Source organism: Ostrinia furnacalis, unplaced genomic scaffold, assembly GCF_004193835.3.
Source record: "Ostrinia furnacalis isolate ACB-3 unplaced genomic scaffold, ASM419383v2 OfSCF1253, whole genome shotgun sequence".
Taxonomy (NCBI): Eukaryota; Metazoa; Arthropoda; class Insecta; order Lepidoptera; family Crambidae; genus Ostrinia; species Ostrinia furnacalis.
In genome coordinates this window covers 402,852-547,030 of record NW_021131492.1, presented here as the reverse complement: position 1 = coordinate 547,030, position 144,179 = coordinate 402,852, and the positions used below count along the sequence as shown (strand labels likewise).

The 144,179-nt window shown below is 37.8% G+C and overlaps 6 protein-coding genes across 15 annotated transcripts in view; 3 read left to right on the top strand and 3 right to left on the bottom strand.

Moving 5' to 3' along the window:
- The window catches only part of LOC114352110 (condensin complex subunit 3-like), a gene marked incomplete at its 3' end in the record, with an annotated part of 16,458 nt that extends 3,443 nt beyond the window's left edge, over nucleotides 1-13,015 (bottom strand). The window contains 16 exon segments of the mRNA XM_028303568.1: nucleotides 2,265-2,432; nucleotides 2,832-2,951; nucleotides 3,257-3,342; nucleotides 3,752-3,869; nucleotides 4,133-4,215; nucleotides 4,528-4,711; nucleotides 5,059-5,172; nucleotides 5,553-5,681; nucleotides 5,974-6,045; nucleotides 6,433-6,531; nucleotides 7,090-7,277; nucleotides 9,238-9,398; nucleotides 10,254-10,448; nucleotides 11,642-11,823; nucleotides 12,700-12,810; nucleotides 12,812-13,015. Coding sequence (XP_028159369.1) covers nucleotides 2,265-2,432; nucleotides 2,832-2,951; nucleotides 3,257-3,342; nucleotides 3,752-3,869; nucleotides 4,133-4,215; nucleotides 4,528-4,711; nucleotides 5,059-5,172; nucleotides 5,553-5,681; nucleotides 5,974-6,045; nucleotides 6,433-6,531; nucleotides 7,090-7,277; nucleotides 9,238-9,398; nucleotides 10,254-10,448; nucleotides 11,642-11,823; nucleotides 12,700-12,810; nucleotides 12,812-13,015 — 2,214 coding nt within the window.
- Nucleotides 13,016-41,559: 28,544 nt separating this feature from the next.
- Nucleotides 41,560-51,079, top strand: CPH30 (cuticular protein hypothetical 30). Its single transcript, XM_028303597.1, has 4 exons — nucleotides 41,560-41,729; nucleotides 46,940-47,177; nucleotides 48,120-48,349; nucleotides 50,781-51,079. The coding sequence occupies exons 1-4, from the start codon at nucleotides 41,718-41,720 to the stop codon at nucleotides 50,940-50,942; spliced, it is 642 nt and encodes a 213-aa protein (XP_028159398.1). The 5' UTR covers nucleotides 41,560-41,717; the 3' UTR covers nucleotides 50,943-51,079.
- A 13,490-nt stretch (nucleotides 51,080-64,569) lies between these two features.
- LOC114352124 (glucose dehydrogenase [FAD, quinone]) lies at nucleotides 64,570-87,638 on the top strand. Of its 3 annotated transcripts, none has more exons than XM_028303596.1 (16): nucleotides 64,570-64,884; nucleotides 68,173-68,215; nucleotides 70,839-70,969; nucleotides 71,472-71,580; nucleotides 78,260-78,431; nucleotides 79,032-79,231; nucleotides 80,414-80,538; nucleotides 81,135-81,315; nucleotides 81,774-82,034; nucleotides 82,394-82,536; nucleotides 82,923-83,088; nucleotides 83,639-83,852; nucleotides 84,074-84,118; nucleotides 84,325-84,414; nucleotides 86,302-86,359; nucleotides 87,375-87,638. In XM_028303596.1, the coding sequence occupies exons 2-16, from the start codon at nucleotides 68,198-68,200 to the stop codon at nucleotides 87,574-87,576; spliced, it is 2,115 nt and encodes a 704-aa protein (XP_028159397.1). In that variant the 5' UTR covers nucleotides 64,570-64,884; nucleotides 68,173-68,197; the 3' UTR covers nucleotides 87,577-87,638. The 3 variants fall into 3 exon arrangements, with proteins under 3 accessions (XP_028159397.1, XP_028159395.1, XP_028159396.1); XM_028303594.1 differs by lacking the exons at nucleotides 78,260-78,431; nucleotides 79,032-79,231; nucleotides 80,414-80,538; nucleotides 81,135-81,315 and adding exons at nucleotides 73,789-73,960; nucleotides 74,220-74,419; nucleotides 75,440-75,564; nucleotides 76,150-76,330; XM_028303595.1 differs by lacking the exon at nucleotides 78,260-78,431 and adding an exon at nucleotides 73,789-73,960 and having other exon boundaries at nucleotides 64,868-64,884.
- Nucleotides 87,639-87,919: 281 nt separating this feature from the next.
- On the bottom strand, nucleotides 87,920-111,206 carry LOC114352126 (condensin complex subunit 3-like). Its single transcript, XM_028303598.1, has 29 exons — nucleotides 110,880-111,206; nucleotides 110,546-110,716; nucleotides 110,102-110,227; nucleotides 109,560-109,708; nucleotides 108,914-108,961; nucleotides 105,826-105,937; nucleotides 104,902-105,083; nucleotides 103,531-103,725; nucleotides 101,967-102,127; nucleotides 99,970-100,157; nucleotides 99,341-99,439; nucleotides 99,185-99,256; nucleotides 98,701-98,829; nucleotides 98,297-98,410; nucleotides 95,738-95,921; nucleotides 95,493-95,575; nucleotides 95,037-95,154; nucleotides 94,328-94,413; nucleotides 93,894-94,013; nucleotides 93,169-93,336; nucleotides 92,701-92,797; nucleotides 92,131-92,199; nucleotides 91,636-91,740; nucleotides 91,012-91,152; nucleotides 90,430-90,594; nucleotides 89,911-90,114; nucleotides 89,033-89,190; nucleotides 88,401-88,498; nucleotides 87,920-88,073 (listed from the first exon to the last, which is right to left on the bottom strand). Exons 1-29 carry the CDS (start codon nucleotides 111,030-111,032, stop codon nucleotides 88,007-88,009), a joined length of 3,762 nt encoding a protein of 1,253 aa, XP_028159399.1. The 5' UTR covers nucleotides 111,033-111,206; the 3' UTR covers nucleotides 87,920-88,006.
- Nucleotides 111,207-115,167: 3,961 nt separating this feature from the next.
- Nucleotides 115,168-143,003, bottom strand: LOC114352111 (sarcomere length short). 8 transcript variants are annotated; one of them, XM_028303570.1, is made up of 13 exons: nucleotides 142,980-143,003; nucleotides 128,764-128,974; nucleotides 122,334-122,815; nucleotides 121,963-122,125; nucleotides 119,661-119,871; nucleotides 119,109-119,376; nucleotides 118,834-118,934; nucleotides 118,430-118,742; nucleotides 118,149-118,352; nucleotides 117,752-117,862; nucleotides 117,168-117,319; nucleotides 116,712-116,919; nucleotides 115,168-115,781 (listed from the first exon to the last, which is right to left on the bottom strand). In XM_028303570.1, the coding sequence occupies exons 1-13, from the start codon at nucleotides 142,986-142,988 to the stop codon at nucleotides 115,584-115,586; spliced, it is 2,631 nt and encodes an 876-aa protein (XP_028159371.1). In that variant the 5' UTR covers nucleotides 142,989-143,003; the 3' UTR covers nucleotides 115,168-115,583. The 8 variants fall into 8 exon arrangements, with proteins under 8 accessions (XP_028159371.1, XP_028159373.1, XP_028159372.1 ...); XM_028303572.1 differs by lacking the exon at nucleotides 142,980-143,003 and adding an exon at nucleotides 133,016-133,221; XM_028303571.1 differs by lacking the exon at nucleotides 142,980-143,003 and adding an exon at nucleotides 133,052-133,221.
- Nucleotides 138,453-142,564, top strand: LOC114352113 (peptidoglycan-recognition protein LB-like). Its single transcript, XM_028303577.1, has 5 exons — nucleotides 138,453-138,556; nucleotides 140,092-140,184; nucleotides 140,947-141,154; nucleotides 141,765-141,883; nucleotides 142,318-142,564. Exons 2-5 carry the CDS (start codon nucleotides 140,097-140,099, stop codon nucleotides 142,542-142,544), a joined length of 642 nt encoding a protein of 213 aa, XP_028159378.1. The 5' UTR covers nucleotides 138,453-138,556; nucleotides 140,092-140,096; the 3' UTR covers nucleotides 142,545-142,564.
- Nucleotides 143,004-144,179: the final 1,176 nt, after the last annotated feature.

Below are 144,179 nucleotides of genomic sequence, written 5' to 3'. Positions count from 1 at the left end.
TAAATTAAACAAGAAATTATAAACATGGTTAAGTTATAATAGCACATACGAGTAGTTATGTCACACACCACAAACAAACAGAAACTCAAATCTGGCTATAATCAGAAGTATGACCCCTGTTAAAAGAAGCTGACTCTATGTAGGTGGCAAGCACCACGGCGAGCATTCAATACGCTCGCGCTTCTTCAGAAGTAGCTGTACCATTTAGTACTATAGACATATAGGCTATAATAGTCTGCATTTACCGCACACAAGTCTCTCAGCATAGCCGCCAGTTCGATGGCAAGCTGTCCGTCCCTAGGAGGTGACAGTAGAGCGAGCATTCGGCAGGCCAGACCCACTTCAGTCAACATCCTCCGAGACTTGAGCAGTAGTAGAACATCACTATTATACAGGGTGTCCCAAAAACAATGGATAACCCTGTAACCATCGATAGGCCTCGCCATGGTCTCCCTAACGTCCAATTTTGACCCTAGTAAAAATATCACAGTTTTCAAGATTTTTAAGTTTTTGTGCATTTTCAGAAAATTGTCACCTGCGATTACTTTTTCTCATGCCATTTCTACGAATGAGGATACTTTTCAATCTAGTTTTTTTCCTTATCACAAGGGATAGTTGGGCTATCAAAAGAAAAGATTAAAGTTCAACAAACTAGTTTAATAGTATGAAAATTTTAAGAAATTGCAGAGAAGAAGGAAAAATTAATTCATTGTCTTGCACTTTTGATCAGCCGTCGTGTAAAAAAAATGTAGGAAGACCATCGTGCCCATTACCTTAAAAACTTCCTTGGTTAATTGAGATTCTAAAAAGGTATCACAAGCCTATGTATTCTGTATTATTTTTATCTTATGGCTACTTGAATAGCAACTAGTATGAAAACTGCAAAAATGAGTTTTTCTCGTAATAGTTAAACTAGGACTGCATAGTGGCATTAAATACAAATGGATAATTTTTAGCGTAGGAATTTTAATAAAGCAACATTTTATCATCATCATTTCAGCCATAGGACGTCCACTGCGGAACATAGGCCTGTACCCCAATGATTTTCATAATGACCGCTTGGTAGCGGCCTGCATCCAGCACCTTCCTGCTTACCTTTATGACGTCGTCGGTCCACTTTGTAGGTAGACGTCCTACGATGCGCTTTCCGGTACGTAGCCTCCACTTTAATCCTGCTGCCTCAGTTCTGCAACCTACTGTGCCCTGCCCATTGCCACTTCAGCTTGCTGATCCGTCGACTTTAGTTCGTTTACGGATCTCCTAAATTCTGATACGGTTTCGTGAAGAAACCCGAGCCGAGTATAGCCCCTTCCATAGCACGCTGTCCAAAAAATTCACGTTTCCGAGCCGTGTATTATCACGGGTATCTGTCTATAGGCACATTTATAAGGTTTCAAACAAAAATTAAGTAATCACAAATACGCAGAACGGACGGCCAATGGGGCAACAGGGTTCAAGTGGAGGCTACGTACCGGAAAGCGCATCGTAGGACGTCTACCTACAAAGTGGACCGACGATCTCATAAAGGAAAGCGGGAAGGTGCTGGATGCAGGCCGCTACCAAGCGGTCATTATGAAAATCATTGGGGTACAGGCCTATGTTCAGCAGTGGACGTCCTATGGCTGAAATGATGATGATGATGATGATAAAATATTGCTTTATTAAAATTCCTGCGCTAAAAATTATCAATTTGTATTTAATGCCGCTATGCAGTCCTAGTTTAACTATTACGAAAAAAACTCATTTTTGCAGTTTTTATACTAGTTGCTATTCAAGTAGCCATAAGATAAAAATAATACAGAATACATAGGCTTGTGATACCATTTTAGAATCTCAATTAACCAAGGAAGTTTTTAAGGTAATGGGCACGATGGTCTTCCTACATTTTTTTTACACGACGGCAGATCAAAAGTGCAAGACAATGAATTAATTTTTCCTTCTTCTCTGCAATTTCTTAAAATTTTCACACTTTTAAACTAGTTTGTTGAACTTTAATCTTTCCTTTTGATAGCCCAACTATCCCTTGAGATAAGGAAAAAAACTAGATTGAAAAGTATCCTCATTTGTAGAAATGGCATGAGAAAAAGTAATCGCAGGTGGCAATTTTCTAAAAATGCACAAAAACTTAAAAATCTTGAAAACGGTGATATTTTTACTAGGGTCAAAATTGGACGTTAGGGAGACCATGGCGAGGCCTATCGATGGTTACAGGGTTATCCATTGTTTTTGGGACACCCTGTATATCGATAATGGTCGGTACTTACCGCACACAAGTCTCGCAGCATAGCCGCTAGTTCAATCGCGAGTTGTCCGTCCCTAGGCGGCGACAGTAGAGCGAGCATTCTGCATGCCAATCCCACTTCAGTCGACGAAGGCCTCCGCACTATGTAGTTGCATAGTGTCATTGCCATTACACCTTGGCTGTCGATGACCTAGAAAGAATTCATTCCACTTAAGAAAGTCATTCCAGTCTTTTATGCCTGTATTTAAGAAAGGTAACACACTCTAAAATCTATTTACACTCAAGCATACTATAAAATTCTGTCTTGTGATTAAGCTACAATACTGAATCATAGCCTTGAATTTGTTCTTGAGTAAGAATCATGTTTTGCGTGTTGTTTAAGGCTACAATAAAGTATAACAGTTTTTGATCTCAGTCACAAAAGCTCACATGATATAAGATAACTTCGCTTTAATTCTCAGATAAGTCTTTACTTCGTGATTAACCCTAGTCAGCGACACGATGAAATGAACCACTGCCTTTTGTTGTTACAAAAACCTACACTATAGTAAAGGACTTTCGCCTTAATACCCAGCTACATAAGACTTACTTCGTGGTTGACGCGAGTGAGCGACACGATGAAGCGAACCACTGCCTCTTGGTCGATTTCAGCAAGCGGCGAACTCGAGGGAGCGTTGGCTAGGGCACGCAGTGTGGGAAGCGTTGCTTTCTAGAAATTAATAGATTTAAAATGTATTTTATTTTTGTTAAAACATGGCAGAAAGTGTGAAGGTAAAAATAAGATACAAGCACTCTTTCGTCTGGTATGGCATGCAATTTTCAAATAGGACACATGGGACATTCAAATCATCACATGACATGAAGTTTTTTATGACCCGCGAAGACGCAAACGCATTGTCCTGTACTCCTGTCTTACAAACTACGTCACAAGCATATTCCCAAGTATTTTTTTCTTCCCTGACGGTAGGAAGATATCTTTGTGCTAATATTTAAGAAAAAGTAACTCATACTAACTTGTATTTGCTCCTGTGCACCATCGACTGTGGTAGGGAAAGTTTGGAAGAACACGCCTATTGTTTGCCGCAGCATGTCTTCTTCCACTAAAAATATCCAGAAAGTGTCATGAAACCAATGTCATTAAAAATATGCAAGAGATTTTTTTCATGGATATTACTATTTACCCCTTTTAAATCAATCGTAAAGATGATAGCACTGGGAATGACAGTTGTGTTAACAGCGGAAGAATTTGAAACCTTTTTTGTGGATATATTTATGCTTTTGGTAAACGAACAGGTTTTCAAAATAGTTGTGAGTTTTAGTGAGCGACCGTTAGTGAGCTGCCACACTGGCTGATTGCAAGCGTTTTCAACGGGAACACGCCGCGTAATGCGCAACGTTTCCGCCTAATTTTCGACTCGTGTTCGCGACGTCTCCGCCGCGTCGCCACTCCGTTTTGAAACCGCTTGTAATCCGCCAGTGTAACAAGGCCCATAACTTAATTACACATACCTGTAGCAGGATTGAACCAAAGCAACATAAGCCGGCTGAGTATCGCAGGGGACTCCAGATGGCCCAGATGTAGCAATCGGCACAGACCCTCCACTATTATCAGCCGATACGTTGCGCACTGAAATTACGTACTTATGTAAGTAATCATTAGGTACACATTACTATTTGACATACATGAGCGTCTCACATAAAAAAGGAACGATCAACGGTTTATTGTACATAATACCGCAGGCGCTTGGTAATAAAAGAGATGTAAAAACATACTTTAAGAGCGATTTCTTACTGCATCTAGTCTGGAGTAGCATAAGTATAATTGGTTTAAGATTTGGAAAATCGCCATTATTATTTTAAACTGCACTGTTTAAAAAGAAAAAGTCTTACCGTGCTGTCCATTATTTTCAATAGTAGTTCGATGACGGTACTGTGAGTTGGTGTCAGTGATATCACCGATTCGGATATACTACCTGCAAAAAATTAACTTAATTATCTCACAAATCTCAGATTTATTATTGCAAAAACGCACTTATTACAACTGCGTAAGATGCCATTACATAATACAACTAAATTCCGGTCACCGAGCAGATAGAATTTCGTACAATGACCGCAAGCTACCCATCCTTATCGCTCGCGCGTCATTATATGTCGCGCTCGCACACTCACTGCGACCGCCCGTCGCACAGTCGCGACGAAATAGAGCGATAAGGATGGGTAGCTTGGGGTCATTGTACGAAATTTTATCTGCTCGGCGACCGGACTTTACTAAATCATCTACTCACCATCCTCATCGATCGCGTCTATAGAGTGAGAGTACGTGCTTCGCTTGCTCTTCGCTTTCGACTCGTCTGCGCGCTGCGACTCAGACGCGTCGTCTTCGAAAACCTTCGCACCGTGCACGCAAAGGAGATCCACTATGCACTTTAGTACTGTCGTCACTATTGGCTCGTTTGACGTGTCTATTAGCTGTGGAGAAATTATTACTGTAGGTCTAGGTAAGATACGCGCCGTGGTAAGCTTTTATCGATTTCAACGCGATAAGCCCATACATTTTACGTCTAAAATCATCGATAAGATTTTATCACGGCGCGCATCCTCGCTCGGCTGGTGACTTTTAAGGTTATTGGAATCTAAATCTTATTATTGCGGAATAAATTACGAAGAGTTTTTAGTGCTCGTGACTATAACATTCACATTGGTACTGTGCGTAGTGCAGTTTTTATGTGTATTCTTGCTACTTTTTTGTAGTAAGAAATAGTAGGAGGCTAACTTATCGATATAATTTATTACAAAAAATTGAAAAGAGTACTCACATTAGCAAAGAAGAAAGCTTTGTTTTCTTTCGCAAACTCCTTATCGAGCATACCAAATAACGCCACGGTTTCTAGAGCATTTTCTAGCACTTCTGGGTTTTGGAATATTTCCACCTGTAAGTATAATAAATATTTTTTTATTTGAAAGTATGCAGAGAGACTGCACAGTTCAGAGAAAAGCGCAATTGTTGGAAACGCAAAATATAATCGAATGTCGTGGACATAAGGTGCACTATTCTATTATTTAAATCAAGTCAATTACTTTGCAAGATTATGGGCAGCGCAAGACCGTGCATTGTGGAAAACCTTGGAGGAGGCCTTTGCCCAGCAGTGGACGTCATTTGGCTGAAACAGAACTTTGCAAGATATAAGTTACCTCAGGCCAATCAAATATACATCGAATGCCCACGGCATTACGATCTCTCATTGAATTAAGTTAATGCTTCTAAAGCTACGTACACTCTCATCATGGTCTTTAAGTGAAATATACTTGCCTCTAATTCGTTAAATATCATTCTTAACATTGGAGTCACGGTCTTGAGTTGAGGAGTGTCTAACGCACTGTTGAGTATCGTTAGGCATTTGTTTAAGGTTTCTGCGTCAGACACTTTTTCCATTATTGTCTGAAATACATACAAAAATGATTAAATTGAAATCTGAAAACTCGAGTAAAAGCCGATATACTTATACCGATGCCACTTATCTTTAGTTGCATTCGCAAGATTAAAACAAATGAATTAATGTTAGAATTATCAAAATGGCTGATATTTTTTTTTAATAAATAAAAAAAAATACAGCCCACGCGTTCGATCTCACATTAGCCTCCTCCTTTGCGTATCGAAATCGGGTAAAAAGTAAAACTATCTGAATGCCAAATATCTTTTGTTTTTCATTTAACAAGTTTTTTTTACTTACTGGTATTGGGGCTGGAGGTGGCGGTGTTGGTTGAACGTTCAGATCTTCCAACTTCTTTTGGATGTCTTCCACCTAAAACGATTGTACATTCAATGTCGTTCAATGGGGATGTTGCCTGGGTCAAAAAGCAAGAGTTTTAATTAGTCCGTCAGTTAACTTATCAAAAAATACACTACACGTATTTTTCACTTTTTCAAACTAATGAAAATTTAAAGAGATAAAGCGCCCCAAAGTTCATAAGAAGAGTCAACGCTTGCTTAAAAATGCCGCACGTTGTGACGTCGTGCGCAACTTCAACGCACCATAACTATGTAATTATTTGTTAGATTGACAAATAAAAATATATGTGTCCAATATTTTTTGATATAAAACATTACGGACTAAAAAAATTTTTTTAGGCAACTAGCCTATTGCAATCAAATATGTAAATAATAATAAAGAAAATAGTTTATTTGTTACCTTAGCTTTACATTCGGCGGCGAGAGCGTAGTTTTGGTCTCTGACAGCTTCTTCTTGAGCTTCCATAGCTACATTTAGGGATACGCGAAGTCTGGCACGCTAGAACACATAATTATTTATTTATTTATATTGTAATTGACTTTAAAAATACAGGGTTTAGGGAAACGAGCGCAAATGATTAAATATTGCATTAGGTAGTTAAAGCCCGGTCGCCGAGCACGTAGAACTTCGTCCAATGACCCCAAGCTACCCATCCTTATCGCTCGCGCGTAATTATATTGCTGTCGCGACTGGGCGACGGGCGGCCGCAGTGAGTGTGCGAGCGAGTCATTGGACGAAGTTCTACATACTTGGCGACCGGACTACTTCGCTGCATGAAGTCATTTTTAAATTAAAACTGTCACTAATGTATGGGGCCTTTGATCCTTTCAGTCAGTTCTGGCACTAGCTATACTGATTCTGGATGAACAGTTCTCATAGGATTGTACCACTGAAATCGCTTACGATAGTAATATCCATCCAAAAACTTATGTACGTTATCAACCTACATAAGTTTTTTAAACTGTGCAACATAAAAGTTTCATCTCAAAGAAAATTTAAGAAAATTAAAAAATCTATAACTTCTGACGGGTTAATAATAATCTTTTGGTTTCATACCTGGAGTTTAACTTCAGCGCAATCCACAGGCGGCGGAGGCGCAGCAATCGTTTCTGGTTCGGGCGGGTCTCGCAGGGCCGATATCATGCCGTTGATGATTTCTAATCGGAGCGCCAGGTCTGGCACCACCATTTCGAGGGCTGATACGAACGCGCGTATAACGTCAGAGCTGAGCGGGCCGTAGTCACCTAACGAAAGGTTTTATATATTTATTAAAGTAAAAGATAGACTTCATTGGTGCGCTGGGCCAGTACAATAATGGGAACACAACACTCTTCTAGAAGATAATGTAAAATGCGACTATGCCAGACAAATATGCCATCAGGCATCCTCAACTCGTCAGGTCACCATAGGGAGTATAGGCCAATTCTTCCTTTTGCCTGCCTCTCTCTGGTATATTAGAGAGAATCGTTTTTCTGGAGTGGAGAGTAATGACCTGTAAGCCTAGTCTGCGCGCCATAATAAACTTTTATCGATTCACGTGATAAGCCCATATATTTGTCGTCTAAGGTCATCGATAAGATTTTATCACGGCGCGCATCTTAGCCCGGCTAATGATGATTCAAATAACACTCACCAATGAGCGCTTGAGTGTCTGCCGCGCCGTACACTCGGAGCATGCTCACGAGCTCGTGCAATATGTGCTGGCGAGTACTGAACCTTACACGGGGTGGGCAGGGGGATTCCCCTACGCTATGTGTATAGGGATGACGTAATAGGAAACACTCACCAGTGAGTGATTGAGTGACTATTAGTACCTGCTGCTGTAGAGCCTTAAGCACCCGTAGCTTAGAATTACCCCAATGCTGTTATTGGGAATGACGTAATAGGTAAGACTCACCAAAATTAGTACCTGCTATTGCAGCGCCTTAAGCGTCTTGAATTACCACAATGCAGTTATTAGGAATGACGTATAGATCGTGTCATTTACGAAGACGCGCCCCACCATTCTTCCGCTAATGTTTGAGTGTTATCGGTACACACTATATTATCCATGAGTGCACACGCACCCTATAATAATGACGCTCAGATTGCTCGGATAAAACTCTCCGCACCACGCGCTTCCTTCGACCAAAAAGTGATGGGGTGAGATTCTACTGACCATTATTAGTACCTGCTATTGCAGCGCTTAAGGCCTCAGCCTCGAGTTTAGCGGGCAGCGGGGCGGTAGCGGCGGCGGCGCGGGAGCGGCAGGATCTTATGCGTAAAATCAAATAGACCGGTTCTCGAAAACAGCGGCGCGGGAGCGGGCAACGAGCGGGCAGCGGCGCGGGAGCGTGCAACGAGCGGGCAGCGCACTCCTTTTGCCCACAATAAATCGAGCGTTAGGAATAAATTTGAATCGAAATACAATTGTCGCCGTTGTTCAGATATTTCGTTTGCGAATAAAAACAAATATCTCGACAACACAACCCCGAACACAACACTTCGCCGCTAAAGCGCCGCGCGAGCTGCCCGCTTGTTTCGAGAACGGGTGTGCGTTGCCCGCCCCGCTCCCGCGCCGCCGCCGCTCCCGCCCCGCTGCCCGCTAAGCTCGAGGCTGAGGCCTTAGAGCTTGTCGATTCTATGACGTAATAGGAACACTTGCCAGTGAGCGCTTGAGTGACCAGCGCTTGCAGCTCCTTGCCGCCGGCGGGGTCGGCCGCGTCGTACACTCGGAGCATGCTCACGAGCTCGTGCAACACGTGCTGGCGGGTACTGAACCTTACACGAGATGGGCAGGGGGATTCCCCTACGCTGTTATAAAGGAATGACGTAATAGAAACACAGGCTTAAGGTCACCCAAAAGGCGGTGGAGCATGCTATGCTCGGAGTTTCCCTGCGTGATCGAATCAGAAACGAGGAGATCCGCAGGAGAAAGTGACTGACATAGCCCGCAGAATCGCTAAAATCAAGTGGCAGTGGGCGAGGCACATAGCTCGTAGAGTTGATGGCCGCTGGGGCAGAAAAGTTCTCGAGTGGCGACCACGAGCCGGAAGACGTAGTGTGGGCAGGCCTCCCACTAGGTGGACCGAAGATCTGGTGAAGGTCGCGGGAGGTGCTTGGATGCGGGCGGCGCAGGAGCGGTCTTTGTAGAAAACCTTGGGGGAGGCCTTTTTCCAGCAGTGGACGTCTTTCGGCTGAAACGAACGAAATAAGAACACTTACCAGTGAGCGCTTGAGTGACCAGCGCTTGCAGCTCCTTGCCGCCGGCGGGGTCGGCCGCGTCGTACACTCGGAGCATGCTCACGAGCTCGTGCAACACGTGCTGGCGGGTACTGAACCCTATCGGGTCCGAGCTCTCCGAAGGACAGGGGGATTCCACTATGCTGTTAGAGGAAAATGAACTCTAAAACTTGGTACTATAAGGCACATATTTGTATGATAGAGGTAGGTAAAATTATTCCACTATGCTGTTAGAGGAAAATGAACTCTAAAACTTGGTACTATAAGGCACATATTTGCATAACAGAGGTAGGTAAAANAGGTAAAATTATTCCACTATGCTGTTAGAGGAAAATGAGATCTAAAATTTGCTACCATAAGGCCCATATTTGCATAATAGAGGTAGGTAAAATTATTCCACTATGCTGTTAGAGGAAAATGAGATCTAAAATTTGCTACCATAAGGCACATATTTGCATAATAGAGGTAGGTAAAACTATTTTACTATGCTGTTATAGGAAAATGAGATCTAATACTTGCTTATCATAGGGCACATATTTGCATAGTAGAGGTAGGTAAAAGTATGAAAAAAGCATTTCGTTCAGCATTTATAAGCGGGTATTAGGCCCTACAGGGTCAGAGCTTTCCACCGGACAGGGGGATTCCACTACGCTGTTAGAGGAAAATGGAATCTAAAGTAGTTGACATAAGATCTACAGTGCAGCGTGGGGATTCTATGCTGATAGATGAAAATGAGATCTAAAGTAACGCTTATAAGAGCTAAAGTGGTATTTAGCTTGTAACTAAACTCTTTCTAAAAAACATATAACCTCCTTCTTTTTTTAAGTCGGTTAATAAAAAAGAAAGTTGCTGTGCCCAAACCGGGTCTATGTTTGAAACTATAGATTGTTTAAGAACTTATGTACAACATGGAATGCAATAAAGATATTGACTATTGAGTATTGATCAACTCAGCTAACTTATAAGTGTGATTATTCGTAATAATAAGACACACTTACGCCTTAATATATCCAGTGAGCACCACCAAGTCTGGCAACACAGTTTCCAGCGTCTCATCGTCTTCAATTTTCTGCAAGTGTTCCGCCAGATGGCGCCAGTACCAGGCAGTCTCCTTGTTTAGTTTCTCAGCTGGGATCAGCCGAAGAGTCTTGTCGGTTGGCAGCCATTCCAGCAGTTCGGATATTGGGAGACGTCTAGAAGAAATATACACTCAACATCAAATAAACCGCACCTTCCGCGACGCGAACTTTAAAGAATATCTTCTGACACAATCGTGGTACCCCAACAATATTGGTGTTATTTGAAAGCCCAATAAATATCCTTAAAGACAAATACCTTTCATTTCTAAATAAATGATTAACATATACCATAAATGTGACTTGAAAATAGACCTCACTTTGGGCTCACCTCTGGGATCAATTAGACCAATTATTATGGTTATAAAACCAAATAAAGATCTCACGTGTCCTCTTTAACAGATGGATAGCGATTAATCCCAACTTAACAGTTTTAAAGTCATAAAAAATGGCTATAGCGTAACTACCTATTTTTTGAAGATGTGACTCTGGATCCTTGTAAAGACACATTTTTGGGGTAAAAACCTTTCCTTTAATGAAATGAAGTTTAGAACTCGGCTTTCAAATGGTACCAATGTTGGTGGGAAGTGGGGATGCATACGTTTGATAAGTGCTTGTCGCGGGAGGTGCGATTTATTTGATGCCGAGTGTAGAAATCATTTTAGTAATGGTGCGTCCAGACTGGGCGAACGGGCTTGCGCGGCAAACTCGACATCCTGCTCACTCAATAGCAGGGTGAGCAGGATGACTAGCGTGCCGCGCGAGCACGTTCGCCCAGTCTGGACGCACCATAATAATCATGGGTTGATCGAACTCAGCATGGCTACTTCTGACAATGTTATCCGGAGTTAGGAATGTTTCCATCCCTCTCACGCGTAGTGAGATGCTAGCATGAGCAACAGTGACATATATACCTGAAATTATGTAAACGACGTCGCCTTGCTATTGTCAAGGTGCAATGGCTACTATCATTCATTTCGTTTCCATTTTAACACTGTCTTTAAAATGTTGGTTGAAAAGAATGCACATGATGTCCGAAATAGCATAGTAGGCCTTTAGACTTATGACGTCGTGTCAGACAAAAAGAGGAACTCTTCAGGTAGTATTACAAGCAGTTAACCCTTTAACAGTCATAACATAATCGAAATTTTCATTGTTTTTGGACGTTTAGATAAGTGAATAAGGTCCAAAATATGGTGGGAACTATATTCCCAATGTCTTTTAAAACGTCACAACATTGTTTATAGCTTGACTTAATGGTGTCTGTTCGATCTGATGAATAAACTGGCTCCAAAATGTTATCTACTCACTTGAACAAAGTCTCCAGCAGCTTCCCAGCGACGTACTGCGAATCTTTAGCATCATGAGCGTTGTCCAGCCGTATGGCTTTCAGCAGGTCTATGATGTTGCCTTGGAAAGTGCTCAGCCAACCGGGTACGAGGATCTCTTCGACCACTCGTCGCACGCGCTGACTGCGTTCGGTAAGTCCGACCTTGAAAAGTTAGATAATTATTTTTATTTGTTGCCCGATCCACTGACAGAGGAGTGAGTGAGAGCGAGGAGTTAGCCAGGTATCACGTGTAATTTATTTTAAACTCATTGCTTGAGAGAATACTTAAAAGAGGGATGTAAGAACGGAGGATAGGGTGAGATCAAAAAATCTAGGAAATATATCAATTAGGCAGTGGAAGAATTGAATGAGCTAAAGCGACTACTAAAGTAATTTGTTGAATAATATGACTATGTTTTAAACTATCATGTAAATTCAGGATGTGTATTATGTGCATAGCAAAAGAAAGTTGCTGAATATAAAAAGTGCCGAACAGTGCACACAAAATAATCTTTATTTACAGAAAGAAACCCTACTTAAGTGATAGAGGCTTCATCTACGTCGCATAGCATCGAGTACATACGGCACGTTCCGCGTACACTTCGCTAAATAATAAAAGGCATAATTTTAAGTTCATCTCATATTCAATTCATGTAGGTATTCAGTTAAAGCTAAATAAGTATTATGTTATTTATTAGTAACCTAAATTGTTTATTTATAGCGTCTGTATTAGAGGAAGGCGGTAATGACTGCGACACAGTCTTTGACTACTGCAGTCATTAACGTTTCATTTTGTCTATGCAAAATTGTAATTGGCTACAAATAAAGTTTTATTATTACTTCGCTAAGTAATAATAAAAGGCGTAATTTCCTCTACCTTAAGGGTCAGAACTCTCTGGCGGACTCTGAGCTGCGTGACGTTGACGCCGGCTATGTAAAGGAACGCGGCGCGCCTGACCGCTTCATCTACGTCGCATAGCCGCTCTAGGTACATAAAGCAAGTTCCTAAATAATAATAAAAGACATTGTTTCCTCTACCTTAAGGGTCAGAACTCTCTGGCGGACTCTGAGTTGCGTGACGTTGACGCCAGCTATGTAGAGGAACGCGGCGCGCCTGACCGCTTCATCTACGTCGCATAGCCGCTCTAGGTACATAAGGCAAGTTCCTNGTGCAGAGGAAGGCCGAGCGTGTATTTTGAAGTGAACCTGCTGCCCATACAAGTTTAAACGGGCGCTGGTGCATCACCGCTATGACTTGGAGTTGCTGGCTGGGTCCTGCATTGAAAAACCCAGGAGGCCGCCGAGCACACGGGCTCGTGGCGCGGCGAGTGGACTCCAGGGGCTTGCGGAGCATTCTTGGAGGATGGCGAATCTTCACTTGACATGCAAATACGGCCTCTGTCAGTTTCTGGCTTTGTCCAGGCAGACGCTGACTGGTTTTTATTACCTGAAGCGTAGTGGTGACTTTGACATGCAAATACGGCCTCTGTCAGTTTCTGGCTTTATCCAGGCAGACGCTGACTGGTTTTTAATACCTGAAGCGTAGTGTTGATTTTGACATGCAAATACGGCCTCTGTCAGTTTCTGGCTTTGTCCAGGCAGACGCTGACTGGTTTTTAATACCTGAAGCGTAGTGTTGATTTTGACATGCAAATACGGCCTCTCATATACCATAAATGTGACTTGAAAAAAGACCTCACTTTGGGCTCACCTCTGGGATCAATTGGACCAAATTTTATGGTTATAAAACCAAATAATGATCACACGTGTCCTCTTTAACAGATGGATAGCGATTAATCCCAACTTAACAGTTTTATAGCCATAAAAGTTGGCTCAAGCGTAACTATCTATTTTTTGAAGAAGTGACTCTGGATCCATCTAAAGAAACATTTTTGGGGTAAAAACCTTTCCTATAATGAAATGAAGTTTAGAACTAGGCTTTTGAATGGTACCAATATTGGTGTGAAGTGGGGATGCATACGTTTGAAAGTGCTTGTCGCGGGTGGTGCGATTTATTTGCTGTCGAGTGTATATTATAGTATATATATATTATGAGTACATATAATATATAATATGCAACTTGGAGTTGTCGCGCGCTGTAGGTCGGCATAGGCGAGTGACGGAGGCCTGCTTATAGTTAGTTTATGAAATTGTTTGTTTATCTTTTAGTTTGTACGTATATCCTAAGCTATTGTTACAAAATATTGTATTTAACTATCTCACGTAAGTGAATTACAATTCTTGTGAGAAATAAATAAAGATCTTAAACCACATATTATATTCATAAAAGGAATGGTTGGTACCCCAAAATGTGTCTTTAGAAGGAAGGAAGTGTTGCTTCTTAAAGCGACAGTGACACTTGAGTCAACTTTAAATTGCTAGACACGAGAGATCATTATTTGGTTTTATAACCACAAAACTTAGTCTAATTGGTCGCAGAGGTACATAGGCTTTTTTATGGTTATTGTCGCGCGATTTTTTTGACGCCGAGTGTAGTTGCTACTGCGTATTTATTTCACAGTAACTATGAGTTAAATAATATTCCCTTCGAGGGCTATTTAAATTCGAGTTGAGACATAATGTAGAGTAGGAAGGTCATTAATGGTTCGTTAGGTATTTCGAAACAAATGCCTTGCATTTATGAAGGTATTGACTCAATATTAGTAATGAGGGAATAGATTATTGCCCCCTTCCTGGCGGTTGCGATATGTGTTACATTTTAACGTAGGTCGGTTAGATACAGTCATAATGTTGCGATGAGCAAAGCCTTCAGACTTCCAAATCAAGCTAAATATCCATCAAAACTTATACATTTTTCAGTGGCGTCAATATACGTAGTAAATTATTTATGCCAGGCTAAATATGATAATGCTTCAACTAAACCAACTCGTGCAGATCGCCATCGCCGGAGCGATCACGTCGCGATCACATAGGGAAATGACAGGTCGCGTGAACTGTCATAGGTCGCGCGACCTGTCATTGGCCTTTGATCGCGCCGCGGCCGGTGGTTGAAGCTTTGGTAAAAGTTCAATGGACCGAAAAGCCCCGCAATTACTTACTATCAGCCAGAAAACAAAAGAAAAACATTTTGACGTCTCTCAAGAAAATGCGGAAGGTAGGTACGCGTTGTTGCGATCGCAATTTCAAAAACGTAAGACAGTAGACCAAATAAAAACTAGAAAAATAAAACTATACGACCTCACCCAAGGAACAGTGACGTAGATGCTCATGCGACCCAAGGTTAATGACCTAGCACCACAAGATTCTTTACACTCGATAAGTAGATCAATTGGTTAATAAACAAGCCATTTTCGCGAATACTTGTCATTAGTCAATTTGTTACACTGATTAATGTTTGATAATTAGATCTCTCTATTTTTGGATTCATATCTAACGATAGACATAATTAAATATTTTGATATTAAATTATTCAACACATCATTAGTGTAATTACTTAATAGAAACAAGAAATGAGTAACAAAGCAAACGAATAAGTTTTTCGTCTATAACAATAAATACCCAAAGCATTCATTCCTATTAGATAGGTAGGTACTACTTCTAAAATAGCAAATAGCAGCTGTAAATGTAACAAACCTTGCTACAAACTCTGAAATTGGCAAGGCATTTTATTTACAAGTGTTAGATCATGTAGAAATTACAAGTGACATCCACGAGCCAGTGGATAGAGTTTTCAGAGTCAGAGCTTCTGGGTTTCATGACGCCTAACTTGGATGCAAGTTTGGATAGGATAATGTATGTTTAAATTAATCTGATTATCTAAATATATAAAAGGAGAAACTGACTGACTGACATATCAAAGCACAGCCTAAACGGCTAAACGTAGGCACTTGAAATTTGGAAGGGACGTAGCTTAGGTACCGTAGAGGTGCACTAAGAAAGGAAATTCCCACGGGGACGGGCCTCTGAGAGGGTAAAACGGGATCCACGCGTACGAAGTCGCAGGCGGCCGCTAGTACAAAAATAAACATGTAAAGCCATCCAGCGCTCGTATAGAGTTGTCAGACGCCTGAAGATCTTATAAAGTCTGACACTAAAGTTGTGACCTCAGATGTTTCAACCTACACGATATAAAAATAAAGATGGAACAAAAATAGCGTTATTTTAGTCTCCAACTGTGGGTGGTAAAGCATGTCGATCAAACTCTACTTTGACGTCAACATAACGGCTCATCCCAATCGTCTAGCTAGAGGACGTAGATATNTAAATAAATAAATAAATAAAAACAGGTCCTCGCTCAGCATATGCCAATTGCCAAGGCACGAAGAACCTCGACGCTGATATTCTGCGAGCACCGTTTATAGAGAGGGCGTCCAGCCAGCCTTACAAAATACAACAAAAAGACAAACAAATTTATAAAATTACAAAATAAAAACAGACTAAAAACTTTTCGTTCACACCTTTGAAATACGTATTCAATTAGCATAAAAAAAAATTCAATTGCCTGCTTAATTAATGGTTTTCGTACAGGAAAGTCACTTACAGTAGGAGCCATTTCACTAATATTTGGAACACAATTACATTTAAAATTACACGTCTATCTGCTACCAGTACCGGGGGTGAAGTGAAGTATGTGAGCGGCAGGGAAGTGACGCGTGGCGGACGCGCCGCGCCTCAGGCCGCTTGCTATAAACTAGTATAAATCGGTTTAAACCATGCGCGGGACGCGCCGCGCCTCAAGCCGATTGCCATTCTACACTATCGGTGTGCACTCACACAAATGCAATTCTCAGCTTAAGTTGAGAGGACTGTACCTATGTAGATGCGATTTTTTGGGACCTTACTTTTTGTCGAAGCCTTTTCTTTTCGACGAAGAAGTTATATGCGTATGCTGTCCAATATTGGATGGATAAAGGGTTCTTGACGGCCGATGGGGCAGCAAGGTTCTGGAGTGGAGGCCGCATACGAGTAAGTAGCGTGGGACGTCCACCAACAAGGCAGACCGACGATTTTATGTAGCAGGAAGGCGCTGGACGCAGGTCGCTACCATTCGATGAACATGGAAATCATTGGGGGAGGCCTATGTTCAGCAGCGGACGTCCTTTGGCTGAAATGATGATGATGATGATTTTCTTGCACGATTTATTCATAATTAAATACCGGTCCTGTGCTGCTAGCACCCAGGAGCTTTACGCGACCTTCAAGAAATTGTCGATCCATGGAATGGTCTCCTAATATGCGTTTTCTGGTCTGTGGACTTTTAATTATTTTAAAAGATTTCCAAGAACTTCTCACGGATCACATAGCAGGATCTGTTTCAAGCTACTAATAACATAATTTATTTACTATATTATTAACCACAGTTACATATTTTATGAATGCGTAGTAGGTGTAGGTACACTCGCTTAATAGAGCAGTTTACATTCCAATTATAAGTAGCAATTATAGTAATTAAATTGATAAATTACTTTGCATGTAAAGAAAATTTAATTGCAATCACTTATTTTTATTGTGAAATGACAATACATTAGTATGCGACAGTCGAAATTATGTTTTTGCATAAAAAATATAGCACCATGTTAATGGACGCTAATAATAATGAATTAAATTAAATTCATTTATGATTTACACTACATACCTACTCGTACAAGGCGACAGCAAGTCTTTAACATCACAGGTTGTTAGATACAATTACAGATGCAATTTAAAAGAAGATTAATCATCATCATTTCAGCCACAGGATGTCCACTGCTGAACATAGGCCTCCCCCAATGACTTCCACATCACCCGGTTGGTAGCGGCCTGGCATCCAGTGCCTCCCTGCTAAAAATAAGAAGGTTAAAAAGATAAAGAGAAAGAAAAAGATCTTGAATTTTTTTTGTGATTTAACAATCAGCCAGTAGAATATTTATTGTTATAACGAGACCATTTCAATGAGGGTGGTCTTCGCCCACAGCATGTCATAACTTAACCTGCTTTACATACCGACCGATTAAACATAAAACATAATACACTCGACCTCAAAAAAAATCTCACCTTTCGCGAAAAACACTTTCAAACGTAGTATCCCCACTTTCCACCAATATTGGTATCATTTAAAAGCCTAGTTCTAGACTTCATATCATTAAAATAAAGGCCCTACAAAATGTGTCTTTAGAAGGAAGGAATTGTTGCTTCTTTAAAGCGACCCTTGAGTCAACTTTTATGATTATAAAAAATATTATTGTCATCCATCTGTTAAAGAGTCACGTGAGAGTTTACTTATAACCACAAAAATTGGTCTAATTGGGCCTAGAGTTGAGGGGCAACATGGCTTTTTTCAAGTTATTGTCGCGGACGGTGCGATTTTTTTGACGCCGAGTGTAGTTGCTACTGCGTATTTATTTCACAGTAACTATGAGTTAAATAATATTCCCTTCGAGGGCTATTTAAATTCGAGTTGAGAAATAATGTAGAGTAGGAAGGTCATTAATGGTTCGTTAGGCATTACGAAACAAATGCCTTGCATTTATGAAGGTATTGTATTGACTCAATATTAGTAATGAGGGAATAGATTATTGCCCCCTTCCTGGAGGTTGCGATATGTGTTACATTTTAACGTAGGTCGGTTAGATACAGTCATAATGTTGCTATGAGCAAAGACTTCAGGCTTCCAAATCAAGCTAAAAATCCATCAAAACTTTTACATTTTTCAGTGGCGTCAATATACGTAGTAAATTATTTATGCCAGGCTAAATATGATAATGCTTCAACTACACCAACTCGTGCAGATCGCAATCGCCGGCGCTATCTCGTCGCGATCATAGGGAAATGACAGGTCGCGTGAACTGTCATAGGTTGCGTGACCTGTCATTGGCCTTTGATCGCACCGGCCGGTGGTTGAAGCTTTGGTAAAAGTTCAATATGGACTGAAAAGCTCCGCAATGAGGGTTTTCGCGATTGAGAAGTCCGCCAGATGGCAATACGTAGACGCGAGGTCCAAATGCTGCATGATTGGTTATTTTTGATATGACATTGACAGATATGTCAAAATCCACCAATCACGCAGCAGTCAGACCCTACATCCACGTCCCGCCATCTGGCGGATTTTTCAATCGCGAAAACCCTCATTACTATTAGCCAGAAAACAAAAGAAAAACATTTTGACGTCTCTCAAGAAAATGCGGAAGGTAGGTACGCGTTGTTGCGATCGCAATTTCAAAAACGTAAGATAGTAGACCAAATAAAAACTAGAAAAATAAAACTATACGACCTCACCCAAGGAACAGTGACGTAGATGCTCATGCGACCCAAGGTTAATGACCTAGCACCACAAGATTCTTTACACTCGATAAGTAGATCAATTGGTTAATAAACAAGCCATTTTCGCGAATACTTGTCATTAGTCAATTTGTTACACTGATTAATGTTTGATAGGTAATTAAATCTCTTTATTTTTGGATTCATATCTAATGATAGACATAATTAAGTATTTTGATATTAAATTATTCAACACATCATTAGTCTAATTACTTAATAGAAACAAGAAACGAGTAACAAAGCAAACGAATATGTTTTTCGTCCAATAAACATAAATACCCAAAGCATTCCGATTACATAGGTAGGTACTACTTCTAAAATAGCAAATAGCAGCTGTAAATGTAACAAACCTTGCTACAAACTTTGAAACTAGTAAGGAATTGTATTTACAAGTTTCAGATCATGCAGAAATCACAAGTGACATCCACGAGCCTGTGGATAGAGAGTTTTCAGAGTCAGAGTTTCTGGGTTTGATTACGCCTAACTTGGATGCTAGTTTGGATAGGATAATGTATGTTTAAATTAATCTGATTATACAAAAATAAACAAACATGTAAAGCCGTCCAGTGCTCGTATAGAGTTGTCAGACGCCTGAAGATCTTAAGAGTCTGACACTAAAGTTGTGACCTCAGATGTTTCATCCTACACGAAATTAAAATAAAGATGGAACAAAAATAGCGTTATTTTAGTCTCCAACTGTGGGAGGTAGGAGGCGTATCAATCAAACTCTCTTTGACGTCAACATAACGGCTCCTCCCAATCGTCGAGACACACCAATATCATATTACAATGACGTANGACGTAGATATTCTTAGGATAACAAAAGGATTAGTTTCAGCAGTATTTTGTCTTTTGTAGTTTGGTTTTTCTTCGAAATAAAGACTTGGCAGGGTTTCAATATGAACTAATGATAATATCTAAGTGTTGCCTGAAAGGGAAAAGTTACCTACATTTGAAAATAATAAAGACGTTTAAAAATGTTCATCCGTAGTCCGTAGCGTCCATCGACTACTATGCTTATAGCCCAGCAGTATCAGACGGGCCATTTCAAGGTTATAATGGGTTTGTCATAGTGCCCTTATAGGATCAGTTAGGAATAAGTATTAAAATTTGCATTTTATTAATGTTTGATAATGCGAATCTTTTTCTCACTTTATGCTTAAAGTCTTAAATTACAGAACCTTCAGGAGTCCAACGAATGAGGTCAATTATTGCAATCATTAGACATAATTCAATAATTAAAACAAAAAGTCGATTTAAATGCAAATGCTTAATTTAATAAGTTATTACCACTAGTTTTGCTATTGCATCTCAAGTACAAAAAACTTACTGCTTTAGCAAGGCATTAATTCATCAATTAACATAAATCAGTTGCTTAATAGTGGATTAAATCGGCCAGTATTTCAAACAGATCAATTATCAGAAATGATATATTCTCATACCTATTTAAATTTTCAATTATTTGCAGCCAGTGGCAGTTTACTCGGGCAGCCAATGTTTAGCACCCATTAGGGGAGTGCGGCGTATTACAATTAGGCTAACTTGGAAAAAGGTATTTTTATGATACAAAAATTAGTGGTTTGAAAATTAAGCACTCCAAGGCTGCCTCCAAAATGCCAATCACAACTACTTTTAATAGAATCCTGAATGTGATATTCTCTTACATATTTAAGATACTCGTACTAGCGGCCGCCCGCGACTTCGTACGCGTAGACTCCGATTTTCCTACCTCCTTAGGGGTGGAGTTACGTAAACTCCGTTCTGAACGGAAGTCTACACCCTATAAGGAACCTGCCTGCCAAATTTAAAGTTTGTAGGTAGGTGATATTTTATAGTTTCTGAGATTTCGTTATTATTATAGGAAAGGAATATAACGAAGCTTGAGAAAAAATCTCTTGGCGGAAAAGCTCTAGGCAGTTTTGCAAAAGTTTAACATGTCTACTTTTATCTATTGAATAGTCCTGAAACATTGACATAACCGATCTTGTGATAAAAAGCTCAGCGCGATATTTGTCCTGTCGGCTTTCCTTTGACTTTTAGTTCTTAATAATAGAGCTTTTACACGAGTCAGCCTAACAATTAGCCTGATTGATACCGTTGAGCTAATGTCGCCTTAAAAGTTATGCTTTTCAGTGGTCGCCCCAAAGAAACTTGGCAGCGCACTGTATGTAGCAGACGAGGCGAGAAAATCGGCAAGACTTGGAGCGAGATCAAACGCGAAGCTCAAGACCGAACGCGATGGAGGACTGCTGTGGACGCCCTCTGCCCCATTAAGAGGAAGATCTTAAGTCACCGCTTTCCAGTAGAGCAATTTTCAGCAACGATTTTTTAATTTTAATCGGAATTTGTCGTGAATATTTTAAAGCCACTGGGCACCCAGATTAGATTAGAAACCTTTTTGATATTCTGATTTAATTACCACCCGATTCGTGTACAATTATGCGGCTTGACTATTATGGATTTATCGGGGTGTGAACTTGGAGTGGGGAAAACAAATTTTCTTAAGCTAATAGTTTAATGGTGCTGAATCACGCGATTTTGTAGCACGACTGGCAACTTCTTTGACATAATGTAGTAACTTTACTAAGTATAATAGAATAGAATAAGACCTACTTATACACAGTAAGCTCATATACCTAAACAACACAACAGGTATAAAAACAATTACTGANTAAAAAAAGTTTTTAAACAAAATTTGTAGAGAATTTAGTATGCTACAATATTGATAATAAATACAAATAGCAAAAAACCCACAGGAAATGAGATATTTCTAAAAAAAGCGCAAAAAACCGATTTTTGTGACCGTTGACCTTGAAATTTAATACACTCGCGAGCAAAAGTATGGAATCACTTACATGAAGTTGTTTCCACGCGAANCGATTTAAATGCAAATGCTTAATTTAATAAGTTATTACCACTAGTTTTGCTATTGCATCTCAAGTACAAAAAACTTACTGCTTTAGCAAGGCATTAATTCATCAATTAACATAAATCAGTTGCTTAATAGTGGATTAAATCGGCCAGTATTTCAAACAGATCAATTATCAGAAATGATATATTCTCATACCTATTTAAATTTTCAATTATTTGCAGCCAGTGGCAGTTTACTCGGGCAGCCAATGTTTAGCACCCATTAGGGGAGTGCGGCGTATTACAATTAGGCTAACTTGGAAAAAGGTATTTTTATGATACAAAAATTAGTGGTTTGAAAATTAAGCACTCCAAGGCTGCCTCCAAAATGCCAATCACAACTACTTTTAATAGAATCCTGAATGTGATATTCTCTTACATATTTAAGATACTCGTACTAGCGGCCGCCCGCGACTTCGTACGCGTAGACTCCGATTTTCCTACCTCCTTAGGGGTGGAGTTACGTAAACTCCGTTCTGAACGGAAGTCTACACCCTATAAGGAACCTGCCTGCCAAATTTAAAGTTTGTAGGTAGGTGATATTTTATAGTTTCTGAGATTTCGTTATTATTATAGGAAAGGAATATAACGAAGCTTGAGAAAAAATCTCTTGGCGGAAAAGCTCTAGGCAGTTTTGCAAAAGTTTAACATGTCTACTTTTATCTATTGAATAGTCCTGAAACATTGACATAACCGATCTTGTGATAAAAAGCTCAGCGCGATATTTGTCCTGTCGGCTTTCCTTTGACTTTTAGTTCTTAATAATAGAGCTTTTACACGAGTCAGCCTAACAATTAGCCTGATTGATACCGTTGAGCTAATGTCGCCTTAAAAGTTATGCTTTTCAGTGGTCGCCCCAAAGAAACTTGGCAGCGCACTGTATGTAGCAGACGAGGCGAGGAAAATCGGCAAGACTTGGAGCGAGATCAAACGCGAAGCTCAAGACCGAACGCGATGGAGGACTGCTGTGGACGCCCTCTGGCCCATCTAGAGGACATAGGACCTTAAGTCACGGCTTTCAAGTAGAGCAATTGTCAGCAACGTTTTTTTTAAATTTTAATCGGAATTTGTCGTGAATATTTTAAAGCCACTGGGCACCCAGATTAGATTAGAAACCTTTTTGATATTCTGATTTAATTACCACCCGATTCGTGTACAATTATGCGGCTTGACTATTATGGATTTATCGGGGTGTGAACTTGGAGTGGGGAAAACAAATTTTCTTAAGCTAATAGTTTAATGGTGCTGAATCACGCGATTTTGTAGCACGACTGGCAACTTCTTTGACATAATGTAGTAACTTTACTAAGTATAATAGAATAGAATAAGACCTACTTATACACAGTAAGCTCATATACCTAAACAACACAACAGGTATAAAAACAATTACTGATTTAATTGGCATCGCGCATCCCTTCGAGGAGACACCTACTCGAGTTCGATATCTCTCAAAAGGATGCACGCAATGCGTTTATACATAACGTTATGCATTTTCAGTCAACTTACTTAATGTTTGAGCCCTTTGGGGTCGAGACGCTAGGTCCGTGGGGACTAAGTGATCATCGTCTGTACAGAGAATTAGTCAAGCGGCTGAGTGATTGTAAAGGTGATGAAGTTGGCGCATTTCTTGGTCAATGAATGAGTTTGGTCATTCAGCGTGGAAATACAGCCAGTCTGCACGCGTTGGTTTGGCTGAAGCTTATGTGTACTTTATAAACATTTAACAATTATTTATTTTTGGCATTATTACACACTAAGTAATGTAAAACCCCTCTTACCTTTACCAAACGGCTTCTGTCTAAACCCAAAGGGCTGGACTGGTAATTGGCAGGCATTTCGCGTCAATACTTCACAGGAGTGACAATGACCAGTCAATCCGATATAATAGCTTCTATTGTGACAACGGCTACTTAGTTAAATATTTAGACCAATGCAGACCACACTGTAATTGGGGCATGCCCTGCAGACTTACGCACAAAGACTTGTTGCAATGTTTTAAATAACATAATCGTGTATTAGCTGCTTATTTGACATGATCGTTCTATTTATCGGGCCGTAACTAATCTTCGTCTAAAATGTCAAGTGTCATTTATGCTTTAATGTATTAATAGCCCCATTGAATTAACAATTTAAATGAGCATTTTTAGCAGTAGCGCTAGCAATTCTTTATCCACAGAGAAGCTCTTGACCTGCACCTCACATCTGATGGAAATTGTCGAAACATTATGGTGTTAGAATTAAGCAAGATGGAGGAGCAGGATGGGAGCCAGGAGAATTTATAACAAGTCCTAATACCACCAACCAAAGCGAACAGAAGTTTTTGCCCCACACTGGGAATCGAATCCTGGAGCTCTCGATCTGAGTCTGAATTCTAAGACCACTAAACCACAGAGGCAGTTGAAAGTTATTTAAAGTTAGCAAGGCAAGCAATTTTATTAAAAAATAACTATAACTTGAATCGTTCTGTGAAATCGCCTTTATGATACAGCTTAGCGCAACACTTACAAAGTGAATTTAACCGACTGTGAAGTGATAGTTACGATGAAGATATTAACTGGGGATGCGCCATTGACAAACACGGTAAGGTAATGTTGCACTGCGCACTGATAATGTTTAGATGTAAATTACTTCCGTTGCAGTCTAAAATGAACTGATGAAATTTTTGTTTTTAATGTTTAGGTGTCCAGAGTGGGGCGAAAATTAAGGGATTGTAACCTGTCCTGTCTATAGGTACCTTTCCTAGCACAGAAAGAAAAATATGGTATGCTAATGTTTGAGTTTCGAACGAGTGGGTTCACCACAATGGTATAGCAGCGACGGAGTTCGAACCAGCGTTCCTCGGATCTGGACTTGGTCTATCCGAAACCGAAACTACGGGGCTATATTGTCGTTGTAATTCCATAGGTTGTGGTCTTGGATAGAATTTCGACGGATCGATGACCACAAGAAGATAGCAGTGAAGAAAGGCTGAAATGATAATGATGTTATAATAATGACCCGTAATCCAGAACCGTTGCTCTACTCTAACCACTGAATCTAAGACTCTATGGTGGCAACACGTCTATAAAATACTACGTTTCACAAATACCAACCTATTCGTACCTTGTAAAAATGGTATTTCCTACCGATTACCTTGATGAAAGGGTCCGTTTTCTCCTTATTATATGGCAATACAACATTTTCAAAAGCCACGCTTGCGGTAGGACCAAGGCCAATCGTCTACAAATCTATCACTTACCGGTATAACGTTGTATGTTCAAACCTTCCGACTTCAAACGCGTTTAAAATATCCGGATATTGTTAAGTTTTGTAATTTTTAATAAGTGTTGTCTTACAATGAATTCATCATTTTTAATTTTTATGTATCGTGACTAACGAGGTGTGGTTACTTCACTATAATGAGAATGAATTACATTAGTTACCTACATACATGATAAACATTGAAGGTTGTGAAGTTATGATCATGTCAATTTTAGTGCCTAAGGTGACGGTGTTTTTTTGCCGGTCAAACTTCAGCGAGCCTTCAGATCTCCTTCAGATTTGTATGCTCTGTCACGTCATAATACTTATGTCATTTTCACCCCTCCCACGTCCCTCCCATACCTACCTCACTGACTCCCCAACTAGCACACAAGCGTTATAAGAAGCTCTACAGTGGCCGTTAAGAGGTTATTGATTACGGCATTAGCTTTATAGATAGGCCGTACAGCAGCCGTATAAACTGCTATAGCGCTACTCTAACCCCAAAACAGGCACTTTTTATAACGGTATCAGCTCTATAATCGCGCTATAGTAGCGCCATAAGAGTTAGAACAACCGTATAATGACGCTACAAGAGTGGTAATGTACGTTAATGGTTGTATAGTGACGCTATAAGAGTGGTTGTGTACGCTAAAGGATATACAATGATGCTTGAAAAGGTGTAGCGTACGCTGGAAGAGTAAAATTATGTTTTATAGCGCTATTCTGCAGCTCTAGTCGTATTTGATCGCGATTGTGTGACTAAAAACTAAATACCTACTTATGGAAAAATAATAATTGTGATTTTAAATCAGTGCAAATGAAACAAGGTGTGGCTGTCAGAAGATTTCCAAATACATAAACTTAAAAGTTTGAATATATTACTGTGCCATATTTATTGCGAGTATCAGTTTACTGTGAATATACATATACATGTATTTTCGCTTAGATTTTAACGCGCCCACAAGATAATATACGTTTTTAGTGATTATTATAACATTGGTGACATAGTTTTTTATTTTATTAAAACCACTTATTAAGACTTCCCAATAGATGGTTAAGTCATTTATGAATATATAATATCGAAACTAAACCATAAAGTAGTTGTTCTTTATTAATTTCCAAGTTTTTGTTCTATTCATAATGATCGAAAATTTTAATCAAAATGGACGACAACGTATACTGATCAAAGCATTTGAAACCGCTCCTGTCCCACTCAAAGCGTTATAGTAGCGCTATAAACGTATTACTCATCGTCTTAAGTAATTACAACCACTACTATAACGCCTTTAGCGCTACGAAAGAGTTCATTTCCCCAAATATAGCGCCTTTACCGGTACTACAGAGTAACTTTTACTCTACTGTAGGTAATGACGCTACAAGAGTGGTGATAAACTCTATAATAGATCTTAAAAATCTATAGAGACGCTCTTTTCCACTCAAAGTGATTCAGTAGCATAATATAGCGCCTTACAAACACTCATACCTTCCAAAACATCATTTATACCTCTACTAGTGATAAAGGAGTATTCACAACTCTACTACACCTCCATTACCTGTAGAATAGCGGAATAAGATACCATTGTAACTGCGTTAGTGTAAATGATTACGATTGTATGGCCACTGTATCGCATACCTGTATAATGGCTTTAGAATACGTTGCTATACAGGCTGAGGAGTTGGTTTTAGCTTTTCAACGGCAATTGTATCGCTAAGAAGCTCTATAAAGGCGATGAAAGCTGCTTGTGTGCTAGTTGGGTCAGTTAGTAGCGCTATACCATAAAAACAAAATTATTTTTACAGGAATAAAAAAATATTTTGCGCACTGTAGAATGAGAAGTTAGGTTAGGTTAACAGTAATAACTAATAACTAATCACAAAAAGTCTAAAAAAAAAGAAAAATAAATTATATAGAACCGCGACGAATTAGTCAACCTAGACAGGTAGTTTGTAATTATCAATTTGTAAAGGAAACCACGGCTTGTTTGTAAGCTCGGAAAATTGTGAAATGCACATGCTCGCCGAACTGTCTACAATTACAGTGTAAAATATGTTTGAGTGGTGTAGAATTAATGACATTGTGTTTATTTGGTGCTAACCAGAATTTGTCTGCGGTTTTGCTCTTTGATTATTAAAAAAAATTCCACGTAGTCAGACTGGAAAATCTATTGAATTTCAAAATTAGATCAATGATTACAGAACTTTAAATAAATGTGTTTAAAGCCGTCTTATTCCGTCAATTCCGTGTCACTAAAATCTTAAAATCGTAGTTATTAAAATCTAAGACATATAAATAATTAAGAATCTATTGAAATACAGTAAGCTACAATACATTAGATTACATTATTATTGCAATACAGTTACTTATTATAACTTCATTACATGTTACACTGCTTACTTAATTCATGACAGGGCGTGAGAGACCGATAGGAAAAACCTCGGAGAATTTTTCACTGATGAAGACTATTATTAGGAAAATCACTGCTCAAGTTTATATATTTATTGCATGTTAATATACACAATTTTCAAACAAAAATTTTGGGTTGTTGTAATTTTTTCGGGGATATTCCAATGTTATTCTGAAACAATGTTGTATTAAAACTGAAACACGCGATTAAAAATTTACAATATGAATTTATACATACGAATAAACCTTCAAAAGTATCTAGATTATTGTTAAAATCTAGCACACACGTACGAGTAGCTGAGTTGTAGATAGCAGGCAGACACGACATCACAATTTTGTAGCGAGAATTGTTTTCAGCTAGATTAATCACTTCATCTTAGATTTATAACATTCAGGATTTTTGTTACGCCACAGATCACAAGCTAGATTTCTAGAATTTTGTCATACTTTCGAAAAAACAGAAGATACGTAGTAGATAACTACAATAATTGAAATTTTGGACACGGTGATTATAAAAGTGCATTATTATAATGATGTTAATTAGTAGAATGACGTAATTTTTAGAAAAATAATGAACATTTTTGTCAATACGAGTAACATTATGTATTTATAGAATCATTGGGGGTTCAGCAGTGGACGTCCTATGGCTGAAATGATGATGATGATGATGATACGACGAGTAAGCCTTAGACTAATAAGAATAATAAGACTTAGTAAGTTGAACACATTTTTATGCATTTTAATAAAATGTTAATACATTACGTGTAAAACTTTTGTGCATAACCTGACATTAGCCTGTTCCTTTACGAATCACAAACCCAAAACGATCAAACGACATCATTAGGTGAAAACATTTCGCTCCCATTTGCAATACACTTTCAGTGACATAGTCCACTTATGTCACGATTAATTTGCTTTCTGATTAGATCTCGATGTATCATTACAATACAGCGCAGCATGAGATTGTTTCAATGTAAAGAATGCTGTACACGAGAGTACATTGCAATAAAACGAGGTGTCTGTCGGTGTAATTACAAGCTAACACGCCCAGTTTGCCTTCGAGAAGCTATATCAAAAAATCTTATTGTTATGACTGGCTGGGCAAAATACATACTTGGTGCAAGTGCACTCTTAACACCTTTGCTGCGGCAGTAACTTTCTAATACTTTCCATTCCTTCGGTACAAGGTCAGTAAACCTGGTATTAAAACTTACATTGTGGCGGCACAAGGCTTAAAGACTTTGTAATATTTAAGATATATTAATTTTATNAAACTAGAGGGGTAAAGAGAACTGTTTAGGCTCTACTAGGGATTTTTTACTGTCTTGGAATGTGGGAAAAAAATCCATTGATGCGCTAGGAAAAACAAAATTATTTTGCTGTTTTGTGTCTTATACCAGATTATGTATTATTTTTCAGAATCTGGTTAAGGTCGAGGGAGGTGCCTGGATGCGGGCGGCGCAGGACCGGTCTTTGTGGAAATCCTTGGGGAAGGCCTTTTTCCAGCAGTGTGCAGTGGCTGAAACGAATGAACGATTCTTCAGAATAAAAGCACTCTTTTAAAAATATTACTCGTGCAAAATCCGCTGAAAAAAGGCACTGATGCTACCATCAATACTTGATAAGTTTTGACAGTAAAAGAATATGTTTACATTAATTGTATATTTTAGTTTTGTTCTGCATATTTTCATTAAGACTCAATCATTAAAGTTGGGTTATTTATTTATTTGTGCAACAATATATTGTAGTAAATGATTAGATTCGTTATTTCACATTTTAACAATGCACAATTAATTCTTAATTGATTTCATTTTACACTGTTAAGTTTGTGTTAAGTTACAAATGGTGTGTAAATAAAAAATAATGAAACTTTTCATCTTTTATTACTTAATTTAATTTTATATTTTTAAAACATTGGGTAGTGAACACCAACAATTAGTTGAGAATGTTGAGTTATTATGCATTAAGATTTGATTTTATTTAGCAATAGGAACTTAGGACATCAGTTGATTTTCCACTTAATTTTGACTAAAATATGAACTAATTTTAAAATAAAAAAATTCAGTATTCAAATAAGGTGTATTTTTAAGAAGTTTTGAGTAACCTACCATTAATTATACCTGTTTAATCTATGATTCACAATAATTGCTTCATTAATTAACAAAAGTGTACACAAATTTTACAATTAGTTATTATTACCTACTTTAATTTTACACTTTTGATTCTAAATGCATCGTAAATTATTTTTTGGTACAACACATTTTTTTATCGTCTTATTACGTACTAGCTTTCCGCCCGCGGCTTCGCCCGCGTGGAATTTTGTATGTCACAGAAAAACTTTATCGCGCGCGTCCCTGTTTCAAAAACCGGGATAAAAACTATCCTATGTTCTTTCCCGGGACTCAAACTATCTCTATGCCAAATTTCATCAAAATCGGTTGCGAGGTTTAAGCGGGAAAGCGTAACAGACAGACAGACAGAGTTACTTTCGCATTTATAATATTAGTTGGGATTGGGATAGTTGGGATTAGTATTGTTATTTTTTATTCTAATATTTGTTTCTTGATTGTTTTTTTATCTCTGTGCCAAACAAATTATTCTTTCTTCTTTATTTCTTTAAATTCATGAAAATACGTTAAAAACCTAAAAAACTAAGCGCTGTCCGTCACTCAACAGTATTGCGCTTGCGCACGTCAGACAAAAAGACATCAACGAGTCAGCGCTCACGAACTTTTTAGTAACAATAACTACGTCTAATTGACCAAATAAATCAGATAACTCGCTTAAAGATCAGATGTTTCCATTTGAAAGGTAAAGTTCCATTAGTAAGTGCCAATGCACTTTAAATATACATTATTATTATTTTAAAATATTTGTATTTATTATTATACCTATTTAAAACAAACAATGACGCGTTAAGACCCGTATCTTACTACTACTTTATTTAAAAAATGAGTATATTGAAGAGTATCAAGATAAAGTATAACATTCATATACAAGTAATATACAGGGTGTCCCAAAAAGTAGTGTCAAGCCGAAGCCCAGAGGAAGAGCATTACTAGGGCTATCCAAATCACCCCCATGTATGTGCCGCGATTTTTGATAGTTTTCGAGTTATGATTGTTTTAAATTTCTGTGCTTATGCACTTAATTTTTGGTCACTGTGGCGCGAATAGTCAAGTTACATGCCTGATTTTTTATTATTATTAGATGAATACTAGGCCCAGCTGATTCAGAAGTATTAACATCCATAACATGAATGTAAACTAAAATCCTTTATGTTGTAAAAAAAATCATAACTCGAAAACTATCAAAAGTCACTGTGATTTGGGTAGCTCTGGGCTTCGGCTTGACCCTACTTTTTGGGACACCCTGTATAATCTATTTCTAAATAGCAATTTATTGATAGTGTAAGCAGACAAAATATTTCAACTAAGGATACATCTAGACTTGGCAGATATGTGATCATCAACGAATGAAGCAAAACGATGCTTATAATGCCTAGCACTAGATAAACTCTAGTTAAGTCTAACCCAGCCTGAATGCGGCCTAACCTGCTTTTGATCAGATCCTGCATCTAGTTATTTAAACACGAGCGAAAATATTATATCACCGATAGCGCGGTTTATGTCACGGTGAGTGTGAAAGTGGCGCTATCTTATCACCAAGTAGTGAAGTTATTTAAATGGCAAATATTTTGTAGCACGCGGATGACACAAGACTATCGTCCGTATTTACAAACATTACTATGAGGTCGCACAGGGTACGAATCAATCACAGAACTCTATTCAATTCAACGCTGTGCATTCGATTTGCTGTTTCACTTAAGCAAGCATCGTTTGTGAATAAGGGCGTATATCTTGCTGTATGTATTATTTATCTGAAAATAGGTAGTCCTTAAATGGTAAAATGTCGTTAGGGAGTAGCCTTGCTTACCTTGTCATACTGTACACTCGTACTTCCGGTAGATGTAACTAGACTAACTAGTTAACATATTATGTACACTTGCTTCTGCCCAAAATCGTTCTGTCACAGAAAACCTATTATTAAATACAACTGCAATCTCCATATTATTATACATATTCTATTTCAACCCCATAAAATTTATTTTTGCGACAAAATCTAGCCTTGGCCTTTTCCTTGGTCCCATTCATAGATTAATTTTGTGGTTTAGATTCGAAAACGTAAGTAACGTAACAGATAGAGTTGCTTTCTCAGTTATAATGTAAGTATGCATTGGGTTATACATTTTGAGCGCTATTATTTTAAATATTACAGTCAGCGTCAAATAGTCCGTGACAACCAAAGCATATTTTATCTACTATGCCCAAAGCAGCCAAAAAAGTAACCGCCTCTGTGGTCTAGTGGTAAGACCACCTGCTTCAGATCAAGAGGTCTCGGGTTCGAATCCCAGTGGGGGCACATATTTTTCTGTTCGGTTTAGTTGGTGGTAGGGCTTGTTCTTAGTCCGCCTGACTAGCTACCACCATCTTACCTAAGTCTGTCGCCATAACAACAATGTTAACAGCATTGTTGTGTTCCGGTAGTTAGAGGTAAGATAGCCAGTTCCTCCGTGGTTGAGGATTCCGGGTGAATCTCGCTTCCACCTTCGGCCTGATCGTCACTCGTTACTTACCATCAGGTGAGATGCAGGTCAAGAGCTTCCTCGTTGTGAATAAAAAAAAAGGTTGAATTGTCAATTTTTTGGCTACTTTGGGTGTCATGAATTATTTGGCGCTGACTTTAAATAATAATTCTTTACGTAGTTATCGTCTATTTTTACTCTATTTATCATGCATTTCCCACCCATTTCAGCACTAAAAAGGATAAACCATGCAGTTAGCGTAATTATTATTATAAATACGATTTAACACCGTGCTGGAACTAGAAACGGTGTAAGCTTGTTTCAACCACTAAGCAAATGATAATTTTAAGTTACCCAAGAAACTACTTTTATGAAATAAACAACACTTTCGTTTGGCTGTTACTGGCATATGCGACATAATATAATGCAAGACAACAGAATAATTTAGAATAAAGCTACATGTCTCTTAAACGGGTGACTTGGGTTCCTTCTATTTTATATATATTATTAAAGCCAACACACTCTTACAACACACACTTATACACACACCACACACACACACACACACAACACACACATACACACAACACACATATACACACAGCACACACATACATACAGCGCGCTAAAGTAGTATGTTTATGGAATATTTTTAAGGAAGTGGGCGTTAGTAGTCGCACCACTGTTCTCTGAACTATTGCGGCTATTATCGTACACGCTTTTTCATGTACAAATTTTCTTGTTTCCAATAAATAAATTTTGAATTGAATTTAAGTACCATCAGCGTCAAATAGTTCATGACACCCAAAGTAGCCAATAAGTTCGCAACACGTCTTTTGTGTTGTCCACTTTTTGGCCACTCTGGGTGTCACGAACTATTTGATGCTGACTGTACTACAAATATTGCAAAAGTAAGTAAGGTAGGGGTCTTGTTTTTTTTTTTTTTTATTGAGCCATACCAACAACATTACCTACTAAGTAATTAGGTAGGTACATGAACATCCTACTAATATTATAAATGCGAAAGTTTGGATGTCTGGACGTCTGGATGTTTGTTACTCTTTCACGCAAAAACTACTGAACGGATTTTGATGAAACTTTACAGTATTATTGTTTATAAGCCAGATTAACGTATAGGCTATAATTTATGACGATCTGTGACAAACTAAACTTCACGCGGGTGAAGCCGCGAGCAAAAGCTAGTCTTACTTAAAGAAGTCTTCTACTTATAGGGTCTTCCTAATATTGTGCCAATTAATGCATTATTACTCAGGTTTATCAATTAAGGGCGGATTTTCCGATCGGTACTTAACTTTTGCGCTTTTGAAGAACAAGTTTAATTGTCGTCTATAGGGTGTTAAACAAGAGCTGTTAAGTATAAATTAAGTTAACTAGCGATCAATTAATAGGATCGAAGTAAGCAATATGATAAAATCGGATAACCCAGTTTGGAAATAGAATCAAAGTATTGAAGAACCGATTTAAGTACCTATTTAAAAAAGAACGCATTAAAATTTAACATTACCAATTTTGAGTCAATAATCTAATAACGTACAAATAAGTAATAAATACTGCTTTGCACCGGAAATAAGAACGTAATAGCAAATCAATCACAAAATGAAATATCGAATGTTACAGTCAAATAATAATCTAGACCAAATACCTTAATAAACCTAGGCAGAGGAAGTTTCAAAAAGCGTACAGGATGTAGGTATCAATGTTCCATATTTGGAGACGTGAATGTCATTGTAAAATGGACAGCTTTTACTGTAAGGTCAAAACTGAAATGATCGAAATCTTGAAATGTGTCTCATTATAGTTGACGTAAGTCGACAATTTCTATTTTTATGACATTAATAGCTACTTACCCTGTTATAGGTAGGTATTACTTAATAATTAAGTTGTTTAAAGTAGGTACCTTATACTCTGGCCAAATGAGTGCAGGCCAAATCCTTCCATTTGCGTCTGGATCTAGAGATAGAGATTCGAGAGTAATGGTGATGATGTCTTTATTATTTTGGCTTTGTAATGAAAGCGTGGGTCACAATCACCCTGTGCAGTCAGCGTCAAATAGTTCGTGACACCCAAAGTGACCAAAAAATTGACAACACAACCTTATTCCAATGTAATAAAGACGTGCTGCGAACTTTTTGGCTACTTTGGGCACAGAATAATAATAAGTACTACGTACAGAAGTTTTACTTCGTGAAGGTATTAAAAAAAAATGCTCAATGTCATTAACAATATGGTGTAATTTAGCCTGTCTCAAGAGTCAAGCACCATTTTGTTGACAAACGTCAGTGATCGGCACTGCGCCGAAGCTATAGGGCTGACTTCGGTAAAATGATGTGACGTGAGGTGCCAAACTGTGGAAAATGGCGGAGGAAAATGATTTAGCATGAATTATCATGAATAATATTAACTACTTACTTACCTCTTAGTGTCTTGAGGCAACTTAAAAAAGTACATTCTGTGTTTTTATTATTATTTAGGCAGTTAAATACTACACAGTATTTAGTACACCAATTTCTTTATTTTCTTCCAACATACACAAGAATACGCGTGCGTGAGTCAATGTTCGCTCGTATGTGAGGCCTTGTCGAATAGTATCCTGTACCTCTAGTACGAAAAACTTTCGAGTTCGTTTCGTTGCGTATTCAAAGTGTCATCGAAAAATTTTGTATGAAAAATTAAACAGCGCCCCCTAGGGCGGCTATAATATAGGGGGCGCTGTTTAATTTTTCATACAAAATTTTTCGATGACACTTTGAATACGCAACGAAACGAACTCGAAAGTTTTTCCTACTAGAGGTACTGTAGGTGGGCCATCGTGCGTGTTTTGTTTTCGATGTAAACTCGCGGAGATGAACAGGCCTGCTTTGGGTGTCCTCAACTATTTGACTCCAACTGTATCTGTATGCAGTGTGGACTAATTGAATTTTTGAAAGAACCAAAATAAACATCTCTAAAAGCTATTAGCTTGGTAGTTGTTCATTATTACTTTTTATATTTGTACGAAGGAGACACTTTTGAAACACAAAGAAATGCAATTTAAAAATATTGGTTCTAAAAAGTTTCTGATTGACAGTAAAAAAGTATTCGAAAATATCCGGTTTGTGTTTTTTTAAATACCTACATACAGTGGAACATAACATAGATCCGGCTCCTTTTTTGAAGTCGGTTAAAAATTGATTGTTTGACAAATTCTATCCTAAAATTGAGAAAGCATGATGTTCGTTTGTTACATTAAGGTCTTAGGCTGAGTTGCACCACCTAACTTTGGCCGTAACTATATCGATAACCGGTGTTTTTTTGTATGGAGTTTGACAGATTTTGGTGATGTGTGATGGTGCAACCCAGCTTTAGAAATTAAGTCTGTTTCCTTTTTGAAGAAAAAAATGTGGTATTGATATTTTTCAGTAATTATTATGTAAAACGAAAGCCAGACTGGAGCTTATCACAGATACAAGAACGTAAATCATTCTGAATAATTAAATTGCTTACCGATTCAATAATAGATAAATCTAGGGCATTTAGGATTCATTACAAAGCTATGAATACTATATTTTGCTTAATTTGGTCTGCTTTAAATATTGTAATTATTGTTTTGTATGTTTTGAATTAATTTTATATTAGCCCACTCCGCCTTCTAGGGCAGATTCACACGACAGTATAATAATTGTTTTTTCACAAAGTGCACTTACATACTTACTCAAAGTGCTTATAAATAATCTATACGTAACCTTAGAAAAGATTTCGATCTTTTCTCCTTTTACCTTTTTTAAGGACCGCAAAAAAGATGAGCATCAGAATAACAAAAGAACAACAATATCAAATTAATAGAGTGTTTTAAAGCTTTGACCACGGGTACTGAACTCTCCAAAAGACCTTTTTTAACCGACTTCAAAAAAGGAGGTCTCATATTATGATGATTGTATGTGCTGAAACAGATAAGTCACTTACCTACTATGTCATTTATACACTTGAAAAAATTTGAAAGCAAGTGTTACATGACACTATAACTCGTAATACCATAGACTAGTGGCCGTCGCATAGTATTTAGTGGTGTCATACTTAAAGAGCCGCCATAGGCGTGATACAGCGATAGCAGAGATGGCTTAATGTGCCGATGACAGATATTTAGCTTGCCCCCGCAGCGCGGAATTATTGCCTTATCGGATCATCAGATTGATACAAACCTATAATGATCTTACCAACCACATATATTTTTGCTACTTTAATTTATTTTTGGAGTTTTCGTTATTTTTGATGTTAAAATTAATCAAAAAGTTCTTACAATCACACGACTAGAATACGTGTAGAATTTAAGAAATACTTGTAATTACAAATAAATCAAATCATTTATTTACATACTTACAGACAAAAGATAAGGATATCAAATAAATATACCGAAACAGCTGCATACCTCCGAATCATCATTGTCATCATTTCAGCCGCAGGGTATCCACTGCGGCATATCCCTCCCTAAATGATTTTCAAAGTAGCCGGTTGAAAACAGCCAGCAAAGCGCCTTTCTGCAGCCTTAATTCTACCCACAAATATACAAAAATAACACGAGCACATAATTTAGGGGTCAACGGGACTATAATAAACTACTAACTTTTCTCAGAGGAATTTAAATCACTTATTGCAGCTGACATTGCAGTTTGGTACGGAACGGAACCCTGGCCTTTGAGGCTGTCAAATAACTAAAATATACATCACCTGAAATGTTACTTTTAGACCGACTTAAAAAATATGCTATAAGTAGTATATTGTAGAGATGCAAACCTAGAGCACGTTAGCCGATGTCCCCGATATATTAGAGCATTTGTAAACAAAGTCAGCTGATGTAATGCGGTAATCACATCGTCAATCATTGTATCATAAAATATCCACTATAATCCGATACTAATCATATTATTTCTCACAGCAAATACAAAGACGTTTCTATATGCATCAACTCTCTTTCAGTCACCAAAGTTGAACGATTTTTTAACAGGATATTGCAAAATTTCAACGGGAACGGGAGTTAGCGGGAAAAAACATTTGTATGAAAATATCTAAACCACGTAAGATAGATGAAGGGGGTAAAACGGGATCCACGCGTAACGGGATCGTCGCGGGCGGCCGCTAGTTAACTATAAAGTTGGCCTTTAATGATTGGGAATTTTATTCAGCGGTCAAGAACAAGTCCTGGGTACACAGGAGATGCAGTGGTGGGAACGAGAAGTGGGAATAGTCCTGATTTAAAAGCGCATCATTCAGTTATTCCAGATAAAAAATATACACAAGTTTGGTTGCGAAAGAAATACCTTACAACTGAAAAACCTTGACAACGCCTAAGCCAATGGTGGCCTCAGACAATTGATTTCCTAGTCTATAAACATGCATGTGCAAGTATAACTAATGTGCTAACTTATCCCATCCCACTGCTGGGATGAGCCCTGTTAACATCTCAAACGACCCCAGTCTAAATAAAAAAAATATAAAAAAAACAATCTGAATCATTTACCGAATTAGAAATTACTTAATACAAATTGTAAGTTCCCTAAATTAGACTGCAAAACAAAAAACGTATCAATAATTAATTAGGTATTATCAAAAATTTACGCAAGCAAACAGGTACACAACCAACTTGTAATTAGATCATTATCACAATTAACCACAAAATATTACCACACATAGTAACAAAACCTAAAATTGATACAACCACAAATTCTACATGATACATCAAAAGTATTGTTTTTTTATTTTAGGTATATACCTATTTACATCCATACTTAATTAAAACAAATTTTCAATACACTGGCCACATATTTGTAGGCCATATCGAAAAAAAATAACAAAACGTCAAAGTCATCAACGCATTCTTCTTAAAAACAAACGAACGCAAACCTCCTTTCGAACTTTTTAAATATATTCCAAATCACGTGACATCCGCCCATCGGATCATCCCTATTCGCGTTCCGCANTGACATTAGTAGCTACTTACCCTGTTATAGGTATTAGGTACTTAATAATTAAGTTGTTTAAAGTAGGTAAGTACCTTATACTCTGGCCAAATGAGTGCAGGCCAAATCCTTCCATTTGCGTCTGGATATAGAGATAGAGATTCGAGAGTAATGGTGATGATGTCTTTATTATTTTGGCTTTGTAATGAAGGCGTGGGTTACAATCATCCTGTACAGCCAGCGTCAAATAGTTCGTGTCACCCAAAGTGACCAAAAAATTGGGGGTTAGTAGTAGTTTCGCACGATTTTCCTTCGCACGAATGGGTCGATTCGCACCCGTTTTTAATACTTTTGATAAATCCGGGCGAAACACCTACTAAAAAAAAATATTATTGAAAGGGGACGTTTCACACATTCGTGCGAAGGAAAATCGTGCGAAACTTTGGGTGTCATCAACTATTTGACGCTAACTGTATCTGTATGCAGTGTAGACTAATTGAATTTTTGAAAGAACCAAAATAAACATCTCTAAAAGCTATTAGCTTGGTAGTTGTTCTTTATTACTTTTTATATTTGTACGAAGGAGACACTTTTGAAACACAAAGGAATGCAATTTAAAAATATTGGATCTAAAAAGTTTCTGATTGACAGTAAAAAAGTATTCGAAAATATCCGGTTTGTGTTTTTTTAAATACCTACATACAGTGGAACATAACATAGTTAGATCCGGCTTCTTTTTTGAAGTCGGTTAAAAATTGATTGTTTGACAAATTCTATTCTAAAATTGAGGAAGCACAATGTTCGTTTGTTACATTAAGGTCTTAGGCTGAGTTGCACCACCTAACTTTGGCCGTAACTATATCGATAATATAATCGGTGTTTTTTTGTATGGAGTTTGACAGATATTTGACGTTTGTCAAAGTTAAAGTATGATGGTGCAACCCAGCCATAGAATTAAGTCTGTTTCCGTTTTAAAAAAAAAATTGTGGTAATTAAACTTTTGACTAGTGAACTTTTTCAGTAATTTATTATTATGTAAAACGAAAGCCAGACTGGAGCTTATCACAGAAACAAGAACGTAAATCATTCGGAATAATTAAATTGCTTACCGATTCAATAATAGATAAATCTAGGGCATTTAGGATTCATTACAAAGCTATGAATACGATATTTTGCTTAATTTGGTCCGCTTTAAATATTGTAATTAATTATTGTTTTGTATGTTTTGAATTAATTTTATCTTAGCCCACATTCTTAGGGCAGATTCACACGAAAGTAAAACAGTTGTTTTTTCATTTATCGATCCACAAAAAGCATAATCTCCTATCTTTTTAGGACCGCAGCCTAAAAAGATAGGAGATTATGCTTTTTGTGGATCGATAAATGAAAAAACGAACACACAACAGACACCCAAACTCCTATCTTTTTAGGCTGCGGTCCTAAAAAGATAGGAGATTATGCTTTTTGTGCATCAAAATAATAAAAAGAACAACAATATTGTCAAATAAATAGTGTTTTAAAGAGTACTGAACTCGCCAAAAGACCTTTTTTAACCGACTCAAAAAGGAGGTGAAAAAATATCTAAGCAAGTGTTACATGACACTATTACTCGTAATACCATAGACTAGTGGCCGTCGCATAGTATTTACCTAGTGGTGTCATACTTAATGAGCCGCCATAGGCGTGATACAGCGATAGCAGAGATGGCTTAATGTGCCGATGACAGATATTTAGCTTGTCCCCGCAGCGCGGAATTATTGCCTTATCGGATCATCAGATTGATACAAACCTATAATGATCTTACCAACTATTTTTTTTTTGCTGTTTTAATTTATTTTTGGAGTTTTCGATAATATTGATGTAAAAATAAATCAAAAAGTTTTTACAATTACACGACTAGAATACGTATAGAATTTAAGAAATACTTGTAATTATAAGTCAAATCAAATCAAATCATTTATTTACATATTTATTATTTACACAAGATAAGGATATCAAATAAATATACCGAAACAGCTGCATACCTGCGAATCATCATTGTCATCATTTTAGCCGCAGGGTATGCACTGCGGAACATAGGCCTCCCTCAATGATTTTCAGAGTAGCCGGTTGGAAACGCCTGCATTCAAAGCGCCTTTCTGCAGCCTTAATTCTACCCACGAATAAATATAAAATAACACGAGCACATATTTTATGGGTCAACGGGACTATAATAAACTACTAACTTGCCCCGAGGAATTTAAATCTCCTATTGCAGCTGACATTGCAGTTTGGTACGGAACGGAACCCTTGCCTTTGAGGCTGTCAAATAACTAAATATTACATCACCTGAAATGTTACTTTTAGACCGACTTAAAAACATATGCTATAAGTAGTGTAATGTAAAGATGCAAACCTAGAGCACGTTAGCCGATGTCCCCGATATAGAGCATTTGTAAACAAAGTCAGCTGATGTAATGCGGTAATCACATCGTCAATCATTGTATCATAAAATATCCACTATAATCCGATACTAATCATATTATTTCTCACAGCAAATACAAAGACGTCTCTTTATGCATCCACTCTCTTCAACAAAGTTGAACGATTTTTTAAAATATAAACTTGGCCTTCAATTGTTGGGAATTTTATTCGGCGGTGAAGCTGTAGATCCTGACTACACAGGAGATGCAGTGATGGGAACGAGAGGTGGGAATAGTCCCGTTTTAAATGCGCTTTATTCAGTTATCCCAGAAAATTAAACACAAGTTTGGTTGCGAAAGAAATACTTACAACTGAAAAACCTTGACAACGCCCGAGCCTATGGTGGCCTCAGACAATTGATTTCCTAGTCTATAAACATACATGTACAAGTATAACTTATTTGCTTACTTATCCCATCCCACTGCTGGGATGAGCCCTGTTAACATCTCAAACTACCCCAGTGTAAATAAAAAAAAATATGAAAGAACAATTTGAATCATTTACGGAATATTATTTCTTAATGCAAATCGTAAGTTCCCTAAATTATACTGCAAAACAAAAAACGTATCAATAATATTAATTAGGTATTATCAAAAATTTGCGCAAGCAAACTGGTACACAACCAACTTGTAATTAGATCATTATCACAATTAACCACAAAATATTACCACACATAGTAACAAAACCTAAAATTGTAACAACCACAAAATCTACATGATTGATACATCAAAGTATTGCTTTTTATTTTAGGTAAATACCTATTTACATCCATACTTAATTAAAACAAATTTTCAATACACTGGCCACATACGAGTTTTGTAAGCCATATCGAAAAAAAAAACATAACAAAACGTCAAAGTCATTAACGCATTTTTTCTTAAAAACAAACGAACGCAAACCTTCTTTCAATCTTTTTAATATAATATTCTAAATCACGTGACATCCGCCTATCCGATCATCCCTATTCGCGTTCCGCCGGAAGCCTGTACATCTCCCAATTAAAAATTACAGCACTGCACTTGCTGACCAGTTAATTGTTTCCAATTACTGCTCCAAGCGGGGTGCGACATATAAAAGGGGGCAGTCTATGACCAATCGGCATTCCGACTTCGAAGGTAGTAGTGTACACACGTCGTCACTTAGGCGAAAATTTCTAGGCGAGTACTGGATCTAACCAACCAGCAGCGCCTACGTTAGTTCGTTTGAGATCTCCATAAACATAGAAAATAAAACAGTAATCATGCAGTCTATGGTAAGTGTGACTTTACTATTTTTCACCATAATTTTGGTTCTGTTTAGAATTTAGATTTTATTTACGGCTATTTTTAATTTGGTTAATGATTTCACACAACTAAAAATACTGAAATATTTGGATTATTAAAATTAAATAATTTCGCTAAAAATATTAAAAATAAATTATATACAAATTTCGATGTGTCATATATATAAATATATATGACACATCGAAATTTGTGCAATTGCAAATCCAAAAAATCATGCTCATTTTGCTCATGAATGTTATGTACTTACTCTAAAATTTTAATCAGATGCTAAGTACTGTGTCAAGGCCTTTTCTAACAATGTAAATGATGATTAATACATGCATCCGGTTGGATATCGCCTACGATCCTCCCTCTCTCTGTAATCTACAAAACATAAATCATAGACAAAACAATAAAAACTTTTTAGAGGAGATGTAGCTTTCGCGCCAAAATCGCTGTCACAGCCGCAGTGCATTGGGCGGGCGCGAAGTGCGCATCTCTACATTCCAGTCACATCAGTGGGCGGGAAAGTTTAATCGTCTCTAGTGGCCAGTTTTGCAATTCCAAATTCAAACTACAGAATCGTTTTAATTTATACAGCTAAAAGAACTCGTTAATTTAAATAAACGCGTTATGAAATGCCGATAAATTACTTTAAATAATAAATTAAAAAGTGTGAGTTTAACAAAAAAAATATTTGTAAAATAGTAATTGAGACACTTAGGTTTAATGATCGTAATATAACTTGGTTTTTATTAATAGTTAGCTAATTGTATATATTATTCGCTTCTTTGAATCTAGTTTGATTTTGCAGCGTGTAAGCATACAAAATTACAGTCCCGGAATTGATAATTCTGGGTAAAAAACTCAATCAATTTTTTGCTCGATAAAAATGAATTAAAAGCAGCAGGTGTAAAAGTGGTGCTGAGCAATCGTAGCGTAAAAAATTTGGCGCGGGCCAATTAGGCCCCTGTTCAGGCGTGACGCGGCCGATTTCCATTTTTCGATGATGCAGAATTTTCTGTGACCTTCGTACAACCATAACACTTCCTCACGCCCACCGCTTCCTTTCTTGGGCAACGGCTAAATTGCAATACTGGTTGTGCACCAGTTGGCCAAATGATAATTCCGATCTCTTGCAAAATGGCTTTTGCAACGGAACGCTAAGCCAGCCCGATATGAGGTCCACGCCTACAAATTATGGAGCAGTCGCTTTGTCTGAAGTCCCTATTTTCCTTGATTGAAAATTGACAACATTGACGCTAATAGCGTGCGCTCGGTGTAATTTGCCTCCCATTCTGTCATTAGCTGGTCGCAAAATTGATTAGCTGTGCCGGTAAACGATTACCCTTAATACCCTGAGAACATAGACCACTTCCGTAGTAAAAAGTATAACTAACTTTACATATCCATAGAAGTATTTCTAGATAGCAACATCATCACCCAAAAACTGTAATGAGAAAATATAAGTGCCATTTCTTGTCTGCATTGCTACCGGCACTCGGCGCACGCAATTTTGTACGGCAATAAACAAAATTATAGTTGTAACATAAACAACAAATTTAGAACAAACCTTTCTACAATATACAGGCCTATGGCGATTTATTATTGCACAACTGTCGATTGTTTATAAAATGGCCTAGCTATTTACACTTTGATCGATTGTCGGAGAATTGGGTTGCGCTCACGCGGGCAAGTGCGCGTTCACAGAATTGGATTTAGCTGGTGTTCTACGTTCGAATAAATGGACTTGTCTTGTTTGTATTTTATAGTAGCCAGTTACACATTTGAATTGTTAAAGTTTACATAGCAAACGACTTTTGTTCCTTGTTTAATGCTTCAATGAAGAAATTGTAAGAGGAATTTGACTTAAATCACAAGATCTCTACAGAAGCTAAAAATAGCACGATCATTTTAAGGCATTGTCATTTCGTTCAAATCATAGATGTTTTTGTGTCGTGATAAATCCATGAAAAATTACTTGATGTTAAATTAAAAATATACCAGTCATGCCAATTGTTAGTGACATGAATAAAAAACTGTAACTGAGCTTATAATTTCCATTTAATTTTAGGAGTTACAGCAAGTTATTGACTTAAATCTAAACCACGACCTTTAGGGTACAATAAAATATCCTATGTTTTGTCAATTTAGAGTAGTATATATTTATTTATTTATAATAATATATTTAGTTCCTTGATAATGTCTGCAAAAGTTCATTAACTGTGACAGAAAGTTATATTCATTGTTAAACATTATTTGATATGTAACAGTTATACGCTATTAGTAGGTAGGTACTTTATGCAAGAACTTACATAAATATTTATATAGATTAAAACAAGTTCAGTTATCTACGTAGAATAAATTAGACACGCGTAATACCTTGCTTTAATTATAAAAATATTATAACAAGAATTAAGCAATGATTAATTTAATGTACAATTAATTTAACTGGTGCTTATCAGACGCAATTAGATAGACAACATTATTTATTAAATTTTCCGCATTGGTGTGTCAAAATAAATCTTTTGGGTGAATATGTAGAGCGGTTTATAAATATTTTAATGTTTTAGTCACACCCTTTAACTCATACTTAGTAAAGTTGCGACAAAATTCCTTGAAGCGTTAAAATCCGCAATATCTTAATGATACAACAACAACTACACTTAGGTTAATCAGTGTAGAGCATCATAGATACATATCACGTTTCCCCATTGTTTAAATTTGCTTAGAAAATAGAATGAGTTTCGCGTTGTAAGTCAAATCCTGTGGTTTCGTATTGGGTGTCAATAATTTGGGGGCCGTGTCGAATCGCAGATGGGTGCGTGGGCCTATTTTGTAATACAATTGACAATGCAATGATGTTTCGCGCATAGCTTCTGAGAGAGTCACCGTTTATGATTCGATCTGAGAAAGATGCAAGCTAATTGAGGTCAATGTTTCAAATTATACAGTTCTATAACAAGGATAGGTACAATGACTCAAAGTCTGCCTATTTATAGAAGAAATCATAACAACTTTACTACACTCATAAAGGGACATGGAAACTTGATACGTCTTCTAACAATAGCCGAGACTTCCCGAGACGACACAGGATATGAACAATGATCGGAAACGAGAAGGACGTTTCCTAATAGCCTTCGTTATCGAAACTAAATACGACAGGAAAATACACGAAAATCTTTCTAATTAGCGATTCAAAGCATTCTTTCATTTCCGTTTTTTCTTGAATAAACGATCAATGGCAAAAAATAGGAGAAAAACCTATCTTGGAACGTTTATTTTTTGTCCTAATTAAGTATCTTTTGCGTGTTACTAATAAATTCTTGTCTCAGCAGTCGTTAAGATAAACGGTGTTTTGTATTCGAATTTATGGTCGGTCTAGCCGATTTCCTAGTGTTCTATGTTTATCTGTCATCTGCATGGCCGGTGCGTGCAGCTATGCCACGCCCAGGCGCTTGCACTAACTCGCGGTGCTAATTTTAACTCCTTGCAGGGCTACTTCGAGACCATTAGTGACTGGATAAACGCGACCACTTTCGTTTTTTAATTGTTTTTTCTATGGTCTCAACTTTTTGGTGTTCTGAATTTGAATGAGCTTTGAAACTGGCCACTTACACAGATTCTGTCAAAAGTTTGTAAAGTTCTAATTTTAAATTTTCGTATTCACATTGTTATTCAAAGAGGTTGAATTTTTAAAATATAATTTCACAGTTCAAAAAGTTCGCGTAACTAGATCTTGTTTGTCACGTTTCACTAAAATTATTTTTTGTGTTTCGACTGCGCCCGCTTTATAATGGTCGCATAAAACATAGTGTAACAACACGGAAACCTAAAAATTTTCTATTATACTATTACAGCCATATTGCATCAGCTCACTTACTTCTTACTTACCATTTTCGTTTTGAGGGCTAACGTCATGCCGTGAGCAATGCATTGTTTTGTTTTGATATAAAACTATAAATTAAAATTTGAATAACACTCCTAAAAGATGACGAAGTCGCGAATTCGCACGCATTGTATAGTTGACGAAAGAAGCAAGTTAAAGAGTGCAGTGACTTATACAAATTAATATGATGACACGGATACCGTGGGATTAAGATCAACGTACTAGAAGATTATGTAGTGTAATTGTGGGTGACGCGAAATAACTGCCTTTTGTCATTGAATAGCGCGGTCTTGTTTCTCTTCAACTAGCGTTTGGCAATCCCGCTCGAAGGACCATAATGGTTCTCATATTAGGATAGAATTTAAAAAGGCTTATGTAGTGTGATTGTCGCTATTTAAAATTAATTGTGTACCTACCTCAACATTGTAGAGGAATGCTGCAAGTAATTCGAGCATGTAATAGAATAATAGACTACGTGATCAACACTACTTCCACAAGTAAGAAAGTGCAATTACTGAACGGAAATCGTCACTGAAAGTAGATCGTCTTGCACACGGTAGAAAATTAGAAATGTTTACAAAAACATTTTATATAATTCACGTCTCTGGTTTGATTCTAGCATACCTAGTCCTGTATTACAAAACGAAATTGATCTTAACAGTTTTAGTTTCCAAACTTTGCGTGTTTCATTTACTTTTTATGTTATTGATATTTGTATGGTGTACGTTGCGGTTATGAAAAGCGTGACACCATGTAACCGCGGTTGCGCTCTGATAGCTCGCTCGCGGCCAATGTCAGCAAAAGTTGTCGTTTTCGTCGACATTGCCTCAGTTACATCATAATTAGCTACAGCTGACATTGATGGCTTAAGTAATGGAGCTAAGTGAAAACTTTACGGATATGACACGACAAGTTTCCTTAAGGGTTTAGTTGATCTACTTTCAATATGCTCTATTTCATTAGTACCTACACTTAAATGGTCCAAGATGCTTTGGAAAAAGATGGCTTTGACTTTAGATCCGTAACATTGACATAGGTAACACAGACAACATATTTCTAGTAATCAAACACTAGTACTGTCATCGAGTTAAACCACAGACCTACCCTACCAGACAGGGCCTACCCACTAAAAACCTGACGTTGCCCTCGATAGCCATATGAGTCGGGAACGCGGGACATGACTATCGGCGTTTTGCCTCAAGCATTCGTCTGCGTTCCCTGCTTGGCATTCGGCTCGCTTAGTGCGCAGCCCCAAACCTTAATCCACAGACCAAAAATACCTACTCTAACCTATTTTTTCTTCTCCCACAGATTATCTTCGCGGCTACCCTCTGCCTAGCCAAGGCCTCCTTCTACGCGCACGCGCCCGCGCCCATCCAGCTCAGTCCCGACGGCAAATACGTCCTAGACACCCCTGAGGTGGCCCACGCGAAGGCTGCGCACTTAGCGGCGCACGCGCAGGCCGCCACCGCGCCCCACGGCGCGTGGGCCCCCGCCGGCCCTGCTTACGGCGCTGGATATGACGGACACTACGGCGCCCCTGCTGCTGGTAAGATTTTGGCATTAAATAAATAGCTATACGCGTTTGATCCGCTAGTGTAGATTTGCTGATTTAACGGTGTTACATACACAGTATGTCGTGAGCACCCACTGAGAATGTGAACAATAAACGGACTTGGATTTGCTAGAGTAGCTTAATTTAGCAGTACAGGCTCTCACCACGAGATCTCATGGAAAGTTGGCCGTGACCATAAGCAATAGCTGCAGGGCCAGTAGGAGCAGTAACAAGAGTATACCAGGACTAGGGTACAGCAGGTTAATCACCCACTTGCCCGAAAACATTAGATTAACGAAACTTACACAACAAGAAGAGTATACCACTAGGTATACCAAAAATAGATGCTACTTCCAGCCCACCCTATCTATCTGCTGGAAGACTCAATGTACCTACTTCAAACTTCTTCTATTGACAACTGGAAGTTTCCTGTTTTTTGTCAGCTGACATAGCATTGCTCTAGCAGTCTCCTTTCTTAGTCAACTCAACCATAACCACAAGCATACGAGTACATTGCAAGGTGATGGCCCATAAGTTCGAATACTGGTGCAGTCTCCTCGCTGGACCAAGCAATACAAGAGATGAATCTTAAGTCTATCTCATTTTACTCCATAATATCTTCATGTATCTTAAGTCTACCTCTTCTACTACATAGTTTCTTTATGCATACCAAGTCAGGTATTTGACCGCAATAGCACCTGGTGTTAAGTGAAATGCAGTCTAGGACGGTACATTATCTGAAAATTATAAATAATTTGAAAAAATCGAACTGCCTAAGGCGGAAATTTAACCTACGACCTTCCGCTTGCCGGGCGACTGCTCTTCTATCTGCCCTGTAAGTGCCTATATTGACTCTCGTCTTGACTTTTCAAGGGCCTTTTTTGGGGCCTTTGCCCTAAAGAAGTTCTGGTGTTTTAAGCATACCTTTTCCACCAGGTCTCATCAAATACGGCCCGGCTCCTCTCGCCCACGACGGCCGCGTGGTCGACACGCCTGAGGTCGCGCACCTGAAGGCCGCCCACATCGCCGCCCACGCCGCCGCCCACGCCGCCGCGCCGCACGGCCACGGCGCCCTAGCGCCCCTCGCCTACGCCGCGCCCCTCGCCCACGGCGCCGGTTACGCTGCTGGTTACGGCGCCGGTTACGGCAAATGGTCTGGCCCTCAGGTAAATGTCAAGGAATCTTTCTTTAAACCACCAGTCAGGCAGGCAGGCACGCCGCCGCGCCGCACGGCCACGGCGCCCTGGCGCCCCTCGCCTACGCCACGCCCCTCGCCCACGGCGCCGGTTACGCTGCTGGTTACGGCAAATGGTCTGGCCCCCAGGTAAATATCAAGGAATACTTTCTTTAAACCACTCGGGCTAGGATGCGCGCCGTGATAAAATCTTACCACGCCGCCGCGCCGCACGGCCACGGCGCCCTAGGGCCCTTTGCCTACGCCGCAACCCTCGCCCACGGTGCGGGATACGCTGCTGGTTACGGCAAATGGTCTGGCCCTTAGGTAAATATCAAGGAATACTTTCTTTAAACCACCTAGGCTAGGCTAGGATGCGCCCCGTGATAAAATCTTAACACGCCGCCGCCCACGCCGCCGCGCCGCACGGCCACGGCGCCCTGGCGCCCCTCGCCTACGCCGCGCCCCTTGCCCACGGCGCCGGATACGCTGCTGGTTACGGCGCCGGTTACGGCAAATGGTCTGGCCCCCAGGTAAATATCAAGGAATACTTTCTTTAAACCACTCGGGCTAGGATGCGCACCGTGATAAAATCTTATCACGCCGCCGCGCCGCACGGCCACGGCGCCCTGGCGCCCCTAGCCTACGCCGCGCCCCTTGCCCACGGCGCCGGTTACGCTGCTGGTTACGGCGCCGGTTACGGCAAATGGTCTGGCCCCCAGGTAAATATCAAGGAATACTTTCTTTAAACCACTCGGGCTAGGATGCGCACCGTGATAAAATCTTATCACGCCGCCGCGCCGCACGGCCACGGCGCCCTGGCGCCCCTAGCCTACGCCGCGCCCCTTGCCCACGGCGCCGGTTACGCTGCTGGTTACGGCGCCGGTTACGGCAAATGGTCTGGCCCCCAGGTAAATATCAAGGAATACTTTCTTTAAACCACTCGGGCTAGGATGCGCACCGTGATAAAATCTTATCACGCCGCCGCGCCGCACGGCCACGGCGCCCTGGCGCCCCTAGCCTACGCCGCGCCCCTTGCCCACGGCGCCGGTTACGCTGCTGGTTACGGCGCCGGTTACGGCAAATGGTCTGGCCCCCAGGTAAATATCAAGGAATACTTTCTTTAAACCACTCGGGCTAGGATGCGCACCGTGATAAAATCTTATCACGCCGCCGCGCCGCACGGCCACGGCGCCCTGGCGCCCCTAGCCTACGCCGCGCCCCTTGCCCACGGCGCCGGTTACGCTGCTGGTTACGGCGCCGGTTACGGCAAATGGTCTGGCCCCCAGGTAAATATCAAGGAAGACTTTGTTTAAACCACCAGTAGGATGCGCGACGTGATAAAATCTTACCACGCCGCCGCGCCGCACGGCCACGCGCCCTAGCGCCCCTCGCCTACGCGGCGCCCCTCGCCAACGGTGCTGGTTACGCTGCTGGTTACGGCGCCGGTTACGGCAAATGGTCTGGTCCCTAGGTAAATACCAAGGAATCTTTCTTTAAACCACCGTTCGAGCTAGGATACGCGACGTGATAAAATCTTAACACACCGCTGCCCCCGCCGCCGCGCCGCACGGCCTCGGCGCCCTGGCGCCCCTCGCCCACGGCGCCGGTTACGCTGCTGTTTACGGCAAATGGTCTGGCCCCCAGGTAAATATCAAGGAATCATCTTCATCATCTCAGCTATAGGACGTCCACTGCTGAACATAGGCCTCCCCCAATGCTTTCCATGTTACCCGGTTGGTAGCGGCCTGCGTATATCAAGGAATACTTTCTTTAAACCACCAGCCGGGCTAGGATGCGCGTGATAAAATCTTATCGATGATTTTAGACGACAAACGTATGGGCTTATCACGTATAATTTATAAAATGGCGCGATAAAAGCTTATCGCGGCGCGCATCCTACGCATAATATCTTAGGTCCTCATCTTCTGCATTTTTCCATGTAAATGACTTGGAATAGTAGGTCTTCTGAATACCGATGATGGTGACTGAAATCTGTAAAATTACAAATTCGTAATAAAATTGTGTAGGGACAAATGCAGCCTCTCAAAATATATTCTTGTTTGGTTGACTCTACATAGTTGCTTACTCTTAGATTGTGCATAGAAGATCCACATTTTAGGAGAATCAACCACATGAGAGACTAGTGCAAACTAAGAAAGTTGCATTGCATCGATTGCATCCATTCGTCAAGATTTATAATTACGTCATATTGACCTTAGACTTGGCATTGGCAAGAAACTATTACTGAAAGATTGTTAACATCATAAAGCAATTAATACATATGTACCTTTATCCATGTGAAAGAGTCCTAGTTCTCGCCCAAGTATCAACAGACTATAGTCTCAGTTCTTGCCCAAGGAACAGACTGCAAATCTCAATTCTCGCCCTAATTCTCTTCTTAATAAGTCCTCTTTTTCCAGGCCCACATCCAGCTGACCCACGACGGCCAATACGTAGTAGACACCCCTGAAGTCCAGCACGCGCGCGCCGCTCACCTCCACCAATACGCCGCCGCCGCGCACGCCGCTGCTGCCGCGCCTGAGGAGCCCTGGGGCGCCCACGGAGCCCACGGTTGGCACTGAACCCTACCTCGACCGCACGCCCGACTGCCTTTTATACAAAATGTACATAAAACCCAAAAAAATACTGTAAAGAATGACTGTGTTTATGCAACTGCAACTCTGTAGAGCGAACTTGAAAATATAAAATAAAAATCTAATAATTTATCTTTTTGATTTCAATCAATGTATCCTCAACACAATATCTAATACACCCAACGACCCAATGAACAAAGAAGTACCTACTTTGAGAACATTTTTGAAAACATACTATACTTACTTCCTTGATTGTTTTTCTGAAAATAATAGTCACAGATAGACACGTTATTAACCAGATCCCATATAGTGCCGTAAGTCAGCCTTAAGTCCGATGTTACTACTTAAACTGCTATTATAATGCTACTATACTGCTAATGTACAACCATAGTGAACTTAAGGCTGTCTAATTTGTGCCCAAACTGGTTCTATAAAAGCATTATAGCAAGCTATACAGCTCGTATGCAGCTGACATACACAGCTTGTGGAGTACATGTGAACGACTAGACATACTATATGTATAGAACCCCGAATGCTACTTGGGACATATCGCACATTAGATTACAATAATGGCCTTAGTTCTTTCTTGTTTGTTAGCAATAGAAAGAAAATCAAACGAATTTTGACGTCAATTCATACCATCTAGAATAGAAAATTGTACCTACATAAAAACTCTCCAACACGCCTGAAAATCAAAACCTATAAGAGAGTAGGTATCGTACTCGTATCGTAGAGCTTATTTGTATTTCCGAAATATCTATTGTAGTATATAAAATTAGTGCCAATAAAGCTAGATCTTAGTAGTCATAAAATTTGAAATGCCCTCTGATGCTCGAAATTATACATCTTTTCGAATACCCAACTTGATTAAAAATCACATTTTGCATGCAGCATGACCTTGAGATAAAAAACGTCAATTAACTGCACTTTCATTTCGTTAGTTAAGCATGAATAATTGCTCACGAAAGTAGTTAAAAATTGCAGTCATTTGCAGCACACAAACGATAAATGCAACACGAAAATGTAGAGCATATTCGTTCGTTTTAGCCAAATGACGTCCACTGCTGGTCAAAGGCCTCCCCCGAGGTTTTCCGCAATGAAGCACATTACAATTTTATATTTTATGTCAACTTAAATTCTACAATCTCTCTAATCTCATTTTTTTTGTGAATATTGTCATGCTGTGAATATGTGAAAAGCTCCTACATTATAAATATGCGAATATCAGTCCTCACAAACCCGTCTGGGCAGCGTGGAGTGTATAGGCCATATCCTCTATATTATCATCATCATCATCATTTCAGCCACAGGACGTCCACAGCTGAACATAGGCCTCCCCCTATGACTTCCACATCGCACGGTTGGTAGCGGCCTGCATCCAAGGCCTTCCTGCTACCTTTGTAAGGTAGTCGGTCTCTATATTATGCATCTAATCAATTAGAAATGATGATGATGATGTGAAATTCTTCACAGGTGAGAAATTATGATAAATTCTATGCTGGTGAACTTTGTAAGATTTTATTTTGGATGGCGTTGAAGCAAAAGTTTTAAGCGCCTGGAATCTCTGGTTCGAATTATGACCTTCTGAATCTTTTAGAAAACTATGTAAAGATAGCTCTAAGCTGTCTCTGTCATACCTTCAAGCTTTGAAATCGTGGATAAATGATACAATTTTATGATTGATCTTATATTTCGCATTGCAAACACTTTTTCTTTATAATAATTATTGTGATGCTAAAATCTTTAGTGTGCAACTTGTGGTTACGATGTTTTCTTCAGGCGCAAGTTTCCTGCATTATGTATGTATGTAAGGTATACATGAAGAGATTAATTTACTTATTTAGAAATAAAGCGAGTCCTTGTTTCAGTCGACTATAATTTCCATGAACCTGGATTGTAGTCATAGTGTCAACAACCATAAATTAACAAAGCCCTTATTTTTATCGCATTATCTTTGATTTAAAAACTAAACAAGTACATATTTGTCGTCGGAATTTTATCGAACAAGCCTCAACTATTCGCGGTAAAACAATATCTCTTTATAAGGACAGCTCTATCAAAGGAATAAGACAGGCTTACAAATTAATTATCGTTTTTGTTAGAAATTCCAACCTAGATATTAATATTGATACTTACAAGTTTTAATTGCTGTTTTATTCTATAAGGAGGTACACATCATATTATTTCTTTTTTTGTTGCAAAGTAACACCTATTACAAACAAAATAAGATGTCACAGCTAGTGTTACCTTGCCATGATGTGCTTCCGTACAAGCGATCATAAAAACCCTTTTGTAGATATCATAAGTAATAACTGCTGACAAATCTATTTATGAACTAACACTTTACTTCTTGTTAGATTTGAAGAGCGATAACTTATGTAGTAAGTTGCATTCATGTGCAAGTAACTTTTTTACGCTGCTCTCCTTGTTGCGGGAATGTCAAATTGGAAGGAAATGTTATTACAAGTTTTTAGTTATTTCTTTGTAAAGTTAAGTGGCATTCTACAAAAGTTGTAAGTTTTGTTTGAATAAAGGATTTTAAAAATTGTATTACGTAGGTACTTATTGTTTGTGGCCGCACACGGCCCCGGCCTCCTCCTTGACACTGGCCACTATCAAAAACCTCATTCTTTTTTTATGACCAATTTCGCTTCTCTTTTGTTTTTTCTCACGCTTGACCCACGAAATTCTACGTTACATGAATTTTCACGACTCGAATTTGTAATTGTACATAATAGTAATAGATCCCATATTGGAATATTCACTAAACGATACCTACCCCGAAGCACACAATGCAACATTAAACCAAAAAAACCGGCCNAACCAATAAAAAAAAAAGAAAAAAAAGGCCGTATGTATAAATCTAAAGGAAAGGACAATAAAAGCTGGTATTGTCATGCCTGTCTCGAAGACAAAGTAGCAGATATGTGACCATAAAGGACTGCTTTAGGTGGTATCACAAAGATTGTGTAGGAGTTCGTAAAGATGATTCAGAAGCCTTTTTATGCCCTGGTTCTAACAAAAAATTATGTCTTTTTTTGTTTACAAAAATTCAAGACTAAATGATGTTCCTAAACTGATTTATTTGAAAGGTTTTATGTGTAGGCCTTATTCGAACACGGTGTTTTAATAAGCCCTATGCAAAAAAATAATAATGTTTGTTTTTGATATTTTTTTTGATAATATATGCAAGGAATCATTAGTTTGTTACTATGAATATTTAATTTTATCTATAAGTTATGTAGGTAATTCTTAATAAGTGGAATTTAAGATTATCTAGAGATGAAGAGTATATTTCTGTTTACTTGGTATGTAAAATTTTGATAACGGAAAGAAATCTACGTGTTTAATGTTATGAGACCGCATTTTGTTTAATACAATCACAATTTTAAGGTCTAGAGGCATTTGAATCATATAGGCCTTATTCCGTGTAGGTGATTTAATAAAGCCAAAATCAGTGGTTTCGTAATTTGCTTATTTTGAATAGATTTAGTTAAAAATTGTGTTATTTTTTGTAATATTGCTAAAATTAAAGGATGGAAGAAGTTAATTAACCTTGATTTTGTTGATTAGCGTTATTATTTATTGAAATATAAGCATTTAAAGTTAGGTAGGCCTTATTTGTATCAAGTACCTTAGATATTTTTGTATGCGTCTTAGATTTGGTATTTTGATTGTTTTTTTAAAGTATTTTGCATAATAAAGATTGTAGGTATATTTATTAGTTTAGTGGTGTTTCTCACCACATAGGAGTCTACCTCAAAAACAACCACTGATGATGATGATGATGGTATTCCGTTAAAGTAAATAAGTACAGGTTAGTTAGTGCAATATTTAATCAATACATTTAGATAGAGCCATGCCGTTAACATTAAATTAACGAATCATGATTTTAGATCTAAACTTAAGCTTGAACTGATTTTCAGGGTCGTTTCAGAATTAACCTTGCCTTCCTACTCCCAACGAAAACCTTCTAACATACACCAGAATAAACCATAATATTTAAGAGTCACCAGCATAAAGAAACGTGGGAATACCTCGCAGAGGACATACAATAAGGGGTATCAGTTTCATTGACACAAATACCTTCGAAGTGGGTTGGCTAGCCCGCATCGACTCGGTTAGACTGTACTTGGTCATTTTACATGACACATGGTAAGACTGGGACTTCAATGTCATGGTGGTAATTTATCATCAACTAGCTGACCCGGCGAACTTCGTACCGCCTTAGCGTAGAGATTTTCTTAATATTTTTTTCCGTAAGAACCATCCTTGGACTTCCACAAACATTAAAAAAAAAGAATTATCGAAATCGGTTTAGCCGTTCACACGTGATGCCGTGACAACGCGAAACGGGTTTCATTTTTATATATATAGATTAAACGATTCTTCAGCTACGTTACGTATCATTATAGTAGAAAAATTCCTAGTTGCTATGAATAACCAAGTAACACTATGCAGTAGAATCTTTAAAAAAAAATGAAATTGTATTTAAAGATNATTTAAACTTTAAAATGCATTGAATTTGGTATATCAGCCAGGTGCCAACAACGGGCAAACTTTATATGCACTGTGATCTATTAGTTTTTCATATTTTTTGTTAGACTTTTCTTTAGATGTACGAGACATAGTCACTTTACGAAAACGTCGACTCCTTACGTTAAAAGTAAAGCAATGTTGTTCAGCGATTGAAGTTGCTCCAAGTGACAACCAAATTGAGAGAGTCGTTTAATTAGGTACTTATAATAAGTATTAGGTACTACAAGCCTTTTCAGCTAGCTATGTACCAGAGTTTTAAACATGAAAGGTGTATAGAAATGTATAGTTTTCGTATTTAAGTATTTTATTTCAACAGAGCCTGATTCTCGTATTTTAAAAAGTGACATTTTTAAAATCTCCGGTTGAAATTGCCGGAGTTCGGTTTTTGAAGACAAACAATTTCTGGAATATTCCATCAATAATGTATTTTTTATAGCAAGTGCTAGTAGTTTCTCGCTAATGTCTACGAGCAAGGGAATCTCTTTCCGTACGACTGTGTAACAATCTCTAACAATCGACTACGCTTAGAAGTGACATAGTAGGTATTAGGTATACCTACTTCCATATATGTAATAACTTTAATGTATTTTAGGTACTTACTCAATTACTCATACCTACTAACCGATCAAAAGCGTATAATCTACATTCACAAATCTGACCGCAAAGATAAACGTTTGTTTAGTCGTGACGAACGCTAATGGTTCCGTGAAAAGCCCTATGTCATATCGAAATCTCAATACAATTTGTATAAGCTTTATATGAGACGAGATATCTTCATCTAACTGGGAAGATGACAATAATGACGTAAGGTGATGACGCAGCATGTATTGGGGTTTTCCAGTTTTAATTTCAACGTTGACTAGGTACTACAATTGTTATGGATGACTAATATACTAGGTCATGATATTAGGTCATGTAATTTACAAATATGCTGTAGCTTAGGTATCCAAAATATCGCATAGTAGTATGATAGTAATAGGTTGTGTACTATCTCAGATCATAGATGTACTATAGTTGTAGTTGTAGTAGATACAATAGACTATTGCTCTTGAAGTACCTACCTAGGTGAATATTTGATACAACAATACTACCAAAATTTTACTGCCAATTTATGTGAAACACAACATTCATAACTGTATACGAAAATACGAGTAAATTATGTGTGCTGTTATTTGGAGAAAACAGCAAACGGTCATATTGATAACACAGATAATGTAGAGTCAGCATAAGAAGTACGTTTTCAATCAACCGGTAGGTCTGTCTTTTCTGAGCAAAATAAATTCAATTTTATATTAATGTAGCAATTAGACACCATTGAAGAAATCAACAAGGATAAAAAAATACTATCAATTCTTTTTCTAGAAGAACCTAATTTGCTCGTTCGTTAGTTTCAGCCAAATGAAGGCCTCCCCCGAGGCTTTTTTAGCGACCGGTCCTGCGCTGCCCGCATCCAAGTTCTTCCAACGACCTTTACCAGATCGTCGGTCCACCTAAGTAGGAAGCCTGCTCACGCTATGCTACTTTTCTGGCCCAACGAACCTAGTAGGAACGAGCACCTGGTACTTTGGCTTCCGAAAAAGATAGTAAGTTTATCCTTATTAGAACAAGAACAGGCTGATCCGGAAAGTCTTTCCTGTCTATATTAGGTACAAATATTCGCAAAATATAAGCGTTTAACTTTAAACATTACAAAACGTGTTATGAATGAGTCACAAGTCACAACACAATAGTACATTAATCATATTATTGCTATACAAAAATGATACTAATTACCCGTGTCCAAAAATTACATTTAAACGTCAATTACTGTAACCGCATCGGTTACGGCCATAAAACTCATAAAACATACGATTAAGCATCCAAATCGTTAGCTGTTTGCTATAAATTCACGTGTTTTGTATAGCAATGTAAGGTTTAATTGTGAGAACGTACATTAAGGGTGTTTTTAATATCGTGAGGATTTAATCTCGACGCGGGTCCGCGTATTCTGCGCATTTCAATAAATACTTGTATGAAAAGGACAGCAAGGTTCTGGAGTGGAGGCCATGTACCGGACATCCACCCACAAGGTGGACCGACGTCCTCATGATGGTAGCAGGAAGGCGCTGGATGCAGGCCGCTACCAACTGGGCGATATGGAAATCATTTTGGGAGGCCTATGTTCAGCAGTGGAAGTCCTGTGGCTGAAATGACGATGAAAAGGACACTTGCGTGTGTCACGCATGCGGGCAATCCCACGTCCGTGATAAATCCGCACGATATTAAAAGCACCCTAATTTTGTATGATTCAAGATAAAAACTGTAATCCAAGCCATCCATTTAAATTGTTTTTGTTAGAGCCTACTTCAATGTCGGTTTAATTGAAAGACGTGATATGATCAATGTAACTAGAGTTTTTAAATGTTAGTACAATTTTGCACGTAAATAACTACTTATTTACGTACATTGTACCTACTTGATTGATTTCTCCTGAGTGACATATTGCGAAGAATGATTGTTTCAATTTTGAACAATTACGAGTATATGTAAGAAATACTCGTAAATAAACCACAAACCACCATATTGTGGGTCAGCAGCAGCCTTATGATGTGAATGTGATGTGTCCTATATTCAACAAAGTAAGTAATCTAAAGAAAGTAACAATGTTCTCTGGCAAAATTGTTATGGTATCAGTATCATTTTTAAGACATGATTCCGCACTCGACCAGACAATGCTTACAATCATATTTTTGTTCAAAAATAGCACTTATTACCACTAAATAAAATACCTTGATGTGGTACCGTTTGTACAATGTTATCGTATATTTAAAAGGAGAAGTTGGTCATAAATGTGGTGTTAAACTGGGCAAACAACAATCCGCGGAATAAACACGTGATCCCGTTACAAATGCTGTGGTTCGGAAATATGCGACTGAGGCGTTGACCTGCGCCCTGCTGCGTAGAATTTGTAAATAAATACTTATTTTACTTATTTAAATCCTAGAAACAGTTGTGCTGCTGCGTGCTACGCTTAGGCACTCTACCATGACCTATTTGTGATAATAAACACTTATTTCACTTAAATCCTAGACACAGTTGCGATATGATATTGCTGTGATACGATACTGTTGCTGCTAGTGCAGGCTTGGGAACTCTACCACGGGCGATATTTGTGAGAATAAACACTTATTTCACTTATGTCTTTAAATTCTAGAAACAGTTGTGCTGTTCGATGCTGCTGCTCGCTACGCTTTGGGCACTCTACCACGGGCGATATTTGTGAGAATTAACACCTAAGTCACTTATTTAAATCCTAGAAACAGTTGCGCTGTGATTCGATGCTACTGCTTGCTACGCTATGGGAACACTACCACGAGCGATATTTGTGAGAATAAACACTTATTTTACTTAAATCCTAGACACAGTTGTACTGTGATACAATGCTGCTGCTACTAAGTGCAGGCTTGGGAACTCTACCACGGGCGATATTTGCGAGAATCAATCAATGGTTTGGTTAGCCGTTATAGCCGTCTTGTTCCAGAAGAGCAGAATAGTACCACCCCTAAGTGCTCTTCTTGTATCCAGAAGATAAATGGCGATAAATGGACAAATATGAGAACATTGACTAGCGCATCAACAATTCGTCTAGCCAGCGTGGGAATCAAAGGCTAAACCTATTTACTATACGCAAATCACCCTTCACATTAGAGCATGAAAGTGCGTTTTTGAGTTAGGCTACCTGGGCAGGGTTCCCGAGGGTGGGTGCGTAAATATCTACTGATATCATATCATATCATAACATTTAAGCATATTAAAGCTTTCTCTTTAGTAAAGTTCTCGAGTGGCAACCACGGACTGGAAGAATTAGCGTGGGCAGGCCTCCTACTGGGTAGACCGACGATTAGGTAAAGGTCGCGGGAAGAGCCTGAATGCGGGCAGGGCAGGACCGTTCATTATGAAAAACCTTGGGGGAGGCCTTTTTCCAGCAGTGGATGTCATTTGACTGAAACGAACGAACGATATTAAAGCTTAGTTAAGGGATTAACGGGAATTAATAATTAGCACTTGTGCAAAAACATTAACTTAAAATCTGAATGATCGTTTTGCAAGCCTCTACTTTAGCCAGCTAATCCAACATCATCTTTACCAAACATTCCAATGATCTAACAATAAACGCACAAAACTGGTATCATCATGCTCACAAAAAGCTGGTAAAAATAATTGATAGTCGTCATATTTTGTAACTGATGGTTCGGAAAGGACCGTTTTTTGTCATTGATCGTTGGCCACGATCGACGATGACGCTGGATTCCAGTCGGTCGGAGGTGGCCAAAACCGGAAAACTAAATTGGTTATGGCTGTGTATTGTACCAATGGTACTGAATTTTCCGGACTGGTGTGAATAGAACAGACAATAAATACATTTGAATCCTAAAAATCGGCATTGCCTAGCAATTATTTGGGAACTGCAAATGTATTTTTTTGTTCGTTATGGCTTCAAGCCTTGGCTTGGTGTGGTATGACAGCCAGTTTTTAATAGAAAAATAAAGACATTTCAGTGATTATAAAAAATGCTTAGGTCAGCTATTAATCTATTATTTTTATCGCAGAAAAACAAATTAGTACTTTAAAATTAATAAATATGTTGAACATTCCCATTATTACTTCGTCGTCTTTTTTGTGTTAAAAGTATATATAAGGTACCTGGTTATGTATATTTTTTATTTAGAAACAGCAAATTGATATAAATTATCATCAATAAGTAATAACGTAAAATAGGCACGATGAAGAGAGTAAATTGTATGATCTGTCAAAATACATTTTTTCCATTTTATTCATTTAATAACTAGCTGACCCAGCAAACGTTGTTTTGCACCTAGGGGTACGAAAAATAGTTCTATTCTTAGACCTACTGAATATATTCACAAAATTTCATAAGAATCGGTCAAGCCGTATCGGAGAAGTTTTGTTACAAACACTGACATGATAATTTTATATTATTAGATTTATAGATTAAAATAATTAATGTCGAAAAGATGGAAAACACGCACAGCATAGTAGGTAATTCCCCTATTTGAAGTCGTTTTTTTAATCATTTTCAAGTTACTTCTTCTAAATATAGGGTGTTTTTTTTAGAGATATACAACTTTAAAATGAAATAAAATATGTAAAAATATGTTTGATTCACATGGTATTGGTTTTGTATAAAAGATGTTCTTATGCCATTTATGCTTCAAAATGATTTCGGGCCAAAGGGCGCCACGGTTGGCTCAAATATAGCGTAATCGAGATGTCCAATTTTCAATTTCTTTTTCGAGCAACTGGGGCCATACATCGGCAATAACGCGACGAATGTTGGCATTGAATTCCGTAGTTTATCTGCGCAGTAGTGGACTTCAGATATCCCCAGAGAATATAATCCATATGTGTGAGATCACCCGATTGTGGAGGCAAATTCAAAGATCCATCGAGTGAAATTATGCGCTCATCGAATGTTTCCCGAAATAAATTGAATGTGTCGCGTGCTGGTTGGATGGTAACACCATCTTGTTGAAACCATAGCTCTGCCACATTGATATCATTCATCTGAGGAATGAAAAGTTACGAAAATTACGTCGACCGTAATATGGACGTTTGTATGGAAAACTGAACCATGATTTTCAAAATACATTTTTGCACAATTTGCCAACGTTGTTCTGAAGTAATTATATTTAATTATAAAATGGCAAAACCTACTGTCCACAAATGTACCATCAACTATCAAATTAACTATCACTAGAAACAGTGTAACCAATTTAAAGTTGTAGGTATACCTCTAAAAAAACACCCGATACATATTTATTTATTTATTTTATGTATAAGTAGTCAGTGTACTCTGAACTGAATAAGAGGGCAAAAACTGCATCGCCTTAATTGACTTTCTCTCATATCTTACACATGGCAATCGACGTGGTCATACAATCAAAAGCACGGTTCAAGGTCAAGTTGTAGATGAGTTAGTTCACAAACAAACCGGTTTTCATTGCAAAAAATTTCTACGATATTTTACATGATTTTTCATGATTTATTTTTAAACGTAGGCGTCTGTTTCGACGTATATTTTTCAGGTTGTTGGGTCATGCAGGACTTATGTCCTACATTACGCTTACGAGATAAACTTTTTATTAATCTCATTAATTTATTACCTCAAGCAGAACCAGAAATACCTCTTTGTAAAGATAAAAACAAGACAGCTTACTCTCAAATAAGAATTTATGCAATACTGACAACAGCAATATCAACGACTCACCTTGGCCGTGGCAGTGAGCAAGAAATTGCGCCCTGCGTCGAGCACATTTGCGACTGGTAAGCACGACAAATCGCAGTCGAAAATGTTAAATGAAGAAGATGTCTTAGATACTTGTAGACAGTACTTGTGCAAAGTTATTGAAACGATTCTATCGTTTCATACGAAGTGTTATAATGTTTAATGTAGACTTTATTTGGTGTGATATTCTTACATAAACTTATATTTTCTGTAGACAGAAATATAAAACAGACAGAACATGATACGCTCTAGTTACTTTTATCAATTACTTTGTTATTTTATTGAATAGTACTAAATTGGCTGATTGATTGGCACTCTAAGATAAATGGGTACTAAATAATACGTACGTATTATGTGGGTAGGTACTATTTAATAAATATTTATGTATGAAGCTTTTTAAATTATTTACAGGAATTTAATCATCACATGTTATTGAATATGGGTAATAAATATTATAATTACGTATATTATAGTTTGAATAGTTATTTTGTGGAAAATAACTTGCAATCAGTTTTAATTATAAACACACTGTGGTAGGACATCAGTAATTATATTCTTTAATATCCTGAAACTTTTTGTAAAAATGTGAAATTGGTCTTTAATAATCGTTTTGAAAATGGAGAATCATGGATTATTTTTATCAGTAAGTCGGTAATAAATTATAATATTTACTATGAAATTGTAAAGTCAATAACTACTACGTACCTACCCTTGATACCCCCGTATAAATAATATACATATTGCTACAAGCGATGGGTATTATACATCCATATTTGCATTTTTTATGTTCATGTAGCTGACAATAAGCTTTTCTTGAGAAATAGATTTCTAAATCTAAAGTGTGCGGCCTTCTGCTTGGAACGGTGAATGTTTCGAAGCACGAACTTACCGCAACGGAGTGTGAATTTCATTTTAAACAGAAAAATAACTATTTTGGATGCTGTCCACAAGTAAAGTACGCCACCTGAATAAAAACTTACAGAAAAACATCAATTTGCTGTGTGATTGTTTTGATAATTAACTCTATGTGCCTATAGTTAATGACTCATATATACTACCTACAAATAATCTTCAATGAATACTATAATTTCAAAGGTTCGAGGTATTTTCCTAGTTATTATTTCCATAATCTAGGAATTGCTTCCGTCATAGAATACTCAATAATAATTCTTTAATTATGTAGAGTCATCCTGCGGTATGCGTATAAAAATAAAATCGGAAATAGATTTGCAAGTATGAGGGTAGTTGATGCCACCTTTCAATTATCATGCTCTTGTGAACTGTCAAGACGCGATTCACATCTTTTATGACAAAAAGTTATGACGTCACCTTTTTTGTTAATGTATAGCTACTCACTATTTTAGATTTCAGAGCAACTAAACTCTTTAATTATACAGTATTCTAAAAGTAACTAAGGATTAGGTACTTTTTAATGTGTAGGTATGATGTTGTACCTAAAATAGGTAGTTAACACTAGTATAGAAAGTAGAGAGGATTTGTAAAATACCAAAAACTACCGACATAGTATGGTCACAGTATAGCTTAGATTGTAGCTACAATGTCAGATTTTAACATTGACGTGTCATTGTAATGTGGGTGTATGATTTTGACAGGAACTACTACAAAAACCATACTAATAAGACCAAAAAACCAGATTGCGTATCACTGTGGTATTACTATCTTCATACATTTAATCTTTCTGATCTTTTGAGAGAGCTTTTTACGAAGTCGAGTTTTTTGATTTAAATAATTACGAAGTTGTAGAGGTGATTTATCATGATATGACCTTGGCCAGAAAGATTCATTCTGTTTAATTTTTATTCTTAATCCCATAAACAGTTGAGGGAAAATTTTTTTCAAGGCCAACTATTTAAACACATCATAATGCTATACATTTATACATTGTTGTAGTAAAATCTACCCTATTAAAAACTTATAAAACTCATTTGTTCATGCAAGTAGGCTTTTAAAAACTTTTACACGTCCCAATATTAACCCTACCACTGCTTCAGTACAATAAATGGGCCAGAGCTGAGAAGAAGCACTCAGTCACTGTTGTCAGCCTCTTTTTCAAGGGTTTACAGACTTTAAAATAAACAAATAGATGTTGTAGCGTTCAGCTAGATGTGATATTCTGGTACATCTATTTCATAAGACTTGCTTCTATGTACGTGAAGTTACAATGTCAAGCTACGGTGACGCATTGATGAAAGTTTATGAATGGGAATCCCAAGATCTAGTTGGTTAGCCCAGCGGTGATTGAAGTAAGAGCTAACTATTGATAAACAAATGATTTTCTAGCTTTCTAATCTTTAGTGTTTGTATCGCAGGCATTTGACGATAGACAGACTAAGTGATTTTAGAAGGATTTAACAGCAAGCAATTAGCATAAACGAAACATTATCAGTATCATCATCAGGTCATTTTGTCTCCACTGCAGAGGCAAATGGAGTATTATAGGAAATAAAACCTTTTTGAGTATGATAAGGGCAGGTACCTGCTAATTAACTTAGAAGATACGTAAAAGCCTTCCATTAATCAAATCTGTAACAAATCTTTAAGTACGTAATTTCGATATAATTTGGCACTTTGGTTGGAGGTCAACAAATATACCTTTAAATATATGTATTTCCAGGAACTCTCATTCTTCTTTACTTACATTCTCCTAATTTTCTACCTAATAAAGGTGGACATTAAAACCCCTAGGCAATTTGAGCGAACAGTTTACAGTCGCTCATAAACTTTTTAATGATAACTTACAGGCGGGAATAGTCACAATAACTACTTATGCGGACAGGGAACACTGACCAGCTACGGAAAATTGAAAAATCACGGAATATTACATCAACGTTTATCACACTGCCAAAACCGTCACAAAAATCAGCATTAGGCAGCGTTTTTTGCCTCCAAAGGTGGACCTGTAAAATCTTAGGCCAACAAATCGAGAGTCATGCGTAGCTGCGACGAGTAAAACCGTCCGGCGCATCTTCATTTATAAACAAAACGTGCGCGAACGCCGCCTGTGTCGACGCCCGCTGCGCGCGACCGTGCCGTGATTTTTCGTGTATCGTGATTTTTTGTGATGCAAGTTTAGTTTTTTTTGAGGTTGGTAACGAACTTTTTGTTATAATTAGATTAAGCTCGGACTGATTAGCATATTTCGTTAATATTAATGTGTTATTTTAGATAAAATTACACGAAAAAGTCAATAGAAATGATAGGATTGTTTGTAAGGTAAACATGGGAAAACCTAATATTTAAAAAAATATAAAACTCTTCAACTTCAGCTTCTCTGTCTCTTTTAAAAGATGCTAAATGCGTTTTATATGTTATATGTCGATGACCAGTATTGTCCATAGCTCATCTGGTTACTCGTAAATATCTCTTCATGTTACTCTAGAACCGCAATTATTAACTTTTCAAATGGTAGTTATATGAAAATGATATAGATGTAACGAAAAGCCACATAGAGCAAGAGAGAGGTTTTTAAAGATTTTCTTTAAGGCTCTATCTAGTAATATAAGGATACCTATGTACGGAATTGTAATCAGATATTTGAAATTTCATTATTCTGTAAATCTTATTTTGTTTGGTAGGAATAATATATTAACAATAAGTAGATTAATACAAAAAATTGTATAGAAACTAAGTTAGCTACCTACTACAGGGCATGCATTTTGCGTTTATAGATTCATTAATTCAAGTTAACTAATAATACTGTTCACATAAGTGTTATTATTTCTAAGTAGCCAATTTGCATACTATAACATAAACTTCATAGCCCTTCAACCCAATGCCAGAAATAATAAATAGTACCTACTTTATCAAAAAACCTTGAAGCTTTTAAAATTATAATAGCCTGTTCCGGTCACCTTCCTGATTATGCTAGTTAATCATTTCATTATACTAGTTCACATATTTAAAAATCATGCATTTTTAATTTTTATAGTTATTATTATAACCCTCCTTCTGCCAAAGTCGGGCAAAAAGAGTAAAGCGTAGGCCACAATACATCACGATTGTAAGACTTAAGTATTTACTAATTTTCGGCTTCTTGAATAAATGTAAAGAAGCAGCTTGCATATTTTAGCTTATTACACTAGTTTCTGTTTACAATTTCGTCTGCATGGATTTTAATTCGACACAGAAAAAAATCATTTCGCGAATCTAGGCAGATATTTTAGTATGGTAAATAAAGTCAATTGGCCACGAACTCGATTCGTCACAGAAATAATCAAGTGTAATTGGTCACACTTTATTTATTTAATTATTCACACATACTTTTCCATCATAATGATGAATTTAATCTCAAAATAAGCAATTTATAAAAGCGCGACGAATCTATTTTATGACCACAACGCGTGAAAATACACTCGACAGCAAATAAATCGCACCACCCGCGACAAGCACTTTCAAACGTATGCATCCACACTTCACACCAATATTGGTACCATTCAAAAGCTTAGTTCTAAACTTCATTTCATTATAGGAAAGGTTTTTACCCCAAAAATGTTTCTTTAGAAGGATCCAGAGTCACTTCTTCAAAAAATAGATAGTTACGCTTGAGCCAACTTTTATGGCTATAAAACTGTTAAGTTGGGATTAATCGCTATCCATCTGTTAAAGAGGACACGTGTGATCATTATTTGGTTTTATAACCATAAAAGTGGTGCAATTGATCCCAGAGGTGAGCCCAAAGTGAGGTCTTTTTTCAAGTCATATTTATGGTATATGTTAATCATTTATTAAGAAATTAAATGTGTTTTTCTTTAAGGATATTTATTGGGCTTTCAAATAACACCAATATTGTTGGGGCACCATTATTGTGTCAAAAGAAAATCTTTAAAGTTCGCGTCGCGGGTGGAGCGATTTATTTGCTGTCGAGTGTAGTTTGAATATTTTTTCCCATAATATTCGCAACATTTTTCATTGATGCTCGGCTCCTATTGGCCGTAGCAAGATGGTATTAGCCTAAGTATAGCTTTCCTCGATAAATGGGCTATCTCACACTACCTTATTTTTTAAATCTGACCTTCCTTATCTGTTCCTGAGAATAGCGCGTTCAACCAAACATAACAACTCTACAGTTTTATACAAATACTAGCTGACCCGGCGAACTTTGTTCCGCCTTAATGGCAATAAATAAGCAGACTTTTTTTTAATTTCGAACGGGATAAAAAGTATCCTATGTCCTTCTCCTGGCTCTAAACTACCTCCCGGACAATTTTCAGCTAAATCGGTTCAGCCGTTCTTGAGTTATAAGTGGAGTAACTAACACGACTTTCTTTTATATATATAGATTAGAAGGTAGGCATGTAGATTGGCTAATTGGCTAAAGCCCTGGGGATCATGAATAAGTATTTAATAAATAAATAAATATCCTTGGACATTTTACACTACGCTTCTAGTCCCAAACTAAGCAAAGCTTGTACTATGGGTACTAGACTAGTATTTCCGGGACTTATCTTCACACGTCTGACAGGTATCACAGGTACAGTCAGCTTCAAATAGTTCGTGACACCAAAAGTGGCCAAAAAGTTGACACAACCTTATTAAAATTGTGACAAAGACGTTGCGAACTTTTTGGCTACTTTGGGCGTCACGAACTATTGGCGCTGATTGTATTTTTACGCTCAGTGTGTTAGCAGCCTTAGGCTACTCTCAGGCTTTCTAGGCGATTTTCTCTTGATGGCATACAATCGTTGTCGACCGTTGTAGTAAACACAGGTGCGAATCCCGCTATTACTAAACCACCATTCGTATAAGTATAAGCACAGATAACATAATACTAGTGTATAAGTATAACGTGTGGCACGGATCTTGAGGGAACGAGAGTTGGGATCGATATGACCATCGTTTACTAATGTAAAATTAAGATTTTTTTTTACTACACAAAAATGTTTGTACGAATTCTAACACCTATAGGTGAAGCTAGAAGAAAGCAAGCAAATACTAATTGATTTAGGTTAAAATTCTACAGTTATCGGAATTTCGCATGAACTGTAATTGTCGAATTTTAGCTAAATATTCATAAGTATCAAAACTAACGAAAACTCAAAGCATTTTTAATTAAGTTAACGGTTTTTTAATGTTGCTACGCTATTCTAAAGCCTTATGGCAAGACACGCCTGTTATCCGATCAGAGACTCGAAATAATGTCTCAAACAACTCTACAAACAAGAAGAGAATTTATAGTGTTGATTATTAATTGTAATTTTTATGTTAATCACGATTTAGTCGTCACATAGCAGTAAAGAAAAATGTTGCAAAAACGGGAAATAATTACCTATATACAAACTAATTTCACGCGTACGAAGTCGCGCGCATAATATAGCTAGTAATACATAAGAACTTTGAATACTTTTGTAATTTATGTATTTTTATTTGTTTCAGATAGTGGTAGTAAATATTCTAGAAAATGATCCGGTCACCAGATGTAAGTATTTATTTAAGTACATTTCTTATTTTTCACACTTCAAAAACCATGCCTGCGTATCTCTACAAACCGATAAATCACCTTTCAAGCTTAGTTTTATAATACAAGCTATAAATACATACTAAACATGTGTTATACTTATATTATTTACTTATCAGGTAGTAGGTACTATTTAATATACCAGTATACACTTATAAGTGATATACATAATTAAGTTATTTTCCTTAATGATGTCCGAAAACACTAATAATAATTAAATGACGATGGCGATATCACGATCAAATCGGTAATCGGTATTCTGAGAGTGTTGACAAAAAACACGTTCAATTAATTCAATTGCATTCACCGTGGTTACTTATTACTCATCATTACTTTTACCAACAGATATAATAAGATTAACTTAAATCAAGAAAATGTCATAAGTATAACGACTTTTATGTAGATTTATATTTAACTTATGTTTCATGATCTAAGTTCAAAATGTAGAGTCCACACAGGACAACGTCACTAAACTAACGTATTCTTCTTGTTATGGTGTTAAAAATTATGATGGCGGAAACAAGAGGTCTACAATTTGCAAATAAACATAATAATTGTTTACGTAGTCAATCACCATTTGCACTGGGTGTCGTGATTTGATTCACGCCATGAATACGTCACGGTAGATCGCAATCACGGATTCACTGTTGGATGTGAGAATGACATGGGTACTACCTACCTAATTATAATTATAACATCCTTAATCAAGACTATGTACTACAATCTACTTATACAATCTATAAAATTGAAAGGTCACTGAGTAACTGACTCAATCATCACGAAATCTCAGAAACTACAAGTGCTATTAGTCTCAAATTTTGCAAGGGGGTTCCTTTCAGAACGTAGGTGCTCACTAAAACGGATTTTATGAAACTCCACCCTAAGGGGGTAAAACGGGATCCGCGTACGAAGTCGTGAGCGGCCGCTAGTATATAAAATCCATAGACTGTATCAATAATATCCATCTTTTAAACCATTTCGCCCTACATCTTTTCCTTCAAAAATTCTTTTGCTATATAAAAAGTCGTTTTCGTACAGAATATCTAAAAAAGTACTAAAGGAATCCTAGAATTCGCTGTTCCTTAGAATTTAAGGTTTCGTTACTAGGTACTTTGTGTATAAGTAAGTAAAGTCTGAACTTCTAAAGGGATATTATTATTACTTGAGAACCTAAAATATTTCTTTGTTTACCCTTGTCACACATCTTATTGCGGTCAGTTTTGCGGTTACGCATAACGTCTATATTAGATTAGATTTGGTAATTTAATTGGTTTCTTTCATCAGTTGGTATTAAGCGTATAAAAACCGGAATGCGTATCGATAACATTATTTAGTTTTATATATTTAGTTATGGTTTAACTAACATAAAAATAGCCACGTTATGTTCCTGGATCCGAGAGATCCTGGATGTTAGAAAAGGGGACATAATGCCTATCTTACTTAGGTATGCATGGAAAAAGACTCAAAAATACTGCATTATCTTTCGATATATACAGGGTGTTAGGTAAATGTTTATTTAAAAATTTATTTTCATACAAAATAAATTTTATAAAATCCGATTTGTATGAAAAATAAAATAATTAAAATGAAGATATCAATTTTCTGACTTCACCATACCACATTTATATGCCCATGTTAACATGGGCTAGTGTCGGCTCATATACCCATTTACCTAACACCCTGTATACATATTTTATACATTGCATGCATTTATGCATTCCTAACGTTATACTGTGATAAGTATCAACTTTGAAAACACAGAGCATGAAAGATGCCACCAATCTGTCATCAGCTCTGAAGTTCATGATATCTTAATGAGCATTAATTGGCTATCTTTGCCGATAATCCTATTACGCCATAAATCGTACTCTTCCTTGTAAAAGAGAATTATTAATTACAAATCGAGGCCGCAAATTAGTTGCAATTACCGTAAGGTACGTTTCATAACAATAGCTCCAGTTTAAATAGTCGCAAAAGACATCGCAAGAACAATGTAGGTAGATGGAGAATTTATACAATTGAATTGATGACGTTTATGATAATGAGAGCAGCATTTTATGGTCAAAGATTGCCTAAACAAACTAGGCAGCTAAAGTAAAGTACAGTCGACATCCCATCAGACTAAACATTTTAATTGCAAAGTCGCCCCTAACGCAACCACGTAAGATGCGTAAGATACCACAGTTTACGTTGACTTGCTGTCGACTGTACATAGTTACATGAAATCACATTTATTTATTTCAGTAAGGTTCTTGAAAGCTCTTTTACAGGTCCTGAACATCATTTCATTATCGTAACCACTGCTTCGAGGAAATTATTTGGGCCAAGTCAGTGCTGAAAAGGAGCGGCTCAAAAAACTCAAATAACTTTTGTCACCATCACCTATTTCACTTTCCATTGAGATAACTTATGAACGTAGTTTCATGTAAAAAACGCAAACTAAGTATGCTATTTAAATTCTAGTAGAGCTTATGCTCTATCATTACCAATTAATTTCCAAGTTGCTAGAGACATTACTTAATTTAAGAAGAAGTACTTGTAGTTGAGTTAGTCTATAATTCTCAATGGTTATTTTTTCTCTCAGGAATGTGCGTGTCCGATTCAAGAGGTGGGTCCGTCGATGGTGGGGTCATGTCCCAGCAACGTGATGCTGTTCATGGCCATTCTGGAGGCCTTTATCAACGGACGATGCGACTTAGCTGACCCTTGCAAAAGGTATGTTTACAAACAAAATATTTTGCTTGAAAAAATTACTAGATCATCTTACTACCGACCGGGACCTACCTACTTACTTAACCTTTGTTGGTTGAGATTCATGGAAGGTCCAACTGTAGATCCTGCCTGTACAGGAGTTCCAGTGGTGGCATTAATCCCGAAAAAACTTTTACATGCCGGGGGAATTTTCTAAGCAACTTATGAAAAACTTTATTGGGATAATTTTCACATTTAACTACAAAAAGGCCAAAACTGACCTAATTAAAAGTAGGTAAACTATTCTTGGTTCTTTATTTCTTTTTTCTTTCAAAAGTTTTTAAAGGTATCTCGCTTCACCTATCAAGATGCTGTTTAAGAATCCCAATGGAATGATACTCGTACCTCATGATAGCTAGCAACATAATTTTAAATAATTGGCCATCTTTCGCATATAAAAACAATCCACGTTCACAAAGTCCGTTGTAGTAAGTTTCTATAACTAACTCAATTTGTTTTTTACCAGAGTCGTCAGTCAAGAGAACTTGGACGAGTCCTACGACTTCGTGATCGCGGGCGGGGGCACCGCGGGGTCGGTTCTGGCGGGGAGACTGTCGGAAAACCCACAGTGGAAGGTAATTGATATGTTTGTTGGTATGCAAACAATTTGTGCAGAGTCATAGTCAAATACTACCAGAGTCATAGTAAAAATACAGATCTTGTAGATGACAACCTCCATGTCCCTTCAATTACTGGAACTAGACTACGATTTTGTTGTTTGTTGAATGAAATGCGACTGCCGGTGAATAAAATATAATAAAAAGATAAAGAAATAAATAAAGATACTTATAAAATTCAAATTCTCTACATTTTTTCTACTATTTTTAACGATCTAATTCACCGGTTTCATTCATGTGTATGATTTGATCTTGATGTTTATGACAAAATGTTACTATACGCTCAAAAATCGATTACAATAACCTACTTATGTAGTACATTACGACGTATTACCTGTGGTATTACTACAGAATACAGATCGACACCCAAAAGTAACTAAAAGTTCTAAGTAGTATCTTACTACATTCCTTTCTTTCTATTTAATAGGAGATTCTGTTTAGGTATGATACTCGTACATTTAATTGAATCTCACATTAGCTATTGCCCTATCAATAAACAATTTATTTATTTATTTAAAGACTTTATTGCACACACTTAAGAATGTTCCGTACAAAAAGGCGAGCTTAATGCAATTAAACAATCGATATTAATCGATTTGGAAAACTCAGCATATTCGTCAAGGTAAAACCAGGGAAACCGGACTTACCTCAAGTTTCCATAGATCATAGAGTCGAGGCCTTCGATTCTCCTCGCTTCACCATAGCTCATCTAACTGGGCTGACCAAGCGAGAATCCGCACATTGTTAGCTCGTCTATTGTCAACATTGCATGGCAATGCGTTTGCGCATCTTAACGCTGATCTTTTGATATTGCACTTTATTGCTCACCTCATTAAAGCTAAAATGCGAGTTTCTTTTTCGAAACGTTTATGGATCTGGATCACAGTTACTGATTTAATATTCACGCGATCGTCCTTGCTAACTTGAAGAAAGTAAAGATAGATACTTAGGTAGGTGGATACTCTGCATATAATTAAAGGTCATAAGATCATCTAAAATACATACTACTTATAAACGCAAACGTGCAGTTGGTAACTGGATAATTTATATCTTTCAAGATCATAATTTCCATCTCGCTGATTATGGTAATATGTATTTAAATGGATGAAATATTTTTCAAATTCCTGAGATTAGCGCTTAGCGCGCTCAACCAAGCAAACTCTTCAGCTATTTTATTATTCGTTTATGATGGCTAAAAGGCATGAACGGCTTGACGACTTGATTCTGTTTTTGCAAACTAGATATGCTTCACCTCACCAGAAAAAAAAACTTTGTCGGACTTTAAAACTTAAATACATTCATAAATAGGGGTTTACTATGTTTAATTTGAGCCATTATGGGTAATGTACCAAATCACTTCCAGCCTATATTTCCCTATCCTTTGTTGTGTGCGTCTAAAAAGTGGTACTAAATCGTTATCTCGATTTAACATGGACAATTAGGTTTGGATGCTAAAGAACACAATGTTTAACGTCATTCGGCAGAAGTTTCGGCGATTAACATGTTTTTTACGGAAGTAAAGTTTAATGAGATGTTACATTTTGATGTGGCAGCCAGCTTAACGCACGCGCAATACATTACTTAGTTTAGGAATTTAATTGCACGCGGAAACTATTTTAATCAAGAGTCAAAGAGTTTCAATCCCTAGTTTAGCGAAATGAGGTCGCTTATCATCAACTAGGTATCCTCGTCGGTTGTCTGGAAGAGATCGCTTATAGCGATAAAACCTTCTAAATTATACTCTGTGTCTTCTTCTTTACATTTCTTTCCTTCTCGTTTTATGTGGTGTACATACAATTAACTGTTTTATTGGTCGAGCACGAACGTAAGGTAAAGCATTTGTAAGGGGCTTATTTTTTGCTCCTTGAATTGTTCTGTAGTTAGGTAAACAACAGTCAAATCAAGCTAAACACTGTATGTATAGAGTTAACCCTAATGACGTGACCCTAGTGGCGTGTGATGTCCACACACAAGGTGGACCGACGATCTGATAAAGATTACAGGAAGGCGCTGGATGCAGGTCGCTACCAACCGTGCGATGTGGAAGTCATTGGGGGAGGCCTATGTTCAGTAGTGGACGTCTTGTGGCTTAAATGATTATAATGATGATGATGATGAACCCTAATGAAGTGGAGAAATCCTAAATTGAGGGTTTTTGATTGACAGGTCTTACTCATAGAAGCAGGAGGTGACGAGCCCACACAGTCGTCAGTTCCATCGTGGGTGACAGCGTACTGGGGCCGAGACGATACGGACTGGAACTACGTCACGGAACCGCAGGAGAAGGCGTGCCTGACTGAGGAAGGGAAATGCTCGTGGACCAGAGCTAAGATGTTGGGTGAGTAAGCACATTTTAAACTACATCAGAAAGGTCTTTACCATTTTTGCTCAAACTAACAACGTGTCTACGGTCTACTGACGAATACCCAAAGGTCCTGGGTTTGATTGTTAGGAAGGCCAAACAGAACACCTGAATAAATGTAGGAAAACATAGTTGTCCCCAGGGTAGTTAAAGGTACATCGACGCAAGTTTGACACACAACACAGTACAAAGAAGAAGACTTGGAATGACATATCGATTGTTCCATAATTTTCAGGAGGCTGCTCTGTCACAAACGGCATGATGTACATGCGAGGACACGCGGCGGATTACGATGGGTGGGCGATAAATGGGGCCAAGGGCTGGTCGTGGTACGAGGTGATGCCGTACTTCTTGCGGAGCGAGGATAACAAGGAGATAGGCAGAGGAGTGTCTGGGCAGTACCACTCGGCTGGCGGGCCTATACCGGTGCAGAAGGTAAGATATCAGATGTAGGTACTCAGTGGCGGCGTAGCATGGGTTGGCACCCGGGGCGATGCGTCAGGAGTACCAATTTGCGCCGGCTGTTGTTACCCCCTGATGCTTGGCACCCGGGGCGGTACCAAGTACATTACCTAACCTAAAGGTGGCGGTTCGCGTCGCGACATAGACAAGCGGCCGGGATAAGAGACAGACAAGAGACCGCGACTGTTTGGTACTAGATACTTACTTGATTTAGGTTTCTGTCTCCTGTCTCTGTATCACTCGGGAACTGACGCTTTTTATGGTTGTAAAGTTTGGATCTAAGCTTAGGAGGGAAATATTCTGTTTAAATGTCCCGTTATTTCTTACCCTGGGTTGCATCATCTGTAACAAACTTTAACAAACATCAAAATTGTGTCAAACTCCATACAAAACCACCGGTTATAGTTACGGTAAAAAAGTTAAGGTGATGCAACTCAGCCTGTCTTACTCATCTGTTTAACCGACCTTTTAGTCACTTGTTCTACACATGGGCTACAAAAGTCGTTAGCGTTGATGACATTTTAATTGTTCGGGTCGGTACAAAAATATATTTTTAACTAATTTATGTTTATCACCACAAAAACTAAACAATGTAAAACATTACATATAATTACATTACCTAACTTACCTTAATTTAACCAAAATAGCGATTCAATAAACAAAAACGCATCTCGAACATGAATAGGTACTAAAACAACTTTGATTTCGCACACATAAAATTATTTGGGATAAAGGTTAGTAGGGCATGCCTAAAATCCTTTCTATTCTCCCCATACGCACGGGATTCAAATTTCCCCATTAAGCCTTGTTCAGATATGCACCATAGCCGAATGGGTTTCTGGGTGGTTTTCATGGCGAGGCACAGGCTAGGCGATAACCGTGTAACTATGGTTTGATGCCAACGCATAAAAGGATTGCCCAGTAACTGAGCGTAACTAATTATAGCTGTACCAGACCTTATATTATATGGATTAAAGAGTTTCTCTTCCGCAGTTCCGTTACGCGCCCAAGTTTGCGCACGACGTGGTGTCCGCCGGCATCGAGCTCGGGTACCCACCCACCAGTGACCTCAATGGAGACACTATCACCGGATTCACTATTGCCCAGACGCAGAACGAGTAAGTGACACCATCATCAACATATCAGCCATAAGATGTCACTTGCTGAACATACTTAAACCTCTCCTAATGATTTCCATAATTATGTTGGTGGCGGTTGCATCCAGCTCCTTGTGACATGCTTTCAGCATTATCATTGAACTCATCTCTCCTTAGCAAGAACCGTAGTCCCCTTGGACCAACCGCATTGCACGACTAGTTGTGCCACCGATAAATGCTTTGAATATGTTGGTTCCGTGACACAACCAATTGCAAAGGGAGATTTCAACCAAGGGGATTGACTCTATTCAGCATTCAGCAGACTCGGTATTTATGTGGGGTAATTTCACAAGGAGTACCTATGTAAGTGTGGTTTGATGGCAACAAAAACTATCGTTCCATGACCCGACATAACTGATACAAAGGATATAAATAAGTAGCTGAAAAAAAAACACTTGTACACAGTTCATATGGTACTGTTTCCCAAACCCAATGCTCAGAATGCTCTATTGCCTATCTCTCTATCAATCGCAACTACTGCTGCCTTTATTTTTGATTGCATGATTCAACAAAGATTTTTGTTATAAATAAACCTTTTTATTTCAGCAACGGATCGCGGTACAGCGCCGCTCGTGCGTTCGTCAGGCCAGCCACCCACCGCGAGAACCTACACGTGCTTTTAAATGCACACGTGGCGAGGATAGTCATCAATCCTGCTACGAAGAAGGTCACTGGAGTGGAGTACATTAAAAATGGCGAGAAGAGAACAGTTGGGGTGAAACGGGAGGTAAGTTTCAACAAAAAAATTTTTTGGAAACTGAAACAACTGTTGTCTATAACTGAAAGCCTCGTTTTAACCTTCCGTCAGCATTCTTGCCCGAAACGAGCCTATGAATTTTAGCTTATTCAGGTTCAAGTTCAAACGTTTATGTGCCAAAAGCGTCAGATGGACACTAAAGATTCAGTCAAACCAACGCGATCACACGAGATCAGCCGGCGCGCGTGCAGTGATCAGACTTAAATGCATTGATCGCCATCGCTGCACGCCGGCTGATCGCGTGTGATCGCGTTGGTTTGGCTGAACTTTAAAAGTGACCGGGACCGATTGCCGATAGGAGTTTGATATTTTTTTTGGCAAAGATATCTTAAAATCTCAGACCAGTAGGCCTAAGACACGGTAATAATATCATACAGTATTGTAACTTCATATAAACAGACGAAACAAGAACTTTCTTTCGAAATTCAAATCTCGGTATGCGCTCGGTATGCAAAAGTCGGGGGTGTCGCGAATGGCCGAATGGACGTCGCGTCGGTGGCCAAGTGTTAAAAATGATAAAACTGATTGAATTTGACTGACCGTCATTTACTCAAAAACTATTCAAATTGTCATTTTCAGTTNCGAGTTTCTTTTACGAAACGTTTAACCTAATCAGAGAGCTTATGGATCTGGATCACAGTTACTGATTTAATATTCACGCGATCGTCCTTGCTAACTTGAAGAAAGTAAAGATAGATACTTAGGTAGGTGGGTACTCTGCATATAATTAAAGGTCATAAGATCATCTAAAACACATACTACTTATAAACGCAAACGTGCAGTTGGTAACTGGATAATTTATATCTTTCAAGATCATAATTTCCATCTCGCTGATTATGGTAATATGTATTTAAATGGATGAAGTATTTTTCAAATTCCTGAGATTAGCGCTTAGCGCGCTCAACCAAGCAAACTTTTCAGCTTTTTATTAATCGTTTATTATGATAGCTAAATAAAAGGCATGGCTTAACGACTTTATTCTGCTTTTGGCAACTAACGCCCGCATTCACAAATATTACTATGAGGTCTCACAGTGCGCGTGGACGCACAGGGTGACACACGACCTAATCACAGAGCTTCTGTTCAACGCTGTGTGTTCGATTTGCTGCTTCACTTAAGCAAGCATCGTTTGTGAATAAGTACGGGCGTAAGTAGCTATGCTTCACTACACCAAAAAAAAAATCTTTGTCAGAAGGTACAGTCATAAATAGAGGTTTACTATGTTTAATTTGAGCCATTAAGGGTAATGTACCAAATCACTTCCAGCCTATATTTCCCTATCCTTTGTTGCGCGTGTCTAAAAAGTGGTACTAAATCGTTATCTTGATTTAACATGGACAATTAGGTTTGGATGCTAAAGAACACAATGTTTAACGTCATTCGGCAGGAGTTTCGGCGATTAACATGTTTTTTACGGAAGTAAAGTTTAATGAGATGTTACATTTTGGTGTGGCAGCCAGCTTAACGCACGTGCAATACAATTAAAGGAATTAAATTGCATGAGGAAACTATTTAATCAAGAGAGTTTCAATCCCTAATTTAGCGAAATGAGGTCGCTCATCGTTTCCTAATATTTTCTTTTTACTTCTTATTAAACAACTGTCGTCAAGATTGTCTGGAAGAGATCGGTTTATAGCAATAAAACCTTTTAAATTATACTTTGTCTCTACTTACTTCTTCTTTATTTTCCCCTGCTTGTTTTGTGTAGTGTAAGTACAAACAGCTGTTTTTATTATTGGTCGAGCGCGAACGTATCGTAGGCATTAGGAAGGGGCTTATTTTTTGCTCCTTGAATTGTTCTGTAGTTGGTAAACAACAGTTAAAATTAGCTAAACTGTAGGTATAGAGTTAACCATAATGAAGTGGGGAAATCCTAAATTGAAGGTTTTTGATTGACAGGTCTTACTCATAGAAGCAGGAGGTGACGAGCCCACCCAGTCCTCAGTTCCATCGTGGGTGACAGCGTACTGGGGCCGAGATGACACTGACTGGAACTACGTCACGGAACCGCAGGAGAAGGCGTGTCTGACTGAGGAAGGGAAATGCTCGTGGACTAGAGCTAAGATGTTGGGTGAGTGAGCACATTTTCAGTCTCTATTGGGTTTAAAAAAAATATAATATTATGAAGGTGCTGGAAGACGTAGCGTGGGCAGGCCTCCTACTAGGTACTAAGTAAAGGTCGCGGGAAGAACCTGGATGCTGGCAGCGCAGGACCGTTCATCATGGAAAGCCCTATGGGGGAGACCTTCGTCCAGCAGTGGATGTCATTTGGCTGAAAAGAACGAACGAACGAAGGTAAAAATTACTACATTATCCCTTTAATTTTTCAGGTAAGTTGTGCTTATGATTGTAGCTAGTTGGTTCGCCACAATACTTTAAGTAATACAAAGTGGTTGGTTGATTAAGTAAGCCTGTAGTGCCCTCAATAAATTTTAAACTACATTAGAAAGGTCTTTACCATTTTTGCTCAACCTAACAACGTGTCTACGGTCTACTGACGAATACCCAAAGATCCTAGGTTTGATTGTTAAGTAGGGCATACGGAACGCCTGAATAAATGTTAAACGTAGTTGTCCCCAGGGTAGTTAAAGGTACATCGACGCAAGTCTGACACTAACACACAGTACAAAGAAGACTTGGAATGACATATCGATTGTTCCATAATTTTCAGGAGGCTGCTCCGTCACTAATGGCATGATGTACATGCGAGGACACGCGGCGGACTACGATGGGTGGGCGATAAATGGTGCCAAGGGCTGGTCGTGGTACGAGGTGATGCCTTACTTCCTGAGGAGCGAGGATAACAAGGAGATCGGCAGAGGAGTGTCCGGGCAGTACCACTCGGCTGGCGGGCCTATACCGGTGCAGAAGGTAAGATATCAGATGTAGGTACCTAAAGGTGGCGGTTCATGTCGCGACAGAGACAAGAGTCTGATGCCCGTTTACACCATCAATCCTTAATTTTTACGTGACTCATATGATAACAAATAACAGGAGTTTTGTTTTCATAGGGGTCACTTAAAATCAGGGATTGATGGTGAAAACGGGCATGAGACAGGAGACCGCGACTGTTACATGTCATATATTTCTGTCTGTCTCTGTCTCACTCGCGAACTGACGCTTTTTATGGTTGTAAAGTTACGTTCTAAGCTTCGGAGTAAATATTCAGTTTAAATGTCCCGTTATTTTTTACCCTGGGTTGCATCATCTGTAACAAACTTTGACAAACATCAAAATTGTGTCAAACTCCATACAAAACCACCGGTTATAGTTACGGTAAAAAAGTTAAGGTGATGCAACTCAGCCTGTCTTACTCATCTGTTTAACCGACCTTTTAGTCACTTGTTCTACACATGGGCTACAAAAGTCATTAGCGTTGATGACATTTTAATTGTTCGGGTCGGTACAAAAATAGATTTTTAACTAATTTATGTTTAACACCACAAAAACTAAACAAAGTAAAACATTACATTTAGGTCTGATTTTTCAATCGTCAGATATTATTTAACTGAAGAACAAGCTTGTCATTTTGACATATTTCCCATACTGAAACTGTCAATGTGTCAAACTTATTCTTCAGTTAAAAGTTATCCGATGATTGAAAAATCAGCCCTTAATTACATTACCTAACTAACCTTCATTTAACCAAAATAGCGATTCAATAAACAAAAACGCATCTCGAACATGAATACTAAAACAACTTTGATTTTGCACACATAAAATTGTACGAAGGCAACCGTCACTACTTAAATAACAGAATATTCTTTGAGATAAAGCTGGGCATGCCTAAAATCCTTTCTTTATGTAGGATTCTATTCTCTCCATACGCACGGGATTCAAATTTCCCCATTAAGCCGGCCTTGTTCAGATATGCGCCATAGCCGAATGGTTTCTGGGTGGTTTTCATGGCGAGGCACAGGCTAGGCGATAACCGTGTAATTATGGTTTGATGCAAATGTAAAAAAGGATTGCCCTGTAACTGAGCTGCGTGATTATAGCTGTACCAGACCTTATATTATATGGTTTAAACTTTAAAGATTTTCTCTTCCGCAGTTCCGTTACGCGCCCAAGTTTGCGCACGACGTGGTGTCCGCCGGCATTGAGCTCGGGTACCCGCCCACCAGTGACCTCAATGGTGACACCATCACCGGCTTCACCATTGCCCAGACGCAGAACGAGTAAGTGACACCATCATCAACATATCAGCCATAAGATGTCACTTGCTGAACATACTTAAACCTCTCCTAATGATTTCCATAATTATGTTGGTAGCGGTTGCATCCAGCTCCTTGTGACATGCTTTCAGCATTATCATTGAACTCATCTCTCCTTAGAAAGAACCGTAGTCCCCTTGGACCAACCGCATTGCACCACTAGTTGTGCCATCGGTAAATGCTTTGAATATGTTGGTTCCGTGACACAACCAATTGCGAAGGGAGATTTCAACCAAGGGGATTGACTCTATTCAGCATTCAGCAGACTCGGTATTTATGTGGGGTAGGTAATTTCACAACGAGTATGTAAGTGTAGTTTGATGACAACAAAAACGACAGTTCCATGATCCGACATAACTGATACAAAGGATATAAATAAGTAGCTGGAAAAAAAAACACTTGTACACAGTTCGTAAGGTACTGATAGTGGCTGATTCCCAAACCCAATGCTCAGAATGCTCTATTGCCTGTCTCTCTTTCAATCGCAACTACTGCTGCCTTTATTTTTGATTGCAAAATTAAACAAAGATTTTTGTTATAAATAAACCTTTTTATTTCAGCAACGGATCGCGGTACAGCGCCGCTCGTGCGTTCGTCAGGCCAGCCACCCACCGCGAGAACCTACACGTGCTTTTAAATGCACACGTGGCGAGGATAGTTATCAATCCTGCTACGAAGAAAGTCACTGGAGTGGAGTACATTAAAAATGGCGAGAAGAGAACAGTTGGAGTGAAACGAGAGGTAAGTTTTAATCAATTTTTTTTTGGAATCTTAATGCATTGTAGAACAGCCCCCCTAGACAAGTTGCACTTTTTGATCGAATCGAAAATTGAATCCGCCATAACTCCCTCCATACAAAAAAGGCCTTTCGACCATTTTTCGACTGGTTTGCGATTATAATGTGCACTTTGTCTTGGCTCACTGAAATAGGCTTTCAGTTGAAGCCTCGCTTTAGCCTTACGTCAGTGTTCTAACCGGAAGCGAGTCTATGAATTTTAGCCTATTCAGGTGCTCACTCAAAGTGACCGGGATTAGCCCGTTTGCCGATATATTAACGACAAAGATATCTTAAAACCTCAGGCATGTCCCCCCTACCTACCTTTGGTCTGACAAAGTCATTGATCTGAGGGATAAAGAGTAGGTATCTACTTTTTCTAAGACCCTTTTTCAATACGATTAAACCAAATATTGTTTTACAGGCAATAGTCTCAGGTGGTACTATCAACTCCCCTCAAATCCTGATGCTCTCTGGCGTCGGGCCCAAAGAGACTCTAGAGAGGTTCAATATCCCCGTCATCAAGAACCTCCCGGGCGTCGGTCAGAACCTTCATAATCACGTGGGAGTCCACCTGCACTTCACTCTGACCAAGGAGGCAGAGATCCCTGAGCTGAATTGGGAGACCGCTATGGAATACATGCTTCAGAGAGACGGACCGTTGTCGGCTACTGGATTGTCGCAGGTATTTATAACTGTCTTCAGGAAGACGCTGGATGCAGGCCGCTGCCAACCGATTAAGGAAATCATTGGGAGAGGCCTATGTTCAGCAGTGGACATCTGGTCGTGCTATAGTTGAAACGATGATGATAACTGTCTTCAAAAGTGACAATAACAAAATAACGAACATAGTATTTGACCACCATGCTTGGACGAAACGACGCACTCACCTTCACCTCGTCAAATATCACCATATTTTTAACCTAATGTGATCAAAATAATTTACCTTCTACGAGTCTTATCTGTTTTCATCTTCCTATCTTTTTGTCAGACAAGTAGTACTCACAACATCTTTTCTATAATGTTTCATGACTGTCTTTTCAGTTGACTGGTATCGTGAATTCCCGGTACGCCGCAGCTGGTGGCCGCCAACCTGACGTGCAGTTCTTCTTCGGAGGCTACTACGCTGGTTGCAGTTCAGGCGAAATCCCTGATGCCGATAGTGTGGAAGAAAAGAGATTAGTCGAGTAAGTCTTCTTCTCTTCTAGGCCCGTATTTTGAAACGACACTGAATTATGACTCTACTCAAGAACAGATTGAACCCTGCAGTTTGAATCCTCCTCCTTTGAAGAAAAATAATTGCAGAACTTAGTCAAGATGTATTAAGTGTAGTCTTTCAAGCTGTACGAGAGTACCAATACAGGGTGGAAACAATAAGTGATCTCATTCGATTATTTCTAACCTATACAAGATATTAAAAAAACTAGTTACTAATCCTGAGAGTGCTTCGTGAGCTCCATCAAACGATAGGAACAATAATAGGTTACAGAATAAACTGGATCTACCCGAAAATTCAATGTTTCCAGCTTCCCAACCAATACTCATGAGGATTCATAAAGAAACCTCTTTACAGGGTATCAGCCATCTGCCTCACACCGCGCAGCCGAGGTTACGTGACCATCCAGTCCGTGGACCCTGAGCAAAAGCCCATAATGCAGCCCAACTACTTCTTCGAAGAACACGAGCTTAACGTAATAGCCGACGCCGCCAGGATCGCGTACAGGCTTGCTAATACTACGGTAAATGTTTGACTTTTTATCGAATGTTACGCGAATCCAATCAGCGTAATAATATACTACGGTGTCCCAAAATTAGCAGTGTTCGTGTGACGTGCAAATTTTAGGACACCCTGTATAGCAATGCGGATCAAAATGGCGAATGTTATCAAGTATAGGTGTTAGAACTAATAATTATACCATTGTAGATTCGGTTTGGAGAAACTTTGGATAAACTGTTGATTTAATCTGTAACCTATAGAATGTTCCATCAACTGGTAGTGCCTGATAGAAAAATCCATTTTTAGCTTGCTTTTTACTATAAGTTTACACAAGAACCAGTTCTGCACTACCCGTATCTAAATATATTTTTGTAAATAACTTGAAAAAACCGAACTGCCTAAGGTGGGAATCGAACCTACGACCTTACGCTTGCCGGGCTACTGCTCTTCCATCTGAGCTTCTTAGACACTGGATGAACCCGTCGAATTTTTCAAGTGTACGCTGTTACCGTATCTAGATTTTTTCAAAAGGCGCGTAAGTTCCTACTCTAAACCCATTCCATCATTGACAGATAATGCGTGAAAAGTACGGCATGAAGCCTTCAGAAGGGTACGGCGAGAAAGAATGCGGGGAAGGGGGTGACAATCCATCGGACGAGTTCTTCAAATGCCTGGCGATGCACTACACCGCGCCGGAGAATCACCAGGCCGGCACGTGCAAGATGGGACCGGACTCCGATCCGATGGCTGTAGTGGATATGCAGCTTAAGGTTCATGGAATTGAAGGTAAATAAATGTTTATTTGCTTCTGGTAAATTGGAGGTCGTGCTTTTGCATAGGTGACTAAATAAAGTGATGATGAAGTATTTAGTAAGCTCTTCTAGAAGAGGCGTAAAACCAAGACATTAACTAAATTAAGTAGGAAATATGGAGATCTTTACTAATTTCTGTTCGTACAATTGTAGGTACAAATTGAAAGCTTCTAAAGTATTTTATTATTATTTCAGGTCTCAGAGTAGCAGATGCATCAATCATGCCAACTGTTGTGACTTGTAAGTATTTGTGAAGTTCATCATATCATCATAGTAGGAAATGTTTTTGTATAAGTACGTGAGTACGTACACATACACGTGTACGGACGCTCCCGTAGGCATGGGTGCGAATACGCCGTTACCGAACTATAGTTACGAATATATTATACTTATTTATTGGTCCTTTCTTCTCTACATCCTTTTTTAAATCCTAATTATTTTCCCAGCGAACACTGCAGCACCAACTGTGATGATAGCAGAGCGCGCGTCCGAGTTCATAACGACTCGGTACCAGCTCGTCAAGAAGCGCCCCATAGATGGGCTNAAACAAATATATTTTTCTCGACAATCCTGCTAGGTGTAAGCGTCTAATAAGTACAATAATTTATGCCACTAATAAGGTTTTAAATGGCATAAGTTTTGTAGCTGTACAAAGAACTTAGTACCTGTACCAACCCTTCATACAAAGTGGTTGTTCAACCATGAAAGTGATTTTTTTATTGTCCTGTGTGCCGGTATGCACAATACTAAATCTCTTCATATCTTATCTTGATCACGTTCACAGTGTCAGCACATTTATCACGTACTAGCTTTCCGCCCGCGGCTTCGCCCGCGTGGATTTTTGTCTGTCACAGAAAAACTTTATCGCGCGCGTCCTAGTTTCAAAAACCGGGATAAAAACTATCCTATGTTCTTTCCCGGGACTCAAACTATCTCTATGCCAAATTTCATCAAAATCGGTTGCGAGGTTTAAGCGGGAAAGCGTAACAGACAGACAGACAGACAGACAGAGTTACTTTCGCATTTATAATATTAGTTGGGATAGTGCTGATGCTGTGACGTCATTTACCTTTAATCTATATCGTATAAATAGTCACGCAGTTCGTGTTCATAAACAGATTAATATCAGAGACTAACTACAACTCTTGTATCATTCATACGGTCTCCCAACATGGCACAAATTGGTGACCCCGACGAAGAAGACGACCCCGACGAAGAAGATGAACCAAACGAAGATGGCACAAATTGGTGACCCCGACGAAGAAGATGAACCTGACGGAGATGGCACAAATTGCTGACACCAACGAAGTCGAAGAAGCCGACGGAGCCGACGATGAACCCAACAACGAAGTCGACGAACGACGACGAAGATAAACGTACTAAACCAACGTAATGTGAGACGTAACCTCCATCACCACCATCTTCGGCATCAGCCTTCGCCATCCACATCATCTCTGACATGGCATCAAATTGGTTACCCGATTGAGCAGAGAAAATCCGTGACGTCATCAACATACATCACCGTCAACATGTCAACTCCGTGCAAGTCGTGCAACACAACACCACGAGAAGTCGCTGCCAGTACCCCTGTCACATCCGTATTCCCGATTTCTGAAAGGAATTCCCGTCTGTACAGCTGGAATCAGTCTTGGAACTTCAAAAGAATCAAATCGCTAATAAAATATTAGAGAATGCAAAAATAATGAAGTCTCAGCAGTTCAACAGTCAACTACAACATCAGCAAAATTCAAGACCAAACAATGGAAAATGTGCTAACACAGCTATAACATGTGCAATTGAAATAATAATTGTGCCATGACCGTGAAAATTTGCGACGCAGCAGTTACAGGCCAAGGTCGCCTAGTCAAGTAAGAAGATTTTGTTATTATAATATGTATCAACGTACACAGAAAAATGAGAAAAATCATGTGATTGGAAACAAACGAACCAAGGAAACTAAAAATCGCACAGCCAGCACGGCTTCTGTGCTATCTACCCGTCTAACCGCCTTATTTTTACCGACTGAAAAAGTGGTATGAGGTTTTTTAATCGTTACGGGAACAATGTAAAAGTGATAAGCAACAATGCTAAATGAGCAATATGTTATATACCACGAATGGTTTAAAGATAAACACTTACGATGAGAAAACGCTGACTCTTAACTTGGGAATTCAATCATTTAGAAAAATGTGAGTCCCTCCAGAGCGAATATTTCTTAGGTTATCCGATAACGAGCCAAGGAATCGCCCCGAACTATAGTTACGAATATATTATACTTATTTATTGGTCCTTTCTTCTCTACATCCTTTTTTAAATCCTAATTATTTTCGCAGCGAACACTGCAGCACCAACTGTGATGATAGCCGAGCGCGCATCCGAGTTCATAACGACTCGGTACCAGCTCGTCAAGAAGCGCCCCATAGATGGGCTGAATAATCGCTTCGGAGATTCCGACGGTAGCGGGACGACCAGCAACGAAGGGTAAGAATAATTCTAATTCAAATATCTGCCTATAACAAGCATTTGGCCAACAGATAGATCCCTTGCAAAAACTTTTAAGACCTTTTTTAATCGACTGCAAAAAAGGAGGAGGCTCTCAATTCAAGTGTATGTTTTTGTTATGCTCAATCGCCTCTTTAAGAGCTAAAGCACAAATTGGCGTCTGGGAGTTCTTGTAAGTTTGTCTATTGAGAGGCCGTTATCAAGCATTTATAAAACTTATTAGGTAGTTTTTAGTCGCTGTAAAATATATTGAAATAACCATACATATCAAGTAGTTAGTTCAATGTTTGATGTTTAACTATCTTACTAAAATTATTAACAATGACATATTTATCCATAGATTGACCTTCTAACAACCTAAATACTAACTTTCTTTCTTGAACACACGTACTTTCCAGAAAGCAGCATTATTCTGTGACCATCGAAAAAATCCAACTCCGTACACTAACACCCGCCGAGATACAAAAGGTTTAAATTACAGTACAATCGGCTTCCAACGCTACTCAATATTTAATGGCAAAACTGACATCTTATTCAACACAACAAAACTGTAAAACGTCACAACACAAATCTTTTAACAAAATTGAGATGCTATCGCGGTCGAAATTCGCACTCGCAACATAATAATATGCGTTCGTTCACCATACATAAATGCACACCATTGCACACATACCGAATCAGTTTATGAAGTATGAAAAAAAAAAACTGATTTTAAAGGACGTTTTATGTACCAATCTTAGCAATTCAATATACATATCATGATTACCTACTGTGTCAGCAACAAACACCGAACTCCACAGCTTGCTCACACATCTACATATTTTTGAGCACAAATTATAGCACCCTATGTATATGACTAAAATATGTGCACTATCAATACTATCACACTAAATTATATTTGATTATTTTATGATTATGTTCTCAAGTTATTAAAGACTTCCTAATCTTGTATGATTATGGTTAAATATCATATTTAACTTATTTAAACCAACAGGTTTGGCAGCGGTAACTACGCCAGCAACGAAGCCAAAGATGACAGAATCACCGACAACCAAACGAAAGGCCAGGACAGATGGGACCACCGATGGAAGCCCTGGGACAGAGACTGGACGCAGTGGGACAAGCCCGTCTCACACAACGTAGATTGGAACAAAAAACGCGGGGACTACCCTCACATAGGTTATAATTCTAGGTAGAAAGATTTAAGTGATGCATTTAGGTTAAGAAATAAATTGTTCAAGTATATTACTTGTTGGAATTGCGTTTTTGGACTTTATTACTTACCCATAAATAATACTGTCATTTGATTTCCCAATTCACTAATGACCATTTTACCAATCTAATATGCATAAGTAAAAGTGAGTAAGGAATATAATTATGATACTAGCGACCCGCTCCGGCTTCGCATGGGTGCTAAGTATACTTAAATAGAGCGATGCTCTATTGATTAAAAAAAACCGCATCAAATTCCGTTGCGTTGTTTTAGGAACAGTCAGCAGAAGGCGACTTTGTTACTATTTAGTGAAGAAAAGGACAAAATTCTACTTAAATCAAATGTATTATCGTTTAACTTAAATATAATATGGGCACTTTATCCAATTGGCACTAAATGTTACAATCCCTTCACTATTTCTTTTTACCATTGCGTTTGTTCTTTGGTTTTTCTATAACGGGCTCGGGTTCCGATTCGGATCTGTAAAGATGTGTTGTTTTTGTAAGTGATATTATGTATGTATAATTGACCTATTGACGAAAAAAGGTGAATTGAAGAGTGATACAAAACAAAATACAATCGATATGCTAAAGTTTTCATGACAACTTTTTCTTCTATGAGAAAAGGAGATGTCAATAAAATATATCCGTCTCTCCTACTCGAAAAAGTATCGCTCCTCTGACGTAATTGAATAGATTGGTGACGTCGTGAAAGTGAAGGAACTAATAATACGACTAAAGAAGGGTTTTGTTTCTTATCGACATAAATAATGACAATCAATATCTCACGAACAGCTGAAGTACTTACTCGTCGCTGGCGTCCGGTGTTTCAGGAATGGTGACGTTGCCTTTCGACACTTGCTTGCTGTCCATGAGTTCACTTGAGTCGTTCAGGACGGATTGTTCCTGTAAAAACAAAACTTAAAGTAAACCCTTTGTTACTGGCACTATAGCTTTAGATTTATTATGATCGCCTTTAATATTTATAGCTCGCCTTCAAGTCGTAGATCTGTTGAATTATAGACATAAATATCTGACATAGCCCGACGGATTAGCAAGCTGAAGTGGCAATGGGCAGGGCACATAGTACGCAGAACTGACGGCCGATGTGACAGCAAGGTTCTAGAATGGAGGACTCGTACCGGGAAACGCAACGTGGGACGTCCACAAGGTGTACCGACGATATCGTAAAGGTAGCAGGGAAGCGCTGGACGCAGGCCGCTATACCAATCGATCAACATGGAAAGCATTGGGAGAGGCCTATGGCTGAAATGATGATGATGGATATATCATATCATGCGCTATTAAAAAGATGACCAAATATGAGCTATGTTTAGAGGCTCATACGTATACTATGATTTGTAGTCAGTGAGGACATTTAGTGGTATTTTTTTCAACTTTTGTGATTATCAACACAGGACTCTGTGTAAAATTACTTACGATTTCCTTCTCGTAGACGATAGTGTGTAGTTCGGTCTCGTTCGCAGAATCCTCGAACACAGAATTCTGGGAGCTGTCCATACTGCTGCGAGCGGATTCCGTAGACGCGCGGGTTACTGGTCTCGTTGGTTGTGGCGCTTTCGCTTCTGCCGCTTTACCTGAAATTATTGACAAATAAATAAAACATAACTATATATTTTTCGCACACTCACTGCGGGCGCGCGTCGCACAGTCGCGACAGCAACATAATTACGCGCGAGCGATAGGGATGGGTAGCTTGGGGTCATTGGACGGGAGTCTACGTGCTCACGGACCAGGCTTTAACATGACTCATCGTCAGCAACTGAACATGAACAAATATCAGCTGGGCTCGTCCCCAAAGTCCTGCCACGATATCCATTGACCGATCTATGCATCCCTGTCACTCACACCTAAAGTATGGGAGTTAGAGTAGTCCAGCGATTAGGCGCACTTAAAATAGATGAAAAGGTGTCCTAAGCTTGTTCATACTTTCAGGAAGTGTAAATAGCTTACTTCGAAAACTACTGACCAAGTCTGAGTCTATGGTTATTAGAAACGCTGTCTATAGCAAAATTGCACAAACGATCAGTATCTAACTAAACCAAGTAAAAATCCTATGAACTAAGATATACAGGGTGTTAGGTAAATGGGTATATGAGCCGACATCTTCTTTTTAATTATTTTAATTTTCATACAAATCGGATTTTATTAGATTTATTTTGTATGAAAATAAAAAAAAAAGATGATATCAAATTTCTGACTTCACCATACCATTTATATGACCATGTTAACATGGGCTAGTGTCGGCTCATATACCCATTTACCTAACACCCTGTATAGCTAGACTCTAGTCCTACCTTTAACTTTTCGCTTCGGTTCTTCCTTCTTCGTTCGGCTCTTGGTGGATCCATTAGACTCCGTGCTCGAGGCAGACTGTAGGCCCCTCGTGGATTTCCGTATGGTCACGTTTGAGACATCTAGGTCGAGTGGCGGAGATTGCAATGACTCGTTTGGCGAACTGTCTTTTTTGTCCTTTGCTGCGTCAGCTTTTGCTTTTAGGGCTGGAGAGTAGAAAAAATGTTTATGAGATGTGACTCATATAAATATAAAGTAGAGACATCTTCTGGACAAGCTCACTCTACCATAGATCGCAACTACACGCTTTGCAAGAGATTTTTATCCAGAGTATTTAAAAAAATAGATAAATTATATGATACAGTGCGCGAAAAATCAGCATTTCTACAGCAATGACGTAGTTTTTGGCTTTTTTGTAAATTCACAATAAGACTCGAGTAACTGTTTATACATACTCGTGTTAGGCCAACCAAAAACATGAAATAATCAACCTATATACGACAGTGTTGTGTGCTACATACCTCTATCAATATCCACCAAAGACCGTTGCGATCGGCTTCTCTTGACGCCGCCCTTTTCATTGTCCGGTTGGGCCTTCGCTTTGCCTTTAGGCTCTTTGCCCTTTTTAGTACCCTTCGTGCTGTCTGTGCTAGCTTGTTTATTGATTGACAGTTTCTTTTTCTTGCCTGTAACAAACACAAATGGAGTCACTCAGTTGCTATACTCACATACTTTATTAATGAATAAATCTCTGGTTCTATCAGAGCCTATTTGTATTAAACAAACTTTAGGACATTGAATGCTTGAATCAAATTGACTATCCGAAAAGAAATACTATTTCGTGCTTCTGAAGGCACATTCGGTCATTGAGACATGTCAGACACTTATGATAGCTTACAATTTCAGGCAAGGGTTTAGGTGCTATTATATTTTACCCATACGACAGAAGATCAATGAAGAACAAGAACTTTATTCCAAACTCTGTACTAAAACGGAAAGCTAGGATAACAATTTTCTTTATTTTCTTGTTTAGTGTACAATAAAGTGTTTATCTATAAACCTATTTACATTTTGCCTCAATAGATTGTGTAGAAAGAACTTACTTTTAGTAACTTTAGGCTTCTTTAAAGGCGACACTCCGCTGCTGCTGGAATCTGAAGGAGCGTCGTCTACTTTGTCGCTCGTCTCAATTTCCGAGGACGGTCGGTTTGATTTAGGGCTGCTTGTCTCTACTGGTGGTTGCTCTGTCAACGGAGACATTAATAATAATAAATGTTTATTTCAGAAATAACTTTCCATACTGGGTTAGTAGTTACATTAATTAATTTTCACACAAACTGCCAACCTACGTCAGGTTTGCGTCATCGTACCTACAAAGTAAGTGCTACATCTCAAAGTGAAAATGGTGTTTAAGATCCACTAACAAAACACTTCATAAAGTAACCAATTAATTAATTTTGACAAATTATTTCCTATTTTGAGCTCCAAGCTGAGCTCTGAATGTGTATGGACTAATGTTTGCAAGATACGTTACCTTCTTTCTTAACCTGTCTACACATCGTGAGGAATTTAGGGCAATTATTCCTTTTTGTGGACATATGGATGTCCTATGGCTGAAATGATGATGATGATGATTCCTTTTTGTCTCTGGTAAATTAATGTCCTCCACCTGAAGTGGACACTGAATGACCTGATGATTATGATAATGATTAATATAATTATATTACCTTCAATCCTGGACACAGTTTCTGGAGGCGTGGTCTCGTCAATCTCTACTTCTTCTTCGACGGTTTCGTTGATGACGACGTGGGTGCTACGCGCGAGTGGTTGCGCTATAAAATGATCATTTGTTAATCGTAATGTTATTTTGATTAAATAAAATAAAAGTTACACTAACAACAGCTAAACGACTATACATAATAATAAGTAAGCAATAGATATAGGAACAGAACTGAGCAAAGTGATGATGTAGATGTATTTTACAATCTAGTAATAACTACGTTAAATACGACACACTGAATGAACCATTTGAGATTATATTAACCGAACATACTTGCACACAGCTTGAAAAATAAGCTAGACGGTCGACTAAATCGGAGACTTGATAATCTTTCTCCTAAACAAAAATAGGAAATATAAGTATTTCAATATGCTTCTTTATTTGGCTGACCTGTTAAAAAAAACTATAATACGGTGTTAATAATATAAGTTTTTTAACTTACGCAAGGAAGTCGTTGCTCGTCCTATGGGACCTATGGTGTCTTCGCCTTGCATTGTTCCTTCAGTAATACCTGGTAAAGAAGCAACATAATATAATGTTAATATTTTTATATCGATTTTAGACACATACATCGGTAGTGTTCGTCAATATACAGGGTGTTGATGTCAATCCTCACCATATTAATTTAGGTGATCTATTATGATTTATATAAACGCATTATCCACAAAAAAAAATACAAACGAAAGTGGAATTTTTAGCGAATATTTTCCGTGCGACATCAACTGTATTGTGGCTCGCAATACTGCAATACGTTTACACTGCGGCACCATCGAGCTAGGCGAATTGCTTGCTTATTATGTCGGATAGCCTACTGAAGTAAGCCACGTAAAGTAGGTAGTTTAAATAGGTATTATTCTTTGACTAAGTAAAGTTAAAGTTCGTTTTAATTTTCGAAGTCATTTTTTTACTGATTCGTGATCAGAATAAGCTACTTATTCAACGCCCTAAATATGAAGAGGATTGAAATCAACATCCTGTATTAAAAAGTACATGTAAATTATGTTCAATTCACCTGTATTCGACATCTTGTTGAGACTTGCCCGCTCCATAGCCTCTAGAGAGCCTAAGTAGCGGGTAAGGTTTCGGCAAGATTGCTTGTCGGGAAGTTTCTGTGAAATTAAACAAGAAATTATAAAAATATATACAAACATTTAACATAACCAGTTATTATGATAGTATCAAACATCACAAACACACTCAAATATCGCAGCATAGTCGCCGGTTTTATCCCAGTTGGTCGTAGCTCTAGCTAGGAAACTCTATAGTCATAAGATTAGTAGGTCATACACATCACTACTCTGACTACCTTACTATGGATATACCGGAAGCCCGCTTCTATGAGCGCGAGCATTGCAGTCACACTTTAGTTAAACACCTAATTTATACAATGTTCTTGTAGTGTAGAGTATCACAGCGCTGTGAGTACCATACTGTACTTATACCGGTAGTAAAGGTCCTACCGGTAAACCGGTAAACTTACCGCACACAAGTCTCTCAGCATAGCTGCCAGTTCGATCGCGAGTTGTCCGTCCCTAGGCGGCGACAGAAGAGCGAGCATTCTGCATGCCAATCCCACTTCAGTCGACGAAGGCCTCCGCACTATGTAGTTGCATAGTGTCATTGCCATTACACCTTGGCTGTCGATGACCTAGAAAGAATTCCAGTCTTATTTATACCTGTATTTAAGTAACACACTCAAAACTCTATTTAAACTCACACATACATTGTCTTGTGATTAAGCTACAATACTGAATCATAGCCTTGAATTTGTTCTTGAGTAAGAATCATGTTTTGTGTGTTGTTTTGTTTATGGCTATAACTAGCATTTGCCCGCGGCTTCACCCGCGTGAAATTTAGTTTTTCACAGATCGTCATAAACCATAGCCTATATGTTATTCTGTGTTATAAACAATAATACTGTACAGTTTCATCAAAATCCGTTCAGTAGTTTTTTCGTGAAAGAGTAACAAACATCCAGACATCCAAATCCATACAAACTTTAGCATTTATAAAATTAGTAGGATAAAGTAGGTATAGTTTGTGATCTCAGTCACAAAAGCTCACATGATATAAGAAAATAAAGACTTACTTCGTGATTAACCCTAGTCAGCGACACGATGAAATGAACCACTGCCTTTTGTTGTTACAAAAACCTACACTATAGTAAAGGACTTTCGCCTTAATACCCAGTTACATAAGACTTACTTCGTGGTTGACGCGAGTGAGCGACACGATGAAGCGAACCACTGCCTCTTGGTCGATTTCAGCAAGCGGCGAACTCGAGGGAGCGTTGGCTAAGGCACGCAGTGTGGGCAGTGTTGCTTTCTAGAAATTAATAGATTTAAAATATTTTTTATTTTTGTTAAAACATGGCAGAAAGTGTGACGGTAAAAATAAGATACAAGCACTCTTTCGTCTGGTATGGCATGCAATTTTCAAATAGGACACATGGGACATTCAAATCATCACATGACATGGAGTTTTTTTTGACCCGCGAAGACGCAAACGCATTGTCCTGTACTCCTTCTTACAAACTACGTCACAAGCATAGTCCCAAGTATGTGGCACGCCACCTGACGGTATGAAGGAGGATATCTTTAAGCTAATAAAAGATTTAAGAAAATGTAACTCATACTTACTTGTATCTGCTCCTGTGCACCATCGACTGTAGTAGGGAAAGTTTGGAAGAACACGCCTATAGTTTGCCGCAGCATGTCTTCTTCGACTAAAAAAAATATTTAAAAACTCATGATATATTGGTTAAAGATATGCAAGAGATTTTTCATGGGATACCACTATTTACCCCTAAGGCCCGGTTTCCACCAAGACGGAGCGGAGCAGATGTTTTTTTTTTTAAATAACCAATCCCATTTCACTTCATCTTCTCCGCTCCGCACAGCTCCACTCTGCGTCACGCTGCTGCCGCTGTTAATTTCTATAGAAAAATTCGTCCGCCCGACTCTTCTCCGCTCCGCCTAGCCTTGGTGAAAACCGGGCCTATTAGGCTCATCCCAGAGATAGAGGATAGCACTGGGAGTGATAAGAGGCGTTAACAGCGGAAGAATTTGGAACCTTTCATTAATATTTATTACTTATGCTTTTGGTAAGAAAACAGGTTTTCAGAATAGTGAGTTTACGAAAGTTTAACTGAATAAGCTTCAGCCAAACCAACGCGTGCAGATCGATGGCGATGGCGAAGGAGAGGCGATCACTGCGCGTGCATAGATCGCCGCGACCAATGACAGGACGCGTTGATGTGAACTCATCGCTACAAATTCACACACAACATTTGATCGACATCGCGCACGCAAGTTGCACGCGTTGTTTTGGCCGAATTTTAACACATACCTGTAGCAGGATTGAACCAAAGCAACATAAGGCGGCTGAGTATCGCCGGGGACTCCAGATGGCCAAGGTGTAGCAAACGGCATAGACCTTCCACTATTATCAGCCGGTACGTTGCGCACTGAAATTGCGTACTTATGTAAGTAATCATTAAGGTACACATTACCTTAACATTTGGCATTTATAAAAAAAGGAACGATCAACAACGGTTTTTTGTCTATTAATGCCTCCAGTGGTCAAAATTGAATAAAATATTTATTATACCACCATATTAGGCGCTTGGTAATAAAAGAGACATGAAAACATACTTTAAGAGCGATTTCTTACTGCATCTAGTCTGGAGTAGCACAAGTATAAATTGGTTTAAGATTTGGAAATACTTCCAAGTGTACAGGAAGCAGTAAATAATCACCCTTATTATTTTAAATTGTACTATTTAAAAAGAAGAAAAAGACTTACCGTGCTGTCCATTATTTTCAATAGTAGTTCGATGACGGTACTGTGAGTTGGTGTCAGTGATATCACAGATTCGGATATACTACCTGTAAAAATTTTATATCAATCATCTCACAAATCGCAAAAACGCACTTATTACAACTGCGTAAGATGCCATTACATGATACACCGAGCAGATAAAATTTCGTAGAATGACCTCAAGCTACCCATTCTTATCCACCAGACTTTACTAGATATCACCTACTCACCATCCTCATCGATCGCGTCTATAGAGTGAGAGTACGTGCTTCGCTTGCTCTTCGCTTTCGACTCGTCTGGGCGCTGCGACTCAGACGCGTCGTCTTCGAAAACCTTCGCACCGTGCACGCAAAGGAGATCCACTATGCACTTGAGTACTGTTGTCACGATTGGCTCGTTTGACGTGTCTATTAGCTGTGGAGAAATTATTACTGTAGGTCTAGGTAAGATACGCGCCGTGGTAAGCTTTTATCGATTTCAACGCGATAAGCCCATACATTTGTCGTCTAAAATCATCGATAAGATTTTATCACGGCTCGTATCCTCGCCCGGTTGGTGACTTTTAACCTTTAACTATGGACGTGAAAAAATAATCACACTCCCATGGACGTCGGGTCTCACAGACCCCTATCTAAAATTCTTCTTATTTTCATATCTGAATTAATTTAAATTTATTAAAGAGTTGATATATATCTAATAACTATTAATAAAGGATTTAGTGGTAAATGTAATCAAATTTTAACCATCATTTAATAATTTTTTTGCAAATTTAAAAAACTTTGTCATTTTTCAGTGTTAATTGACTTGCCATCACATATAGGCTCCTCGATTACAGTCAATTATTAAGAAATGAAAGTAATATTTTTTTCCTTGCTAATTAATAATCATGTAACATAAAAACATGAACAAAATTTCTGAAGGACATAAATTAAAAATTTTGACAAGGGTTAAAGTTACTAAAATTATATACAGTGGCCTAGAACACTAAAAACAAATTATCTCTACAGGCATGTGTCATCTTTCTTTGAGAGCTTTGATAGACAAAACGTACACCATTCAGAATCGGAATCTGCAGCAATGGTGAATTCTAAGACATCTAAACTCAAAAGAAGAATCGTCTACAAGTAATACCTTACTCCTAAAATGTTCTTTAGATAGTTGGGCTAATAATATAGCTGATGTACTCAGATACTTTCTGCCATTAAGTATTCTTAAACTAGATCAATTTACATAGCCCTTTCGGACCCGCGCTTAAACTAGAAAGAAATTTGTAATTTTGAAGATGAATTTTAGGTAATTTGGGGCCGCAGATTACGAATCTACTATAATTTTCCAGATTTTCCGCCGCCATCTTGGAAAATTCATATACCAACAATTGTATCAAACTGGGCCCTTCACTTTCCACGTACAATTGTGAGGGTCAAAATTGTAAGGGTTTTGGAAATTTTATCAATGGCATGTATTCCGAAAAAAGTATTTAGAACCAGTAAGGAATAAAGAGGTTTAATTTTTATACCAGTATTTCCCATTTAATCTTGATTTGTGGGCAAACCATCTGTTCCATGAGCTCAACAGTAAATATAGCGCTCGAAATATTCCTATGGAGTTTTAATATCTCCTGGATCAAGAACAGCATCTCCTGGAAGATGTTGACGATTGAAGGGCTTCGTTTGCTATGCCGCTTGCATACTCAGAGGTATGTATCGTCATGAATGTCTGAGCCTTCATCAGAAGAAGAGGAGTAGTTCATCTGAAGTAGCCGAAACTAGCTTTTTTCGTTGTCATCGCTCTCATCCCCAGATGCATTGAGCATCTCTGCGATAGTAGCGTTGTTTAAAATCGGAAACATGGTGCGAAAACCATGAAAAATTAATATTTATGAGAAACTAAAAATACGCATAAGTTATTGTTGGGCCCACGTCAATACAATTGTGTCAGTAAAGTTCGTTAAGCCGTTACGCCAAAGTCTTTGCTTACAAGTAGTCACTGTTATCACAAAAAGATGCTATTTTTATCTATTTGTCTAATCAATAACTTGTATATTACTACAATTACATAATAAAACCATAGTAGGTACTTTTTTTCGCCAAGTCGGGGAGCGCAATCAGTCATGAACTGTACAGGTTGTAACCTGCTCACCAACTGCGCTTCGGACAAAATTTGCACGGGAGGTGAAAGAATGCATCCCGCACAATCGTACGATACTCAGCCCATCCACTTCCGATGTAAAACTAAAGAGATAATCTCGATTTTGTAACCCGCACAATTGTATTGGAGCGGTCCGAAAGGGTTAAGATTATAATAATATAATATAAAAAAAATATAGTTGACAAGTCACATCCATACAAGTATGTTTGTATGGAAATTATAGTCATCGGGTCTCCCAGGCCCGGACAAAATTTTGGATGGTTATTACTCGCGTAATAAGTGCCGGAAGATGCGATTTTATGCTTCCTCGGTCCAAACACAGTTAAAACTGAAGCTACTGAGATGGTCGAGAGCAGCACGTGGCGGGAAGGTGTTTAAACCGAGAAATCGGAAAGGGGGGTGGGCCTCTGAGACCCGACGTCCATAGTTAAAGGTTAAGGTTATTGGAATGTAAATCTTATTACAGCGGAATAAATTACGAAGAGTTTTTAGTGCTCGTGTCTAAAACATTCACATTGGTACTGTGCGTAGTGCAGTTTTTAAGTGTATTTTTGCTACTTTTTTGTAGTAAGAAATAGCGGGAGGCTCGACTTATCGATTAATATCGAACAAAACTAGAAAACTTTGAAAATGGTACTCACATTAGCAAAGAAGAAAGCTTTGTTTTCTTTCGCAAACTCCTTATCGAGCATACCAAATAACGCCACGGTTTCTAGAGCATTATCTAGCACTTCTGGGTTTTGGAATATTTCCACCTGTAAGTATAATAAATATTTTTTATTTGAAAGCATGCAGAGAGACTGCACAGTTCAGAGAAGAGCTCAACTGTTTGATATGCAAAATATAATCGATGTCGTGGACATATGGTGCACTATTCTATTGTTTAAATCAAGTCAATTACTTTTCAAGATATTAGTTACCTCAGGCCAATCAAATATACATCGAATGCCCACTGCATTAGGATCTCTTTTCATTGAATTAATTTAAATGCTTCTAAAGTTACGTCCACTCTCATACGTTTTGTATCTGAAATATCTATACTTGCCTCCAATTCGTTAAATATCATCCTTAACATTGGAGTCACGGTCTTGAGTTGAGGAGTGTCTAACGCACTGTTGAGTATCGTTAGGCATTTGTTTAAGGTTTCTGCGTCAGACACTTTTTCCATTATTGTCTGAAATACATACAAAAATGGTTAGATTGATCATTGAAATCTGAAGTCTTAAATCAAAGGGACTGACGCCACCATAATTATCTTTAGTTATATTTGCAAGATTAAAACAAATGAATTAGCGTAAGAATCATCAACATCAGCCCATGCGTTTGGTGTATAGTGTCACAAAACGTCCACTGCTGGACAAAGGCCTCCCCCAAGGATTTCCATCAAGGTCCTGTGCTGCCCGCATCCAGGCTCTTCCCGCGACCTTCACCAGATCGTCGGTCCACCTAGTGGGAGGCCTGCCCACGCTACGTCTTCCGGCCCGCGGTCGCCACTCGTGTTTTTCATTTATTAAGTTTTTTTTACTTACTGGTATTGGGGCTGGAGGTGGCGGTGTTGGTTGAACGTTCAGATCTTCCAACTTCTTTTGGATGTCTTCCACCTAAAACATTATTATATTCAATGTTATTAAATTCGTGGCAATCAAATATGTAAATAATAATAAAGAAAATAGTTTGTTTGTTACCTTAGCTTTACATTCGGCGGCGAGAGCATAATTTTGGTCTCTGACAGCTTCTTCCTGAGCTTCCATGGCTACGTTTAGGGATACACGAAGCCTGGCGCGCTAAAAACACACAATTATTTATTTATTTATATTGGTATTGACTTTAAAAATACAGGGTTTAGGGAGTCGAGCGCAAATTATTAAATATTGCATTAGTTAAAGCCCGGTCGCCGAACACGTAGAATTTCGTCCAATGACCCCAAGCTACCCATCCTTATCGCTCGCGCGTAATTATATTGCTGTCCCGACTCTGCGACGGGCGGCCACCGTGAGTGTGCGAGCGAGTCATTGGACGAAGTTCTACGTGCTTGGCGACCGGACTACTTCGCTGCATGATTTTGAAATTAAAACTGTCACTAATGTATCTAGGGGCCTTTGATCCTTTCAGACAGTTCTGGCTCTAGCTGGACTGATTCTGAGTGAACAGTTCTCATAGAATTGTATCACTAAAATCGCTTACGATAGTAATATCCACCCAAAAACTTCTGTAGGTTGGTATTAAACTGTGCAACATAAAAGTTTCATCTCAAAAAGAAATTAAGAAAATTAAAAAACATAACTTCTGATGGGTTAATCTTTCGCTTTCTTACCTGGAGTTTAACTTCAGCGCAGTCCACAGGCGGCGGAGGCGCAGCAATCGTTTCTGGTTCGGGCGGGTCTCGCAGGGCCGATATCATGCCGTTGATGATTTCTAATCGGAGCGCCAGGTCTGGCACCACCATTTCGAGGGCTGATACGAACGCGCGTATGACGTCAGAGCTGAGCGGGCCGTAGTCACCTAGCGAAAGAAAGATAGAACCTTTTAGAAGGACATAACAGTATCTGGTTTGGGATGGTCTCTCAGCGCCGATATCATAGATTTTATACTTATAAGCTATTGCGATGAATGTGCAATGTCACAACAAACATTTTTATGTTTAGTGATATAAGAAATGTTAGATTATAAGCCTAACCTTGTAATTAAATTAAATAAATAAATAAATGTCATTGATAATCTCTAATCGGAGCGCCAGGTCTGGCACCACCATCTCGAGGGCTGATACGAACGCGCGTATGACGTCAGAGCTGAGCGGGCCGTAGTCACCTAGCGAAATAGATAGAGGATTCTAGAACCAGCTGGTAAGACACGAACATGCGTATGACGTCAGAGCTGAGCGGGCCGTAGTCACCTAGCGAAAGGTAAAAGAGTATTCTAGAAACTAGTAATGCCAATATACGGGACTATTCCCACCTCTCGTTCCCACCACTGCAACTCCTGTGTAGCCAGGATCTACAGCTTGACCGCCACAAAAACCCAACCAATGAAGGTCAAGTTTGTCCCGGGGGAAAGTTAAACTGTCATTGGACCCGCAACGAAATTAATCAGAAGAACATAGGAGGAGTTCGAAATTAAGGTTCGACTTCCCTCCATTGCAAAGCGGATGACAGGTGACAGTAATGCCAATATGTCATAATATATCTTAACATCCATATTGGTTAAGGCAGGTCTCTCAGAGCCGATATCATGCCGTTGATGATTTCCAGCCGAAGTGCCAGGTCAGGTACAACCATCTCGAGAGCTGATACGAACGCGCGTATGACGTCAGAGCTGAGCGGGCCGTAGTCACCTAGCAAAGGGTAAATTTATTTATTTATTAAAGGGAAAGATAGACTTCATTGGTGCGCTGGGCCAGTACAGTAATGGGAACACAACACTCTTCTAGAAGATAATGTAAAATGCGACTATGCCAGACAAATATGCCATCAGGCATCCTCAACTCGTCAGGTCACCATAGGGAGTATAGGCCAATTCTTCCTTTTGCCTGCCTCTCTCTGGTATATTAGAGAGAATCGTTTTTCTGGAGTGGAGAGTAATGACCTGTAAGCCTAGTCTGCGCGCCATAATAAACTTTTATCGATTCACGTGATAAGCCCATATATTTGTCGTCTAAGGTCATCGATAAGATTTTATCACGGCGCGCATCCTAGCCCGGCTATTGATGATTCACATAACACTCACCAGTGAGCGCTTGAGTGTCGGCCGCGTCGTACACTCTGAGCATGCTCACGAGCTCGTGCAATATGTGCTGGCGAGTACTGAACCTTACATGGGGTGGACAGGCGGATTACCCTTTGAGTGGCTATTAGTACCTGCTACTGTAAAGCCTTAAGCACCTGTAGCTTCTTGAATTACCCCAATGCTGTTATATAGGAATGACGTAATAAGAACACAGGCTTAAGGTTACCCAAAGGGGCGATGGAGCGTGCTAGGCTCGGAGTTTCCCTGCGTGATCAAATCAGAAATGAGGAGATCGACAGGAGAACCAAAGTGACTGACATAGCCCGCGCAATCAAGTGGCAGTGGGCGAGGCACATAGCTCGTAGAGTTGATGGCCGCTGGGGCAGAAAAGATCCCGAGTGGCGAGCACGAGCCGGAAGACGCAGTGTGGGTTGGCCTCCCACTAGGTGGACCGACGATCTGGTGAAGGTCGCGGAAGGTGCTTGGATGCGGGCGGCGCAGGAGCGGTCTTTGTAGATAACCTTGGGGGACGCCTTTGTCCAGCAGTGGATGTCTTTCGGCTGAAACGAACGAAATAGGAACACTTACCAGTGAGCGCTTGAGTGACCAGCGCTTGTAGCTCCTTGCCGCCGGCGGGGTCGGCCGCGTCGTACACTCGGAGCATGCTCACGAGCTCGTGCAACACGTGCTGGCGGGTACTGAATCCTATCGGGTCCGAGCTTTCTGCCGGGCAGGGGGATTCCACTATGCTGTTAGAGGAAAATGAACTCAAAAACTTGGCACTATAAGGCACATATTTGCATAATAGAGGTAAGTAATGTAAAATAAAGCATTTTAGTTCAGCATGTACAAGCGGGTACTAGGCCCTACAGCAGTGGTTCCCAAACTTATTTTGTCTAATGCCCACTTTGAGAATAAATTATTTTTAGCGCCCCCATTTGTAATCGAGTGTCGAGTGCTCAGTCGGTGTCTAAGAGTAAATGACGCCTCCCAAGCCTCTACACAACGTCCCGATTGTTTTTCTGGGTCTCTTACCGCCCCCTTTAAGCCTGCAGCGCCCACAAGGGGGCGTTATCGCCCACTTTGGGAAAGACTGCCCTACAGGGTCCAAGCTCTCCGAAGGACAGGGGGATTCCACTATGCTGTTAGAGGAAAATGAACTCTAAAACTTGGTACTATAAGGCACATATTTGCATAACAGAGGTAGGTAAAACTATTCCACTATGCTGTTAGTGGAAAATGAGCTGTAAAACTTGGTACTATAAGGCACATATTTGTATGATAGAGGTAGGTAAAATTATTCCACTATGCTGTTAGAGGAAAATGAGATCTAAAATTTGCTACCATAAGGCACATATTTGCATAATAGAGGTGGGTAAAATTATTACACTATGCTGTTAGAGGAAAATGAGATCTAAAATTTGCTACCATAAGGCACATATTTGAATAATAGAGGTAGGTAAAACTATTCCACTATGCTGTTAGAAGAAAATGAGCTCTAAAACTTGCTGTCATAGGGCACATATTTGAATAATAGAGGTAGGTAAAACTATTCCACTATGTTGTTAGAGGAAAATAAGCTTTAAAACTAGGTACTATAAGGCACATATTTATATGATAGAGCTAGGCAAAATGATTCCACTATGCTGTTAGAGGAAAATGAGCTGTATAAATTGGTACTATAAAGCACATATTTGTATGATAGAGGTAGGTAAAACTATTCCACTATGTTGTTAGAGGAAAATGAGATCTAAAACCTGCTGTCATAAGGCACATATTTGCACAATAGAGGTAGGTAAAACTATTCCACTATGCTGTTAGAGGAAAATGAGCTGTAAAACTTGGTACTATAAGGCACATATTTGCATAGTAGAGGTATGTAAAAAAGCATTTCGTTCAGCATTTATAAGCGGGTATTAGGCCCTACAGGGTCAGAGCAGGCAATGGAATTCCACTATGCTTTTAGAGGAAAATGAGATCTAAAGTTGTTGCCATAAGATCTAAAATGGTACGCAGCGTGGGGATTCTACTATGCTGATAGATGAAAATGAGATCTATAGTGACTCTTATAAGTTCTACAGTGGTGTGTAGTTTGTAATAAAACTATTCAAAAGTACCCACATAGGTATTCATAATAATAAGACACACTTACGCCTTAATATATCCAGTGAGCACCACCAAGTCTGGCAACACAGTTTCCAGCGTCTCATCATCTTCGATCTTCTGCAAATGCTCCGCCAGGTGGCGCCAGTACCAGGCAGTCTCCTTGTTTAGTTTCTCAGCTGGTATCAGCCGAAGAGTCTTGTCGGTTGGCAGCCATTCCAGCAGTTCGGATATTGGGAGACGTCTAGAAGATATATACACTCAACATCAAATAAACCGCACCTTCCGCGACGCGAACTTTAAAGAATATCTTCTGACACAATCGTGGTACCCCAACAATATTGGTGTTATTTGAAAGCCCAATAAATATCCTTAAAGAAAAATACATTTCATTTCTAAATAAATGATTAACATATACCATAAATGTGACTTGAAAATAGACCTCACTTTGGGCTCACCTCTGGGATCAATTAGACCAATTATTATGGTTATAAAACCAAATAAAGATCTCACGTGTCCTCTTTGCAATTAATCCCAACTTAACAGTTTTAAAGTCATAAAAAATGGCTATAGCGTAACTACCTATTTTTTGAAGATGTGACTCTGGATCCTTGTAAAGACACATTTTTGGGGTAAAAACCTTTCCTTTAATGAAATGAAGTTTAGAACTCGGCTTTCAAATGGTACCAATGTTGGTGGGAAGTGGAGATGCATACGTTTGATAAGTGCTTGTCGCGGGAGGTGCGATTTATTTGATGCCGAGTGTAGAAATCATTTTAGTAATGGTGCGTCCAGACTGGGCGAACGGGCTCGCGCGGCAAACTCGACATCCTACTCACTCAATAGCAGGGTGAGCAGGATGACCAGCGTGCCGCGCGAGCACGTTCGCCCAGTCTGGACGCACCATAATAATCATGGGTTGATCGAACTCAGCATGGCTACTTCTGACAATGTTATCCGGAGTTAGGAATGTTTCCATCCCTCTCACGCGTAGTGAGATGCTAGCATGAGCAACAGTGACATATATACCTGAAATTATGTAAACGACGACGCCCTGCTATTGTCAAGGTGCAATGGCTACTATCATTTCGTTTCCTTTTAACACTGTCTTTAAAATGTTGGTTGAAAAGAATGCACATGATGTCCGAAATAGCATAGGAGGCCTTTAGACTTACGACATCGTGTCAGACAAAAAAAGGAACTCTTCAGGTAGTATTACAAGCAGTTAACCCTTTAACAGTCATAACATAATCGAAATTTTCATTGTTTTTGGACCTTAAGATAAGCGAATAAGGTGGAAAATATGGTGGAAACTATATTCCCAATGTCTTTTAAAACGTCACAACATTGTTTATAGCTTGACTTAATGGTGTCTGCTCGATCTGATGAATAAACTGGCTCCAAAATGTTATCTACTCACTTGAACAATGTCTCCAGAAGCTTCCCAGCGACGTACTGCGAGTCTTTGGCGTCGTGAGCGTTGTCTAAGCGTATGGCTTTCAGCAGGTCTATGATGTTGCCTTGGAAAGTGCTCAGCCAACCGGGTACGAGGATCTCTTCGACCACGCGTCGCACGCGCTGACTGCGTTCGGTAAGTCCGACCTTGAAAAGTTAGATAATTATTTTTATTTTTTGCCCGATCCACTGACAGAGGAGTGAGTGAATGAGTGAGAGCGAGGAGTTAGCCAGGTATCACGTGTAATTCATTTTATACTCATTGCTTGAGATAATACTTAAAAGAGGTATGTATGAACGAAGGATAGTGTGAGATCAGAGAAAACACTAGGAAATATATTAATTAGGCAGTAGCATTGTTGGAACTGATGAGCTAAAGCGACTGCTAAAGTAATTTGTTGAATAACATGACTATGTCTTAAACTATGATGTAAATGCATTTGTATTATGTGCGTAGCAAAAGAAAGTTGCTGAATATAAAGAGTGCCGAACAGTGCACACAAAATAATCTTTATTTACAGAAAGAAAGCCCTACATAAGTGATAGAGGCAAATTTTCTCCAACTCTCTGGCGGACTCTGAACTGCGTGACGTTGACGCCGGCTATGTAAAGGAACGCGGCGCGCCTGACCGCTTCATCTACGTCGCATAGCCGCTCTAGGTACATACGGCACGTTCTGCGTACACTTCGCTAAATAATAAAAGGCATAGTTTCCTGTACCTTAAGGGCCAGAACTCTCTGGCGGACTTTGAGCTGCGTTACGTTGAAGCTATGTAAAGGAACCCAGCGCGCCTGACCGCTTCATCTACGTCGCATAACCGCTCGAGAACATACGGCACGTTCCGCTTACACTTTGCTAAATAATAATGAAAGGCATAATTTCCTCTACCTTAAGGGGCAGAACTCTCTGGCGGACTCTGAGCTGCGTGACGTTGACGCCGGCTATGTAGAGGAACGCAGCGCGTCTGACCGCTTCATCTACATCGCATAGCCGCTCTAGGTACATAAGGCAAGTTCCTAAATAATAATAAAAGACATTGTTTCCTCTACCTTAAGGGTCAGTACTCTCTGGCGGACTCTGAGCTGCGTGACGTTGACGCCAGCTATGTAAAGGAACGCTACACGCTTCATCTATGTCGCATAGCCGCTCTAGGTACATAAGGCAAGTTCCTAAATAATAATAAAAGACATTGTTTCCTCTACCTTAAGGGTCAGAACTCTCTGGCGGANGGGAAGCTACGGAACCCTGCACTGCGCGTGGTGCGACACTGGGTTACTGATTTTTTCATATAAATCTATTAGACTCGAAAAATAGGCATTTTATTAAATATCACGTGAGATTAGGGGGGTGGGGGAGGGGGTCAAGCAAAATCTCACCAAATCTCACCTAGGGGGGCGGGGGGGTTGAAAAATGGCCAAAATTGTCTCACGTAATTTATGGACGCCCCCTTATTGCAATGTTATTAGGCCTGAAATAAATGAATTAAATTTTTTATTTAACTTCAAGTATCATCAGCAAGTTTACTCATATTTTCAGCAACGATAAGTATTACTCGTATTTTTATAAAGTAACAGAAGCACATAATAATTAAATAGTTTACTTACTTGAGATGCAAGCAGTTTATCACATAGATCATCATCAAGAGAGGCATCTTCTCCCAAAGCAGAGAGCACAGCCGCCAGCAGCTGACTTGCCCGGTAACGCACAGATTGGCCGGATACGCACTGACACTATCAAGGAAATAAATTGTTGAAGTTACTTTTCAATAGTTCACTCAGAATTCAGCCTCAATGTGTCATTGTTTCATCCATCATCAATGGCTTCTGAACTGAATTTAAGTCACAAGCATTTCCAGTTATTAAATAATCTCTAATTGACATGACAATGGATGGAAGTGTTTACAAAAGTAAGTTTTATTCATTCAACTAGTAAATTATTTATAATTCAGGTTATCTATTTAACTCAAACAATGAATGTTTTAGCTAAACTTTTGTGGTAAGAACTGAACAACCATCTGCAAAAACTTACATCAAAAATGATGTCACAAATGAACATCAAAAACTCTTCTTCGTCATCCAGAGAGGTGGAAAAAGTGGCCACAAACTGGATAACCCGGTCCACATTGGCACTGGTGTCTCCAAATGTAAACAAATAGTGTAATGCATTCTTGAAGCTTTCACGGAATTCATTTTCGTCCAACTGAAAGATAAAATGAATTTTATTGCTTAATAGTTATTGTAAGCTTTACTAATAAACATAGGAACCTAGAAATTAAAGATAATTACGATTATATTACTATAATATGTTTTCATTTAGGCCTTTAGGCAGTCAATCAAAGCAAAAGTGGATAAAGTCAACATACCTTTTTGTAAAGTTTTATCATTTCCTTGACATACTTTTTGTGCTGTACTACATTATATTGCACATTTTGAAATATTTTAAATATTATCGGGTTATTACGAGGGTTTGGTTTCACAGCAACCGCTGGTTGAACCTCGGAGTCTTTTGGCGGCATTGTGTTTATGAGAAGCGTTCACTTGGAGTTAACTAGAAATAAGTGGATTAACAGATTAATATCCTATTTTTTTCTACACACTGACACAAACAGTTAATTTCATAACTTTAGAAACAATAATGTTTACAATTTTTACAATCGCAACCGTTGAAATTGAAAAGCTCCTTTTCAAATCATCTCGACACAACTGATGACAACTGACAGATGTGTGTGTGACAGTGACAGATTACCTACCTCTGACAAGTATGACAGACAATGACATGATAGTCTCAGAGGATACCATACCCTCAATGTAAATTAGCGCCATCTATTAATTATGCTAATCAACTTAACTAAAATAGATGGATGGACGTAATATTTATTTTTCAAAACTTTTTTCTATTTTAATATTGTACGATATATCAAAAATCCAATTTAAAGTAATAATTATTAGTGTCCGACCGAAACTAGTTTTACGACCGAAACCGAAACCGAAAACGAATTTCGGCAACGGTGTCTATTTCGGCCGAAACCGAAACCGAAACCGAAACTTCCTTACAAGGCTCATATTTTTAGGGAAAAATAAAGAAAACGTTATTATAATCAGTCAGTCTTTATAGTTTTCTCTTTAATTTGCATTAAAATTGAACGTATAAAGCGCCTTTTTACTCTAAAAGGTATCAAATTATGTATTAAAAAAGAAAAAGAAGGATATAGTCTAGATTTTTAGGGTTCCGTAGCCAAATGGCAAAAAACGGAACCCTTATAGATTCGTCATGTCTGTCTGTCCGTATGTCACAGCCATTTTTTTCCGAAACTATAAGAGCTATACTGTTGAAACTTGGTAGGTAGATGTATTCTGTGAACCGCATTAAGATTTTGATGCAAAAATAAAAAAATAATAATAAATCTTGGGGGCTCCCAATACTTAGAACTGAAACTCAAAAATTTTTTTTCATCAAACATACGTGTCTGTGCCATGTTGTGAGACCGTATGAATGAGACACGGGTTGTAGTTAGACTCTGATACTAATCTGTTTATTAACGCGAACTGCATGTATATTTATACGATATAGATTATAGATAAATGACGTCACAGCATCAGCACTATACGTGATAAATGTGCTGACACTGTGAACGTGATCAAGATAAGATATGAAGAGATTTAGTATTGTGCATACCGGCACAGTACTCCCCCCCTTTAAATAAGAAAAAAATTGAATAATGCGCTAACTACAATAACATACATAAATTATCTACGTTAATACTCTACATATTTACATACAAGAAATAAAAATAATGTGCTAATTAAATACAAATTACAATAACTATCTACGTTATACAAATCATGTGGTGAAAAATAGTGAAATGTTTATAAAGATGAGAATGTAACAAAATATAACCACTGGCTTCTTCCTTATCTGGCGTTTTCACAGTCGTGGGTTGCCCTCGCGCAAGCTCGGCTTTACGCGATAGGTGCNTACGTACGGCACGTTCCGCGTACATTTCGCTATGGACATCACTACCGCTCTGAAAAAGATAATTATTATGCTTAAAACAAAGCTGGAAATATAAAAAGGCAAAGACACCAGTGCTATTTGAACAATCAAGTGGTAGTACTTTATGAACCACCACATTTATCTGACATGGTTCAATCAGACCCAAACTTATTCTAACTCTCTAAAGAAATTGCGTACATAATGTTTGGTTGTTTTCAAAGATATTTAGGATTATTAAGTAACTCATCATGGGGCTGGCTAGTATGACGTCTATTGTCTATCTATATTAAGAGAGCAGTTCATTTGTTTCAGCCAAATGACATCCACTGTTGGACAAAGGCCTCCTCCAAGGTTTTCCACAATGAACGAATGGTCCTGCGCTGCCCGAATCCAGGCTCTTTCTTTAAGAGAACAGTGCCTATTTATAATACCTTCTAACAGAAGAACTAGGGTCACAGCTCATGTGGAAGCGGTAGGCACGAGTGACCTCATCATCTGGTTCCATCGGGTTCTGCAGACGCTGCAACGCTAACGCCGCGCGACACCGCGCAGCGCCGCGCTTGTCTTGCAAACGCTGCATCTACTATTGTTAAAGTAAGATAGTGTAGTCCAACTTAACACTAAATTACCTTCTGACTGAAGAACTCGGGTCACAGCTCATGTGGAAGCGATAAGCACGCGTGACCTCATCATCTGGTTCCATCGGGTTCTGCAGACGTTGCAATGCTAACGCCGCGCGACACCGCACCGCGCCGCGCGTGTCTTGCAAACGCTGCATCTGATATTGGCAAAAACAGAAAAGACAATGTAAAGATAATATTTCATTACTAGATAATTATCTTATACAGAGGTCTTATTTATTATTAACTATACTAATCATAACAAATGAAAAAATCAATGTAAAAAATATCAAAACACAATCTCCATGGATTATTTTGATATAAATTTAATTTCATAAAAAAAAAATACTTTGCTTAACTTCTTTGATTAAGAATTAAAATGAAAGTCATTTTAATTCTTATTGCAATTTTATTAGGCCTGAAATAAATGAATTAAATTTTTTATTTAACTTCAACTATCAGCAAGTTTACTCATATTTTCAGCAACGATAAGTATTACTTGTATTTTTATAAAGTAACAGAAGCACATAAAAATTAAATAGATTACTTACTTGTGATGCAAGCAGTTTATCACATAGATCATCATCAAGAGAGGCGTCTTCTCCCAAAGCAGAGAGCACAGCTGCCAGCAGCTGACTTGCTCGGTAACGCACCGATTGGCCAGATACGCACTGACACTGTCAAAGAAATAAATTTTTAACATTACTTTTCAACAGTTCACTCAGAATTCAGCCTCAATGTCATTTCATCCATTTTTCACATTCCATCATTGTTTCATCCACCGCCAATGGTTTCTGAACTGAATTTAAGTCACAAGCATTTCCAGTTTTTAAATAATCTCTAATTGACATGACAATTGAAGTGTTTACAAAAGTAAGTTTTATTCATTCAACTAGTAAATTATTTATAATTCAGGTTATCTATTTAATTCAAACAATAAATGTTTTAGCTAAACTTTTGTGGTAAGAACTGAACAACCATCTGCAAAAACTTACATCAAAAATGATGTCACAAATGAACATCAAAAACTCTTCTTCGTCATCCAGAGAGGTGGAAAAAGTGGCCACAAACTGGATAACCCGGTCCACATTGGCACTGGTGTCTCCAAATGTAAACAAATAGTGTAATGCATTCTTGAAGCTTTCACGGAATTCATTTTCGTCCAACTGAAAGATAAAATGAATTTTATTGCTTAATAGTTATTGTAAGCTTTAGTAATAAACATAGGAACCTAGAAATTAAAGATAATTACGATTATATTACTGTAATATGTTTTCATTTAGGCCTTTAGGCAGTCAATCAAAGCAAAAGTGGATAAAGTCAACATACCTTTTTGTAGAGTTTTATCATTTCCTTGACATACTTTTTGTGCTGTACTACATTATATTGCACATTTTGAAATATTTTAAACATTATCGGGTTATTACGAGGGTTTGGTTTCACAGCAACCGCTGGTTGAACCTCGGAGTCTTTTGGCGGCATTGTGTTTATGAGTAGCGTTCACTTGGAGTTAACTAGAAATAAGTGGATTAACAGATTAATATCCTATTTTTGTCTACACACTGACACAAACAGTTAATTTCATAACTTTAGAAACAATAATGTTTACAATTTTTACAATCGCAACCGTTGAAAAGCTCTTTTTCAAATCATCATCTCAACCAGGGTGAAGAAACTTCCATACAACGGTCATCGAAGTGAAACTTGCTTCCAAACAGCGACATCGGTGAATAAATTCAAATACTTTTTAACTACCCTAAAACGCTCTAGATGTCGCTGCTCCTGTTTCCTTCATATTTTCATTTTTTTCTTATTTAAAATATATTTGAGAATAGTGTTAATTACAATGTGAAAACTTTTTTTAAATGAAATTAATTTGTTTTAATTTAAAANCTTCATTATTTTTGTATTCTCTAATATTTTATTAGCGATTTGATTCTTTTGAAGTTCCAACACTGATTCCAGCTGCACAGACGAGGTTGGTCCTTTCAGAAATCGGGAATACGGATGTGACAGGGGTACTGGCAGCGACTTCTCGTGGTGTTGTGTTGCACGACTTGCACGGAGTTGACATGTTGACGGTGATGTATGTTGCTGACGTCACGGATTTTCTCTGCTCAATCGGGTAACCAATTTGATGCCATGTCAGAGATGATGTGGATGGCGAAGGCTGATGCCGAAGATGGTGGTGATGGAGGTTACGTCTCACATTACGTTGGTTTAGTACGTTTATCTTCGTCGTCGTTCGTCGGCTTCGTCTGCGGGATCGCCGGATTAATCTTCATTTTATGCCATCTTCGTCGGGATCATCTTCCTCGTCGGGTTCGTCGTCGGGGTCACCAATTTGTGCCATGTTGTGAGACCGTATGAATGAGACACGGGTTGTAGTTAGACTCTGATACTAATCTGTTTATTAACGCGAACTGCATGTATATTTATACGATATAGATTATAGATAAATGACGTCACAGCATCAGCACTATACGTGATAAATGTGCTGACACTGTGAACGTGATCAAGATAAGATATGAAGAGATTTAGTATTGTGCATACCGGCACAGTGTCCTATGGATAGGTCTTCCAAAATAAAATCGAGGTTTCGTTAGTATCTACTGTGTACTTGCCACTTGGATAACTTGGTGATAAATACTAAAATGAACTTTGAAACTCTGAATCCATAATATTATCACCAATGCTCTAGTCATTACTAACTACCTAACTAATGTTTGTTTACGTATAGCATTTGCGAACCAAAAATATTTTTTTTGATGTTTACTAACCGCTCTTATTGTTATAACGACATAAAACGAGATAAAACTTACCAAATTCAAAATAAATCACTCGAAAACTCGCCACCACAACAAAACAAAACTAACAGCAAACAAACAAGCGAGCGAATTACGACATCGTCTCTGATCGGATTCATTCACTCTTTCAACGCGCCGAACATGACCGATAACAGCGCGGAAACTCCCGAATGCACATTCGGTTTCGGTCGTAGTTTCGGCAAGTTTGCCGCCGAAAACGAAACTAAACCGAAACTCGTGTTTTTACCGAAACTCAACCGAAAACGAAACCGAAACCGAACATTCGGTCGGACACTAATAATTATATTGTAAAATTTTATTTTATTTTAAAATTTATTTTATTTTAAAATTTATTTTATTTTAAAATTTATTTTATTTTAAAATTTATTTTATTTTAAAATTCTACTCATTAGCTTCAATTTAAAATTTGTTTTTTTTACATCATTTTTTGTTCTAATATAAACAAATTACGATTTCGGACCTTAGAAAGAACGTACATTTCATTTTTAAAATAATCTTGTGAAGAAAGATACTTAGTACTAAATATTAATCATAGATGGCGTTGTTCAACAAGTCTTTCTTATTTTCTTTATTCAAATAAGCTGATCAAAGACATAAAATCTATGAGTACAGTACAGTAAACAGTATTTTAAGAGACGGCTTATCTATGTTACCCTTGAAACATGTATGGTTGGCCATGACCACCATCCATTTTAGTATTTTTATCAAGAAAGTATTAAAGTTTTCTGTAATTACATTTTTTAAAATTTTGTTTATTAGTGTTATTTATTTATTTGGTATGTCAATCTTGTCTTGATATAATACAAAGTACATTATTAAGATTTATATTATTTATGTCTTCGTCACTGTCTTCACTTTTCGAAAAAAAAAAGCATTTCTTTCTTGGCGGGAAAGTTAATAAAGGTATTGTAGGNATTCTTTTTTTTACTATTTAGTGTCATAATTTTGTAGCGGTTCATACAACACATATTCCCATCAAATTTCATCACTGTAGTACTTATAGTTTCCGAGTAAATCGGCTGTGACAGACGGACAGACGGACAGACGGACAGACGGACAGACGGACAGACGGACAGACGGACAGACGGACATGACGAAACTATAAGGGTTCCGTTTTTGCCATTTTGGCTACGGAACCCTAAAAAGTTACGAATTTTTTTCGCGGAGCGACGATCGACCTATCTCACCTCCCCCAATGGTCGAAGCGCGACTGACGTTAACTGAATAGAACGCTGTGCTGTGATTGGTTGTTGGTGTTAGGTTTAACGGCAATCTTGTATTATTACTCAAAATTTTAGGTACCTAAAATCGTGTGACCAACGTATTTCGCTTTCTCAATTCAAAATAATTTTATGAAGATATTTTTTTGACTATTGTGTGGAAAGTATATTTAATTACGATGATTTTAGAATATGCTACACACAAATTGAATGAAAATTGTGAATGCAGTAACCAAATGTTTCATTGCAACCGAAGGTGTGAGACGATGAGAACGCGAAAAATGACCCCGTTTTTTATCGTTTCATGTGATTTTTTCGTATTATTTTTGCTTCTATTACGATAAAATTTATTTTGTATGTAGCTAAATAGATATTTTATCATCTGATTTCAAAGTTATTGTTCTAACTTATACCGTTTATGAACTATTATTGTGTGACCATCAAATTTGAGTGTAAATGAGAAGTACCCTTATATTATTTATGTCTTCGTCACTGTCTTCACTTTTCGAAAAAAAAAAGCATTTCTTTCTTGGCGGGAAAGTTAATCTTGGATGCAATAATAGATCCTACNGTATTGTAGGATCTTAGAATGTATTAAAAATCCATAATATAAAGCAATCAAATGTTCGTGATGATGATGATGATGATGATGATGAACGTGCGTAAGCAAGGCAACAAATTATTTCAAGTCGCACTTCACATGAAGTAGGTACTAAGTATCTTACTGTAATTACAACATTTTTACTCAATGGAAACAGATATTAATATGTTAACGTTTGAAAGGCAAGTCGTAGTTAATATTATTATTACTTAGCCATATTATGAACACACTGTATTTGATACTTAATTTTACTTGAAAAACATAACCCTACTTCTGGCGCAGTCGGGTAAAAAGGTTGAGTACTTTGAGTGAGTACTTAGGCCTACCTAACTACTAAAAAACCGCACAAAGTCTAACTAGGTATACGTTTTTAAGGGGTACCTACTTACGTAGGTAAAATTAAAAAACAAACTCGTGTAAAAAGTTTAATCGTGCTGAATATTTTGATAATATTTTAAATTAAGCTTAAAATAGTAATAATTATGTACAAATCACATGATATTTATGAATTAAAATGGGTTAACAACTAATCAAATGGTGAAAATACAATAAAATAAGATTTTGAAGTTTAGAAAAAAAGATCAAAGGTACATACTAGGTATAAAAAATACAAATTGAAGTAGGAACTTCCGAATTTAATTGTAATCCTTTAGCTGAAATTTATTTATGATTGAGAACTAAAATAATTTAGGTATGAATTTATCTAAAATACTATATCAGAACTGATAAACAATAACTTAAACAATAGATACGCATAGTAACAAGTATTTAGGGAAAATTAATAAAGCATGAATTTAGTTTTGTTATTGATAGAAATTTGTTTATCAGGGACCTATCTAAATCGATCGATGCTCACATAGAGTGAATATTTGGGATTTCTTCGAGACCCTAGATCTAGGTACAAAGTAATAAATAACCCACAAAATGATTCTTTCATTGAAATATAAGTTGTTCTCCTTTTCTTTGTATCTTAAATGGATAAGTTTGTCTTATAACTACGTAGTTTAGAACCGTTCACATATCGATAGAGTCGATAGTTTCGCAAGTTCGAAGCGTTAGCGAAAATACAAACACCTTACACTCTAGACCAATTTTTTGTAGACGATGTTACAGTTTGTTGCTGTTTCGTACTTTATTAATCTGTTCAAACCAGAATTAGTTGGAGTAGGTACCTACTACATCAATCAAACATCACAAATCAATTTCGAATCAAATTCTACAGGCAGGCCAGGATAATTTCGGAAAATCTTTTTTAGATACTATCAGAAACTATGACCTACTGTTTGTGAGTTTTAAAATTAACCGGATTTGCAAAACACTGCTGTGAACTGTGAACACCGAAAAATTGGTCACGTGATTTCCTTTTATCCATCTTGCGTTCAGTTTATTCCAAATCTTCGATCAAGGAGTCCAGCTCCTTCTGCAGGGTCATAGACTCCTCCCTCTGCTTGAGCACGTCATCCTTCATGCGGTCTACGTTGGCCATGAGCAAAGCGTTGCCTTTCTTCAACGCGTGAACCCTGGTCTCGTGCCTTTTCACTCGTTTCGACAAGTTCTCTTTCTTGTTTGGTAACGGCGCGTCCTGAAACATGATTATGAAGTCGTATCAGTAACACGTTTATAACAAAAACTTATCAGCTAAAAATTGAAGTATGGGACATGAGAAAAAATAATCTTACTAAGTAGGTATTAAGGTAGGTAGGTATCTATATCTATCTGTGTCTACCGATCCTATCAATCAAGTATTTAGTAAAATTATTTATTCATGTTATTTTATTTACGTCAGGTACCTACTTAGGTACACAGGTGTTTAACTTCAAAAGTTTATTTTCTCCACTTTGTATGATAATGATAGATAACGATTTCTACTAATCTGATAAGTCGGTAAATTAAGTTATTATTATTACTGTAGTAACTTGCAGTTGCAGCCTTCTAAACTCTAGCTCTAATGCTATCAAAATAACATGTACCTAGTTTGAATCAGATAGGTATATTACGGTATCAATAGTAGGTAAAATAGACACGGGACTATTCCCACCTCTCGTTTCCACCGCTGCAACTTCTGTGTAGCCAGGATTTACAGCTTGACCGCCAATAAAAACAGTAAAAATGGTAAAATAGACAGTAGAATCTCGATTATCCGGATATCCAATTGTCCGGACTCATTTTGACGGCTCTAATTACAAAAGGGCCTGTCTGTACCCATCAAAACGGCATCGCCGCCTGTGGTCGGATCGGCATCGCCACTGCACCGTAACACGGTAGGTACGGACGTTTTTTTGGTTCATTGCTAAAAGAAATGGATGTACCTAATGGTCTAAAATGATGTGTATAAAACCCTTTCTATAGTAAAAAGTTAATTATTGTTTGATTTTACTTTGAAATCGATTATCCGGATTTTCGATTATCCGGAATATCTACCCCGGATAATCTGGATTCTACTGTACTGAAAATTTTCGTTATTTTGATCTTTGTTCATCATGACTGAGTGTAGACAAATTATTGTTCTTACCTCTGGCTCGCTCTCGCTCTCAGTTTCACTCTCCGTGTCCTGCTCTGTTTCTGTTTCAGTTTCCTCTTCTTCTGTCTCACTCTTCTTCTCTTCTTCTTCTTCGGACTCCTCGTCTTCTTCATCTTCGTCATCTGAACCGCACTCTTTCATCATCGCTGCCATCTTGTCTACTTCGCATTTTAACTCTTTGTACTTTCGTTTTTCTTCCCTGAAATTAATATGAACCGTTGAAGTTTAACCACATTCAGGCTTGAATGAATTGAAATAATCGCTTAAATTTTTTTTGGTGTGATCCCGTGCTTTAGAGAAAGGCACGTTAGAAACCATTATTATATTGAGATCGATTGAATAACTCTATCATCACGGGCGATTAAGTAAGTAGGTTAAACATAGGTCGCTATTTTGTTACGTCAAAATCACGCTAAACTTGGGAGAGTCAAGAATTAGAACACTTACTTGAGAGCGTATTGCTGGTTCTTCAGGGCCACCTTGAAAGCCATTCGCTCCCTTTTCATATTGTCTTGCTTCTCCTTCAAGTGTCTGATCTTGTTCCTCATATTCCTTATTTCCTTCTCTATCCTCTTTTGTTTCTTTTCCTCGCTTTCCTCCTGTAATATGAAAAGGATTGTTCTCATTCAATAAAGCACATTCAACAAAGCACATTCAACATTAAAGGCTGTTGATCGTTGATATTGAAAACATATCTTTATTGATTTATAATCTTGTAAGAAGGAGGGTTCTATTAGGTATTTAAATTAGCGTTACGTTACCTAACACGTTTGGTGCAGGGAATTCCCCTATCGTACTTTACAACAACAAACAAGTGCCAATTATTGATTAATCTAGATCATTATCTATTTAAATTAGTATGCAAGTACCTAATTATACTTAACTTAATGAAATTTGACAGTAATGATTACATGGAGATAAAATTAATACTTACAGGTTTATGATTAGATTCATTAAGAACACTTAATTTGAGTGAATATTGATTCCAGTCCATAAATAAGTTTAGGTAGGAACTGTAAGTATAAAATTACCTCCTCTGGTTCAGATTCTTCTTCTTCCTCGAAGCTGTCGTCTTTGGTGACAGACAGTTGCTTGATCGCATGACTTGATCTTCTAGATCCAACGTTCGTCGGCATGATACCCTAAAAATCATCGTAAGCCGTTATCAACTAAGTATCATTAGATAATTGTACTTATTCATTTCGCTGTTCCTTATCTATAATTTCAAAAGCCGTGTCCGAGTATGCATAACGTAGTAATTTCGATTTAAATTCTTTGTTATGGTGTACTCTTTTAGTGCATTTAGATTTCTATACATACCAAATATAGCTTGCTCTAACACCGCTTTGAGACACTACACGTTATATACACCTAGATTCGGTCTAAGCAGTCAAGCAAGAACATTTCATTAGCAATAAAAAGCGTTACCTCATTATCATAGTTATAACTATTAGTATAAGCAGCAGAAGTACCAAAGTTGTTATTAGCGTCAGAAGCGGTTCTCCTCAAATTTTCAGCCTCAGGAGAATTTATGTCTATGTTCAACAACCTACATTGCTTCTCAAACTCTAACTGCCTCTTTTGGTAGAAAGATAAAGGTTCTTCTGATAAATACATCTCTTCGATCTTATTCTGTAAATATGTTAGTAAAAGCATTAGTTAGTGCAATTCAAACGTTGCTCTTGGTTAAGTTTAATTTCAATAATTACCGATAAAGCTTGCTCCAATTTTTTCTCCAATTCTGCGTTCCTTCTTTTCACTTCTTCTAATTCAGTCAATGCAGTATCTCTTTCTTCTGCTGCTTCTAAATACTGTTTTTCTAAATTATCAGCGTTTTCTTTTGTCTTTTCGACCTCCATCTTTAGGTTATTGACCAGTCTTTCGTCGTAGGCATCTGTTACCGATATAACTGTTTTATGCTGTTCTTGTTTGATAATAGCTCGCTCTCTTGCTAATTCTGCTTCGAGATTTTGTATTCTTGTTAACAAACGTTTATTTTCTCTCTCTTGTGCCTCCTTATTTCTGCAAGTTTATTATTTATGTAGGTTCATTACATAGGTACGTTAGTTGTATTATGTAATTAATAAACATAAGTTTATTTCTTGTAACTTACCTAAGTTCGATTGCAAGCAATTGTTTTGTTGATTGCAAATCGTCTCTGACCTTATCAATATCATCCATTTCATCAATTTCTTCTTCTTCTGCACTCGGCACCTAAAAATCAAACAGAATAAAGATTTTATATAGATCGGTTTTGTTCGCGAGGAATTGTCGGTGAAACAGACAGACCAACTATGGTTTTTTTCACATCTTTGTATCTAACGATATTGAATGAGTTTATCGGACATAGATTAGATATCTCGGCTTTGTGCCAATTAGCTTATTTACCTCAGCAACAGAAACTCCTGATGGTGAAGCGGCAATGTTAGCTTGAGACATCGACTTCTGTACTTGTTCCTCGATGGTCATCTGTCTCCTGAACTTCCTCAGACCCTCCAGATTTGGTTTACTCCTATCATTTGTTTTGACCTTCTTCAGTTTGATACCTTTATTGATTTCTTTCAGAAGCTCATTGTGGGAGTTCGGCTTCTCTGACTCGAAAATAAATTGATCCTTATTCTTCACTACCGCTGCTCTGGTGATTATGGGGTTTGATCTGTAAATTTTATGAAAAAGACGTGTGAAAAATTTGACTTTTGTTTTATGGATCTCGAATCTTGGTGATATAAATATAATTTCAAGATTTTTTGTAGTTGTTTAGATTGTTTGTAAAAATATGAAAAATATATAAGATCTAAAAAAAATACAGTTTGTATTGTGCGGGGATCGAACTCACGACCGGACGTAGAGATCGTAGTAGCCGAAATCTTAGCCACTGCATGAAATCTGACGCCGATGTTAACCCACAATATTTTAAGAGATATTAAAATACTCATTCACCTGTCATTACAAACTACATGTTTCAGCTTTCTGCCTTGCTCCACCTCCTTCATCATGTCGCTCCAGTCAGGCCGCTTCCTTGGCCTGCTGCGGAGCTGTTCCAGTCTCTTCAGCTTGGTTGGGTCCACCGGCGCCTTCTTGAAGTCCGGCGGTGGCGGCATCTTCGGCGGGAGCGGCGGCGGCATCGGCGGCGGCGTGGGCTTCAGTAAGCCTGATGGAATAAAGTTTAATGTAACAGAAACGAACACAGGAACAAACAAAGAAAATACGAAATATAAGACAGGAGGAGAAAAAAACAAATGAAAAAAGAAAAGAAGATCGGATATCAGTTATGTAGCACATTATGTTACTAGTGGAGATGGAGATTAATCTGGAATGGGACTTAATCTTCGCTAATCGACTAGAATTTTTAAGGTCATTATGAATGCTTAAAAAGGTAATAATAATTATAATATTGTTATTAGGAATTTACCTTGACTGATAAAAAGTCTAAGTTAGTAGAAATAAGATGACGCTAGTTTCAGTAATCCATGCGATTACGTGTACCTTATCATTATACTTAATCTATAGAATCACCGATTAACGGAATTCTGCTTGAACTTATCATTGAACCTGGTGTTGTATATTTTAATGCAATAGATAAACGCATGTTATTGAAACTTAATTTCGTATACCGTTCACATTTTTACATTTTCTAAATTACCACCTAAAAATAATAGTAACCTTTTCATTACCTTTAAATAACTGTCCCTGAACGTCGTCTTCGGCCATATTGATTACACAATTAATCACAACAACACAAAAATATATCACAAATAGTCAAAATCACAGCATATTCTTAGTAATCCTATTAAATCTTAGTGCACTAGGACTTCAACCACGACATGCCTTCGTCGCACCTGATGCACTTGCGACGCGGAACTGGCCAGCTATTTTAGACCGAGTTTAGGGCATAGCCGCACAAGAGATGAAAAGGTAACGATCTATATCTGTGTTCAGACGAGGACATACCGACAGAATGTGCGGACATTAGCAAGGAATTTGAGGACGAATGTGTGCCTTAAGGATATAGAAATAAAATTCAGTTTGTCCATAATAAGCATCCTCTGGATGGGCAAAGGATTAAGCAGCAGTAAATTTTACCTACCAGCAGTATGTTGTCAAGTGTAGAGAAACTTTGTTGCGTACTCTACAAAGTATGTACCTTACATAAATGACTTAATCGAATTGATTATTATGAGAAATATTGATAATGGTCACTTCAATTCTTGGGAGGCCGATAAAATAATAAATAGCACTCAGAATTTTTTTTGATAAATTTTCATGCAATTGAATTCATACGAAACGATAAAAATAACGCTTGATACGAAAAATTATCTGCCGCATTTTGGAAAGCAATTGCATGGTATTTCATTTTATTGGTCGTGATAAGATCTGTGTGTTAAGCAGAATACCTTACAAGGATTTTGTTTCAAAACTAAATATTTCAGGTGCTTAAAGTTGCCCATACCTACTATTATTGCCTTGTCTTATTTGTGCTTAATTATATTGATCTAACTCCTATTTTTCTATAAAATGTAAAAAAAAATATTTTTTTTTATCTCAAGATCATCCCAAGCCCGCAATCTCATTCGTCTCTTACACCTCTACCTGCCAAAGTCGAATTTGATTGATCCGCGTAACCGCATTGCGCGTGCGTCGATCGGAGACGCAATATGCGCTAATTATAAAGTCGGTGGGAAAGTGCTAGTGTGTCAATGTTGGTGTCACACCAGGCAAATAGACCAACAAAGTGCTGGATCTATTCTCAAGCTTGATTCATCGCACTACTCTATTTTCATCAAATCAACTCATTAGTATAGCAGGAAATAAAATACACGTAGTCGCACATGTTGATCTAAATTAATAAATGACTAATAAGATTTATGTAGAGTAGAGGCATACTCTAAAGGTGTTTTGCCTATTAGTGATATCAGTTGTATTAACACCTTATACTTCTTGATCAAAAAGTAATGAACGGTAGTGTATCTACTCGTATTGCCTATGCTATGATATGCGTTAGAATTGTCTTGAGTTTGAATCGAATAGTATTGTTTAATTAACAACTGTAGTTTCAGAATTTGAGCACACTTTGGGTTTGATCATCACTTTCCATCGGGTGAAATGCAAGAGCTTCCATGTTAGATAAAAAATAGGCTAGTAGCCTAGTTGTTGAATTATATTAGCTGAATGAAGTTGGCATTTATTGTCAGAAATATCTCCAGAAAGAAAAAGGACCATCCAATTGATTAAAAAAACTTACTTCTTAAGCTTTCATTCTTGGTAAGCGTGTGTCCCTTGGGGATCTCGTTGGCAAGGGTCTTGTCAATATTCTCCTTGACTCGCTCATGAAGAGGATCCCTCCATTTCTTGACTGGCTCATCTTTGGACGCCTGCTTCACGAGGGAAGGTTTCCTTGGTGGTAGCTGGAATTCGAAGAAAAGTAAAATAATAATGATCTAGATTAAACAACAAACCAGTCAAGAGTAACTATTAGATATCAATATTTTACTTGCGAAAGAGATTATAAATTGGAAAGATCTTAAAACATTTTCTCTTTTAACTAAATTGTTTGCCAAATGTATCTGTAAAGCCAACTGTTTGCGAATCGATAAATAAATTTAAAGATAGTACCTTAGACGGAGTCTTTTCTAGTGGGGTCGGTGGTTTCGTAGCCATTTTGGGTTTTTCTTCTACTTTTTCCTCTACTTTGGGAGTGGCAGCTGCTTTTGCTGCCGGTTTAGTTTCTTTTTCTTTAACAGAATTTGTAGCAGGTTTGTCATTTGTCTTATCGTTCACCGAATTTGATTTTGCCGTACCATTTTTGTCTGCTGATTTTCTATCTACTATAGTTACGGATTTCTCTTTGGCTTTATCATCTATAGTCCTTACGCTTCTTAGTGTGGGCCTTTCTGGTGCTTTATCGTTTTTGTCTTCAGATTTTAGTTTTTCTGCAGATTTTAGACTGGATTTTGTGAATCTTGGTTTTTCATCTGCTGGTCTTGAGGCTTTGTCTGCTTGTTTAGCCGCCGAAGGTTTGACAAGTTTGTCTTCAACAGGCTCTGATACTCCGTTTTCTGATTTGTCGCGTATAGTTGCTTGCTTCTTCAGTGCAGCTGAAAAATTAAAAAACCATCAATTAGGATTTGTTTCCGGTAGTGGGTAGGTAGGTATTTTCACTTCCTACTTATTGATCTCCTGAAAATAGGTTCATTAAATGTTACGCTTGATGCTCAATTAAGTAAGTTACTAAATTGTTTTAGTCAACAAAGACTTATTTGAAAGTATATTGAAAATTATTGTGAAATGTGAATCTTGTAAAGCTTACCTAATCTTAATGTTTTGGATATCGGATTAATATTCTAAAATAGGCAAGTAATATCTACCTATTACTTAAGTGCTGTTTGATAACAGCTATCGTTATTAGTTCAGTAAGAACTGAAGATTAACTAAAAATCATTGTTACTTAGACCATCAATCATGATATCGGACCGAGTGATTTCTGACCAAATGAATTATCTTTTCGTCTTCGCAAACATATAGGTAGGTCATTATTAATTTATTAATGCAATGGCTCTCACTAATAACGAGACATAAGTCTAATCTATAATATTGTATAAATACCTATTTGTAAGACGAATACATGCAAAGAAGCTAGTTATACTTCTAGAACCATAATCTTCTACTACTACTATGTGAAAAATTTGTGTACATTTGTGCGATAGTGTTAATGATGGAGCAAGCTCACATTGAAGATGACTATTCACGAGTAAAGAACATATTTTGTCATTTATTTAACAGTTCGTAAAAATATTTCGATAGGCAAGAAATTTAAAAAGCATTGATGTGTTTCTCTATGTAACTATACCACACAACACATAGTGTCAGTCTACAAAGGTGTAGGTAGAGTCTAAACCCTAACTGTTACAATATTATTAATATTCATGTGAAAATTCACAAAAATAGTGAAATTGATGGAAGCACGTGTCTCGCGACGTTGCATCGGCATTCGACGTAAATAAACACGTTCGCTGCCAAAATGGCGGCCTTCGCTATTTTAACTCCAGAAACTCCCTATTATATGGCCAAGTGGCCACGGCAAATTAACTGATAGTGGGCGAAATTTACCTTTAGGCTACATATGATTTATTTGCCGAAGTCAAATTATGTTGGTGCTAATTTGGATCTGCCAGAAAATTTTGTGACATCTCTATTTAATTGGTTTTGACATAAAATATCAATACCTAAAGTCGCTTTTAGATTCGAAATCACCATGATAACATTGAATGGAATGATTTTGAAGCACTAGTTGCCATAGATGTTGGAATAGGTGGAAAAATGCCTTTTTTTCAGAAATTATACCTAATTGCTTTATTTGTAGAGTCAACGTAATTAATTAAAATATTAGAACTATAAGCATAAAAGTGATCTTGAAACACTTTGTATTTCAGATGCTATGAACACTATATTATGATAGGTATGGTAGAGTCTTCCATATTTTATTCAAACCCGTTCGACCATACCGATGTTATCATTCAAACCTTTTAAAACTTTTTGTTGTGTTTTAACAGAAATGTTTCTTTTCAAAAGGATGTTCTGGAAGTGACGCTAACCCTCGCATAAATCAAGCCGTAATCTCAACATCACGGTTTATTTTGTAAAACTGTGTCCAGTCTAAAAATACGCGGTTCGCCGGCGTCGGCCGCCGAAAATACACACACTACGGCACGTCATGATACGACTCAACGTTTTTCGAATCACTTTACGTTCGTTTTTGTTTTGATTACTTTTTCTTTTCAGGAATATTTTTACGGCCAGTGTCTTGACTTGCAGCTGTTTTTTTTATATGTCAATGCGTATCTTTGTGAAAATTGCTGGCCAGTTTTCTAAATTACAAACTTGATGGATCTTTAAAGACAGATGTTACACAGGTAATTAACAGTAAATTAACCTAAATTATTTAACTAATCAGTTCGGAATTGTCTATCTATCTAATATAAAGGTTGATTGTTTACTGATTTCAACCTGCTGGGTATTAGATTCCTTATCGAGCAATGAACTTTATAGAGATTATATCAAACCTAGGATCTTTAAATATTTACGAAAATGTTTCAGCTAAAACCTTAACCCCCTTTTAATAAAAAGTTACAACCTAATTAAACACTGTTTTAAATTGACATTTCCATACTAAACGTCACTTTATCTGCGAATGTTTGAAAGTGTGGTATCAATATTGCTGAATATCGTCATAAAATAGCAATTTTTAGCTGATTACATGACTTTACTATCAACGAACCTTGATATTATTGATAATTGATATTACACGCTGGCCTCGTCTCAGAGTAAGGCTTACCCTTGTATTAATCCAAACAATAACACATGTAACATTGGTTATTGGTACTCGTAGCTATGAATCATTACATTATTTATTTCTCTACTCATCGAAAGCCAATGAATAGTGCCAAAGCTTCGAAAAGACCCACCTGATATTATTACAATGCCAGTACGAAAACACTTTTGTTTTTTCAGAGATCACTTGCGATGCGCCTAAAACACTTCACTTGTTTTTGAAATAGTGATGGATTTTTTCACTGATTCAAATAAGAAACACACCAACTTGGTTCGCTTTCGTATTCCAGACTAAAGTTTGAACGCTTTCGGAGAGTCCATTATTCAGAGCCGTGTCTCCTGCCAAAGTTTCAGGTGTTTACGTCACATACACATATATATCAACGCAGATATACAGATATAATAATATGCAGTGAAATATGGCTCTGGGTAACGTCAGCAGAAAGGAAGAAGAAAAATGTCGTCTGGATTGAAAAATAAAAGCGTTATTTTTGGTTAAATTGGTATTACCTATCAAGAATGTCTTTTAGAACTGGTAAAAAGCTCATAAAACTCATTTATTATGCAAGTAGGCTTTTAAAAAGCACTTTTACACCTCCCACTCCCAGTATCAACCCTACCACTGCTTCAGGACAGTGCTGAGAAAAAGCAGCTTAAGAAGAAAAACACATAATTTTCATAAGATAAGAAGTACCTACTAATCTCTCTAAGTTTCCCTTGAACTTGACCTGTAAGTACTTAATATGTAGAGCTAAAATCTCATATTATGAAAATTCTCATGAAAATAGACAACTTCTGTATTGTGTCTTGAATGAGTAGGCCTACATACTTATTTCTGTAAGTTCCATGTGTAGATCTGGACTCAGTGGTCAAAGGCTCGTCAGGCACGATATATGTATTTTGAAAACTTCAGTGAGCTGAGTTTACATTACACTAGTGAGCGCGTTTCAAAAATGTATGAAAATTTTAGTTTTTGAACGTTTCCCGCTTGGGGCGCTGTACAATCCGTCATAGTGAGCGCGTTTGATGAAAACTCACACTCAGCCCTCGGTAGTGTAACTTGCATGAGTCTTACCAACTTATTTCTGTAAATTCCATGTGTATGGACTTTACCCACTTAGCACGTGCTGGTTTATAGTGAAGTGGTCATAGTTGTATAGTTTCCCTAAAAATTCAAATAGTTATATATTTTCCTGTTAAGTTATACAAAACGTATAATTATGACGTACCTATTCTACATTGATGATAATCAATACAACGAGTACAACGACCTTCATTCGATTAGTGATCGATGGTTCAGTGGGCGGAGTGTGAGTTTACATCAAACGCGCTCACTAGTGAGCACGTTTAAAAATAATATGAAAATGTTAGTTTTCGATAGTTTCCCGCTAGGGGCGCTGTACAATCCGTCATACATTTAATGTCATTTTTTGACGCGCTTACTGGTGAGCTCGTTTGAAAAAAACTCACATCAGCCGTCGAATCATCCACAGACTTATTGCTTTCGTTCATCAAAAATGAGAGATCTCTTCACTTGATTTGAGTAACAAATTGTTGGATTGGTTTGCCGGTTATTTATTTAGAATCATCATCAGGTCATTCGTCGAATCGGTCGATGACATTCGTCAGTCGAATACGGTCAAATACGGAGTTTGTTTACACTGGGTGGTTTGCCAAATGCACTCGATTGAAAAGGTTAACACCTAAGTACATGGATTCACGTCATCCACAGTGTTTTCAGTTTATTTGTCTTTTGTTTTGGTGTGTCAATGACACTTGTAGGCGCTGCGAACGCGTAGATATCACTCTTTTAATTCAAAATAACAAAATGTTAAATTAATGGAGGAGTTAACTCTAGGGAGTGATTCTGGTGCTAAACTACAACATTTACTATGGAACTAACATCAAAATCTCAATAAAACATCACTATGTTCTCATCATCAATTTTGGTTAATATGGCCATATTATACTGAAAAGAGTGGTAGCTTTCACTTGCCGATGATATCTTTGATTTACAATAAAGATCAGGACCTATTTTATTAAAATGTCAGTGTAACATAACATGATTTACATTGAAAAATACATCGATATTACATATTCTTGGTTATTTACTACTAGCTTGCTGACGGTACACGCCTACACATTTTCAGCAGGGATAATGACGTTTTACGTGACGCTAAAATGATAAGTGCCTAGTTTTTTCTTGATATTATTGCGATTATATGATTTTGATGACATTTAAGAATATACTGATCTACTATCTTTCAGACCAGAAAATTGTTGAAAGTGTAAACATTTTCTTTTGAACGTGGAACAGCTTTCGTTGCAAGTCGTACCTGTTTCCCTGGCTAGCACCAGGGCAGGATGAACTTACAATTCTTAAACTAATTAAATAAAAAAACAATTGTTAAAAAAGGTAGGTTTCAGGTATTGCAATTAATATTTTGTTCTTAATGCATTTCTATATTTAGAACTTCTTACATAGAAGAAATAATAGGTTAAAGCACATAAATTGGTAAAGCACTTTAAATTCCAGGTCACAAAACACACTTTGATTCGCAAAGTTTACATAGCCCGGTTTATTTCCTGTAGCAACAAAATTGGTAGGCATCTGGTTAATAAGAATAAGTTTAAGTAGGTACCACACCCAAATTTAACTATGTTAATTGAATCTCGGTGAACTGACCTATCTTCATCTAAAGCGCATTGACCAAATTCTACAACTTTTAAACTAAAAAGCTTTGCTTAGTAAAACGTGATTCAATCTTGAGTTATAGAGATAAACGCCCGTATTCACAAACATTACTATGAGGTCTGTGCGCGTGGACGCACATGGTGACACACGAACCAATCACAGAGCTCTATTCAATGCTGTGCATTCGATTTGCTGCTTCACTTAAGCAAGCATCGTTTGTGAATACGGGTGTAAGAGTCGTTAACTGCCGAGACATTATCCACTACTGTGTCCATTGTTCGAGGCTCACCGGTGAGCCGCATGGTGTCCAACGCGTTATTATTAAAATTCAAAAGACCAAAAACCTCAATCTATGCTTGAAAAGCGAATCGCTTGTAAGCTGGAAACATTGAATTTTCGGATAGAACCAGTTTATTTTGTAACCTGTAATTGGTACCGTTTGAAAGAGCTCGTGAAGCACTTTCAGGATCAGTAACCGGTTTATCGATATCTTGTATAGTTTAGAAATAATCGAGTGTGATCACTTATCGTTTCCACCCTGTATGGGTTAGGTCGTTAGGTTTCATTTCTTATCAGGAAATGATCAAAAAGTTTCTGAAAAATACCTACATAATTATTAATTATGTCTAGTTTGGAAAATAAACTAGGCGCCATCTTTAATTTTACATAAAATAATTCCGTACGGAGTCTGCATTTAAATGTATGCTTTATATTCTGGCAACACATTAGTAATATTTCGCGTGCGTAGGCGCATATCCTTGGCCGCGTAAAGTGCGTGATACGAAGCCCATCATCCTGCGTCAAGACTTTGGATGTCATAAAAAATAGATATTAACTGCCATTTTACATTGAAAATTACGAGGTGTTTAATAATAAGTTAATAAAAGATTAGAGACGTTTCAATTATATGCTCACACACTACTACTATCCAACGATTTGTGCACCGCCTACACAATAATAAAGTTAGCTTTTACCTTACGTTACATGCAATAAAGTTTAAAATAAATAGGTATCACTTACGTTTCAAAGGCTTCGGTGCTTTAATGGCCGGTTCCTCAGCCTCAACGGTCTTCTCCGCTTCAACGGTCTTCGCCACTTCAACCGGCTTCAACTTCTTCTGGGTCCACGGAGGGGGCGCCTCTGAGTCCTTGTCCTTCACCCACGGAGGCCTGTAGTTCTCCCTCTTAGGCCCTGTCTCCTTGCTGACGTTGCCGATCGGCATCGTGGTGTTCTGTTGGATTGTGACGTCACTGTATTTTTGTTGTGTTGTTAAAGTGTATTGTGTATGTGTGATGTAAGACTGATTCTTTTTTAATCAAAAAGTATATAACATTAGACTAAAGCGCTAGAGATACTGTGGATGTACGAGTATTCATATTGTTTAATGAGAAAAGCTTTCAAGCACAGTCAAGTTGCCTTAATTTGTTTTGAACTGTATCTACTACCTATTGCATGTTTTGGTGTTTCTTTTAAGTTTTATTTCAATAATTAAAATCGAAAAAACTTGGCGCATTTTTAATTGCTTTTTAAAATTTTCAGGTCCAACTTTAAACAATAAACCTAACGACGTCGAACGTGGGTATTTCCACTCAAGCTTTGTGAAGAACTGTGTAAGTGTTTCGTAGCAAGTGAAGTTTCTTGTAAGATCAATGAAAATCGGCAATCTCTTTCAAGCTATGAAAACGGAAGACTGAACCGAATGTAAAGCAAGCATGAAGGTTTTAAAAAGAAAACTTTTCAGGGTAAAATCTGTAGGACTACACACGTTGAAACAATAAGAAACTAAGTAAAAAGCTTCCGGATTCAACTGAAAAAAACTGTACAGTACCTGCGACAGTATTCTTTTTAGTTTATCCATCTAACACTGAAATAGAATTTCAAGGCTTTCCGCCTATTTTCACTTCAAAGTTTTCCTTGGAGCAAAGTTTCTTAGCTGTACTACTTTATCACATCACTTCATTTTGTTTATAATAACTTTACACGAATGTTCGAGCAGATGATTCTAAAGATTCAAAACGTGACTTCTAATCGGATGAAAAAATTATACTATCGTGTGATTTTGAAGAAAATTTGGCAAAACAATCGGCGGGCGGGAATTCATTCAACATTAGAAGATATTTATAGAGGTGCCGCACGCTGGACGTTTGATACGAATCGCATGAGCTACGCGAATCTTTCAGGACTATCTACCGGGCGACTTGAAGATAGTTTTTACGTAAATAAATAAATTAAACTTACAGTTTTATTTGAAAATGCTATACTGAGGTCTATTCATGTTCAATTTAAAACAATTTAATAGTTGTTCGCTCTCTTCAAACTGAACATGGAAGCAAAATAACCTGCTGAAAAAGTTGTGACTATCTTTCGCCTTACTGGCGATTTCGGTCGCATGAAGTTTTAAATAGTTATCTTTATTCTGATCATAAGCCTATGACTTGTTCTGACATTAAAGCTATAATTTTATTTCTGTTATCTAGTTTCATCAAAATCGTAGAAAATTTGGCCTTAAAGCCCTACAAAGCTCGCAGGCCAATTCAGCAATCAACGCATATTGTCGGTCAACTAAAAAAATAATTTTGCATGGGATAATAAACATTTAATTAAGAAGGTAGGTATAAATAGTTTGAAACTGATAATACACCTAATTTATGAAGGATTTTAGGTAGGTATATTCATCCAACAACCTACTTCATTAGATGCATTAGAGTTAATTAAGCACACGCGTGATACTCAATCATTGCGCGTCATTAAACAATAACTGATTTTATCTATTTGTGAGAAACTGTTTTTCCCCTCTAAATAATAAACACAATGACAAATCATTGTACAAATAAACAACATTGACGAATTGTCACTGATATTGGTGAAGACCCTTTAATTGCCTATTCTAAGTAGAACTCTTACCCCTATAGGTACATGACTTACATCATGTAGCTATACCTACTTATTGAATTGACTTCTTAACTATGAATGTAATAAATAACTAATATAAAAAAGATGTGTACCTATTTCTGACGAGTTACTACTCGTTTCAATTAGTTATAGATATTTAATAAGTTCCCTTTTACACAGATCTATGGTTGGAAGACCTTAAAAATGCATTTAACGATAAGTAAGTACTTTTACATAACAGGATTTTCAGCTACACATAAGTACCTTATGTAGTACTTAGTACCTACTTAACAATCATTTTACAGGTTTTTCAGCTGGAGGTATCTTTAAAAAGGCAGCAATTAAATCATAGGTAGGGTTTCTGATTTCTCAACCTATTTTTTTTCTCGAGTTTCGAGAATTCTCGAAGCCAAAGTCTCGAGTTTTCTCGGGTCTCGAGTTTTTTAATGAAAACTGCTGAAATCGGTTGAAATTTAATAAAAACACAGGTTTTTTTAATCTAATATACCTACTTTTATGCACAACAATCAATATTAGAATTTAGTACCACTTATTTTGGTAAGGAAATAAACAAAAAATAAAATCTTCTTTCATAATTCATATTTACTAATATAACAAAAGTCATAAAGTCGCGTGCACTTTAAAGATAAATAACAATAAAAATCTGGAGCTACAATTGAATCACTTGTTTTCTAAAGAACACAAGTCCAAATAGCAAAATTACGATACATAAATAAATTTTCAATTTTTTTAGACTAGTCGATACCACGCTTCCACGCAATCTATGCACATGTCGTGGCAGCTTTTAATTAAGGCTACACTATAAACACGTATTGTTTTCAATGTTTTTTCCAGATAATTGTGTTGGTCTTGTTAGCTGTCCTTAAATAAATAAATAGTTTTTGTTATGAACAAAAAAATATTTTTAATAAATTTTTAAATTTCTTACAGATAACGACTTGAATAAACTTTACGAGGAGGCACGAGTACCTAACCTAACGTCTGTTAGGTAAGGTAACTGTCTAGTTAACAAATTCAGTCAGATTAAACATACGAGTACATAATAAATATAGCATACTCGTTGGTGAACATTATTACTTAGTTTTGATTGAGATCATTACTACTTGCAAATCAAATCAGTTAAAAAAGGAAAGACTAGGCCACTCTAAAAGCAACGTTGACCTATTAAATAATAAAAAACTTACTTTTGTCTAAGAAAATCGGCTTTCAAGAATATTAAAGCTTCAAAACCGAAACTCGAGAATTCTCGAGCTCCGGCAATTTTTTTCTCGTCTCGAATGAAGCCAAATTTCTCGAGTTTTCTCGAGTTCGAGAAAGCTCGAGCAGAAACCCTAATCATAGGACAATTTACTATTTATGCTTAGTTTTTTAGCTCCGTGAAGCAATTTCGAAATTCATTCTGTCACAAATGTTACTTTCGTCTTTTCTTTTATTTAATAGCAAACAAACCTCTATACCTATGTTACTTTGTAGGTAGGGGCTGTAATCTTTGTATCATTGCACGAGCCTCATCAACCAATCACTAGTGGTGTGACTTCATACAAATGCGTTGTAAATAGTGTCGCGTTGATTTGATTTATAAAACGCGGTGCGCTGTTCACACGACACTTGGCAACTTGTTTGTTCCATGTTTTGTTGTGTAATAATACATTTGATATTTTATTAATATATTTTTAAATTATTAAAATTCAATAAATATTTTAAAGTTTTAACTTGTTTTTGTCGATCTTCCTCAAATCTTATCTTAGGAGCTATTAAAGTTAACATAAGTTTAAACTCGTTCACATTTAGACACATTATTTTGGACGGACTAAGTATATCATGGCTAGTTTATTTCTTCTACGATTATGATTCCAGTAGAATGCCTTTATCGTCTAACTGAGCTAAATTTTAATAAAATTATCCCCCACTACTAAGTATAAGGACGAGAGGTAGGTGGTAAATAATAAAACTTAAAATCATATAATCAAAAGATAATTATTATGATCTTGTTGAATTGTTTGAATTTGAGTCTTTTGAAATTCATTTTAAAATTAGTGCCCTAGTCAAATTTTATTTCATGAATTAAATATTAATAACAGCACTAACAGAAGGGCATGGCAATATCACATTCTACAAGGTCATTAAATCATTGTGCGCCTTAATTTTATCTTTTATTGGAAATTACTTTCCTTTTAATTCATATTTTCAATTAGATATTGTTGATAACATACCTACTCCAAATATGCTTAATTACATTTTTTCAGTGAAAACCTGAAAGCTTTTTACATAATTTCCCAGCGTTCCAGCGTATCTATGCATAAAACGTAACCGCTCATTTTATCGTCTATTATTATCATCCTTACAACCTATCTCTTACATGTAGTGTAGTGTACGGTGTTCACAAGTTACGCACTTATTAACAACACACCAACTTGCACTGTGAGAGTCAGCTCGTCATATTTTGGGGTACTATTTTTGAGAGCACGCGCGAAAAACAAGCGAGAATATAAGGGCTTAGTTCGGGAAGGACTGGACGCGACGGCGTTCGCGCGTGCCTTGAAACTAGCGACGGAATTTCATCTCTGAACAACTCTGGAACTTATAAATAGTGCGGCAAGATGGCGGGTTTCGTCTCGAATTCGGGAGCAGATCTAAGGATCGCCGCCGTCTCCACCCGGTGCATTCGATGGCGCGCAGAGAATGTGATTAGTCATTTGGTATCGCATCCGACGTGTTAATGGGACTGAAACTGCGAAAACGAAAGATAAATAAATTAAGACATTCAGAGCTTAAAAACAAGACTGTGAATTACTGATTAAATGCCAGGTCGTTTGTTTAATGGCATATAAAAATACCTAATTATATTGTATGATTATGCTCTCAAGCAAGTACCTACTAGGACGCTGTATTTGATTTGTTATTTTCATTAATAAGTCAATCAGTTTGATTATCCACAGACAGACTGTAGAATAAACTCTAGTACTTTTATTTTACAGATGAAATCAAAATATTTGAACCTTTGTGCTTTCACTTCGGCCTGATTATTCCATCGTGAGATCTAGACCAAAAGCTTTCAAGAGGGTAAAAAATCTGAGTAAATTTTAACTCATCATCAATACATAGTCAAAAGCTTAGGTAGCTTTGATTTTGAATTGCTGAAATTGTTATAGGTAGAGTTCCCACTTTTCGTATCTAAACGCATAAGTACCTAATAACGTAAACACGCATCGACCAACATCCATCGACGCATAATCTTCTGCATAGCATTTAGCGCCTTATACGAACTGCATAGCATCATAGCATGCCACTGCGTAGCGCCAAGTGAATAAAGCTCGTGAAATGGCTTTTTCACTTACCCACACTTTTGTATTTTGGTGCTTTGTAAAAGACTTATTATATTCTGTATCTGCTTTAATGTAGAGTTTTAATAAAAACTATACACGTAAATAAATAAAGACTTTAATAAGATGTAAAGAAGAAGAAGGAAGCTTGTTTAGCTCTTCTATAATTAAAAAAAGCGTTAATTTTGCGTTTTAGTATTTATTCGACATTCTTCTGTCTGCAGTAGGAATAATATGAAATCGTAAACTGTGACACTAAAGAAAAGTCGAAAATTAATTTTTTTCGTATATGTACAAAAAAAGCTCTGCTAATTAGAGCTACAGCACCGCAGATTTAGAACAATATACATATATCTTCACTAGTGACCCGCCTTGGCTTAGCACGGGTGCTAAGCATACATATAATCTTCCTCTTGAATCGCTCTATCTATTAAAAAAAGCATCAAAATCCATTGCGTAGTTTTAAAGAAGCATACTTAAGGACAGACAGCGGGAAGCGACTTTGTTTTATACTATGTAGTGATGAAAAATATGTCCTAGATCACGCAACGTTATGATGCAAGCAATTATCCAAACAATGCATCAGGTACCAAGCATCTTGATCGATCACAATGCGCACCAATAACTCTGTAATGGGCTATCATGTGATTTACTGGCGCCCGTCTTCCGGCCTCGCCTGCTTACGTCAGCGAGCTTTCGGCCACTCCTGCGCATAGTGTTGGCGGAACATCGACGGAACAAAAAACGTAGACACAGACACTTATCCCTTTTTATATAGATTTTTCAAACATGATTCTGGAGTAGACATGTAAGAAAAATATAGGTTTTTCCCTGTAATGGCGATTTACTGGCGCCCGTCTTACGGCCTCGCCTGCTTACGTCAGCGAGCTTTTGGCCACTCCTGCGCATAATGTTGGCAGAACATCGACGGAACAAAAAACATAGAGACAGACAATAAATTATCCCCTTTTTTTTAAGCCGCAGATGGAATTTTATTTTCAGATTTTCTTTTATACGTAGGTAGGGCATTTAAGGAAAGATGTAGGTTTGAATGCAATTTTAAATACAGCTATATTTTTTTACTATTATACATTAGAAAACTAGTTGATACATAAAGGTACTTACACAAAATAATAACAAACTTGTTAATATCATCTACACAAGGTGGTAGGCAGGAGGCAGTTAAATACTTATTATCTAAAATTACAATTGGCACATTTTTAGGTTAAATCGACATTAAGTAAGGTGATGGACAACACTATTTTTACTGAATCACTGAAGTGTGAACAGACATAAGATCAATCTAAATTGATTATGTATTAGTCCCAAATTGAAGGTCACTGCATATGTTATTTTTGATTGTTTCCTCTGGCTGGAGGTTAGACTACCTTAATTAATATACCTACTTAGATTTAAACAGTTCTATACCTACCTACAGTTTATACCCACAGCGTGCTATGGAGAGAGCTATGCTTGGTGTTTCTTTACGAGATCGAATCAGAAATGAGGAGATCCGTAAACGAACTAAAGTTGCTGACATAGCCCGACGGATTAGCAAGCTGAAATGGCAGTGGGTAGGGCACATAGTACGCAGAACTGACAGCCGATGGGGCAGCAAGGTTCTGGAATGGAGGCCGCGTACCGGAAAACGCAGCGTGGGACGTCCACCCCCAAGGTGGACCGACGACCTGATAAAGGTAGCAGGAAGGCGCTGGATGCAGGCCGCTACCAACCGTGCGATGTGGAAGTCATTGGGAGAGGCCTATGTTTAGCAGTGGACGTCCTATGGCTGAAATGATGATGATACCTACAGTTGTAGTAAGCTGTGTAAGTACAGACGACGGCACGTCAACGTAACCACTGTGGGTTCTTGTGCAGTTGTAGTAGGAGAAAGTTTGCAACAAAAATGGGTAGCCTGATGTGCTGTCGTGTGTACATTAAATTAGCTTACAGCTTAGCGTTAACATAGCGCCTATTTGTTCCTTCGTTTCAGTCAATTGACCCAAAGATTTCCATAAGTTGATAATTAACCAAGATAGCAGGACAATAGCAGCTCATTGTAGATCCAAAGCTTTGAATGCAGTTCTCTTTCTTCTCAAAAATTAAAGAATGTTTTCTTTGAGTAAAATTACAGTACTAAGAGTAGGTACATACCTTTCAGGTGGCATTACAATATTCCACCCTGTATAGTAGCTGAACTATCGTTATTTAACACAGATCAACAGAAGGGGATTTACAATTAATTATGACTCATCACTACTATCATTGATAAATTGAATTATATTCCGACCAATTCTTTATGGGGTTAATAGGTTATATAATTTATAACTGCTATAATAATATAATTTCTTCTTCAAAACACCCCCTGAGGCTCGGTACTTTTTATTAAGTATGCTATATTGTTATCTTAATTGACTGATAAAAAGTTTGTTGATTTGTACAAAAAAGTTGATTCAAAGTCGTTTTATTTTTATTTTTAAGAACAAATGAAAAAAAAGGTGAACGATTGATAGTTAATTGTAATAATTGTGACTGATTTAAAAATAAACATTCAGTAAATGATAAAAAAAACACTTTAAAACAGTTAATCGTCTGAAAACAGATTTTCAGGATAGGATTTCAGTAAATTTAGTACTCACTGAATAAAATCTGTGTTCCTTGGTAAGATACAAGCTCACTACATGCCCACTTGAGAAGGGCTCGCGAAAGAGGTTTCCTGAAAAATTGCTAATTGGGGAAAAACTAACCTTTTCCTATGGGACTTTTGTAAAAAATCAAAAGATTAAAACGATGGTATGATTAGTTTTTGTTTGTTTTCATTTAATTATAATATAAAAGGTATGGAAACAAATGAGATACGAAATAAAGCAGTAGGTAAGCGAGCTTGTTGATGACCTTAGATTTCATTTATTAACGCCTAAAATATTGCAAAAAAATTAGCCATTGATAGATCACATAACGTAATATTAATGCAACTTCCTATTCGTATCAATAGTCATAAAAGATGATTCAAACAGATAAACAAACACGTGAGTTGATGAACTGTAAAAACTATGTCACGGTCCGCGACTGGCCGAAAGCCCCCGATTCTGCGAATGGTCATTGAGAGAAATGTTGAATGTAACTCCCCTTATTTTTGTCCCTTTTTCCTCTTGGCTGTTGTTATTACTCATTTAAAATGACAATTAGGAAGCTGGACAAATGACAATTAGGAAGCAAGATTCTAATGACACGCATAAATGCCACGAGTATCAAAAAGGACACTGACTGACTATTTGAGCTTTTTGTACTCAAGATAATAAACCTATAGGGATAGTGGTGTACCCTGACATTCCCCATTTTGTAATTATTTTCATGTAGACACATCTTACAGTCAAGGAAGAAATGCACTAAAATTATTTAGCTGAAAAATTAGGGACCACACACGCAGGCAAGTGCTAAGGCAGCTAGTGGCGTAACTAAAGGATGGCAGGGCTGGCAAAATGCCACAGGCCCACGAGCCGAGGGGGCTCCGGGCCCAAGAAAAAAGTAAATATCTCCACCAAAAGCCTCCTCTAGTGGGATAATGACATCCCCTTTCCTTCTACCGAGTCCCAAACCTCATTCCGCCCTACCACAATTCCGCCCTTCATACGAAATGGAGTTTGGGCATTGGTTTGGTTTGGTCTAGTATTAGCTTAGCTAAAAAAACTTTATTCTATAGCTCGCAGAATTGCACCACATTTCATGAAAATGGGAACAAATTAAACCAAACAATAAGGAAACAAGGCATCATTCATCTTTTGAACCCAAAAAGTACCGAAACTATGACTAATTAAATTGACAAACTTTTCCCGGAGTTTCTGTAAAATATAAAATAACGTTTCTACCAAAAGATGTCCACTGCTGGACAAAGTCTAAAAATAATATTATAATTTATTTTTAGTTTAAGTACCTCTATTATTTATTAGTAACAGTTAATTATAGAGACCGAAAGGGTCTTTTTTGAACTAGAAAGTTTAGGTTACTTTGAACCCTGTTCTATTTTTCTATAGATAGGTAATACGCAGTTATAAAAAGACTGGTTTTTGAATAAGGCTAGTAGGTTTTTAAAACTCTGATATTAAGTTCAATTTCACTTGCAGTGGGATTAGCACTAAGTGCGGTGTCTTTTCTTGGTGAAGCCTTAATCAAGTGTGCAGGTAGGCATTGTTAAAAAAATACAAACAGAAATCGATTCAGTAATATCGTAACAATCTTTAATTATAAGTTATCACATACTTTGTACTACAGATAACCGCCCAAACTCCCTGAGAAAGCTTATTAAAAATCGATCCATTTTCCCGAAACAAGATCTTGATCATCAAGATACGGTTATTTCCCTCGCGTCAAGTGACGATCGAACCGTAAATCACAGTTCGATAGTATCTGCGCCAAATTATCGTGTTAAGAGCTCATTTACTTATCTGTCACATAGTAGGCATAAAACACAATATATACCATTCACAAATAGAACCGTCCATCAATCGCTCTCCATCCCGGTACGAAAGACGGGCGCTGTGGAACTTGTTTTTAAAAAACTTAAAAAAATAGAATAGGTAAGTTTGAAATTCGTTTTTTTTTGCTTTGCTTGAGTACACTTAAGAGCACTGAACTCGCGTCATTTGTTTTTTTGAAACAAAAATAGCTGATTAATGCAAGCGTTAAAATGTCAATTACCTACAAGTTACTTTTTGGTTTGTAATGGTCTTCGAATTAGCATAAATTAGTCATTTTGTAATTTTTATTGCTATCAAGTGTAATATTTTTGGGTGGGTAATATTTTTTTTTATCCTACTAATATTATAAATGCGAAAGTATGTATGGATATCGGGATGTTTGTTACTCTTTCACGCAAAAACTACTGTACGGATTTTGATGAACCTTAAAGAATTATTATATTATAACCCAGAATAACATACATATAGGCTGTAATTTATGACGATTTGTGACAAACTAAATTTCACGCGGGTGAAGCCGCGGGCAAAAGCTAGTAATGTAATAAAATACTCGGTAAACATATTTTAATTTGTAAGATTTAACAAGCTAGTGTTTATCTATCAAATAATTTTACTTAGTTTAGTTTGAGTTGATAGAAATGTCAGAAGGGTATCAATTTAGCGATATAATTAATAATAGGTAGGTGCTTGAATATTTTTTTTTATTATTGCTATTCTTTACTGTAATTGCTATTCTAATACATACTTTTGTTCCTAAAGTAACAACCAGTACCTAACGCTGAATACAGTAGTTGGGTACTTTAGCAAATCATTGTAATAACAAAGAAATAACTACGTACTAAACATGTCATTGTACCACTTGAATATCAGACTCTTATCATTGATAACGTATCAATTATCAATTTATCTTCATCTTGACATTTGAATCAGTAGTAGATAATCTAAGTGATAGTGCTTAACTTCAGTGTTTCCCGTACTACAGTTAAAGTACGTCATATACGAGTAAGATTATAAAAAAGTTTTTATGAAAAAGTGAAAAAATAACGCCCAAAACCCTTTCTCTACTTTAAATATTTGATATAGTTAACTAGGATTTTCCCGTGGCTTCACTCGCGTTAAACAACACCCCAGCATTATCCTCGATTTCATAATAAAAATAATAAAATTGCGGACTGAAAAGGCGCAATCATTCGGAACAGCGCTGTATTAGTTACCTAAGTACAGTCGACAGCACCTCGCTTTATATGTTTTTGTTGCTAAATAAATAGTACCTATTACAACACCGTAAGATACATCATTATTCAGCATGATAATGCCGTTGTCTATCTGTACAACTCATGTTTAATAACATATGGTGACTCTCCATAATGCGTCGTGTTCGCATTTTTGATGTGAATCTATGAACCCAAATGTCATATTTTTAGCTGCCTGAAAAGCCATTGGGGGTCTATAAGTACTAGGAAACACTGATATTGACAAAGATAGATAAGATTATAAACAAATACGTAGCATTTATGAGTGAATGTTGAGAGAAATAACAGATAAATGTACTTTAGAATAAATAAAATAAATACTTAGTCGCTTAGATAGGTAATAAATAAGTTATTCAGTACTAACCTAATGTATTTTTTCAGGAAAAATGGCCCGTCTTACATTAGCTGTTGTTATCATTAGTTTCATCTTCAGCTGCTCGACACACCCTACAAACAAATTGGCGAAGACCAGCCGTGAGTACCATTTATATATTTTTAAAGCAAATTAAAGCAATCAGTGTCAATGTAAGTCGGCCTTTTTGTTTCCAAGACTTTCTAAAGTTTATTAACTCCACCTAATTATTTATTAATTGGCTGTAATATGTTAAGCACCTACGCAGAAAAAACAGCGCCTGCGAAAAATGCTCATAAATGGAAAAGACTTAGCTTGAGTTTCACCACCAAACTTTAACCGTAGCTATAATGGTAACCGGTGTATTTTGTATGGAGTTTGACAGATCTTTGACGTTTGTTAAAGTCAAAGTAAAATGGTGCAACCCAGCCTTATTCAGGGCTTACAGTAGTACCCTGTTGTAGACATTCACTAGTTAGCGCCACTAGCGAGTAACAGAGACTTTAGACTGGGTTAGACGATTATCACACTGCACCGCGCTCCGCCGCGGTCCGCGTGGCGACATATAACGAATCCCGCGCGCAAACGCATTGTCAGTGTGTTGTACCGCGCGTGTTTTCTAAACAAACTGAGGTACTTGTATATAATGATTAAATCTGTCGTCCCGCGTACCGCGGCGGAGCGCGGTGCAGTGTGATAATTGCCTTACACTATCACTAATAAAACTGTCTATAAACATCAAAAGTTTGACAAACTCTATACAAAAGACACCGGTTATGGTTATTTACGGTTAAGGTAAACTGGTAGCAATTCAGCCTTACTTGTTGGTAGCGCCTCATCATATCACATTCAAACATCATCTCTACATATTTAATTGTTTACAGCCTATAACTTCCCGTTCGTGACGAAAGAAGAATGGGAAGGCAGGCCCCCCACAGATGTATTCCCCATGGAAACTCCAGTACCATACGTGGTGATTCACCATACGTACATACCTGACGTGTGCTATACGTCAGATGAGTGCAAATCCGCTATGCGGGGCATGCAGAACTTCCACCAGTTGACAAACGGATGGGCGGATATTGGATACAGGTAAGATACCATAGAATACGTCACAAAATTTTCCCGAATCTTTTGTAATCTCTGGGGCGTAAGTAACGAGAGACCGTCTGCTCGTTTGCCTCCTGTCACATAAAAAAAAGAGAAATGACAAGTCCTGGAAAAGCTCTGAGAACTGAGAGAGATAAGAAAGTTACTTTTATCTTATTTTAACCCAGTCTTATCTTTAAAATCCTACCTAAAAGTTATATACACAAGTACAAACTATATATGTATAAAGCTAAATGACGTAGTATTTAAAGCCAGCTCTATATAAGAGCCAAACAAAAAGCAAAGCCATATCAATGATACGAGTATGTACGCCTATCGCCTTACGTACTATTCACAGCAAAAGCTTTTTTAGCATACCCTGTACGTACCACCAACGACTAGTAACGTCTGCTAACATCATGTGCCTTTACTCCTCTTACAATCAGTATTATTTTAACAAGTGTAAGTAAGTCCCTTGTCTTTATGCGGACTCTTGTTTAGATATATTCCCAACTCTAATTTCCACTTCTGTAATTCCCGTATAGCCAGGATCTACACTTAAAAAACAAACAACCGTAACTTTTCTGTCTTTGTAATAAGAATTTTCTTTCAGTTTTGCGGTGGGCGGAGATGGCAAGGTATACGAAGGTCGCGGATGGGAAGCAGTTGGCGCCCACGCTGTAGGTGTGAATACCAGGAGTATCGGGATCGCTCTCATTGGAGACTTTGTTTGTGAGTGTACAGAGTATTTTTATTGTGATTTTTAAACTGACTGACTCACTCATCACGAAATCTCAGAAACTACAAGTGCTAGGAGTCTGTTTTCCTTTTAGAATGTAGGTGCACACTAAGACAGGATTTTGCAAAATCAACCCCTAAGGTCGTAAAACGGGATCTACGTCTACGCGTACGAAGTTATGTTACAAAGACCAAAAACGCAAAACTCTGCAAGGATATTAATTTATTACTCTTTCACGCAAAAGCTACTACACGAATTTTGATTTCGCTTTAAAATGTTGTAGGTCTTCGGAAATAAAGCCGCGGACAGTTAAGCTAGAAATAGATTCAAGAACACGAAGGTTTCCAATACCAACACAAGTCTTAACATTTATAAAGCAAATAGACTTTGGGTACTCAACCTGTAACAACCCATTTTTTCTTTGCAGCAAAATTGCCGTCGGAAACTCAACTAGCCCCAGTACATAAGCTGATCGCTACAGGAGTCGAACTCGGGTACATCAGGCCCGACTACACTCTCATCGGCCACCGCGCGGTGTCCGCTACCGAGTGTCCTGGAGGAGCCCTATTCCAGGAGATCAGCACGTGGCCCCACTTTGACAAAGAAGTATCCGAAAACCAACCGACGACTGAGGCTGTTACACAATTAAATTAAATTAAATCATTACCTTTTTACTATTGTTTTTCATTTGTTTAGGAACATTGAGTGATTCTTGGACTGTCCAAAGTTGGACACTTTATTTTGAGATTAAAGTACACTAGACACAAACCTAATCTAAATCTACATTGTAGCCTTTCAGTTAAAAACAGTAATTTTATAAAATACATCGCTAAACCATCCATTTGAACTTAAAAACCAGCTTAAAGCGATGCGACTAACAAATGAGGGATCCGTTTATTTTCCTACACCTACATGCGTGCTAGGACAACACTTGCCCTCGCTTACATGTCTTTCAAAACATTCTCTTTATTTTCTGAGCCTTAACATTTTTATAACATGCTTTCATTGGGCAAAACACATAATAACAATAATAGCTTTTCGGTCATAGATCAGCATCAGCTACTTACAGCCTAGGTCGTACCTACTTACGTGAACCATTTGCACGGCGTAGAGTTAAGAGGCTGTATAGGTAATTCTACATCTTCATTACATCATTTGTCTTTATCTGAAACGAAACAAAAATAGTCTGTAAATACAAAGTATAATAGGGAAAGTTAATAATAATATAATAATTCGTTCATCAAGGCTTGATAATATCTCAGAAGATATTCTATGTCAAACAATATCATCAAAATGTCTTTAAACAGGAGCAAGTACATGGATGTTATTCCCCTGGTATGATTTATCAAATCAATTTGTTGATTAGCCTAGTCATCCAAATATGCATCAATACAATGATACCTACCTACTTAAAAGAGCGCGATGATACATATCTATCTAAAAAACGATTGTTTGGTCGTAATTTGCGAATACCTACTTAAGATATTATGTTAATAACTACTATTCTTCTTGTCATGTAAGTGTTACAATCCTGGACCTAACCCAAAGAAAAAATCACTGCGTCTCTACATAAGTTTGTTTATTGGAGTTAATCGAATAGAAATTGATAAACTTACTCTGTATGAACTAGAGAGTAGTATACGGCGCCACTTTTGTGCCCAGAATATTTAACCAATTTAGAAGAGTCATACATATAGGTACAGCTACACAGATTAAGTATAGAAATATGTTAAATAAAGAGTTTTTGAAAATCCATTAATCCACGCAGGCCGTAGGCAAAAATTAGCAAAGACACAAAGGATTTGAGGAAAGGAGAGCCATGTCCAGCTGATTTGTAACATTGATTAGGTGTAGGTATAATGATGACCGGATTGTCTGATAAGAAAACATATTTTGAAGGTTCATTAAGTGATCGTTTCAATGTCAGACGTCGTTGGTTTAAGTACACCATTTTTATTTTGGTGTACTAGGTGGTACACTTTAAATAGTGACATAACTTATTTTTCTATCTTGATCTGACTTGTATTTTTTTTTTCAACTTAAGTATCTAACTCTATTGCAAACCTATATGCAAATTCGCTTAAATATGTTATATGTCATTCATCATGGCTATGTAGCTTTAAAGCGACCCATTGCTTAAGTACTTAAAAATCAGATGCACAACTTACAAGTATAATCTTTCTAAAGGTCTATGTTGGTTTGGTTTTTCCTTTTCACCCAATACACTGGGACTAATGAGCCTGAAAAACAGATCTGATTTGCGAAGTACAGTACAGCCTATACCAGTCC

What these genes read in the sequence shown, in the direction of transcription:
- LOC114352113 (XM_028303577.1), top strand. Translation starts at nt 140,097, where the DNA reads ATGGCCCGTCTTACATTAGCTGTTGTTATCATTAGTTTCATCTTCAGC. An exon ending in TGGGCGGATATTGGATACAG is followed by an intron (nt 141,155 to 141,764) that starts GTAAGATACCAT and finishes ATTTTCTTTCAG; the next exon opens with TTTTGCGGTGGGCGGAGATG. An exon ending in TCTCATTGGAGACTTTGTTT is followed by an intron (nt 141,884 to 142,317) that starts GTGAGTGTACAG and finishes TTTTCTTTGCAG; the next exon opens with CAAAATTGCCGTCGGAAACT.
- CPH30 (XM_028303597.1), top strand. An exon ending in CTACGGCGCCCCTGCTGCTG is followed by an intron (nt 47,178 to 48,119) that starts GTAAGATTTTGG and finishes CTTTTCCACCAG; the next exon opens with GTCTCATCAAATACGGCCCG. An exon ending in GCAAATGGTCTGGCCCTCAG is followed by an intron (nt 48,350 to 50,780) that starts GTAAATGTCAAG and finishes CTCTTTTTCCAG; the next exon opens with GCCCACATCCAGCTGACCCA.
- LOC114352111 (XM_028303569.1), bottom strand. Translation starts at nt 129,601, where the DNA reads ATGGATAAACTAAAAAGAATACTGTCGCAG. An exon ending in AAGAATCTGAACCAGAGGAG is followed by an intron (nt 117,320 to 117,751) that starts GTAATTTTATAC and finishes TTCATATTACAG; the next exon opens with GAGGAAAGCGAGGAAAAGAA. An exon ending in AGAGCGAGAGCGAGCCAGAG is followed by an intron (nt 115,782 to 116,711) that starts GTAAGAACAATA and finishes ATCATGTTTCAG; the next exon opens with GACGCGCCGTTACCAAACAA.
- LOC114352126 (XM_028303598.1), bottom strand. Translation starts at nt 111,032, where the DNA reads ATGCCGCCAAAAGACTCCGAGGTTCAACCAGCGGTTGCTGTGAAACCA. An exon ending in CTCACTGGATATATTAAGGC is followed by an intron (nt 102,128 to 103,530) that starts GTAAGTGTGTCT and finishes TTCCTCTAACAG; the next exon opens with CATAGTGGAATCCCCCTGCC. An exon ending in ACGAGCAACGACTTCCTTGC is followed by an intron (nt 91,741 to 92,130) that starts GTAAGTTAAAAA and finishes ATCATTTTATAG; the next exon opens with CGCAACCACTCGCGCGTAGC.
- LOC114352124 (XM_028303596.1), top strand. An exon ending in ACAGGCTTGCTAATACTACG is followed by an intron (nt 83,089 to 83,638) that starts GTAAATGTTTGA and finishes CATCATTGACAG; the next exon opens with ATAATGCGTGAAAAGTACGG. An exon ending in GGGACGACCAGCAACGAAGG is followed by an intron (nt 86,360 to 87,374) that starts GTAAGAATAATT and finishes TTAAACCAACAG; the next exon opens with GTTTGGCAGCGGTAACTACG.